Source organism: Amphiura filiformis, chromosome 10 (genome assembly GCF_039555335.1).
Source record: "Amphiura filiformis chromosome 10, Afil_fr2py, whole genome shotgun sequence".
NCBI classification, from domain to species: Eukaryota; Metazoa; Echinodermata; class Ophiuroidea; order Amphilepidida; family Amphiuridae; genus Amphiura; species Amphiura filiformis.
Genome location: NC_092637.1, coordinates 60217401 through 60339296, shown reverse-complemented (window position 1 = coordinate 60339296; position 121896 = coordinate 60217401). Strand labels below are relative to the sequence as shown.

Below are 121896 nucleotides of genomic sequence, written 5' to 3'. Positions count from 1 at the left end.
CTATCTGACCTCTTGAAAATCAAAGGTAAGCATAAAATGCTTGTTTTTGGCTTTAAAAATGCAATTTTGAGCTAAAATGGTCATTTTTCAAACATTTTATTGTTTACTTGCTATACACAAGTTTTTATTGCAACTAATATTATTTATATGAACTAGTACCACAATTTTAGGATAGTTGCAGGAGTCATAGGTTGGTCAGTTACCATAGCAACCACATTTCCCACCATTTTCAGTCGATTTTGGTGGCAAAACTGCAAAAAACGATCATTTTATGTTGATCTTCGATTTTCAAGAGGTCACCTTGGTAAAAACGTCTGGTTTCAGGAAGCTCTCATGATTGACATTTTTGATGTGCACATTCATATCACTGCATTGGTATACTTTTTATTTCAAATATTTTAAATTCTTTTTAAAAATTTAATTTTTTAACATGTAAAATTAACTTTTTTGGTCAAAATTGAACAAAATCATGAAAATAATGCATTTCACCCAAAATATTGCATGAAGATATAAAGACAAAATTGTTTGTTAACAAATATTGAATACACATGTGACATGTATTCCCCACAGCAAATATGAAGTTCATACCATATTTCAGGGGTAGTGTTAAGGCCCAAAAGTCGGGGGTTGTTTTCCCGTGTTTTTCACTCCCGAGCTTGCAGAAAATCCAAATACATGGGGAGAAAGTTAAATCTTGGGGGTGAAAAATATTTTGCAGTGTAGTCAGGGGTAGGAGTAAGGTCCAAAAGTAGAGGGTCAGAGTTCACCCCCGAGCTTGCACATATTCCCAATATAGAGGGTGAAAAATTGATATTTTTTAAATTTAGGGGGTCATTCACCCCCCGATTGGGGGTTAACGCTACCCCTGCCACATTTATTTCAAAGTTCTGTTTTAGTAATTGGCATTTTTGGTAAAAAAGGGGAAAAAATCACAAAAACTGCACTTTCAAACCAAATAATTCAGCTCACGTCACTTTTTAGAAATGCCAGCCGGGTTAATCAGAAAGACGAGACTCTTATGGTTAATTTTAACCCCACTGGCACCTTTGTCCAAAAATTGAGCACGAAATGGTGCCCGGAAACCTGGACTAGAGTTTGAAGTTGATCGGTTATTGCGCTGAAGCTGCACAGTGGATTTATGAATTTGCTTCTGTCTGTCCAGACAGCCAGCCAAACAAACAAACAACCAGGCAAGCAGACAGGCAACCATCTGGATGATATCATAAGCCCCACATTATGTGTGTGTGTGGGGGGGGGGGCCAATAAAAATAAAATAATGAAATCAATATTAGAATTTCTGTGAGGTGAGCCAAATCCACAGACATTTTTCAGGAATATCTTGTGGATGGAAAAGAGTAAAGTGTCAATAAAATGACTAAAAATGGGACATGAAATTGACAAATGTGGTCAAAAATTGGGCTTTGCCCCCGCTAAAATTCTGGCTAGGCCACTGGATTAGGCTTAGTGCTGTATTTTTCTGGAATTGGGAGTAATTCCAACAGGATCCATTTCACATGCATCCATCCCACAAAAGCTAGCTCACACAAAAACATCAAAAGTCTATGAAATTCGAGTGTTACTTGTGTTCAATCACAAATTTTAGGTTGACAGATTTTGTGTTACCAAGTTTCCACTGTTTTTCCTAATAATACTGGCTCAGTTCCTGGAGCGGGGTAGGGCAATTGGTTAGTGCTAGGGAGGGTCCGTGACATCAGGACTGGACAGGTCTACTTCATCAGCATCTGAAGCTTCCTTCCAAATCATTGATGGTCAACATGATCAATAGGCTCTGCATTTTAAGTCATCCTGGCTGATGTTGAAAAAATGCAGCAAACAACAATGTATCACAGGACTTCTCCAGTACCATCATAGCAGGGGAACTTCTCTTGAGCTGACCATTCAGGTGTTCAATCAGAACATGGATATCCGGGTAGATCTATGAGCTCTGAAAAACAGTGAGAGAGAAAGAGATCAAGAGAGAAAATTATAATCAATGTGCAGAATGTATTGAATAACTGGCAAAAACCTGTTTTTGCCTGGTTTAACCCGGCAAAAATGGCAAAAACTTATGTATAGTCACTCAAATATTAACAAGTACACAGAAAGCTCATAAACAGTAAACATAGAACTTTTAATGAATCATTCAACAAATTTTTTGTCTCATCAAGTCCTTAAAATGAAAAAGTTTTGAATTTGATATGCCAGATGCACTAAGTGAGCAATGAAAATGCATGCCTTTAATTTCTTAACATGTTATTTTTAATTACAAAATCTGGTCTTGTTACACTCCGGAAAATAATTTTTTAATTTAATAATTTAAAAGCCGTTTTTGCCAAGCGGTTAAAACCGTGGTTAAAACCGCTGCTTTTTCCACCTGCGGCAAAAACCTGTGAACCCTGACCATCAAGTAGTGCATTTTCTGATTGACAACTAGCTTCCCATAACTTACAGACCTATCTCAGCTACACCTATATGGAAAAACAAAAATGGCAGTGACATACATATGAATGTATTGCATGGTTTGGAGCCCACAAAAGAGGGTCTGGACTCACACCGACTCACTGCTAAAAAACCCAAAGTTTTATACCCCTAAAAAAAGTTGTTCAATTTTTTCAATGACTATTCATGGGCATCTTTTTGCAAATATGTCCCCATTGAGGCCTTTTCTAAAACAGTCAAATACAGTTGTGTTCACATTTTGAGTTACACCGGTGTAAACTTACGCTAACATTGATGAAAATTCCACAATATTTTCCCTACTCCTACCGCATATCCACACCTAGCCTACACAGAGCACTATGCCGACCAGTTCCACCAAGCATTCCGTCTGGTCGGCGTAAACATCAGCTACCACTTCCGGTGTTTCTGTGACCTTTTTGCCGCCCTTTCTAATTACAGATAATTTGTAATGTCTTAGTTCTGATCAACAAAAGGTCAAACTTACACCAGTTCTGCTGGGTGTACGTCGAAAAATGTGAAAACAAATATTATGCCTGCATGCTCCCCTTCAAAAAAATCATAAATAAATAAATTACCTGTTACATTGTATTCTTCCGCTGCTTCTGTGCTTTTGAACAGAAGTCATCATTCATAGTTTTAAAGCATAGCCAGAATCTCTGAGAAGTCCCTGCAGATGTTCATTCTCAAAAGTGCAGCTGAGATGCAATATACAACTGTCATCATGTTGCTTGATCAAGATTGTGCCATTACTTTGAAGATTCTGCCCCTGGCGTTGATGATACTAAGTTACCTGTATTCATGAAATTAACAGGAGATTAAATATTAAATACATGATAGAAGTACACTGCATTGTTGTCTTTGTTGACATATAATTATAAATGCATGATCATCTGTGATGAGTTTAAAAACCTGAATATCAGTTTTAGGTTTAACCTAAAATACACAGCAGATGGTACAAAAACTCAACTGCTAATGACAGGCCCGTACGCAGGATTTTTTTTGGGGGGGTGCTGATTTTGAAAAAGTGGACTTTTTTCCAAAGGGGGGGGCGATTTTGTGAAAAGTGGACTTTTCCCTTCAAATTTGGATCTTTTTTTACTAAAAAAACGTTAAAAACCTGATTTTTTTTCTCGCTACGCTCGCAAATTCTTAAATTTCGGGAGTTTTTGTGTACTTTTGCAAATTTGGGGAGGTGCGGTCGCACCCCCCGCACCCCTACTGCGTACGGGCCTGGCTAATGATATAGTAGAATACGATTCCATGAAAAAAAATTTCAGTAGTACATGAAGTGCCTATTTAAAAATAGATAATAATTTGTACATATTCCACCATGCCTATTTCATACTTGCAACACATTTTCAAGTGTTCAAAATGGCTTTCCAAGCAGCAACTGGCATTCAAGCTCACTTGTTAAACATGGTGGTGTGTATAATACAAATAAATAATGGATGAATGGGCCTTGCAGTTAAATATTTTAAAATATTTTCGGCCAAATTTTTGGGGAAATTTCAAAAATATTGGAAAAATTGGGCTATTTTTTTATAAAAAAAGAAATTGAGAGAATTTTGAAAAAAGAACCCATCCATGACGTAGAAAAAGGGTTTCCGATGATATACCAAAAGGCCGAAAATGCTACCAATGTTTGCAGCATGTCCCTGTATGGTCAATCATTTGTACTGAGTACCCCCCGTCAATTATACATGTATCAGGGCTGCAGTGGCAGTTTTCATGCCCATTCAGTGAACATTTGCCTAATCCTACCCATGAAAATATGCATAAACAATATACAATATGGCTCAAAATAGCTCAAAATAACATAAGCTTTGAATCATAAACAATCAAATCATATGTATAGTTGGTCTATGATACATCAGAAGGCCTAGATATGAGACTCTAATATGTAGTTCACCTCAAGTTCAGTAAATCGGTACTGATATGCACAAATCAATTATAAAAACTACTGCACATTGTGTCGACTACTGCACATCATGTGTGTGATACCTACGCTGAATGTGTGCATGGAATATTTTTATTTTGACTCACTTGTTACTAGAGAATTTGGCTTAATTTGTTGCTAAGCACCCGGATGTCCACGCCCACATGTCCACTTAGAAGTACAAAGTAAATAGACCCCGGCAACTGCAGGTATGAGAATATATTCTTCAATGCAATGTGCCTAACTGCTTCTTTGGCGCGCCAAAGGTTGCACGATTTGTACTTGCCGAGCACACCGCGTGTCACATTTTTTTAAACACGCAGTGCATGTGACGCAAAGCATCGACCCCAGGTGCCACAAATTTGGTCTGTACTTCTATGTGGACAATCACTGTAGTCATGTACAGAGCTAGACTGCAAGTACATGCTAAATGCAATGTTCAAAAGATGATCGAGAAAATATGGAAATGAGTACCGGTAGGCCTAATTAAAATCAAAATTGTAAGTGATTTTGTTCCAAACAAGTTTACCAAGTCAACAACAGCCCGTTCTTGAGGAAAATAATAATACATTGTTGTACTTCTAAATCTAAGCCAAGCCAGTGGTGTAGCGTGTGTCATCACATTGGGGGGGGGGCCCCGACCATGATTGGGGGGAACTGAGTCTGATTGGGGGCACAAGCCATTTTCCGGCAATTTTCCTATGGGATTTTTTTAATTTTCAGATCGATTGGGTCAGATCGATTGCCCCCATGCCCCTATGAAACTATGCTACTGAGCAAAGCAATCGGTGTAAATCATTATTTATGATAATTGATCAATGCACTGACTTCATAACACATCTTTTTGTGAGAATAAAAATAAGTACCGTATGCCGACATATCATGAATGCGAGCCTTGCTCGATAAGCCTAGCCACAAATTTGCTCACCGATAGCTTCACATTTGAGGTTAGAGACCTTTGCATTTAAAATGTAGTCTGATTTGCTGAAGCATGACACCGTCACACCGAATAGCAATGGAAGTTCAGAAGTAAACACAGCCGATGGGCGATCGCATCAAAAATGTTGCTTGTTCAAAATACATGATTAGGCAAATTAAAAAAAAAAAGTTGACAGATTGAAATAACTTTAACAGAATAAAAATGTCAATGATGTCTGACTGAAAAATGATAGCAACATACTCTATATATCTACCTCGAGTCACCGGCACTAGCTTTGAAGTTCAGCGTGTTATTCATTTACAGCGTTACTTGCAGTGCGTGTACATTATACTTTTACGCGCGCGATCAATGTGCCGCAGAAATGTACATGCAAGAAACCACGCTAAGCCAACTCTAGTACAGGGATATATATGATGATTTTTATTTTTGGGTGGATCATTATAGGCAAATGATGTAGAAAATACATGTCACCCAATGCACCACGCAATTGAACCGGCACTGCACAGTAGGCCCTACTGGCTTTTGGCTGGTTACCAGTTGTACTTGTCTATGTAATCCACGATGAATCGGCAATCAGAGCCTACAAAACGCGTGGCGCATATATCATGGCATTGGGAATTGACGCAAATTTTACGCGTACAATCAGTCATACCTAGAAAGGATCAAATTCAAATTGAGAAAATATTCTAGGACAGCTAGGTATGACTTGTTGTACCATACCTACCATGGTTGTACTAAGCCAACGCAGCACGCTCACGCTGAACTTCCATGACTTCAAACCTTTTGCCGGTGACCCAAGGTAGATATACTATACAGACCAGGGCCGTAGCAAGCGGGGCGGCCGGGGATGCCATGGCCGCCCCACTTTTTGAGAAATTTGTTATGTTTTTCTTTATGTCTTTATTTCAATTTGGCCATAAATTTGTGATTTGGCCGCCCCACATTTGTGATGGCCGCCCCACATTTTTCAACCTTGCTACGGCCCTGATACAGACTATCTATAGCATCGAATGCATAACTATTGTCATGATTGTGTCATGTGCAAATTCAAAGCTGGCGTTCTCGAGTAAGGCACTGTGCAGTGCATGAAGTAAATAGTCGGCAGTTCGGCATAGTACAGAGTATCAGTATCCCCTCGGAGTTGACTGCCACTGTGACCGTGCCGCGGACTGGCCCTTAAAGCTAAACTTACCGCTGAAAACTCAATTTGTGGACTTGATGTTCCTTGTCGTTTAGTCTCTAATGGAGCAGAACAATTCTGCACCATTCTGGCGTGCCTTTGTTTACTTTTTAATGAATTATAATCAAAAGATCAGCTCGCATCACAGTAGCTCGCATCACAGTGGCTCGCATCAGCTCGCATGCAATCAGTTGAAATTTGTAACCGGAAGTTGATGCGAACGTCGTGACCTTTAAAGACATCATAAATAGTACACATGGTTCACTCTTCTTTGCTACAAGTGAACTTCGACGTAGGAGACTGCGAAAATTACTTGCCACCAAGCGCCAAGTTTTTTGACGGTGATCCCCGATTCTTCTGATCATGTGCTTAAGCAATGGTAGAGCGGTAATTAAACACGGCACCATGGCACTCGCTTAACTGGCTTGATTTGGGGATTTCCCTAACCCATGCAATTATCAGTGCAGTTTAGAGGTTCAAAAATGCTTAAAAGCAGTGGCGTAGCTAGGGTGGGCAGGAAAAAATCTGGGGGAAATTTTGGAGCGAGAAGGGAAAAAAGAGAAAGGAACGGGGGATCGAGAAAAAAGAAAAGAAGGGAAAAAGAAAGGAAAGAAGGGAAAAAGAAAGGAAAAAAGAAAGAAGGGGAAAGGAAAGAAGAGAAAAGGAAGAGGGAATGGGGAAAGAAAGGGTCAAGAGGGAAGGAAAAGCAACAGAGAGGAAACCTAAATAAATAAAAAAGAGGGAAATGAAAAAACAAAAGGGAAGCCTAAGAGGGATGGGGGAAGGAAAAGGAAAGGTGAACAAAAGAGGAAAAACAACAACTTGCATGTTTATTGTGGGGAAGCAATTCATGCACAGAGGGGAAGGAGTGTAAGAAAGGGGAAGAAATTGAAGAGTATGAAGAAGGACAGAGAATTATAAAGAAAGGGAACGGAAAGTGATTTTTGAGGGGAAGTAATTTAAGTGAGTGTAGGCCTAATGGGAGGGGGAAGGAATGAGAGAAAGGGGAAGAAACTGAAGAATATGAAGGAGACGGAAAGAGAAAGAATGAAAACTTCAGGAACAGAAGCGGAAGTAATTGGAAAGTAATTTAATGGAAGGGGAAGGAATGAGAGAAAGGGGAAGAAATTGGGGAATGTAAAGAAGAAGGAAAGAGAACGAAGGGGAGAAAGGGGGAATAATTTAAGGGGGTACTAAACCCCTGGCCAATTTTGTGCCTATTTTTGCAAGTTTCTCAAAAATTATAGCGCATTGGTGACAATTAAGATATGCATGTTGTAGGGGCAAGGACTACAACTATTGCTCCGAAAATTCAGCAACTAAAGGCAAGTAGGCCTAGTTATTGATTTATTGATCAAATACTGGTTTTCCCTCATTTTTGACTGCAACTCCACAACTGCTGTCTGTGCCGAAATAAAATTTCCAGTGCAGTAGTTGTAGTCCTTGCCCCTATAATATACCGGTACATATCTTACTTGTCACCTATGTGCTATAATTTTTGAGAAAAATGCAAAAATAGGCACAAAATTGGACATGGGTGTAGTAGGCCTACCCCCTTAAGTGAATGTAATAGTGAATGTAACAACTTGTTAAATCCACTCAAAATATCAGTATTGTTTTATTGTATTGTTCTTACATTGTAAATTCATTTTTGTTTCCTTTCAGATAATTCTAGAATCAAAACTTTACATCATGGCAAAATTTTCACATAAAAATGTTACAAATGTATGCAAGGAGGCTTCTCCTCATGGTATAAAATGAGCTTCCGGGGGCTTCGCCCCCTGGACCCCCACCATGCATGGGCCCTAAAGCGGGCCCTTTCAGATAATTCTAAAATCAAAAGTTTACATTTTTTACATGGCAAACTTTTCACATAAAACGTTACAAATGTATGCAATTAAGCTTATGTAAAAATGCCCCAAACCCATGAGCTTCCGGGGGCTTCGCCCCCTGGACCCTACGCCATTGGTCGCTCCACTCGCTATGCTCGCTTCGCTCTATTTATTTATACACTTGGGGAAAATTTCTGGAGCCTTGCCCACCCTGGCAAAGAGGGCTGGCTACGCCCCTGCTTAAAAGGGGGGCTATCATTTTCTTCGGAAGGAGGGGGAGGGGTCCAAATTTACAAAAAGTTGTCGTCAATAAAATTGCGACCACCCCCCCCCCCCCATTTCGAAAAAAAAAAAATTATGACCCACGCCGATATTTCGTGATCCTATCATCCTCTATTTAGGCCTATGTCATTTTTCATTAGATATCCACGAAAAAAACCTATTCCCAAAATTTCAGTTGATTCGGATTTTGCGTTCGCGAGTTATGCATGATTATGTGTATTACACTGCTCCATGCGTTGTAATTTCGTTCTGGTGCACCAGAACGAAATTCAAATTTCACGATATCTTTGCTAAACGAATTAATCTGCAAGAAATATTTTGTACATAAACATTAGAGGTTTCCAGTGATATAAAAATCTCAACTTGAGAAAAGTGGGGGGATGAGGCTGTGGATCACGAAATGCCCTTTTAAGCTCCAATAGGCATATAGCCTACACCCAGAGAAGATTCTCATCTTCTCTGCTACACCCGAGCACATTTGCAATTTACATAGCAATGTACACTTACCGTAATATGGGTGTCCTCGCAAAAATGCTTTTGCAATATACACAGCAATTTACACTTACCGTCATGACCGTTATATGGATGTCCTCACATAAACAATAATTTTGCAATTTTGTAATCATTTTGTTTAAGGGGTACTACACCCCTGGCAAATTTTGTGCCTATTTTTTGCATTTTTCTAAAAAATTATAACACATTGGTGACAAGTTAGATATTTATATTATAAGGGCAAGGACTACAACTACTGTACTGAAAATTCAGCAACTCAAAGCAAGTAGTTATTGATTTATTGATCAAATATTGGTTTTCCCTCATTTTTGACTGTAACTCCGCAACTGTTGTCTGTGCTGAAATAAAATTTCCAGTGCAGTAGTTATAGTCCTTGCCCCTATAATATACATATCTTACTTGTCATCAATGCTCTATAATTTTGGAGAAAACTGCAAAAACGGCCACAAAATTGGGTAGGGGTGCAGTACCCCCTTAAATTTATTTCCAATTCAATGCATCGAAATGAAAAAAGGTTAAAATCAATTTCGATGTTATAATGTATCAAAATAACACTATCCCACACGTTTTGGCAAAATGACTTGATGCAGTCATGTCTACAGTAGAATTCATCTCGACCTTTGCAGGACTTAAACCCCATTAAAAGCTATTAAACCAAGATAACACTCATTGAAACAGCTCAACTGATTAAATCGGATCTTCTCTGGTTGTGCACGTGTGTCTGTTTTATATGTGCGATATCGCTATGAGGTGCTATAATACAGCTTCAGTTGGGTAACTGATTATCAAGGAAACGCAAGGAAACAATGGTAGTGGACCTTTGTTCACGAAATGAGACAATGGCCTGCTTTTTGTTAACCAGCATTCTTGAAAAGGAGCAGCATAGTGATTGTTGACTTTGTTAGAACACGGTTTGGATATAATTTCTTCCTATTTTTGGTGTTATCTGTCGTTTACATATCCTTCCTAAAACACAAAAGTGCGACTATTTCCAAACACCTAAATTAGCTAAAAATTTAGGACATGTTACAAAACTATATTTTCTAGAATTTCATAGAATAGTTTAAATGTAGCTTGTACCGTTTTTTGTGGCATCCTTCAGAACGGAGCGGTCCGTTACCAATATAGCTCAATATTTTCGGTCAAATCTCCATTCAATTAACACGGGGAGTTGGCTAGCTATGAGCTAGCTATGCTTTGCCCTCACTCATATTCTACGAAAGTGCGACTATTTCTGAACATCTAACCTAGCTGTAATTTTAGGTCATGTTAGAGAAATATATTTGCTAGAAGTTTGGAGAATAGTTTAAATATTGGCCGGTTATTTTCACAGTGATGTTAACTAGGCAAATGCAATATACTTCTAACATACACTATTTGTAAAGGTCGCGCGTCAATGGTGAGAGCACTGTGTATTGTGTATAGGAAAACGGACAGTAACTGCAGTATGAGACATTTATTGTTCTTTTGGTAAGCCAGGTCAACTGTCACCAGTACCCCACCCCAACACACCCCGGCCCCACGCACACCCCACATATAGGGCCTATTTGGAAACGTCCGAAGCTCATGAGTGGACCGTCATAACCAGTTCCGACTTTTGCTCGACACCGTGAGTGCACCTTCAACGTAGTTATTGTGGAATTATGATATTGTAGACGACGTAAGCCAACCCCACAACCTTTTAGTAGTCACTGGGGCGGTTACACTTCGCTATTTCCAAGTTGACTCTCCAACCCCGACGGATTTGACAACACGATACATGCGCGGACGCAGCCGTACCAGGATCCCGGGCGGTGGCGTAACTAGGGGGGGGGGGGTAACGTGCCCAGAGTGCCACATTTTGGCGGTGGATAAAAAACCGATCAATTCGCGTGCTTGCGGCGCATTTCAGCACAGATAGTCATTTGAAAGAACAATTTAAGACCGAAATTTAACTTCATTGTAACCAAATTTCATTAAAGTGGTGTTTGTGCAAATTAGTCAAATTTTCGCGCGCTCCGAACGCAATTGTTTCAAAATGGGTACGGGGCGCCATTATATATCCTTGCCACAACCGGACAACCCCTAGCTACGCCACTGGTCCCGGGGACTACCATGGTTAATTACCACTCCGACTCAAAATAAGTACAAATAAGAGGGTACTCAAAACGGAAACCGCAGGTGGTGGTCGCCGTGCATCCTCTAAATTCAGTAAATTTTCATCGTCAACCGTAACCGTGTAATTGAATAGGATTATTTTGAAATTTTAAAACGCTTGAAATATCACAAACAAATAGGCCTATCTACTATACTAAAATAACCAGCGAAGTCTGTCTGTCTGTCCGGCTATGCGTTTCGCCGCGCTCCAACGCATCGATCCGATATTTCGGATATGGATAGGTATCGGGAAAAGCATGTTGACCGGGTGGTTTTCGAAGTCATCGGAGGTCAAGGTCAAAGGTCAAAATTTCAAACTTTGTCCGATCGGGCCCAAACTTGGTAGGTGGAATCCTCGACAAGAGGGAAATATATGCCCGAAATAAAATCGAGGTCAACCGAGGTCAAAGGTCATTACGGAGGGTTCAAATTTCAAACTTTGTCCGATCGGGCTCAAACTTGGTGGGTGGAATCCTTGATAGCCTACCAGGGGAATATATGCGCGAAATAAAATCAGAGGTCAACCGAGGTCAAAGGTCATCACGGAGGGTTCAAATTTCAAACTTTGTCCGATCGGGCTCAAACTTGGTAGGTGGAATCCTTGATACCAGGGGAATATATGTGCGAAATAAAATGCGAGGTCAACCAAGGTCAAAGGTCATTACGGAGGGTTCAAATTTCAAACTTTGTCCGATCGGGCGCAAACTTGGTGGATGGAATCCTTGATATGAGGGGAACACGTAAAAATATAATTGAGGTCATCCGAGGTCAAAGGTCATCCAGGGGCTGCATTTTAAACTTCGCCTGATTTCGGGTAAAACTTGGTGAAAGTACTGATTCTCCATATCACGGGAGCATGAACAAAATCAAACCGAGGTCACTCGAGGGCCAAGGTCATATGGGGTCAGTATGCCCAACTGGGCTGAAAAGTGGTAGAAAGAATCCTCGAGATGAGGAGAATGTGTCAAAAAGTCATCAGGGGTCAAATAGCATTGCCATCAGTTACTCTCACAGCAACGGGTGAACTAGTGTTAATAAATAATATAAATACAAGCTAAAACCGTTGGGGTTCGATAATGAACCCCACAAAACTAACCGAGTATCATGTGGAAAATGCCATACGGCCGGGCGGATTCACAAGTTGCCGGCTCTATCATGCCACTCGCCGCCTAGCGTACCGTTTGGAAAAGTTATTGAGCCCTCAATTCTCTATTTACGTGAGTGCCATTTTGCGATCAAGAGAGGTCGCCTTATTTTAAAGCTATACGGAAAATGGACGAATTTCACAGAATCGGAGGTAGAAACGGAAAACAGGATTTTATTGAAAAAAAAATTAAATAATTTTAAAAAGTGAATAAAATGCAAATTAAAAAAATATTAAAAATACGTGTCTGTTGTTGTTTTCAATCAAATAAACGTGTAAAAAAGTGCGTATAGTTTGTAATATATCTTTATTAAACTTCGATAAAACGGACAAAACATGCACGGAAAGCCAAGAAAACGGATAACACGCAAAGTGACATAAAAGCACTTTTTTTGAAAATGGTCTCGAATTGTTTGTCTTGTTATAATAATTCAGAAAAAGTTTTCACTAACGTGGGAAAATACGTCAACAGCAATTGGACTAAACGGTATTACCAATATGAGGCGAAGGAGCATTGTGATTTCAATGGCAGAACTCCCTTTGTTATGTTACCATGGTGACGACAGATCTTATGTGCTGCAAACTATTTCTTTTCTGAATTATTATATAAATAAGAAAAATATTTTTTTATCAAAATCGGATAAATTTTGAGGCCATTTTCGTCAAACTTTGATAACCTTTCTGTGTGATCCCAATTCATTTTCATTTGACTTATCACACAATTCGCCTATATAAATCTGACTTTGTACATGTTGTACTGGCATTCAATTCAGTTTCAATTTATTTCATCCACCCATTTACAAACCTAATTACAAAAAATATAATATGTTTTTTAAACAAAATAGTGAGAAACATAATTAATTTCAAAATATGACACAGTATGTGGATAGGACCAGTGGATGATAGGATTGATAATGCCACTAAAGGCACAGCGTGATCCTTAACTATTTTTGTTTGTGGCGCCCTCTAGCGCCCTCTACGGAGGGGCCACATAATAGGCATGACTTTGTGAAAAGCTTCTAATTTCACTCTTGCTAGATTTACTCCTTAATTGTTTTGCTAAAATTATGCCCAGCTCAGAAATAAAACCACAATATGCTAGGATTTTATTTTATTATTGTTTTCTGATATGCACGGGATAAAATGATGTGTGTATATTCTTTGTTTAAAATACAAAATTAATGGACTTATAAAAACACCAAATAACCCGTGACCTTTGTATGGTTTAAACCAGTTTACCGCCTCTTAGAACCCGATAGACGGTGACATTTGACCATTCTAATTATGTATGTTTTGAACATGTTTGCACATGAACTACCGTAGTTGTTTACAGTGTGAAGAATCTACAACATGCTCATCTATCAGGGCACAGTTCTTTAACCCCAATACATTTGTGCATTCATTGAATGACCTTTGAAAATGTGAGTACAAAAACTCATACTTTGCAACTTAAGGTCAAATTTTGCACTATGATTGTTTAATTGAGGTTATTGATAATATGCCACTGGAATGAGGCCATTGTGGTCCATAGTGATTGCACACGGTGCACCTAATCCTTAAACCAACACCAATTAATTATAGTTGACCAACACAACCACTGACCAATCATGAAATCACTAATTGGTTTATGTGCTTGAATCGACTGCTAACTGATTGTGACCAAAGATATTAGAATACAGCTCAGTATCTTTGTGGTGACTATCTCTGATAAAAACATTAATTAACGAAAATCAATTCTGGTCAGCAGAGAAAGGAATAAATTCGGAAGACATGACTGTGTTGAAGGTCAGAAGTGTATTTGCAAAAATAATATTTATTGTAATATGCCTAACTGCTGGGAAGGGTTCCTAGCAAGGTAAAGTGAAAGAAACCCCAATGGCTATTTTGTCTGTTTAAAATAGAGTTCTATGGCCGACTTAAAGTCATAATTATGACGTAATTTTGTTATTTATTAATTAATTTTGAGCAGAATTAATAACATAAAAATGGGCTGTGCCCGTTTCATGAAGAATAACGATCGATCTTACCCTTGATTTAACAGGCCTGTCAATTTCTTGGTATTGTTTGATATGAAAGGAGGATATGATTGTTTTCTATTAGTTTAAGTATTTCCTAGCCTCTCTTAGCCACATGGTTGGCTACAAAAGACACAGAGTATAGGATAAACTGGCATGAGTGCGCCGACCCCAAGTTTTCAACATTTCAGGATTGTTTCTGGACGGAGGTCGGGTGAAAACGAAATTACGTTTACATGACTTTGTCGAAATTCGTCGTGTGACAAGAATGAGTGTATAGATGACTAGGGGGAAGCTTACTTATTTGTGTCTTCTAGTTATCCATCATATACCCTAGGCTCTGCATAACGAAATTCAACAATATTTAATATCCAAAGCAATATCCTCACTACAATAGGCCCCCAAAACAGAACTCCCACCCCACATAATCGCAAATTGACACGAAAGCTTCATTCCATGAAGCATTTCTTTCGTATTTGATCATCTTCTACTCTTCCCTAAAAAATCATTATAATACCAAATCTAATCACCATGGAATTCACCATATCCCGTCCAGCTCACATTGGGCGCCACATTCCTTTTTTAAAGGAATTTTTATTTACTTCTGTAAACAGACTTCCATTTCATTAATTCCGAATCAATGTTTTGGCCGTCCAACTCATCTTTGGGTGACCAAAAACGATAATAATTATTGGAATTGTCCGGATTTAGGGTTTTAATCGCCAAATGGCCATAGTTCCATACCGCCTTCATCATTGTGCGGTCTATACGAATCGATAGGCGCCTATTAGATTTACCCATATACAACGTTATTGAATAGTTAACCAGGGTCTGGAGTCCAAAAACATGTCTTGTATCAAAATTCAATTGAGATGATATTATTTACCATGTCTACTTCATTAATATTTAATGTGTAGTACATAGATTGACAAAATGGTACATTATTTTGTGATGTTCGTACATTATCGAATTTATATATTATATCATATTATTAACCAGTCAAGAACAAATCGAAATAATCAAAGGAAAAGCTACATGTGGCCAATCTTATCGTCTCGTTATTAATTTCGAATTTTTTTCTATATATTTATTTTAGTAATTGCAATATTTAATTTATTTCAAAACTTAAAGCAAATATTTAATTTAATAAAAAAGCATAATCATGATATTATAGGGCCTATGCAGAAGTAATGAAGACTTTAAAGTCGCCATTGTCTCGTCTGGCTTTAAGAAATGGTAAAAAGACAACATGTTTTATTTAGGCATTGCAAGTTTTCAGGATAATTTTATATGGTGTGAATTGGTTATCGCAATCAACTGTTATGACGGCTACAAGTTTACCCATCAAAATGTGATTGGGCTACTCTGTGTACTGATAAAACACACATGATAAAGTAGCCCATGCAAACTTTGAATGGGTCGTGTTGTAGCTGTCATAAATTGTGATTGTAAAAAACAATTTACAGCAGATAAAGTTCTCCTGAAAACGATTAACTGAAAGATGTTGTTGTCTTTCCCCATTTTACAATAAGCGGCACGTGATGATGTGCACGAATTTCGTATGAGATTCGACTCAGTTGAAACTTCCCAGCACTACCAAAATATTTTTAAAAAGTTTAAAAACTTCTTCATCAAAATATTTTAATAACATTATGTCGGGTTAGAAGGTATAAAAATGTTTTAAGCGTTTGTATGAAACAAAATCATATACAAAAAATTTAAAAAATGTTGTCAAATGTTATTATAAAAACATTTTTGCAAACGTTTAAAAATATTCTGTCAACACTAAAGTAGTTTAAAAACTCTATATAATAATACATATTTAATAGACGTAATTAATATTCGAATGTTTTGCAGCAACATTTCGTCAGCCTACTACGCTAATTGCTATAAGTCTTCTTTTTTTCTTTCTTTTTTTTTTTGTAGGTTTAATATGGTTAAGCGTGCATTTTTTTATTTATGCATATTTATTCACGAATCTTTGCATAAGAACAAATGATAATGAGACAAATTACAGGGAATAATAAGAAATAGGCCTAATAAGGGTGATTACGTAATTGATGCATGCTTGAACCATATTGTACTTTGTTCTCAAAATTACATAAAATGACTTAGGCAATTATCGTAGTACGGAGACGATTCATTTCGTACCTTTATTTAGACCTAACCCGACATTTAAACGTTTACTGACAACCTAAATTACAAAACCTGTTGTGATTTTATTTAAACGTTCTGTGTTATCATGGAGGATTTCCTGACAACAAGTAAATGAATGAAATTAAAGTGAACGAATAAAAACGTTTTTTGAATTAATGATAATGTTCTGAATATGACAAGTTAGACGGATGGACAAAAATGCCAGATAACTGGAGAATTAATAAATTCATAAATCCGTAGCATTTAAGATTGAATTAAAAAATTCCTTACTCTTGACCCATAAATGTAAAGGCTGACAGTAAAATTGTTAAGTCATGTGGCAGTTTGTTGATAGTGGTCCAATCTTTTTCTTGATCTTTGTTTTCAATTTTCCCCACAATATATACCAGCATTACATGGCTCCTTAACCTTAGCCTTAGCATTTTGTTATATATTCTGGTCCCATTGGGACCAAAGGGTGTCTTCGTTCGGAGTGACCATAAACCAGAGACTTGATCTAAAGAATACAAGTAAAAGATAAGACAAGACAAGACATGCAGAGACAGGACACTGTTCAATCAATTAATCTACCATTGTTGTAACATATTGTTACTTATCAGTGGGCAGTCACTCTCGAGCAAGGGCCATGTGAAAAGACTAAGCTTATAGTGAAAAACAAAGAAAATCTATCACTGGCTAGTAAAAGCCTACGCAATTTTTTGATAATTATATATAAATTGTTTCCTGAAACATCATAAAAGAGATGACCAACCTGGCGTCATATTAAAAGCGCACACTTAAATACTTGAAGTTGACATATAACTGCCATGTTAACAATATTATTATTGATGAACTGGGCTTAAGGGTCTTCGATCTCGTATGTAGGATAAGCACCGCGTGAATAAAGAATGGTTCAACATTGATCAATATGATTATCGATAAGTGTGTTGAAATTCCCATTGTTGTTATTGTAGTCTCCAGCTCCAAAAACCCACAAGTATTTACACATGTTTAGTTAAGAAAGAAAGCTCTATTTGTGTTTATCTAATAATAAGTTTAAGTACAAGAACATCCTCTTCCGTGCCCAAACCAAATTCTATTACATAAATGCTCTTTTTGATCTTGCACTATTAAGTCGTTAAGAATCGTCAATATCGGGAGAATTATTCAAGTGTTGCGTATTCAACTTGATAATCATTATTTATGAATGTTGAGTGCGTTCGAGTGTACTTCGTCATTTTTTAAAGTGGGCGTTTAGGGTTTGGCGACGTCGGAGATGGATTGAACAGCAGCCCCGACATACTTTGCTGAAACGCGCAATAGGATGATAGGTCCTCCGATCGCAAAGATGTTACCTTCATATTTGGTCTGTAAACTACTTTCAACGCTCAAGTCATGCTCAAATCCACACGTAAAATTTAGTATTGCCGAAAGAAATATATTAATATATCAATATCATCTCCATCCATGTTACTGGCGCTCTGAGACCATAATACCTCTCAAGTTGAGAGTCACGCCATGGGTTGGTTGGTTGATGAAAATCCCTCCTTTGCATTTGGAGCACCAGAAAATCATTTCTGTAAAAAGTCAGAGTATATATACAAGTCCTCTTTAGTTAAAAGTCAAAGATAGATAGGCAACATTTTTAAGTCGTTATTAGATAGGCAAAGCAACGATGATTTTTGCAATGACTGATTATAAATAGTGCGTTGACGTGGTTGCGTCGCCAGCGTACGGACAAATCTTCCACTATGAAATCCAACATAGCGTTGCTCTCAACTTGAGACGAGACACAGTATAGAGAAATTTTAATTAAATGTCATCGCTATGATTGGGAAAATTGACGCCCCCAAAAAAACAGTTTACGAAAAGCATTATGGGATTCCATGACAATATCCTGTGATGTTTCCATTTCAAGTTTGTGAAGTGGCGATTAGAGTTTGGCGACACCGGGCGACGAAACACGCGTTTTGGCTCCTCTGAACTGGTGGCGCTACTGTGATTCCCCATTCATTTATCAAGCACCCGCTTTTCACTGGTATAAGTCAGTATACCAAGGAGATACTTAAGTCCCGCCCTTTTGAGACCGGCGTGAAACTTGAAAAATGATAATAGTATTAATAGGCCTACTTGGTTAGATGCTTAGATTTAATTCAATATCCATTTGAATAAAAAGCTCTGACTGATAAGAACTCTATTATATATCATTGTATTTACGCGTGTTTAAGTTAGTTTTAGATCAAAAAGTTACCTTGTACAAAGTCGATGACTAACTTTTGTAGAAAAGAAGTCTCCGTGTGATAAATGAGAAAGTTACCGAGGCGTGATTAATAACTGAATGCTTTAGTGGTAGGCAAACGGAGTCGAACGGTGGAACCCTGTCGGCAATTTAGAACCAGTTACCAGTCAATTGGTGTTCGGCTGCTGTGCTAAACAGACCCGTTCGATCGCTAGCTCTGATGACAGTCTGTCTTTGGAAGCCTTCAATTGCGGTTTGCAACTTATTATCCAGTCAGGTTTTTGGGTGAAATTGATAGCCTTACATGTGGACCTATCGCTGGTAAAATATGACATTTGTAGTGACTTCTCTTGCCAATTATTATTTTTGAAAATATTTTTATGGACACTGCGGATCATAGGCAAAGGCACTATTTCTTCTGTTTTCTTCGTGACTGAATTGCAAAAGGAAAATCATAGGCATTTGTTGGAAAGTTAATGGAATGTTAACAACTCGAATGCAAATTTATTGGAAATTGTCATAACTCATCTTGGACTTGACTATACTTGCAGAAAGGAATATGTTGGACGTATTCTAGCCTGGCCTGGTGTCACAAAATCGTTTGGATCTCATCAGCTAATTATACAACTTCATTAATTGATTTCATTGCTAATTGATTAATTGATCTCACAATGGCTACACACGGAATGAACATATGGAATATCGGAGACCCTCAAATCTGGTATCCAGTGTAGTCAAATTTGTTGCTGATACCAAAACCTCAGCGGCTGTCGTCAGTCCCAAAATAAGACAACTTTGACAAATAGTTTTGCACGCACAATTACCAGTGCCGCAAACAAATCTAACTTGTGCGTCTGTGCTTGCTTAAATTTTGGTTCCCGTGACCTTAAAATCACTTATATAAGGCTACTATTTATTTATATTTGAATGTTTGAATGCATTTTTAAGTTAATGCATGTAAGATTGGATATATCGTATTCTTGACACAAAGTAAGTGATTTGTTGTTGACTTTGAAATCTAAGAGAAGACACGTCTCACCATGATGCCGTGTAATAAACTCCAAATCGTAACATTTGCGTTTATGTTTTGCTTGCTGGGCCAAGACCCATGGGCAACTTGCTCACCGCTAGAGCCCCGACATAAACGGGACGAAAACACAAGGACTCACGCTTCACACCGTGCTAACAAAAACACACAGGATATCATTCGTGAAAGAAGCAAACGAAACGAGCCACAAACTTTAGACCAGTTTTGGATTGATGCTCAAGAGGAAGCAGAGAGTAGAAGACTTTTAGATGCTTTTGGGTTAAAAACTATCCCACGACCGAGGAAGAGAGGGGATACCCCGGTGGAGGCTCCGGAGTTTATGTTGGAACTTTATCGACAGTTGTTGGAGACTTCGTCTGGTGGGCCTGGGGGTGCCGGAACGTCAGGTCCGAGGGCGAATACAGTGAGATGCTTCAATGAAAAAGGTAAGTTTCCACGAGGACGATGATTTCTAACAAGATCAATAATGATGGTTCCATTTTAACGCAGATTGACATGGTCATGATGCTTATATACAAGCTTTATGATCATATTGGTCTTAATGAAATGTATCGTAAATGAAATGTATCGTAAAACTATATATATTTAATAATCATGGTAATAAGAAACATTTAGATAATATTATCCGATCATATCAAACGTGTCATATACATTCGTAATATTAGAGGCCGTGATGGTAGACGATTAGACGAAGACATTTTCCCAGCAAGACGACCCTACTCTCCACAGTCCAAAACAGAATAACCTTTGCACATGATATGTCCCAATTCAAAATCAACCTCATTGTACAAGATTGGTGACCACGCAATTTACGACTTCCCGAGTCACATCCACTCGGGTCTCATAGATAAAACTCGGGAAGCCGTCAATCCCATCATCACCATTCTCGACCAAACGGTGTAGATTTTAAGTTGATTTTCAACACGTTAAAAGGCTTTTGGTTTTTGGATACATAGAAAGTGGTCATCTCTATGTAAACATGGCAGTGCACATAGCAGAGGTGACTTTGACTTCAGGGTCTGACTATTTATACTATCTGAACTTGTCTTCGGACGATGGGTCAAAATATGCGTTCTTCGAGTTTGCTAATTTTAAATATAAGACTTTGACCGATCTATATGTGATCAAAGATGGACAGGTGCAATGCTCAGTGGAGTCTCAGAAACAGAGACCACTTTCCTTAGCATTTTTATATTTTTCTATAGTATATATAGATGCGCACAATCTGCGTCCAAAATATCAATATTATAAACTGGAACAAGGTACCGTAATGCTTCATTTATTTCAATCATTAGCGTGGGTCGGGCCAAGACCAATAATGATATCATTTGGAAATGGTGATAAATCAAGTTGCAAGAGACAGGGGCGCATGAGTCCCTACAAGAAGCTTTTCCCTTAATCATGCTTATTTGCCCCTCCAGCCACCCCTCAAAATCATGCTTATTTGCCCCTCCAGCCACCCCTCAAAATCATGCTTATTTGCCCCTCCAGCCACCCCTCAAAATCAAAAGTCAGGTTTTTTAGAGTGTGCGTATCTACATTGAAAAATGTAAAAATGCTAAGAAAAGTATTCTGTGTTTCTGAGACTCCATTTTGACCTGTCTTTTGATTCAAAATGTCCTCATCGCCAAAACAATTTATCCGAAATTCTGTTTAGTGTCGCAGGCCATTTCACCATAATTTCAAAACATATGGATCAGCAGCATACATAAATAAATGGTATGTATATAAATCGCACTTCACAATGTTAAGTAATTGAGATTTCGGTTTTAATTGCACAGTAAGTCCAAAAATGTTTGCAAAAAATAACTCCATATTGACTTAAATACAATTGTAAGCTCGTTATCGAGTGGTTTAAAAGGATTCTTTACATAACCTAAAGCCAATTTTATATTCAGTCGCTGACTGACGAGCGATTGAATCTTGACCAATAAGGTAGAGCACTTTGCTGCTTTTAGATACTGATTAGTCAAGAATCATTCGCTCGGCACTCAGCGATTCAGGTTTATTTCATCTTAAGACCCAGGGACTATTCAAATTAAGACACTTTTATACATTAACAAGGCGAGACATGCCTGTACCCATGTCATATTTTTGCCATATTGTTTTTAACCATTTCCATGCCAAAGTTGTGAAGAGACCTTTTTCTTCCTCCAAAATTTGTCAAAAGTTTCAGAATTTGTCAATAACATAACCATTATTTGGTATCTACCTGTAATTTGTAAAATGCATTCAAATACGTACTCACATGCCTAGTATTCCATCAGTGGTTATTAAATTAAAAGACTCATTTCAAAGAACATTGCCATCACCACTGTAGCCTTATTATAGTAAGTCCGCGTGCAAAAATATTATGGGGAAAGAATGTAAGTGAAGAAAAGGAAAACAAACACTGGTCAGTGAGGTCGATATGGGGATTGTAGCACTGAATCATTGTGGAATTAACTTTAAATTTTTCAGTCACAGAAAGTCGATATTGATAGTTAATTGTAGCAGATATGACATATACTCAAGTACAAAAATAACTATCTTCCTAAGATAGTAAGATGGGAGGAGAAATTACCTTATGAACCATTTGCGTTATTCGAACAAAGAGCAAGACTATTTGAATACTCGCATGTGTCCTAACTGTTATCGTTATATTGGTGGAGGGTGTGGAAAACACACTGAATGTATACACAGAGAAGTCAATAGGTTATTTAAGTGAGATTTCGAAAGTAAATATAGAAATGGATATAGCCCTTTTCAAGGTGTCTAAGTAGTTGGTGAAATTACTTCTAAGGGTTCTTACTGACCACTGGCACTTTAGCTTATACAAAGTTAAACTAAAAATCATTTTGTCCTTGTTGTGGGACACATATCGTGATAAATGATTGTGATCGTGTTTAGTTCCACATCAGAATCCACCCAAGAAAGTTCTATGTCGAAGAAATGTTTTTATTTTATGTTCAAAGAACTCTGTATGGAACATGGTTGTACTTGATCGGTGGTTCTTAAGTCTTTTCGTTTAAAGGGTTTGTGAAGTTTTGATTGCAAGAATCGTTATGCGTTTCTATAGTTGCTTTTCAAAGTGCTTACTGATTGACAAGGATCATGAAATGCTTGGAAATTTGTCCAAAACTGTAAGCACTTGTGACAAATTATCCGGGACTTGGTTCACTAGAGGTCTTCGTATGCACTTTTTAAAAAGTATAAAAGCAATTTTTGCACTGTCACCTTGTTATTAAAGTATGATTGGTCAAATTTGTAATTCACATGTTAAAATTATGCCACCTTTTTTCGAATATATGAATTTATTATTTTGTTAGGCTATTTTCTGCCAATGGTAAAAATATATGAACTTTTAAGTTTTAAGCATAAAGGAGATTTAATTGTAAGAATTAAACAGGCATTCTTTCAATTCTTTTTAAGAATGAACGCAGTTTAGAAAACATCCCGGGAAAGCATGCATCCATTATTACACTAAATAAAGCATTAGCAGTTGGGACATTTGAATACATGTACATAACTATACATATCTATCTCCCATAACTATATATAACTATCTCCCATAGTCGAGGTTTTTTGTATGTCATATTTAATATCGATTATCTTGATAGATGGGTCTGTCCACAATTTATCACCAATTTAATGTGCTCCACCACATTTGTGATTCCTAGCTATTGTATTAAGGCGCTATTTTGACGCACTTAAGTGTAATCTGTCGGATAGGAACTTATTGAAATTCACACCTTAAAACATTGCCCAGTCAATACGATGTATAGCCTACTGTATATTTAAACAAGTTAATCATTTGGATGCGTAAATCGATGGTAGTCTTATCCTTATGTCTTATACAGTCACAAAATGATTTCAGGCCACACACGTATTAACATGTTTAAAATAGAATATTGGATATGTCTGAAAAGTGCTGAATCAAATCAAAAGGTTGAGGGAATTGAAATGGCAAAAAAAAATAAAAAGATAAAAGGAGAGAGGGTGCACAAAAATGGCCTCCTTGAAAACCGACATTTGCAAGATTGTTCGATTGCATAAGTGATGGGTTGGTGATACCTAATGTACTAATATAGTCAATTTGTACATACATAATGTTAAATTTTAAACACAAGTTGGCACATTTGCAAACGTGTAATCTGGTAATTTGCAAACGTAAGTCAACTGGGCTGTTCCACTTGAAATCTATACACCCCCTGTGGAAGACATGACTTAATCTCCCCAGGGATATGATACAACTGATCACACACAAGGAGTGTAGATTTTAAATTCACCCATTCAACATGTACCCCATTTGAAATTCACACTCCCTAAGTGGAACATTAAGGTCACGTCCATTAAGGGTGTATGAATTACATAGCCCATTGCATGTTCAGTTAATATATAAACGCACATCATCAATACTCTCAACATGTTTATTAATCGACTACAAGAAATCTCAGACCAGACACTGTTTTGCACTATGCGATAATGCATCGTTGGTTACTGCAAACATTGGCAAAAGCGGTCGAATATATAAATTCAACTTTATACAAAAATATGTATCAATTTTGAAACATACCGTTTTCAAAGCATTCTATTGAATATCCATGCTTTGAAAGTGGATACATAAAGCAACCCTGAATACACAAACATATAGCTGTCGTTAAGCATTAATTGAGCCAATTAGAAATGTCATAGTTATTGGTATATTGAATACATTAGTATCATTATTGGTATGTGCTATCAAGATTGAAAACATTGTTACAAGAAAGGTACCCATTCTTTACCGGTGCACAAGTTTTTCTTTCTTTCTTGATAATGAGATTGTAGAAGTTGATTATTAGAAAAGGCCATGGCCACATCACATTTGACCTATTTTGTTAATGTCTCGCTGGTTCTATATGAGTTTGTAGTAAACTTTTGTCGGCAAAGAATTACAGGGCTGGTGTGACACAGAATGTACGTGTGATTAGCTTTGTTTATATTGTACAATTAATCCGTGCATGTCATTCTTGAGAAGTTCTTGATTCGTTACTATTATAAGAACTTCGACACACAATTATCAAAAGACCTTTAAAACAAATGCCATGGCATTTTAAGGGGGAAACCGTACATGTATGCATCATAACCTCGCCATCAATAAAGATACTCAATATATGGGTCGTCGTTTGATATTTGTTACAAAGATAAGTATTTTTGAATATTTTTGGGTTATAAGATTAAATAAATAAATAAATAAATAAATAAATAAATAAATAAATAAATAAATAAATAAATAAATAAATAAATAAATAAATAAATAAATAAACAAATAAATAAATAAATAAATAAATAAATAAAATAAGTAAATATGTTGATTATTAATCGGCTTCATGCTGATTATTAAAACCATGTCTCACTAAAGCCATAAACAAATATGTATGTTATAAATAAAAAATAAATAAATATTTAATATTATAATATATAATATAATCTAGCAAATAAATAAGCCGTCGTATCTGTAAGTACAGACCTCAATTACACACCATATACAAAGACACTTCTTTTCAGTCAGCTCCCACAAAGTCAAATGGGTTATTCCAGTTGAAATCCACTCTGGGACTTCTTTTCTACAGGGGAGTATGTTTTAAAAATGTAATTGGTCAGCATTAATCATTTTGAAACTCATACCCGCCTGTATTTTTCCTTTACCCATATCTTCCAGACATTTCAAATGGAAGTTACCCAATTGTCTATTCTATATTCAAAACTGTTTACTGGGAGACAATTGTCTATTGTTTTTGCACTCTTATTTAAAGACAAACGCAGTACCATCTTCAAAATACAAATACACTTGGGAGGGCACTGATTTGTCAAAAGTTTGACGGGACTTGAAGTTCTAATAATTATCATTACTGGGAAAGTGACAAGTATGATCAACTCTCTTTTGACTTAAACTTTTACTCAATTAACCCGCATGAATTACAATGCTAGCCTTATAATAGCCTCTGGTTATTCATAATGGGCCATTCAGTCCTACTCATTTTCGTCATTATTAGGAATCAAGGTTGTGCTAATCAAGATTTGTTGTTTTCAATCCAAACGTCTTGATTACTTCTTTCAACCCGATTAGCGCTTGCCTGATGGTGTAAACCACCAGAACGGCCTCAAGCCAGCAATTTCCCTATCCAATTTAACTTTACATGCAAGAAAAGATTGCAGTTAATTTATTATGGGTAAAAAGAAATATTCAGGAATGAGTTAAAAATGTGTGGAGAAACGGAACTTCAAGAAACAGGAAGAAGACAAAAACAAGTGCATTTTTGTGAATTTAGAATTTCCTTGAAGCTCAAGTTGGATGGTACTACATGGTCACTATATAATTCTTACCAAACATGCCAAAAGCAGATAGTAAAAAAAGAAGACAAAAAAGGCTCGTACGAGTATGTGTATTCATGCCCTCTAATACATGTGCTGTGTACAAGTAAAAAAGTATAAGGAAAAGAAGAAGGAAGGAGGAAAAGAAAAAGACAAAGAAGAAGAAGATAATAATTATGCAAATGAAGACAACAAAAACGTCAACAACTTATCAAGTTCGAAAAGGAAAGTACATCTGTGTGGTGCAAAAAAATATTGTTCATATCTTCTCTAACTGTCTGACAAAGTGATGATGATAAATTTGTGCCATGTCACGTGATTGCTAGCAAATGGTTAATGAGCAAGTTCTCCATGTCATATATATTGCAATATTTGTGTAGAACTGGCCCGTTGTGTTAACATAATAACCCGCTACTCACTGATATCGACGAAACTCAATTGGACATAATTATTTCATTAAAGTTCTTCAAACATCTTCAATGTCACATGACCAATTCGAATATGTAATTTATGTAAAATACATTAAAGGGGCATTTGAAATGGGAACAATCATTTCTAGTTTAGTAAATCTTGAGATAATTGTTCCAAGTTCGGAGGTAAAAACAGAAAGTGGTAACTTATTATGGACACTGCAACATAGCTGGCTGTATCCTAAGCATTACCAGTGTTTGCACTTTAGCATCTATTAAACACCAGTTGAATTGAAAAGAACATAAAAGATATACAAACAGGCTGTTGTACAAAGTTTTCTTTGCCTTTTTGTTAAAATTAGCCGAGGGGATTTCATTTTCTAAATTGAATTTGACAGTTTCAAAAATTCTTTGTCGGTTGACAACTGTGTGAACTAATAGTGTAGAAAATCGCCCGGAAAGAAATCGCAAAATACGAAACGCATGATTTGGTTGAAATTTTGACTGGAGGCAACACTGGTTCGTTAACGCCTTGTGTGCAAACAAACTGGCAACATATAGGAGCATCGCTGTTCAAACTCAAAGCATTATTATTTTTGGTGTTTTTTGACATTTACATAAACAAACAAATAAACAAACAAACAAACCCCAACGAACAAATGGACACAAACACATTAACAAATACGTGGAAATGATTTCTATATAGCATCCTTAAGATACAAATTGTTGTTTTTTCTGTTATTTTTTTAATCGAGCGGGATGCGCAGAAGAGTTTCTGTTGGGATAAAAACAAACAAGACAAGTGATGATCTGCAACAGCAGTTGAAAACTGTGAGATCCAAAAATTGTTTGACAAATTCTGACATGGTTATCACGTTTTAGTCTCAATATATTATTGGGTCCAGGTGGATTCCATAATCTTCAAAAATTGAAAAATAGTGTTCCTCGTGAATTTATTGTGAAACGACCCCAAAGATCAGTGTAGTGCATAGCAGGAATCATGCTAATATAACATGAATGCATGATGTGATCCACCATCCACTTAAGAATTCAAATTTACGAGAACCACTGGGCCAATATTAGCCTTCTTTACGTATTGGAACCCGGGTTAGAACCATTTTCGCAATCAAGACATGATTGAAATATTTGCGAGTTCAGCCAATAAAAAAAACCCACCTACATTGCATATGGGGACTGAGCAGGGCCAGGGCTAATACATTAAAAGTTAAGCTGGTCCTAAAGAAATTCTCTTTATCCTTTACACATAGTGAAAAATTGTGTATTTTACTCGCTATGTAGCTTTATTATAAATGTACTTGATATGGGCTGGTTAAATATCAGTTTAATTCGTGTAATCGGATTATAATATAATAAATATAACACGCCCCAATTTATATCGTCATTGGATCTGGGGCTGATCTGCGGATCAAGATGGTAATCTTGGATTTAGGATAACCCGTCCTACAATCAAGGTGTAGAGTTCATTGCTATACTCTGTCTGGCGTGTTGAGGTGAGAAATAATTCAACTCCATAAACTCATAATGCTTGATTGACATGCTTGATCGTATGGCATTCATTTATTCGCATACCTTTAATATTTGGCGCAGTTATCAACATTAACAATGAATGATAAATATGATATAGTACACACTTTTACTTAAGGCATTTTAATTTTATTTGAAAATGATGTAGATTTGTTATATTTTACAAATAAATAACCTTTGCCCTAAATTAAGATGTCAGTTCTGATTCATTAGTTAGTAAGAAATCAAAATGATAAGTTTCGCGAAAATAATTTTCTGCCCCAAACCTAATAAGAAGAAGAAAATTACTACTGTACGTGCGTGCGGGTCCACCTGCTATCTACTGAAGATAACACATTAATTAACATGGTAAAGAAGAATATTATGCATGGTGTAATAGACGTATACAAGCAAATGATAGAGGAATTAATTATTTTACTTTTGTCAAGTCATCAACTCATGTAAATGTATGGCTTATTATGATAATATGTCACACAGGCCTATACACATTTTGATTATGTTAAGTTTGAAAGTTAGAGCAACTTATCACCATAGACTGTAAGAAGATACAGTCTATATATGTTATCACATACGGTTTTGCACTTGGAGTGCTCGCAAATGAACCTCATAATGCATACGGTTTTCAAGAAGTAGTACATACTTAGATCTTGTGTAAATGTTGTTTGTTCAGTTAACTTTGCAACAGGGCTACGTGTACTTTTCGTTTGAAATCATCTACCCCAACTTCAACTATACAAAAACAGGTGTGAGTTTCAAATTGGTATAAAAAGGAACAAAAACTCAAAAACAATTTTGTTGTTTTTCGGACAGAAGAAAGAAAATGTCCAAAAAGATCTATTGATAGTTTTGTCGAAATTTGAAACTATCGATGTCACCCCAGTACTCTGGTGAACTTCCCGTGTATAATAGTGAATCCACGTGGCCTATGGCAGGGGGAAATGAGAAGTAAATGCCAGGTATCCCAGCTAACACTGCGCCTACATCACTGTAGCTTAATATCGCGATTTAACCGCTGTTATTAGTTCCCTATTCATCGCAATGTGCAGAAATAAGATGTTGGGGTAAAATGGCAGGATGAAGATGGGAAATGAAGGAAACGTTCATAAAAATGGCGAAAATGGGGGAAAGAAAGTGTGTTTAAGAAAAAAACTGATTATGAATAGTATAATGTGTACGACGACCGAGAGAATTAATAACTTTTCAGAGTTTTGACGACTTTGTTGAAAAATTCATGAAACTTAGAATGTTCAATTTCATGACCAATCAATACAAAAATGTACGAATGTCGAGCATATTTGATGAACATTCAGTTACCTCAAACGGAGTGACATTAAAGACTTTTTGACATTGGTACTTTCCAGACATTTCAATGGCCATTTGTAATGGTTTCTCTTTTAATATTGAAGCATAATTATACAAAATAAATCAGTCACGTGACTAGATACATGATCGTAATATCGTAATTAAATGGTCATTTCCAAAATCATATTGAATTGTGGGATATTATAAACGCGTCCTCTGGGTACAAAGTCTCGAGGAAGGGTGGACTTCCGTTTTTGACATAACTTGTAACATAATCAGTATCAACTGCAGATCATGGACAATGGATGAAACAATAGCAAACCCTTTTAACCCTTACAGCACGTCCAGCACCGTCTGGACTCATTTCACACTTTGTTCATATATATACCATTTTTAAAGCTTATCTAAATATTTATATAAGAACATTAAGAAATCTTAAATATATCATGGTAACAATTTAGCATTGGATCATCGGTGTACATAGAAAAAGAAATCATAACGTTTCAATTTCGTTTCTAAATAAAACAAAGTGCATGACAGCATACAGATATTGAAGAATCATCTGATCACTAGACCTAATTTGATTTTAAAATACTCGGGTTTTAAATGTTATTATTTTTAAACAATATTTTTTTGAACCGCCATTAAAATCTCTATCAAATGAGCACAAATATGCCTAGTATTGGTCCACGAGATTTAATATAATAGGTACAGCAATTTTAGGAGAGATGATTAATAAATGATGTGGTCACTTTTCATGTATGTTATTTTACATGGTTTTGTATCGCGGGTGGAAACCGCGCTCGTGTGCTGGACACGCCATGGCGTCATGTGCCCCTATGGCCCTACACCTCTATAGTTTGATCCAAATAAAAACTGGCAACTTATTCTTTTGTTGTAATCTTTTTGCCTTAAAAAATAAAGAAGAAAATTTATACTTGAGGGTATCGTTAACTACCGCGGAAACGGGAGAACAAAAAAGAACACGAACAAAATAGTTTGCGTGTACTTTGATGCTATGATGTCGGATATTAATACCTTCTCCGCCGCGTGCCCCTAACTGCTCACCAAAATGAATGTTTATTTCTATGCTTATTCAACACTGGCTAAAGAACCACTAAACCAATACAATAATCATTAAAATACATTTGATATTTAGAATTCAATGTTCATTGAAAATTCCTATTTTTCGCTTGCATATGAAATGGGGCTATACAATTTGACATGCACACAAAAGTATAACCATATACGGTACACCAAATCGCGATCGTCAATGATATTTTATTTCAAATCCGTGATAATTGAAAAATGTCTACCCAATTAAATATATTTTATGTAATAAGTATTTTTCATGTTGCGCTCATTTTCATATATACTCTGGTAATTCATACTAAAAATTCATGATTCATTTCATGATTTTAAATGACATATGTTTGGTAACGTTTGAAAGAACTTTGTTTCTCACCTTTTTTGTTGTAGCAAGAGAGTTAATTCTACCCGCAATTGACAAAAATGAACATGATTGATCTTGCATGATGTTATTGTGACGTTATTAAGCATATAGTCTAAAGACTGGCATCTATTAAGATTCTTTTACTCTTTTTAGACTATTAATATATACATGGTGTGTGATTTACTTAATATGGAGCTGTATCGATATGGGTATTAAAATGGTTTAAAATACCATCAGCGCACCATGTTCCATCAATTATTGGCTCAAAATAATTATGTATCAAAGACTGAGGTAGGCATGCATATCCGCATTGCATGTCAATAGTTTCTACCTTTAACATTATAAACATTCCAGCAAACACACGACGTTTTTACACGGATATCGGTTTTGGGTAATTAAAACGTTTTGTATATGAAAACGTTTTGTATGAAAACACACTACAACACATGTTGTCAAAATGTTATTGTGAAATATTTTTTCCAAACATTTTTTACCAAATATTTCGTTAAATGTTCAAAAAATGTTTTTGAATATTATGAAAACGTTTTATACACTATACCATTTCGATTACCCGACATTTAAAGGTTTCTGGCAACCTTTTCTACTTTTTGGTATTTAACGTTTTTGCTGGGATAGTCTACATAATGATAATAATTTATGTAAAATAAATTGCATCTTGCGCGTCAAAAGTTCTTTTAGAATGGGGTTATTTTATCCTTGGTGGTTCCCCATGCATATGATGGAAGCATCAGCCTGGCATGAGAGTGAGGAGTCAAAAAAAACCTTTAGAATATTCAAACCGCCCCCCTTTGCTGGATTATATCGAGATGGATTTTCTTTGGCAATAACATATTAAAATCACAGATAATTGAACACACATCGCAAATTTGATACCCTTTCCAGGGACTTCAGTGGGTGGGAAGTTGTCATTTTGATACTATAACATGTCATAATGCCAGGACTGCGGCTATATAGTCTCGAAATAAAACCATCCTAAAACACCACACCGGTGTGGGCAAAGTCTCCGGAGCATAACACTATAACTTATAGCCTGGCTATATATGTAAGTTCTATACAGTGAATCAAGGCAGTGTACATGTATTATAACATATTGCATGCATGGCGTTCATATATAATTACGTCGATGTTCTTAATCAAAGTTGTCCCGGGAAGTGGTAAAACTACATTAGTGTCCTAATTGGTGACACTATGTTGTGACAGTAATGCAAGTTGCAGCATATTACAACCATGTATATGATCCCGTGTGCAAAGCCACATTACAAATAACATGCCACATATGAGGTGCAATTACCCATGCAGTCACACACCGGGTCACACAGCCATGATATTGCTTATTCATATATTCTACCAAAACCTATAAAGAATGACTGGGACAATTTTCTGGTAAACCACTTTCCCATTTGGATGCGGGTGAGTAGGCCCTTAATGATGTCAAAATCTATCTAAATCGTTACTATTGTCAGTGGTAACAATGATTGCGTCTTTTGTGAGCCGACAGACATATAGGTTAATTATATGTTTGGTTTAAACATATTTTCAAATGTAAAGGATCCTATCATTAACGATAGTATTCAGTACGGGTCAACTCCAAGATCCCACAAATTGGCTATGCAGTTTGTCTATATATATATATCTATATATATTATTAGTATATCCGATGTGATATTGCGCCCGGATACAGTAACAAGTACATTTGTCTATGGTGACAGACACCGTGGATTGAATTGAATAAACTTTCTCTCAAGTTCAATGCATATCACCATGTCCCAAGTCTTTGTTTTAATTATGTTAATAATATCACGACTATAACGAGTCTATCCAATAGCCACTTTCTCTGACGTAAACTGCCTATATTTTACTCAAATATATTGGTGTCAAAATTTGATGCGAAACCACAAGTATATGGACCCATTTGTATATACCCTTTCTTCCATATTGTTATTTACCTACACAACTTTGGAAATAATAATGCTTGTAAAAATACACACCTTTGAAATTCCTACAACGTTCATATCACATAATAATTACAATGTCCTATTTGAAGACATTTTGGTACATTTTTTTTTAAATGGTGCATAATGAAAGATCAAGAAAATAATATGATCAACAACACTGCTATATTATGACCCATCATATGAAACTATTTTTATAGTTCTTTTGTCAATCAGCATTTATCAATCTGTTTGAATCAAGATTACAAACTAGTAAGAAGCTTATTACACTTACTTCATTGTCTGCTAAAGAGTTTTAAACACACCTACTATTGTTGTTAAACATGTTAAATACGTTCTTACACAAATCGCCACTTACCAGAATCAACCATTTTTAGACATTATATTGTAAGGAATTTATATGCAATTAACATAAAAGGATGACAATAAGAACACTACATTTAGCAGAATAAAGAAAAATAAAGTGACAGGTTTTTAAATCAAAGAAATAACACACACTTTCATATATGGGCGGTCGTGAGGGCCAAAAGGGTCTCAAAACCATACAAGGGTCTCAAAAGTACAATAAGGTCTCAAAAACACATAAAGGTCTCAGAAATAAACACACAACAAGGTCTCAAATGTATAACAAGGTCTCAAAAACACAGAAAGGTCTCAAAAACAAACACACACCAATATCTGAATAGTACAATTAGGTCTCAAAAACAAAGAAAGGTCTCAAAAACATAGAAAGGTCTCAAAAACAGAGAAAGGTCTCAAAACAGAGAAAGGTCTCAAAGACAGAGAAAGGTCTCAAAGACAGAGAAAGGTCTCAAATATACAGAAAAATGGTCTCAAAACTATAGAGAAAGGTCTCAAAAACAGAGAAAAGTCTCAAAAACACGCTCAGGTCTCAAAAACGCGTTTAGGTTTCAAAAACACGTCTTGGTCTCTTGAAATTGTAGATTTGATTTCCAATGTGCTTCTTATACTATCATGTTGCTTGAAAAATAATAAGCTTCAGGATCGCGCTTCGATCAGTTTGTTAATTTTCCTCTCCGTGGAGGTCGAATTAATGATCTGTTATTAAAACTTTGACAGCTTTTACAGGAACTGCTATAAGGTAGAACGTTGAAATAAGTCCTAAAATCGACAGGGAAGATGACAATTGTGGGAGCACGGTGGCTGAGCGGAACGGGCTCCGACTCATTATCGGAAGGTTGCGGGTTCGAGCCCCGCGGCGACGCCATCGTGTTGTGCCATTGAGTAAGGCACTTTATCTCGATTACTCCTCTATACCCAGGTGTATAAATGGGTACCGACATTCTTAAATATTCTTTTTGATATTTTGAGCCTGAATTGCGGATAAAAAAAAACATGTCAAGTTAGCAGCGCGCGTGTACCTCCATCTCGCTCCAATTGAGAAGCGACATTCTTAGCCCAAATGTGTCAAAAAACTGTACATAAACATCCTGCGAACTCTTTCCCATTCAATAATACACTAGCTGTCATAACAGAATACTGATTGCCAGCATTATGACAAAGTGACATCCGCATCTGATACGACACAGTTCCTTCTTTCCACCTGCACATTAATGACCTTTTAATATTGGGTACAAAAAGCAAAAACTCATACTCTGCAACTTGAGGTCAAATTTGAAGCTACAATGAGGGTTATTGAACTCTGCCATTTGACGTGAGGCTATAGTATAGCAATTTCATTTGACATCCTGATCTCGTGCAAAATGTCAATTACGTTTTACACAAAAGTAACAATTTCAAATTTAAATACCACCTTTATCATGTGTTGCAACGTATGTATCATATTTTATTGACCTCATATCATTGTACATAGTCTGTCAATTACGTTATTACATAGTAACAAGTTCATGTTATTTGCAAGCCACCTCGTGACATTTGTATTACATTATTGGCCCCATAGTCACATGCATTATTTTGTGTAATTGAAAAGTATGTATTGAAATCATCAACATACAGGGAATGGTATGGCGTGTGCTTTTTACTTTAAAATAGGCAAAAATAGTTTAGAGATGAGCTGGTCGTACGTCTTTTTATTTAATGTCAAGTAGGGGTAGGCCTACTATAATAATATCCATTGCTTAGATGAAATCTTTACTTTAATTTAAGGTACAAAACGTTCTTATTTTATAATTCTTCTAATACACACCACCAACTGACCTTAAAAAGAGAGCATTTATTGGTTATTGGTCTCGTGTCGTGGTTTGAAAGAACATATCCGGCAATGCATTCAAAGCAGTCTTGCATGCCGTGCATGGCATGACATGTAATAAGGACTGTAATTGAGACCAATTTCAACACAGGTGCAACGTAATTGGTCAATTAGCAACTTGACTACTAGTCTCCCGCGGAGACTGGAAGTGAATTTAACGCTTTGTGTACAAGTATATGTTTTCACCGTTTCAAGTTCACATTCAGAATCAACATGATAATGTGATCTAAACTGAAATGTACACGTTATATTCATCGCAAAATCAGTTGTGCTCGACAAGGTTGAATATTTCAATATTTTTGGAAACTTTTTAAGTTTGATAACTTCACCCTTTATATTGGATCAGATAAAAGCAGGAGGAGTTGCACAAACCAAATTACGGTCAGGGGTAGCGGGCTATATGAGGGCAGTGACACCGCCCTGTATTTTATTGATATTTTTGAGACTGAGCAAAAACGAAGAAATTTTGCTTTCTATCTATTTCTAAACTATTTCCTGGCTTTGTGTTTTTATTTTGGATTGGTTTTTTTCATATGGAAGGTGTAAGAAAACAACACGACAACAACTGTCGAAAGAAAATGGTTTAATGTAAAACATATACAAGTTCGTTGTACAAGTTACTGCAGGAAAAGGTAAAGCTACATTTGTGTGGAGCGGATAAAAAAAAACTATTTGAAACTGGTGTCCAGCCAAAGCCGTTATTTTTAGCGAAAATGCAGCCTATATTTTGTAACGATTGATCTCCGTGGGGTCTGTGAGTTAAAATATTCCAAGAAATGATGCCTGGAATAAATCCCGAATGTGTAATGTAAAAAAATACGAATTGTTTAGCTATCTTTGTTAATTTTGCAGCATCTGAAAATTCCGCGATTATTATGCAGGATTACAAATCAGTAAACGAGTTTTGCTATCTACTGAAGATAACACATTACTCTTAATATTGCGTGGCGGCAACGCATTCATGTCCATCTCCTAAAGTCAACGTTCTATGACCTCCATACGCATTTAACCTTATGAATTGACCTTATACATATTGGGTATCAAGTCTCATCCATTATAATGGGTCAAATGTTTGACAACATTAGGGAAGGTGGGCTAGTTTGAACTACGTCATGAAACGCGAGACTGTTACAGTCGCTTGTGGTTGCTGAAGTCAGTACTGGTATTAAGGTAACACGGCCACGTGATCGTGGGGTTTGCATTATTTTGCATACAATGCACTGCAGTGATTGGTATATGAATACCGGCAATTCATTCTTTAGAAAGTACAATATTTTTTCTAAGAATTGTAATGAACTCCAAATACTTCTTCTACACTCATCGACTTCATGAAGACATACTCTAGATGTTGAACACATGACTTTCACAGTTCTTCATGCGTGTTCTTGTTCTTAAACATCAAAATGTCCCTGCGATTTTGATGAGGAAGTATAGAAAGAATGTTTGTTCTAAGACGTGTCCTCCAGAATCCATAGAAAGTTCATGAACTTTCATAATTAACCCTTTTTAGAACATTCTGTTTGAAGAGAAGCACAGAATCCCGGACACAAACGTTCTCATGCGCCGAAGATCCTCGTATGGTTCCTTTTATGGATATTTCGGGTTCACCCTATCCTGGATTTCACTTTTCTATACTCACAGTGATCGCTCTTTCGATTTGATCTTTTGGCAAGTGTTAGGATGTTGCATCTGCAACAACGCAACAACCTGAATCCCGCGGTCTATACTCCCCTAAATCTTGATCACGTGATGAATAAGAAATAGATAAGGACTAGATCGGGACGGAGGTTATTACTGCAGTAAAAGTGTCTTTGACATCTTACATCTATAAACTATATCACTATCCGTCCGCATTACCTTAACTCCTAAAGTCGTTACAGCCGAACGATGGCTGGCGGGATGGTGAGCGAGCGGGTGGCATACCACCCTTAATTTGACACTCAAATTCTTGTTACAACTTATTTGTGCGGTTTCAATTATTAGTTAGTAATTTTACAAGTATATTAAATTGTTTCAGGAGAATTTTGAACAGCTGTTTAATAAGGTCCAATGATGCCAAAGAGGGGTGGTGGTAATGTGATGATAGTCTCTCTTTCCAGTCTCATTAAAGTTGAGATGTTGCAGACATTCGGAGTACAGTTTCACGAGGTGGAAATTCATGTATAGATATGTTACCGTCATCACGGTCAAAGAATCAAATGGAAATACTTGGAACATGTAGAATATAATATGCAGGACAGGGTGCACCAAAGAAATGTATATTGAGGTAGAAAAGGGAGCTTGCTTAGAGATATGAAAATTACACAGATGATATTGGGAATAAGTATAGATGTGACTCCGGAAGTATAGGAAGATGAAGAAATGCAGAAGGGAAAGGAGAAAGGAATGGTAAAGATAAAGAAATATGGCACAATTTCATCCCAAGGAAATCAAAGAGAGATGGACGGGGAAATTGGACAATAAAACCGACGTAAAATTCGCCTATGTGTAAAAATGCATTTTCAGAGTTCATTCATATCACATACCGTGACTATGATAACAAGTCCAATTGGGCATGTAAGCATTTCTTTTTGGTGAACATTCAGTCGGTACTGCGGTACTCCAAAGCTTACACATCTGTCAAAATAAAATACATGTATACAATACATGAACTCATTAAGTGGAAAATAAAGTTACTGATTCAAATCTTCAAAGTGAGCAGATAAAGTCACTAGTCAGTGATCTTCTTTTATTTGAAATTATTTGCGGTTGCGGTGAATTATCTCCACTGATCTCAATTTAATTTGTCTTTACCTCCGGTATAACAAAAATCAACATAAAATGTTTCGATGTTTGTTTGTTGAATGTTCAAAAGTAACAACGTCACTGATTCGAAAGGAGGGTTTATACCACAAAGACATGAAAGAGTGCAAAACTTAATGCGCAAATTGCTTTTTATCCTCATGAGATATTTGTCACAACGGTGCATACATGTGTAGGCCTATCTTTAGCGTTATCAAAATTATATGACCTGCTTTGGTTCGTTGTTAGGACAACCTCATTATTTACCAAATTTGACGTATAAATGGACTTACACAACACACTACAGAGACTGCCTGGGGAATGTCCTTTGTGATTTTAATACCATCGGGCACCAAACTCCGTACAACTCTACAGGCACCGCCCATCGGGCTTAAATGCGGCTATAGCAGCTTATATTCGGAATCTTACGGTACTTTTATAATATAGTGTCTAACATCACTTCCCCTAATTTGAAAGGAGGCATCCGCATACTCCATATGAAATATGTGGTGATTATTAAAATTGGAACAGGAAAGTTTGGGATGATGAGTTCCGGGGATGAGCTCAGTGATGAGAAATTCAAGCATGTCCTTGATGCTGATATTGAGAATAACGAAATTCATCGTATTTTATCAGATTTAAAACGGCAAAGACAGTTTAGAAGAGTTTGAAGGAAAAACTATGGGCCCTATTCTGTAATATTATACAAATATGTTTGTTTGTTCGTCTGTTTTGCTTGGTATGTAGGTATATCGTTACATGGATCCTGATAGGACTATAGGCTCATAACAATTGGTTCATATGTTGTATAATGATAGCTATAAAAATTAAATATCTATGGAAATATATTATTTATATAATACAGCTAGAAACTTGTTATAGATTGGTGTAGACATGTAGAAAGCTTTCACTCAGTATGATTAATTTATAGTAAGATTACAAAGTATGGGAAAGTCAAACAAGCACACATTTCGTGTAATATTATTCTTTTAAGATTCTAATAAGTACTGCATCACCAACCACGCGTTAACCTTTTGTCACAATTGAGAGAATTAATAGTTGAGCTACTTATATTTTGTTGAATATTCTGTCGATTTTATGGGATCAAATTTTGGATAAAAATTCAATTATTTGCTTGACTCGTCCTTGATGGTTTGATGTGTGTTGAATAGGGATTACAAGAACCCACGGAAATGACTACAAAAGATGAAGGAAAACCACTCTTCATTTATAATCAGAAGAGATGTAATTTCTTATAACATCCTGTAACATCCTTTATAGTATAACGGCTAGATAATTTCACAAGAGCATGATCAGAAAGAATAAAACAATGACTACAAAAGGTGACATGTGATGGGAGAGCAGAAAGTGCTTTTATCAAAAAACTACACGTATTTTATTTGACTTCGAATGTTAACCATCTCTGGTTAACCATTGTCCATTTTAACAACCCATGTTTATAACATGCCAGTGGGATGATTGGGGACTTATTTTTCCAGTTTTATCCATCATAAAGTCCGCCCACCACGTGTTTCTGATCACGTGACTGCGGGAAAAGTACTTTGATGATGTAAATAGCTGGCACACATCATAGTACCCAAGAAAACAAGACAGTCCGAGACATCTGGCCACAGAAATTCTCGTCTAAAAACGCATTTATTTATTTTTATTCATTTATTTTTTTGCTTTACTCTGTTGCCAGGAGGGGCGATTTTGTGAAACTTGGACTTTCTTCCCAAAATTTGGACCTTTTTAAGTTTTTTGTTCGTCAGACCTTAAAACGAGCGCGTGTCTGCTTGGTACCCTGACTATTCTAACAAATAGACAAACAAATCCGCAGTCTTTACCAACTCTGGAAAGTGCTTTATTTGTACCTCTGTGTTCCACAATCGCAATTTTCCGTGTTAGTTGTATTCCTTTTTGAAGAGGAACACCGCATAGCGTTGGGGGGGTTGTTTGTTTGGTTTTTATTTTTATATTTTGGCCTTAGTTGGTGTATATGGCATCAAATAATGCCAAGACATCAAAATTGATGCCATGAGAGTGCTCATATCATTACACGGACAAACAAGTGCTCATATCATGACGTGTACAAATAGAGTGCTCATGCTCATCACATGCATGACACAGAACAAAATCCAACCTATAAACCAAATTCGGATGTCGTTACTGTCCATTAAACCAAAAGTCATAAATATTCGTGATTGCAGGCACCGTCTTTGTCGTGTAAAAATTCTTGATCATATCAGAAGAAGAGAAAAGGTTCCCCTACAACACCATGCATTCCTCCTTGCTCATGCTCATGCCTAGGCCTATATTAAAGCACAGATTTTAAACGTGAGGTGCACATTTTTTGTTCATTTCGTAATCAATACAAAAGATGCAGATCAATTTCTATTATTTCCAGATAAGAAATAACAACACAAAATAATCAACTTTTCAATCTTTACTTGCCATGCTTACTGTCGCCATAGTCTGATTTTCACTTTGTCCCGCTATATACATTAGGTTGTATAACCACAGTAGGAAATCGACTGTTCCCATGGTACTTTGCGACAATTTGATCACACGTCCTCCGCATTATACTTACATGGGTGGTCATTGTTCGTATAAGTAGAACATCATCCGGGTCAGTTATCTGATGGAACTATTATCTCAAATCTCATAGTCAAAGGAATTGGCTTAATTAGGCAAAATTCACCGAAAAGTCATAGCTTTATTATAGAGGGTATGCAATACGACGTCACTGGTGGAATCGATCTAGAGACCTGTCCCTCTGTCATCTTAAGCTATCTTAGAACTGTCCGCCAACATTGCTCTCAATTCAATTGTTATACCGTTCTGGTTAGTTTATAGTTTGCGTGCCTGTTAGCAACACATTGACTTAATAATAATAATAACAGCACTTAATATAGCGCTTTTCCAACCTGATCAAAGCACTTTACAAAGAGACAAAATATATACAAAAACATATAATACCAGAAAAAAGGCTTAAAAAAGCAACAATCAGTACAAGTGAGTTTTTAGGTTACTCTTGAAACTATCTACAGTGGGGGAAACTCTGATGTTTAAAGGTATGTTATTCCACAGTTTGGGTCCCTGTACACTGAAAGACCTATCACCAATTAATCTGTTGCTCCTGGGGACAACTAGACGAGTTGCGTCTAACGCCGAGCGTAAACCCTCTCTGGTTGGGATATAGATCGTCAAACAATCAGACAGGTATATTGGTGACAGGTCATATTTCAGTGACTTGTAGATGTATAAGAGGATTTTGAACATGATGCGTTTTTCGATGGGTAGCCAGTGGAGGGAGTCAAGAAGCTCAGATGACGAGTAGCGGCGTGGGACTTGGAATACAATGCGAGCAGCTCTGTTCTGTAAACGCTGGAGACGAGCAATATCGGTAGACCTGCAACCAGATAGAAGAGCATTAGCATAGTCTAATTTTGAGAGAACAAGTGCTCGCATTGCATTGCTACAAGTATCTTGATCGATATAACGACGAATTCTGGATATATTCCAGAGGAAGAAATTCAAAGATTTACACAAGGAGGTTATGTGAGATGACATGTTCATTGCTGTATCAAATGTTACGCCCAGGTTTTTGATTGTAGCTGAAGGTGTTATTACAGTACTACCAATGCAAATTGTAGTGTTGAGAAGGCGATGCATGTTATTTGGGGATGCAGCTATGAAAAAATCTGTTTTGGAATCATTGAGTTTGAGTTTGTTTTGTGTCATCCAGCTACGTATTTCTTCCACACAGGATGACAGCTTGAACAGAGCACTAGCTGCTTCACCTGGAATACTGGGGTTGAATATGAAATACAATTGAATATCATCTGCGTAGAGATGATATCTAATACCATGATTTCGGATTATTGAGGAGACAGGTTGAGCATACATAGTAAATGCTTTTGGACCAATGACCGATCCTTGAGGAACGCCGTAATTCAGAACATAAACATCACATATTGAACCATGTATACTGACATGAAATGTGCGACCGGTCATATATGATTTGAACCAATTTAGAGCTGCGCCTTTGATACCAAAGTCAAGTTCAAAACGATCAAAAAGAATGTTATGATCAATGGTATCAAAGGCAGCAGATAAGTCAAGCATGATCAAGACTTTGTGTTGTGATCATTTTGATCGTGGTTCCGAACACAGTTAGCGTGAACCGGTTGATCTGACGTGAACCAATTGATTTTGGCGTCACCCGATGCATGATGGGAAGGCTTGGTTGTCTGCATAGGTTGGAATCAATGCGGCGTAGTGCCTGTCATTTTTCAGAGCGTAACAATATTATTTGCACCAATTATTTTTATCTTTTTCAAATTTGTAAATTAGCAGAAACCATCCATCATCCATCATTGCAAATCTTTTCTTCACCAAAAATTCAAAACAAATACCGTAAACGTTCGCCTAATGGCGCTTTTGGATTCTTAGAAAAGTGAGAGCGCCATCCTTGTAAAATCTCAACAGCATTAAGGATACGTGTATGTTAAATTGAGCAACCTGGACATAATGCCTCAGAAAAAAATATCGTGACATGACCCAATACTTTAGGTCACTAGGTTAGTTGCTAGAGCAGCAAATGTTTTGGGGTTTCTTCATGTATTCTTTCTCAAAGTGCCATTGGACTTAATTTGTAAATCGATTCATACGTTATACCTAACTCATTTTGGTAAATCTTTTTATAACATTGTAATTTCTCCATGTTTTTTTTAATATTCTTCAGTTCAAAATTACACCCTTCTATTGTCTGACCCGTTAGCTCAGTCGGTAGAGGGTGCGCCTTGAATGGTGAATGGTTCTTGTTCGAATCTTGATTTCTGCCCCCACTTTTATGTGAAGAAGGGTCAACAAATGTTTTTGGATTTTGTCCCCATTTTACGAACGAATATTGTGATTTTTTTTTTAATTTAATTTTAATTTTCTTATTTTTTTAGATAAATAAGCACTGCGAACAAACGGCAACAAAAACCGCTGACAAAATTTGCTCCACCTGCTACCTATCAATGCGTGATATATTCCACTACATTTAACAGTTAAATGACCTTTGAAAAATAGAACGGCCTCAATGTTTCAAATTGTGTAACTACATAACTTTATTCATTTATGCATTATAAATGATCAGCTATTTTTTCTTTTCTTAAAAGGATCGAACCCAAGTAAATCAGACCATTGATCATATAACTATCAGACCACAAAGTAGTTACGTAACTCCGTGATGGTATCGGAACCAAGTACTGTTTGTATCATTACGATCACGCTATTTTGGTATGCCTTTTTTGTGTACTGATTGTTTCGATCGTGGTTCATTACTTAAGCGCGTGATCCCGTTGACATAGTAACATTACGTAACTTCGATACTGAATAGTTGTTGAGTGCACATAATATGGAAAGCCATTGGGGTAATGTGCGCCTTCCAAAGCGCCTTATAACATGTTCTCATTGTGTTGTGGAATCCTAGCCAGTATTCAATGATAGCTATAGAGGCCTTGCGTTTATCGATTGGCTCCAAACAAAGGATTTGAACCGGTTTCTTCCCCGTGGCGCAGTGCAGTCCATTCAATCAAATGTTGTCATCAACCTATTTGATCGTAGTGCATTTTGTTATGTGTGTGAGACGAACTGTCGCGGTAGATGCAATCATGCTTTTGTTGAATGCATTTGAGTAGTCCGCCATATTTACGGGATGATACGTCATATGCACAGCCTCTATTCAGTTGGTCGTTGTATGATTTTGTTCGTTCACTCATTCAAATTTTATTTATATCAGTTGAAGACTGAGCCTATTATGATACATCCTCCGTGGAACAGTTTCAAACAAATATAGCTAGGGATTATTGGGGCAGAGGTTATCTTTTGAATCCTCTTAGCGGGCTATCATTTTTTTCGGAAGGGGGGTCCCAAATTTACAAAAAGTCTGCGTCAATAAAATTGCGCACCCCCTATTTCGGCAACAAAAATTTTATGATCCCAAACCCCAAAATTGTATTGAAATCAGTCTTTTTGAATAAAATAACACTTTCTGTGGTCATCGTGTGACTCCCTACATTTTGGTCATAAAACATTTTATGACCCCCTCCTATTATTCTTTCCAAGACTTTATGACCCCCGTATATTTGGGACCCCCCTTCGAATAAAATGATATACCTCTTATGACCACTGATGCATAGGCAAGGACACTCGCGCGAATTGAAAGACTTGTCGCGCGCACGCGACAGTTCGTCTCTCGTTACTCTAAAATGAAACGATAAAAACAAAGAATCATGAAAAAAGACACATACAAGACAAAATAATAAAATTATATAAACAATGTTAAAGATAAAATCAAGAAAATAGAGAATAAAATTTCCTTAAATCAGAAAAAAAAAAACATTGACAGACATCATAATCTGTCAGAAATTACTGCATGAGATTCGAACCATCAATCTTCTCCACAAGTTCTCTTTATCCTCGCACTATAGTCTAATGCTCTGCTCACTGGGCCACAACGTATCAGGTGAATGATTACCGCATTATCATGAACAAGTTTGTTCGATCTTGTTCATAATTGTATGTGTCGATAGGTTTCACCCTTTAACTACACGTACCCTTAATGATCAGTGATAATAGTCGGCTTTTACAGGGATGGCGCTCTCTCATTTCCATGAACTCAATAGCGCCATTAGGCGAACGTTTACATATCTTTTATCATCTCACTCCACTCCGTATTGATTAAAAATATTTACCATTTGTCTGCTCTTCTATACATTTAAAATTTCGTGTTCCCCTTATTTTCTGACAACTTTGTGTCCTCTTTTTTATCCTCTGAATTATAAAAAAATCACATTTCCCTAGATTTCTCTTTTATCGATAAGAATTAAGATGATGACAAATTTGCCCTCAAATTACGTCACATATGGGTTGTACCCTATACAGAGCACCGTTGAAGGTGCCTTCAGGAAGAAAACTTTTACAAGTTTTAGTATATTATTAAATCATTCAGGCGTTTATATTTGCTATCTAACTTTATTAGGTAGCAAAATGTGCGTAAAAAGCAACAGTCATTATAGATAGCAAGGTATCGGTATAAAGCTATCTTCATTAGATAGCAAAAGCTATCTTCATTAGATAGCAAAAGCTATCTTCATTAGATAGCAAAAGCTATCTTCATTAGATAGCAAAAGCTATCTTCATTAGATAGCAAAAGCTATCTTCATTAGATAGCAAAGCTATCTTCATTAGATAGCAAAAGCTATCTTCATTAGATAGCAAAAGCTATCTTCATTAGATAGCAAAAGCTATCTTCATTAGATAGCAAAAGCTATCTTCATTAGATAGCAAAAGCTATCTTCATTAGATAGCAAAAGCTATCTTCATTAGATAGCAAAAGCTATCTTCATTAGATAGCAAAAGCTATCTTCATTAGATAGCAAAAGCTATCTTCATTAGATAGCAAAGGCTATCTTCATTAGATAGCAAAGCTATCTTCATTAGATAGCAAAGGCTATCTTCATTAGATAGCAAAAGCTATCTTCATTAGATAGCAAAAGCTATCTTCATTAGATAGCAAAAGCTATCTTCATTAGATAGCAAAAGCTATCTTCATTAGATAGCAAAAGCTATCTTCATTAGATAGCAAAAGCTATCTTCATTAGATAGCAAAATCTATCTTCATTAGATAGCAAAAGCTATCTTCATTAGATAGCAAAAGCTATAGAACCCGCTAAAAACCTACTAATAGCAAAAGCTATCTTCATCAGATAGAAGACGTGAATATAAAGCTACCATCATTAGATATAGCAAGCCGTTGGTAGTACGCTATCTTCATTTGGATAGCAAGAAGTGTAATGGGTAAGCTATCTTCATAAAATGTGGGTAGCTTCTGATTCTAACGAAAATGTCAAAAACTACCATGATATACACCACACAGTTTATGAGAATCTTCCTGGGTTAATACAGCACTGGTTAAGATTGAACGCTCTCCATTCCAAATTAAAAGTTTGATCTGCGATGGACAATTATATACTTTTCACGCTCTATAAACCTATAATTACATTGTATTCATAATAATGCACAGTTCAACAGGTCAAAATTTTCAGCTTTTTTTTCTTTCAGTTTTGTTCAAACATATCAAATACTAAACTAACACCACAAGTTGTTAGCGACCACAAATACAAATATATAAGAACAAGGTCAGGTTGTGACTTTAATTATAAAAAGTTTACAAAGCCGAACCGAGGATAACTTACGCCGATTTTTACTTTGGCATCAGTTTGTGATAATGTCCAATCTGTTTAGTATAGACGTACGAGTATATACTTCAACATATTGGGTTATGTGCATAGGACCAACGTTGAGTTGAATAATTCTGTTTTGAATTTAAAAATAGGCCTACCATCTAATTTGACCAAATGTTTCTTGAATTCAATTTCTACATTTATTTACCATATCACACCACTTCTTGCACCTATCATGCCTTTGAAAGTCGCTGGAGATTACAAAGTCAATTTACCACGAAATAGCACATCACAAAGTTAGTAAACCACGTTTTGCAATGTTTTTGCCCGTGGCAGCCAGACATGCCGGTAAAGTTGGTTATAGATTGGCACCATTCTTTAGCCCCGTCTCATCGGAAGTCAAGTGTACACAAAAGTCACTCCAAGTTTATTTTATACTATCTTATAAATAATGCTGATGTTAAATATTTTTCGTCACCATATTTGAAATAATCACGAAAAAATAATGCATACTAATAAATACAAATATATGTCAGTGGCTTTTATATGAGAAGAATCCTAAGATGGCCCAATGTCACCTAATGTTGGTTTGACGAAACAATAGCACGGTTATTGTGTTAACATTGTCAGAACCAACACCTCCCACCTGTTAAGTAAAGAACTTTCTGTAGTCCATCTGTACGGGACCTTTTTTGATATATGGTGTTCAGTTGCTGGAAGGACTAGTTTTATTTCTCCAATAACGGTGCTGTTAATCTTTGTATAGTCAACTAAAACAATGCTGTACGTGATAAAGAAGTTAAAGGACCATTATTGTTCTAGAAACCTTTAGGATAATTTCAGAACATTCAATGCATGTGTACTGTAAGGTTTCTTGAAATAGTTATAGTTAACAGTATATGACTTACGTAAAATATCTTGCCATATGCAGGCAGTGTAGACAATGTCATGGTATTCACTGGGCTGTTCCAGTTGAAATCCATACACCCCCTATGGAAGACATCACCTTATCTTCCACACAGGGAGTGTGAATTTCAAATGGGGTTACCTAAATGGGTAACTCCATTTGAAGTTTGCAGTTGTATGGAACTGGAATAGCCCATTGGCCATTGAGAAGGACTAAGCCTTGACGAGATATCCTTAGAATCACATCCCCATGTAACTCTCACATCAAACAAATAAATACAGCATCAACTTTGCTGATAAGTTCACCCTTAAGCGTAACATGGACGGGGTACTATAGCCTAGACTCATTTTGTTCGAATCACCTGAATCTGCACCAATCTCTCAATAATTGAATTGGATCTCTTTGAACCAATGACTAGGCATGTTTGTACCCATATGAATTCATTTATTGCATTGAATCCAAATCTGGTGACGAAATTGTTAAATTCGACCAATTAAAAAAAATTATACAATTTTGAACTTGAATTATTTCAAACGACATCAGCTTGTAAAAGGTTTAGGAGCAACTTTTACAGTTCTTAGCACTATTTTGGTATATACTCAGTTGCTCGCGCCTACTCTCAATATAAAACAAATTGTGCAAACATTATTTTACTAATATATAGATCATTCTCAGTTTGCCGGCTTTGATTCGCGGAAACTTGTGTGGGTGTGTGTGTGTGGAAGAACAACATTTTAGGTTGGTTCGGTTTAGGTTGTGCTGAACGATGTCAGATACTAGTAATAGTCGCGGAATTGGAAATGTTTTGATTTTACTCTTTCACCAAAGACTGGTTCTGAAACAAACCAACTAATAATTTAAAAAAGCAACGCCAACAAACAAACAAACAAAGATACTAATTATTTGTATACGATAATCATTTCATGAAAACAGCATCTCATCAGGTGGATGGCCGTGCCCATACAATTTTGAACATTTTGGTTTAATCACAGATCCTGGAAAGGATTATTATCCTGAGTACCTGATGATAAGATCGAAATGAAATTGGTGACAGGACACATCAGTATGCACCAAAATGAAATTGTTTCTAAAAGTGTTTTAAGAATAAAATAAGGAAGCATGATTTCCTTTTAGAAATAGCCGAGTGGGAGGGTTTTCAATGAAATAATTTGTGTGTAAAAACTGAAGCATGCTATGTATAAACATCATATGTAATTGATCTGGTTTAGAACGGAGAGTATTTACCCCGGGGGGGGGGGGTTCTTCAAACAATTTTGTACGGGGGTGTGCCACGCAGACTTTCGGATGCTGACTTTCTCTATACCTACTTTTTGCTGTTTTTGCTACCCATCAGTATACCAATTTTCAAGAAAAAGCACCCAACCGGGGTATTTACATGATATGCAGAAACACGACAATTACCATCAACAATACAGCTATAGCGCTACATTAATGATTTTAAGCAGGTAAAATCCCAAATTATGGTACGTTTTCTGTCTTTAATGGTTATAATTAATATTGTCAATTCTTTACCCAGTATGTTTGGAGTTATGTTTATAGCTTCAAATTTCAAGATGGCTATACTTATGAATCGGTGGACGACTTGTCTAGCGCATTGGCCTTCCTCTGCTAAACTAGATTTCTTTTTTGAAAATTTCATTTTAGGGAAATGGGGTAACGCGAATTTATGTATGGCGTGGGGTGTGTAGTGACAGGATCGGGGCATCATGTAATGAATGGCTCAGAACATAATTATTAAACCAGGCTGTTCAAAATTGTATAGGCCAGGCCGCCAAAATGAGATACTGTTTCCGGAAATGATTATACAAATGTATAAGAATAGTATAGACGGAAAAAGTGAACAGTTGCCATTTAGCCAGAACATCTCCGACACAATTCGTCAAATTGTACCTGATAAAAGATCTCCTATAATAAGAACACCATATATTTTCCCAAAGTTTAATTATACTGATTGTTTTAAATAGAGTCAACATTAAGTCCAATTTGTTGGCATTGTCATCGGCCCACATGATCTGAATAGAATGAGAGAATTTTACAAAGTTGACCCAAAGCAAGCTATTGTTTTCTGTGTTGACTTTCAATTGAGTCGGTGTTATGAAGTGGTTTGGCCCCGGGTATTACCGGCTAGAAACATTTGCTTATCATTGATTGAGTGAAACGAGTGATATCAATGGGAAACACTTACCAAATCAAGCTCCCATCTTCCTTAATGTATCCTCTTGTTATAACATTAGCACATTTCCCTTTATGCATGGTGAGCAAAGACATAGCATTTCCGGGAGATCTATAAAAACATTAGGTCTAATCACAGATCCTGGAAATAAATCGGAACAAAATGAGTGCTGCTTGGTGGACAAAATGGAGTGCTTATGCTACGGACTCATGCACTCCAAAAACAGTGCAAATCACTCCGAATGAGCGATATTTTCACTCCAAAAGAGTAAATTTCACTTCACTATTTGAAGGAGCCATATAAAGGACAACTCCAAAAAGAGTATGGATTTTAGTCAAATTCACTCTTTGGAGTGATTTTCATTCTTTTTGGAGTGCATTATACTCTTTTGGTTCACTCTTTTATATTCAGAGAGCACATGCGCATTTATCTCATCTTGTGACACTGGGAGGACATGATAAATGGTTACCATGGTTATAAAGTGTCCAATGATGATAGTGTCCACATTTCTATAACTTCAGGTTTTTTACGCTCAATATTCAAAACAATATTCAGATTTCAAATTGCATTTTCATGATTTAATCTTTCTCCTGCACTTTTGATTGAGTTATATCTCTTCAACAACCAACCACAAAGTAGTCCTAAAATAAGTAACGATCCATTAGCCGAGTGATTTGTATGACATGCCTCCGATATATCGTGTCATATATTTCTTCAGACTTTCTTGGAGTTGTCCTTCATTTAGATAATTTGTTACATTGCCCTTTTAGCAATGCAATGTTTATTTATTATAAGGTTCATAAGTTTGAACGTCTTCTTCTCAAACCCAATCGTGGCAATGTTTGTCTGACATACATTTCCTCAAGCCAACCTCTATATTGGGCTATTCCATTTAAAATCAACACTACCCTCGTGGAAGATTTTGGAAATATCTTCCACAAGGGGAGTATGAATTTCAAATGGAATTAACACATTAGCAGCAGGGGAAGATCTTGGTTGAATCTTTCTCAGAGGGTGTATGAAATTCAAATGGAACTGCCTAATGCGCTCATTCCATTTGAACTTCATACTCCCCTGTGGTAGATATTTCTATCTTCCACAGGGGTATTGTGGATTTTGAATGGAATATGGCCCATTACAAAGCAAAGATAAAATATATTTAAGGCAAGAAGTTATACACAGAGCAGTTTGACATTTGTTGGATGAGAACACAACGACACAACAATTTCGTAAAACGAATGCTTATAAACTCATGATGCCAATTTATCAGACTTGTTAATCCAATTGTTTTTGTTTCTTTTCTTTTCTTTTCTTCTACATTCCATTTCACCTGAAGGACAAAAGATATTTCCATGTTCAATTTTTGTTCTACCTGTAGTATATAGATGGCACAAACTAGCAAGAGTGGAAAATTCTTGCGGTCTATTCAAACACAAGTGTTTAAAGAAAAATATTTATGCATTTTTTTGACATATATATCCATATTTTCGGTAAAATTGTCGGGTTCTTTTACAAAGACCTGTTTATAAATGAAATTGATTTAAAAAGTTCAGCCTTTGTCTGAACTTTTTATTTTGAATCGTGACCAAATATCGCTCACAAGTACAAATTTACCAGCTCTTTGGAATTTACGCGAAAAATGAAGTGTAAATTTGCTATTTTTTACTTTTTATCTGTTTAAACATTTCCCCGTCTTTTTGCATTTTATGAACATGATGAAGGGATCACGCCGTATTTGCCAATTGCTTCAATTTGGCCATGAATAAGTATACAAATTGACCGATTCTTTTATTGAATTCTCGCTCGCGGGAAGTTAAAAGTCAAATTGTTCAAATTGCCAATTGGTGATTCAAAATAAATCATTTTTAAGATTTACAAAAAAATGTTGGATTTTTAAATTGTTTCAAACCTCCAAACACAAATGGAGTTGCTGACCGACGTCTAACTGCGTGAACAGCACGTACTATTTTGGTTTGCTTTTGCTTATAAATATTATTTTGCTTTGTCGCTTCTCTGTTCTAAGCATATTTTACACCCTCGTCAGTGAATCAACATGCTTTGTCACCATTCTGTTTCTGACGAAGGTTCATTGCCAAAATTATTGTTTGCTTCTTCATTTTGTTGATTTATTTTTTGTTTCTTTTGGTTTAATTTTATTAAACAGGTGCTTCATGGGCTGGTCGTAATCGCTTTATCTTCGAGACAACTGGTGTCCTGTCCCGCGAATCTGTCTTGTCCGCTGAGTTACGTGTCTACAAACGACCTACAAGAAATTCACGACAGTTCTCTACACAGAACGAGCAAGTGACGCTACAAGTGTATCATGTGTTTAACACTATCGATAGAATCAAACCGAGGAAGAGATTAGTCGCCGAAAATAATGTGAATATAACGTTCACTGGATGGCTACAATTTAACGTGACGTCAGCGTTCAACCCTTTATCTGATTTTCCAGACATGTTATTGACAGGAGATGGTAACACCAAGGAGTTCCAGATGAAAATTAAAAGTAACGACGAAGATTTGAAAAAACAAATTTTGTTCACAAAAATACCTAAGAGAAAACGACACCAGAATAGGACACCACTGTTGGTGTTATTCTTAAATGATAATGCTATTGCACAAAAAGACATATCTCTGCCTTCAGAACGAGGCTCAGGGGAAGTAGCAGTTAACCCCGATGTTTTAGACAATGTTGAGTATAATGAGGACAGATTTCATCATGAAAACTCAAAGAGAGAACTCCAAATATCAGATTATAATAGTAATAAACTTGAAAGGAGTGCAGAACCTGTGAAAAGGGACTCAAAATACGCCTTAGAACTTAGTTCAAATAATCATAGAACTGATAACGAGAGAGATGTAGAACTGAGATTACCTCGAAAATCAACAGACGATAGGACGAGAAGGAGAAAGAGAGCACCGCCCTCATCGTCGAGGCGAGACAATCAGAAACTAGGCAGAAATAAATGCCAACTGTATGATTTTTATGTGGATTTTCAAAAAGTGGGATGGAGCGATTGGATTATCGCACCAAACGGTAAGTAAAAGCACTGCTTTTGATGTTTAATTTCCCTTTTAAGGGAATTGTTGTATTTTCGTGAGGTGAGTCTTGTGTGTGCATAATGACATGTTTATCTTCCTAATCAACCTGTGTTTGTTTCGTGTCAATTACAGAGGTTTTTTTTCTTCTAAAATGATCACTTTAAAAAATTTTCTTCTAAAATGATCACTTCTAAAATTCAATTCAATTCATTCAAATTTTATTTCCATGAAAAAGCATTACGACAAAAGACATCAACAAATGTTAATACAAAATGTACAAACACTTTATGAGGAATTCGAAAAGGCTGAAAGACCAAAAAGGTCTGAAAGTTAGTCTTCCCCTAAGACCAAATGAAGTTTTCAAACAAAGCAACTTAACAAAGCAAACCAAAGAAAAGACAGGGGAAGGGTATGGGTAAAAGCTCGCGGGAAAAGATTAATTATATTTGATTAATCAATTATATGACCTTTGTTTATGACCAGTATCTGTCATTTTTTAAAGGAATTCTTGTTTATACACTTCTGTTTCCGTAGCATGTACCATCGAATTCTAAGGTGTTTTGGGGTGATTGAAACGCATAAATCATAAATCAAATATAGGCCCTATAAGTTTGGTGCATACGTTTCATACATTTTGAAGATAATGCACGCAATATTGTCTAAAAAGTTATCGGATGAGGCATGTAGTTTTACTGACATTGTGGGAGCAAAACTATTCTACACTGAAATTAGGACCTTAGTTTAACCTATCTATTCTCACGAAAACGAAAGTAAATCGAAGTCCTAAGGTCATCAGGTCCGGATGGAATCAAAGTCTACAACAAATATCGCCTAAAATCACGAAAATTGCAACATAATCTCTTAATATTTTCCCTTCTGTAATTGACATTGTAAATTTAACGTAGTGCTGCCCTATTCTTTCAAGAGGAAAGCCAAAGTTTTAAACAGCAAACAGGCTTATGAATAATATTAGTGGTGGGGAGGGGCCTTTCCGGCCTTTTACCTGGTATTGGGGGCCGAAGGGTATTTCCAAAATTATTTAAGGGGCCATAGCCCAGACCCCGCTTCCGAAGCTCGTGAAACACATGCACACTTTTGGGGCCGAGTCTGACGAGGCCCTTGAAAAATACTGGGTTCTTTAAGAATGGATGTTTGGGTGACAAGTTTGCCAACATTGGCATAAAATTTGAATAATAACTTTTCAAACATTTGGGATATTTAGCTTTTGAAGACGGGTTGCCTCTAAATTACGCTGGAGCAACGGAACATCACCGTAAGGATGTATCAACATTATGGGGGTTAGGTGAGATCAGGTCCATGATGATACGAAGAAATAGACGTACCCATTTGGTCTACCCTTAAGCCGTCCGAATGAAACGGAATAGTTGCACGTTTCTGTTAGTGATACTTATTTATATGTCCGCTTTGAGTATTGAGTTGGGAAACCTGTGAAAAGAAAAGAAAAGAAAGAAAGAAAGAAAGAAAGAAAGAAGGAAAGAAAGAAAGAAATAAGAAAGAAAGAAAGACAGACAGAAGTGGTGTTAAGGGTGTTGATATAAACGTTGTCATTGGTTGGGGCCCTTAAGGGCATGATATGCACCTCTTTACATATTAATTGAGTTTCTTAATCATGTTTTATATGATTTAATATGTTGTCGTTTTGATTTACAATGTCTTTCACCTGTGTATGGATTTAAAATTAAATAATTTGACCGCATCTGGTAATGCAATTTATTTCAGATGATTAAATACTTCCTTTTTTGTGACAAAAAATGTTATTTACCTTCGGCGAAGTTGTTGCAAGAAAAACATCTCAAACAACACTTGATTTATTCTCCAGTCAAACCCCCCACGATACGTTCTTGTCCAGAAGAACAAAACCACTAAAAACAATCAATTATAATGAAAAAGCCAAATAGCAAAACCCTTCTAGGCAGCTTAGAAAGCATTTAACTTGATTTCTAAATAGAAGGCGCTCTAATTGTTTGTAATTGCAAGCTGCATTTATCCAATGGCTTACATTGTAGGAATCAGTCGCCACCCAATTATACACCGATTGAGAACGGTATGCCCGTAAAACAACTTCACTCTATTCTCCTGCTCCAGTCGTTTTATGAATTATGTCAAAATTAGATCGAGTTTGATATATCCCATGATACATTGCGGTTTTAAAAGACATCATCAGCGCGTTAAACACATCTAGACATGTTTTCTGGAACATTATGAAACCTATCACTATCATTCACTGCTAAATAAATATATGGAAGGCATATGTATAGATGGTATAGGAGAAAGTGCATGGCAAAAGTGAACAGTCAATATCGTAGAAGTGGGATCCCACAAGGGTACGCACTAGGGCCAACTGTAATTTGCTCGTAAAGTTCAACGTGTGGGGATCCGGGCGGTGATGCGTGACGTGCATGCATGTAAACACATCAGATGCTCAAGAGATTCCAGATCTCATTCAGCGATGTATATAAAAATGGTTTTACATCGCAAGGAGGTATTTATATCTATATAGTATAAGCCCAATATACAGAAGAAGAGGGTTTTATGATTAAAAGCTTGTATTGAGGCGATAGGCCACATGAAAGAATGTTATCGACACGCATCATGGGATTGTTTTAAATTCATACATAGTTGACAATGTTAAACAGCACCTGTTACGAAGCTGACAACTAAGTGACATGACTTTAACCTTAAATGACCCCCTTTTCATCTCTTTTATCATAACAGGGTAATAAATAGAATTATGACAGCTCTGATATTCAATGAATTAATAACCACTATCTCTATTATTTTAAAAGAGCATTTTGAAAGATAAAATTAATTTCATTTTTAAATTTTGACCAATATGTAAATGGAAGCTCATGACTGATTTACAGAAATACTCTAGGTGAGAGAGATCGAGAGCAGACAGACGTGACAACCGGACAGACTTGTCATAATACAGATAGAGAGACACAGAGACAGAATACTAGCGCAGACATCAGAAAGCGCACTGAGGAAATGCAAATCGTGATAGACAGCATTATAGCCTCTAAGTGAAAGCAAGATTTGACATGGTCTTTTAGGGGACAAAAAGCACTTAAATAGGTTAAAAATATGCTAATTGTACATGATTTTGCAGATTTGAAGCGTTCGCTATTGGACGAACATCAAGACCATGTTAACCGAAATGACTCCAACGCACTCACAAATTCCAGTCAAAAAAGTACACAAAATGCCAATAATCTGTAAATAAAATGGCCGTCTTGCAACTCCACCCCTGCAGACGTGTCTAAAAGTTGAAGACTCGAAAAATCAGTGGTACCCACCCCTGGGGTAGATTGTCTTTCCGGCTCAAAAGACAACACAATAAAGTGCAGTTAAATCAAACAGTTCTTACATCTCACATAAACAATATCGCGGACTCTTGATCAATTTTTCATACCCCTATCAAAAGACACGGCGCGGGCCACACTGAAAGTGCTAAATGATTTGGCCGTGCATCCATACGTATGTTGACTGAGAACTTAGCGGTTTTCCGATACTGCTGGGGGTTATGTACTTTGGGGAAGGGGGTAGGCTCTATGTAAGTGTCTTGAAAAAGAATGTGTTTGTTTTTAACAAAGGTTCAGCACAAAAGTAGGCCTAACTTATTTTTGATGGGGTATTTACACTTTAAAAGAATTCAACAAAATGTACTCTTTGAAGAGTTATTTCTGCATATTGAATGACTCCTTTGGATAGGATCGGGATAGTGAACGTGTTCTTCCTCTTTTACACTCTTCGAATTTTTACAATTAAAAGAACTGTTTTTCTGAACGAGCATAAAAGTGTTGTCATTGATTTGACTTTCAGTGGCGTAGCGTGGGTCATCACATGGGGGGGGGGGGGCACCGACCATGATTGGAGGGGGGCACCGGGTCTGATGGGGGCACAAGCCGTTTTTCGGCAATTTTCCTATGGGATTTTTTGAAATTTCAGATCGATTGGGGGCACGTGCCTTGGCACAGTCCGTCCGTCGTAATGGGCTATTCCAGAAAATAGATGCACACCCCCTATAGAGGAGTTCGGATTTCCGGACTTTTTATCCAATCGTGACTGTTGGAAATCCAGACTTTTAAAGTGTCCAAAGGTTAAAAAAATCCGGCAGAAAAATAGTTCAAAATCAGAAATCCTCAATTTGAGAGCTCATTTTGGCCATTTCCGTGATTTTTCCTTCATTTAATTGGATTTCCAGGCTTTTTCAAGTGACATTGGCAACTGGAATTCCAGTCGTTTTCAGAAAGCAGACTTGGAAATCCGGACATTTCTTTGATTAAAAATTTACTCCTCTATAGGGGGTGTGCACTTATTTTCTGGAATAGCCCAATGACATCTTACATGAAAGATTATGTTGAAAACTTATTTATTTGTTTATTAGCAAATTTGTAAATTTGCTATTATTTTTAAACCGTCGTATGGCCAGATACTGCGGGTTGGCACCTTGTATGATGGCGATGTTTGTAGAATAACGTTTAAAGCAAATGAAATAAAATGTTGATGACATGACATAGATATTACACCTCACGATTGTCACGAATGCATTAGCAGATTCGTAAATTATAATAAACACAAATACATGTAAGAATTATTAGCTATAAATCAAAAGCTAATAAGACAAAATGTCGCATTAACAATTTCACTTCGCGGGTTTGTGCTGTGGTTTTGGTACATAGCCGGCACTATACCTATACCGGGCTCCCAAAAGTCAGCCCAAACTGTAAATGCCCGCCCGTCTCAAGAACCACTGAACCAGTAATAGACATGCTAGCATTTTAATGTAGATTTCAAAAGCTCTAAAAATTATGCCCGTATACTTTGTACTGTTTGTACTTGTCCAATGCTGCTGACATCCAAGCAGTGTAAGGGTTAATCAGGTGATTCAAAGTTGAGTACAGTTTTGTGAAGTGTAAATTTTGTCATATATGTATGCCATAAGCAAAGGTTCATACGCTGTTAAAGTGTTGACGAAAAATAATCTCGTTGATGGCTAGAGTTATATAGCTTTATATGTCCTTGTATTATCAGATCTTGAAGAAGCGAAAGGTTGGTGACTGGTGAGCTTATTTTCTTTTTGAATACATACAAATTGTTTTGCATGGATTGGGCACATTTTGAACAACTATTTTGCTCTGTGCAAACTAGGGATGACTCCCTCCTTCATGACTTCAAAAATGTCGACCTTTCGACAGAGTCTCTTGCGAAACTGCCGGCCTCTTGAAATAGTAACTTGCCAAAACTGGCGGCCTTTTGGCAGCCTCTTGCCAAAAACTAACAGCATTTCTACAGCATCTTGCTCAAAATGCCGACCTTTCGACAATATCTCTTGCCCAAAATGCCGGCCTTTCGACAGGGTCTCTTGCCCAAAATCCCGGCCTTTCGACAGGATCTCTTGCTCAAAATGCCGGCATGGATTGGGCACAACTATTTTGCTCTGTGCAAACTAGGGATGACTCCCTAGGCAAATGAACATTTGCGACAAACGTGCACTGGTTGGATAAAATTTACACTTGTTTTAGAGTGTATAGGGGACCTACCCAAATAAATTGCTCACTTTTTTTAGAGTGCATGGATCTGGAATTGAAAGGAGGAGTTATGGCTAAGTGTAGTAGGTCACTGCGGCAATAAACCTAAATACTATCAAAAGGGTGTTTAGACTGCCTATAGTATTAAAACTAGATCCATTAACACTGATTGCTGCCTTGTAGATAATGTACACGAAAATCATTACTGGAGCAGGCCTAGGCATTGCTACCAATAAAGCGAGTGAAAACAAACAAACACACAAATAAGGACCAAACATTTACATCAATAAACAAACAAAAAAGACTAGCCAGATCTAACAGAAAAATATTATAATGTAAAACTTAGTGTATTATGTTTATAGCTTTATATTCCGACGTGTAATTATCATTACTGGAGTAATGACGTTACAGTGCCAACACACACCATCAAGCGTAACTTGCTCAACCGGAAGTGACACAATTATCGTTGCACGAGACTTCGCTATTGCTAAAACTTTTGACTAATCATGTGAATGATCAGTGGATTCGTGTTTAATATTGAAATATAACACGGCTAGATCATGTTATATTCCTAGCTGAAGTGTCCAAAAGCAGCCTTTTCAGCGACAGACACCATATAATTTCATCATTTGATTCACGAGTAGACTTGAGTCGAGAAACAATTCAGTATGCGTTGGTTTTCCCTAGATAGCTATAATGTGATTATAGTTCGAAACAACATTCAAAACAGATTTTAAATATCTAGGCTTATTCATCGTGTCATTTGATTGCGCAGACGAACAGGATTGACACCTTCCCAAAGTCATTAAACGTCATACATGAATTTTGTAAGATTTCTGCGAAGAAGAAATTTTACCATTTTTTCTTTGCAATTCCTCAAATACATTATTCAAAATAAACCAAATTGTCCTATTTCCACTTCTTCCCTTACAAATCAGTCCTTCGTCACACTACATAATGTAAGCTCTTCCATTTCAAATATAAAGGGTGGGCAGCGAAAATAGATAGACGAAATGGAAATAAACCATATCTAAAATAAATTGTCAATGAAATTTACCATCCATGAGGTTCAACAGGACTGTAAAGTGTACTTTTCAATGTGTTCCATTCGCTGTAATGATATTGTGTCAGTCATTTTCGACACTCAGTTCAGACTGCATTTCTGAACAAATCAAGTATATTGACATATAAGATCACACATATTTTGCAATTATCTTAAATGTTCTGAATCCTCCCCTCAATGTTATTCGACATCAAGAAAAAATCTGGCATTCCTGGGGCGCCACGCCTAAGGAATAAGGCGGGTTCCTTCAAACACACAGCGTGATACTTCAAGTTGTCGGACACGCATCTAAGTCCCTCTCACGTCTTGTTCATTGAATCTTCCTCCGGGGTATATCACATAGGTACACAAAATGTTGACATCATAACCTTCTACTTAAAAGCGCTTGACAGCTCCATTTGTTTAGATGTTTAAAAAAATGTAAGAATATTTATATTATGATGACAGTATTATTTTGATATTCCTATTGTATTTCAATTATAACGAAGAAACTGATCTTTCTCATGTAAATCACAGATGATATGAACGGAACGATATCGGTAATTGTTCTAAACATAAGACAGTATCACTACACTGTACTTATTGGGCGATGCGGAGCACACTCTCATCGGCGTTTCAGACCTCGACTTCAGCGCATCGCGCCTCAAACACGCTCAATCAAGGACACATTACAGTTCGCACTTATGATCTGAATAAACAGTGAAATCAAGATGCCATGGTCGCTTTTATTAATCATGATCATGACTTTCCATTGTGAAACAGTTCCTAGTTAATATCATTTGCAATATCAATACACACATCAAATATTGGGTTACATCACTTTTAAAGTCAGCATCGTACCTTACAAAATGAATTTATTTTCGGACAATATGACAATTCAACTGATATGTGTATGAGTTCTGTAGTTAGATTGCTAGCCGTGTGTTCATCACCTTGCAGCAATATTCGCGCCATGAACATCATCTAAGTTAAGAGTCTCATTTCCCTCAGACATGCTCCGTAGAAATCCGAAGCCGTGAGATATATCTAAAGGTCATGGAGGAGTTGAACTTTGGGCCTGGACCGATGGATTACCAGAAATAATGTTTGCAAATTGAAGCCTCGGGATAACTCGGCCAGGTGGAATCTTACTTTGCTCAATTTCATCTTATGATTCAATATTTCACAAAAAAGTACTCCTGTGTAAATGATATGTTGTCTGTCCTTTGTTATGTGGAAAAACATTATCATTTTATCACCTACATTGGCGGATATCGTAAAAAAGTGATCAATATCATCCTCCTCCCTTATCATCTTCTCAAATTCAGCACTGATAATGATGATGGTGATGATGATGATGGTGAACCATTGGTGATGATGATGATGATGATGATGACGACGATGATGATGATGATGATGATGATGATGATGATGATGATGATGATGACGATGATGATGATGATGATGATGATGATGATGGTGATGATGATGATGACGATGACGATGACGATGATGATGATGATGATGATGATGAAGAAGAAGAATTAATGCTGATGATTTTCCTTATTCTCGTTCCCCTGTTTGTCGTCGTCATCATTATCACCATCTTCGTCGCCATCAGTATCTTCATCGTCTTCTCCATCATCGTAATCATCATCATCATCGTCACCACCATCATCATCATCGTCATCATCATCGTAATCATCATCATCATCGTAATCATCATCATCATCGTCACCATCATCGTCGACAAGCAGGAGAACGATACTGTATAGAAATATTTTAAAAAGGAGGACGATGATGTGCTCACATAATGTGTGCGACGTGTCTCCCATCATGTGTGTCTTTATTCTTTACTTTTGGTTGTTTTCCTGATCGTTTCTCGAGCCTTAATCTTCCTCAAGCAGTCTCTTCGTCTCCGTCATTAACCACCGTTCTAGGGGTTGTTTTTCTTACACCTTCCGAACATTACCAACACTTGAACACAACACGTCTATTTGGTCCACAGTATGTCTTTGTTTGTTTTGACTTTGTTTGACTGTGTCACATACTATTAGCACGAGATGTTAAAAAGTCACGATCTTTTAAACGGAAGCAGCAGTCTATGTATTTTGGTTTTTATTTTATTCTTCATTTTTATCTCAATGATCATGATCACATGATGAAGGAAACTTGAAGTTGTACTTTCATAGGGTCATCATAGTTTTATTCACATGGAAGTTTAACTAATGATTAGGGGATCACCACACATGCATGCTCATCTAGAAATCGGTGTAATCATGGACAATTGGGACAATGGATTGATTGCAAAATCATAGTTATATCAATATGAGCGAATTTACTTCCTGCAGGAATTTTTAAGAAAATCAAACCACTAGGTTCAAGCTCCAAGTACCATGTAACTGGCTTCATTGAACTTTGGTTGACCGATAGCAAAGGACAGTGAATATTATATAACACTGAAAAAAGTGCCCATCTGATCTTTAGACTTCACTTATTTCTGTCACGAATGGTGTTTTGGTCAGGATGGTCATTGGTTATACTACACATCCGTTTTTATTCAATCGCCAAAAATGTCGATATTTGCTCCAAACGGCGTCCTTTTGACAACCTTTTGCCAAAAATGCCGACATTTCGACGGCACCTTGCCAAAAATACCGACCTTTCGACAGAGTCTCTTGCGAAACTGCCGGCCTCTTGAAATAGTATCTTGCCAAAACTGGCGGCCTTTTGGCAGCCTCTTGCCCAAAATGCCGGCTTTTCGATAGTGTCTCTTGCCCAAAATGCCGGCCTTTCGACAGTGTCTCTTGCCTAAAATGCCAGCCTTACGACAATGTCTCTTGCCAAAATGCCGGCCTTTCGACAAATCTCTTGCCCAAAATGCCGGCCTTTCGACAATATCTCTTGCCCAAAATGCCGGCCTTTCGACAATGTCTCTTGCCTACAATGCCGGCCTTTCGACAATATCTCTTGCCCAAAATGCCGGCCTTTCGACAATGTCTCTTGCCCAAAATGCCGGCCTTTCGACAGTGTCTCTTGCTCAAAATGCCGGGCTTTCGACAATGTCTCTTGCCTACAATGCCGGCCTTTCGACAATATCTCTTGCCCAAAATGCCGGCCTTTCGATAATGTCTCTTGCCCACAATGCCGGCCTTTCGACAGTGTCTCTTGCTCAAAATGCCGGCCTTTCGACAATGTCTCTTGCCTACAATGTCGGCCGGCCTTTCGACAATATCTCTTGCCCAAAATGCCGGCCTTTCAACAATATCTCTTGCCCAAAATGCCAGCCTTACGACAATGTCTCTTGCCAAAATGCCAGCCTTTCGACAGTGTCTCTTGCTCAAAATGCCAGCCTTTCGACAATGTCTCTTGCCCAAAATGCCGGCCTTTCGACAATGTCTCTTGCCCACAATGCCGGCCTTTCGACAATGTCTCTTGTCCAAAATGCCGGCCTTTCGACAATATCTTTTGCCCAAAATGCCGGCCTTTCGACAGTGTCTCTTGCCCAAAATGCCGGCCTTTCGCCAACGTATCTTGCCCAAAATGCCAGCCTTTCGACAATGTGTCTTGCCTAAATTGCCGGCCTTTCGAGTTTCGACTGTCTCTTGATAAAATATTTCAAAACAGCTGGCCTTTCAACAGAGTCTCTTGCCAAATATACCAACCTTTCAACAAAGTCAATTGCCAAATGTCGGCGTTGTGACAGAGTCTCTTAAAAATACCAATATTTCGTCAGAGTCTCTTGCCAAAATGCTGGCATCTTCGAAAGAGTATCTTGCCAAAAATACCGTTACTTTGACAGAGTCTCTTGCTAGAAAAATTGACCCATCAACTGAGTCAATTAACAAAATGCCGGTCTTTTGAAAGTATCTTGCTAAAATACCGGCATCTCGAAAGAGTCTCTTGCCTAAAAAAGCTGGCTTTTTTATATTATTTTGGCAGCATTTCTTTGCCACATGTAAACGACAGTTTGCCTTTTTTCGGCAGAGTGCCAATCGCAGTAGGTTACATAATAGGCCCCTATAGTATTATTTGAATGTTTCAACAAGAACACGAGAAGGACGTGTTCATATCTATGTTGCTCAATGTACTGGATGAATCATATGCATCAAATGCCTATTACACACCAACAAACCATCGTATCCTGTGAGGGTATTGGCGGGGTTAAACCCTTTAACACCATCACTCGTCTCTCAATAATCTTGTGGGTCTCAACAACCCATAATATCCCCTGCGTGGTGCGGTCCCGCAAACGAACTATTACCAGCAGATCACGACATCTTGACTGATGCAGTCAAGTCTAGCAGCAATCAATGTAAAATGGAAAGTAGGTTACTTTTGGACTAGATGACGATGGGGTCAATACAAGAAGACGAAACAAGGGTCCAATCGTACGGCTACGCATACGTAGTTTACAAAACCTATATCAGTTGCTAATTATATACCTACTATTACAGGCCTATGAAATCGTCAAAGTCCCTGGGTGGCACTCATTATGTTACGTTAAAAATATAGGGGTCTTTCGTAGATGTGCCCCGGAGTTGTGCACTTTAAATATTGTATCATAAGAAGCACAGACATTGACTGTTATCATCCGATGTTATTATACTGTCATTGTTGCATGAAACAATACTGGGTTGGGTGCAGCAGACATCCAGATGCTAAGGACATTAACGGTGGAATGTTCCTGTAGGTCTTTGGTGACGGACTCTTAAAAACTAGGACCTTCAGTGACATGAAAGTGGGATCTTGTCGGGTATACCAGACTCTTTGTCAATACATTGTAGGTATTTCTATTACGGTTCAAGCGTGATTATCTCGGGGTTGTGACGACTATCATTATCATATTGTTGGGGAAATATCGACAACAGTTTTTCTTACAACTATAGTCGTAATGAATTTCTTTAACAAATCTGGTATTTGATTTCAATTATTTGTTGCCATGGAAAGAAAACAGAGAGAATTGACATGATAATTTATTGTTTCCTATTTTGTTTTTATCTGCTTTTGTGTCCTAAACCGCCTTTGATGCGTGCTTGCACGTCTAGATACAGATTGAACTGTGCAACGGGTCATTCCTCTATACAGAGTCACTGATAAACCGATAAGTAATTATACGCATTATTGTAGGATGCAGTCACACAAGCTTACACAACAGGTATATTTGGGTTTCAAGGATTTGAAAGTAAAAACACATTTGGCTTTAAGTTTCAACGGCATTTTGTGACGTCTCATACATATTTATCTTATCATTGTTTTGTTGTTGTTGTTGTTGTTTGCATTTCTTAGTCAGTAAAATAAGTCAGCTTTTGTCTCTTTGTTTCGTTTCTTCTTCTTGTTTCGTTCTTGTGATTGTGTCACGTGCTTGATATTTGCTATGGACATAAGTTGAAATTCACATTTTGTATTACAGCATAAAATATACCGAATATGTATAATATGTATTAGACTTTTGTATACAAACATAATGAGCTAGAAGTCAAGTGTATGTTATTGAAGGTGACATAACAAGTGTACCTTTTTCACAGCAAGTCAAGGGGATGTGGGTGTAAATCACATGGTATCACGTACTACCGAAGTCTGCCGACATAATCTGGCCTTTTATTGTACCGCACACAGATTCAATGATAATAACTAATTATACAAAAACATATTCCACACAAAGAAAAATTAAACATAGCCAGTGTCAACAATGTACACATCCATTCATGTCATTAGAAAGTTAATCATGTGCAACATAACATTATGTTATCTGTGACTTCATCTTAATGGGTCGTTAACTGAGAATAGGCACTGCTAGGCGGATCAGATAAGTGAGAACACAGAGACGAGAATCTCCGCAACTTTGTTGCCAAAAATACCGGGCTTTTATTACAGCGTCTCTTGGCAAAAATGCCGGCCATTTGATAGTGTCTCTTGCCAAAAATGCCGGCTTTTCGACAATGCCTCTTGCCAAAAATGCCGGCCTTTCGACAATGTCTCTTGCTCAAAATACCGGCCTTTCGACAATGTCTCTTGCCAAAAATGCCGGCCTTTCGGCAATGCCTCTTGCCAAAAATGCCGGCCTTTCGACAATATCTCTTGCCAAAATGCCGGCTTTTCGACAATATCTCTTGCCAAAAATGCCGGCTTTTCGACAATATCTCTTGCCAAAATGCCGGCCTTTCGACAATATCTCTTGACAAAAATGCCGGCTTTTCGACAATATCTCTTGCCAAAAATGCCGGCCTTTCGACAATGTCTCTTGCCAAAAATGCCTTTTGATAGTATCTTGTCAAAATACCTGCATTTTGCCAGAGTCTCTTCTCTTGCCAAATATATTGGGCTTTGACAGTGTCTCTTGCCAAAAATGCCGGTATTTCGACAGTGTCTCTTGCCAAACATTCAGGCGTTTCGTCAAAGTATCTTGCCAAAAATACCAGCCTTTTGACAGTGTCTATTGCCAAAAATACCGGCTTTTCGACAGTGTCAATTGCCAAAAATACAGGCCTTTCGACAGTCTCTTGCCAAACATGCCGGCCTTTCGACAGTCTATTGCAAATATTACCGGCCTTTCGACAGTGTCTATTGCCAAAAATACCAGCCTTTCGACAGTCTCTTGCCAATATACCTGCACTTCGGCAGTGTCAGTTACCAAATTACAGGCATTTGGTCAGAGTCTCTTGCACAATACCAGGAGTACACCAGGCAGTATCTGAATTGGTCTTCTAGTAATAGATACAGCCTTTTTTACTTGGGCGAGTAGGCGGAGATATCGCCAACACACCGCTACACCAGTTTAATTACGGATACGCCTAGTTTATGGAACAGATGAGAAGATACCGAATTAGATAACAACCAAAATCGCTGGAACTAATCCTTTTTTTTCATCAATTTATGGTAAAATTGGCTTGCTGACCTGAACTAATCCGTGCAAACCATGACGATAAACTGGTTTACCTTCAAAGAAAATAAACAAATTTAGCAAAATAAAAACGGACAATGACAATAAATAAATCTACGATATACTGACCTGAACAAATATAACAAATACGGAAATAAAGCATGTCGGAAGTGGGGCACCTAGCTCTCATTTTAATTGCAGGTGTGTTTTTTTGGGGGGGGGTTGTGGTGTCTGCCATAAGGCGCGTGGAACGGTAGGAGCCCTATTTGTCCAGTTTTAGCCAATATGAAATGAGTGAAGGAAGTCAATAATCGCATAAATATTTCCACAGGGTTTGTGTTATGTTTAGGGTTAAGATTAGGGCTTAGGTTATATAGGTTAGGGTTATAGTGACGTTTAGGTAAGAGTTAGGGATAAGGTTATTGGGTTTTCGGACTATCGACCTGTAACCTTTTTACAACAAAACGGTCATACCAAATAAAACGTTTAGGTAAGAGTTATGGTTAGGGTGACGTTTAGGGTAAGGGTGAAGTTTTGGGTGGTTAAGATGAAGTTTAGGGTTAAGGTAAGGGTTAGGGTTTATAACTAAGTTTTTTGGGTTTTCGAACTAATGACCCTTCCTACTCTCGACCTGTAAGCTTTCCACAGTCAGTGTAAAAGTCTACTTACATGACAGCACTGAATTGATAAAAGGTTTAATTTTAGACTGCATTAAAATATCTGCATGAAAAATATTCAAGTTATGAATTATTTACATTCACTGCCACTTAAAAGAATTCTATTGACATCAATCAATGATATAATGGACGGTAGAACTTACGAGCATGACAAAAAGCAACGGTGCGTAATAACCATTGATCGCTGTACAATGCAACTTTCAAATTCGGGTATTTTACTTTAAAATACTATACTGTGTTACCAATATTGAACGACCTTGGACGAATGGGGTATCAAAATACATGTAAATAAACCATCGGTCATTATAATATTATTATAATATATATTATGTTAAATATTGTGAATACAATAAATAGCTCTGAAGCTATAAGCGTAATTATAATGGTTAGGTTACTTTTTATGAACTACATGCTATCTACTGAAGATAGCAATTAATTAAGTGGCTGGCGATGATGTGCGCTTGGCTCTGTAAGAATCGACATTAGCACTGGCCAATAATACAACAGTATAAAAGATGTAGAGTTGTAAGCATATTCGGGTATGACACTTACTTTGTAGCCTATGTACAAAATTGATGAAAAAAAGAAGTTAGAGCAAAACCAAGTATCGAAATAAATGTTCACTTAAAACTGCTTTCTGTCATTTTAATCGAGAAAAAGTTGGGTAAAACATCATAAAACAACTAAATTCTACTACGTGTCCAGCATACAATTGGTGGAACTGAATTTACACAACTATCGAAAGTTGCGCACATAAAAGTATTGCATCCGACAACATCTTAAACCTAGACTGGAATTTGACCCTGCCGCAACATGTGTAGGCTTTTAGCTAAATTGTTCTCGGCCCATGAAATATAATAACATGCAAAGTGGCATTACAGATCATACAAATATCCAAATTGCTTCAAATACACATTTACTTAATGACGTAGGTTTAAAAAGGCAATCGACCCGATTTCCGTATATTATTTTTATTAATCTTATTACCGAATACTTATGAAAGAAAAATCTGAATTTGTTTTGCGTATCAACAAAGGTATTAAGACTAATTTTGGTATTATAGAATCATTTGGATCATCAAGTGTGCATTCAATTACCCTCTCATGTCGAATGCTTTAAACTACAGCTTTAAACAGAGTGGGATATTTCAGAGGAAAAAACAAATCATACTTTCATACCTTCATATGCTTCCAACGAGTGCGGAATACAAAATAATGTTTAGTAGTGGCTCAGTGGTTCATGAGTAAGGTCTTGTAATTATTGTGTTATCTTTAAAATGTAAGTGCTGCTTTGCTCTGTAGAAACATGGCCATCTGTGTTCAACGATTGGAGATCTCAGTTCATATTTCTATCGCTAGCGATGCATCGACAAGTAATCGATTTTGAAGGTACATCCGCAAAAATAGTCCCCATTCCGACCCCTTTCCAAATATTTGAAACGGGGTTTGAAAATTTCTCTTTAAATCTGCAGGAAAAAATATATATGGATTTTAATCAGCAAGAGTTGAACCTGATGGCACCATCAAATTTAATTAAAAATGTCGGAATATCAGAACGAACACTCTTTTCAAAACGAGCACCGTGCTCTCCTAACCATCTCAGGTGCTAAGTCCGATCGGAATAGATCTTTGCCCGTCATCTCGCGTGCGATAGAACTATGAATTCAGTGTAATAAGTGGACATTTAATCGTCATACAAAGAGTCATAGTTTGTCCTAATGAAAATGAAAGTGAAGTGGTTTTTGTTTGTGACCATTTTGATGTCGCCATGTAAGACACTAATCAGACTTAATGGGCCTTAGACAGTCTCAACTCGCTTCCGATATCCAGAGGAAATTAGTGGGCATCTTTCTTTAGATTCTTTATTTCAATAAGTGGCCAAAATGTCTGTGTGTCGATTGTTATTAGGATGACGTACACAAGTTCACGTAACATACATATCTAACATTTCTGCCTTCTATTTCAAGTGTTTTTTGACGCGATTTCTTCTTAGTTGTTTATTGTTTTGAATAATGTTAATTCATGCAGGAAATATCCATGACTAAAATCGGTGTCCGTTCGCTATGTCGAAGGTTAGCTATAAAGCTATATGGCGAATATGAAAAAAGATTCGCTATGTCGAATACCGTATACGAACTTCTGGTTAGGGTTAGAGCTTTAAGTTAGCAGGTTTAATTTAATGTATAAGGATTTCGGTTATAGGGTTTGGGTTACGACATTGGGAACCGTTTTTCATATTCAACATAGCGAACCTTAAAAACCTGTAAATCTCAACATGCTACAAAGACAAAAATAACCAGCATGTAGACTGGCAAAATAAGCGGCAGTATACTCCCCTCCAATCGCCATGATTACAGTAACAGTACCTATTGTGTTTGGTTTTTTAAAGTTCGTTTTTAAATCTTCTACAAACAAAATAAAGCGATAAGTGAATAAATTTATTGTAAGGACATATTTTCGCCAACAACACGTCATTTCTTGAGAGGAACGCCAAATACACGTAAATAGACTTTAGAACTACAGAAATTCAAGGTTGTTCTTTTTTGTTTAAGGAGTGCAACAACTTTTTGATACTCGCATAGCTACTATAGTATTTCAGTTGTCATGGTAACCACGCTACTAATATTGTTCTTGCAACAACAAAAGTGGCGCCCATGAACTATAGACTTAATTCGAGGGTCCTGGCAAATAATAGGCTTGCAAGGCCTACTAAAATAATGCCATGATTATGATCAAATAAATATCTGCGAAATGTAAACAAAAATATGAATGAAAAGTGTAATAATCGCATCGACGTGACAATTCACCTTTTTGGTGAATACCCATAAGCCTTTGCGTGCACCCCCCGATATCGTCATTTGACGTCACGCCGATGCACATCGTTAGCGAACATCGTTACTGCGCATATGAAAGCCGTGAAGTGCGCAGTAATGATGTGCGCATAGGCGTGACAACATCAGACGCAATGGGTTATGGGATTTACCGAACAGGTGAATTTGAAAGTACATCTGAACCTGTACTGTAGGTTAAGTATTAGTATTACGAAAAAACCTTTAACATGCAAGAGACTCTAAGTAAATTAGTTCATGTCGCCTAGATGCTAACAGGGAAATGTTCCAACCAACAGTAGGCCTATTAGCTCAACCGTTTTGAATAGTTTCCGTCCATAACTTAACCCTTTATCTCCATCAGATCACGTGATAAGAAAGTGTGCAGGCCTGGTCCATTTAGTTCAGTGCAATCCCAACCCCAACTATAGCATGACTAATCGACTATAATTATAATGTATGCATTAAGCAAAAACAAAAGACAGTTTATCTCTCAAACCTGCTGATGTACCTTTTCACCACTGCCCCCCCGCCCCCCACACCTTAACGATATTTCAACAACAACAACAAAGACACAGATTTTAGGGATGAAATAAAAACTCGACCGGTGGTTGAACGCCGGTCCGTCTGGTTTCTTTTGTTCTAAACAATGGAAACCGGACGGAACCGGCGGTTATCGAGTTTTGATTTCACCCCTTAGACAGCTCGTGAAAATGTTATTTGCACGTTTGATAATAAACTTGACAGAAATTCAGATCTCGTCGTATCAACAGGATTATACATGATATTTATACATGCAATCCGAAAATATAGGCCTAGCTGAGTCTGAAGAAGGGAAACCCAACTATGACTATTGTATATAGCCACATACACCACTCGATGCAATGAATTTCCACGTTCTGGTTCCAATAACTATGTTAAAGAGTTAACTGAACTTTTTTTTTTTGGAGTATGTGAACCACATTTATGGCTCGATCGCAAAAATTAAGTGGCTGTATTTTTATCCACTGAATTGGACCGTCCATTCCGTCCAATTAAGTAACGATGACTCTTATTGGTCAATTAATCAATCGCTTATCGGTAACAACAAAACTATAAACTCGACTTAATGATCAATATGGGATAGAATCTTTGTAAAGCTAATATTGAGATTAACTTCCTACGCTGATATTAATTGAATAAAAGGCGCCAATGAACCCGATTTAACTTAAGAAAGAAAGTGTGTTAACAAAAAATTTAGACTTTAAATACGTTGATTAACTCCTTACAAGCTTACTGCAATTTGAAATCGCAGACTATAGATTTTGTTTGAGTCCCTGAATTAAAACCAATAATTTGTATTATTTATTATTGAACTGCTTACCAAATTAAATGTTTAAGTTTGCTTAGCCTTAATTAAGGGCCATCTGGACCTATCCACTTGATCACATTTAATTGGGACTTGACTGTATGATTGGTATCCAGGTATCCATGATATCGGGCAATAACAGACATCGCATAGATGCACTATATGGTCCCGGTATAATGGTTTCAGAATTCCAAAAATATTCTCATCATAATCTCTGCAGATCCAGGTTTATAAAGCTTTCAAAAGAGTGAAAATTACAAACAATTACGATTTTTAGTAAAAACTTGGAAATTCTGCAATAATTATTATCATTATTTTAATTGACAACATAAAACCAGTAGTGAAATGGTTAAGAAGTGTCAATATATAGGCCACTGTCAATGTAAATACTATTGGAATACAATGACCTTTTGTTACACTTCTTTTATGGTTTGCCTGCTGCCATGAGTGATTCAAACCATCATGTAACAGGATTTTATTGTTATTTTGGTTTAATTTCGCACTTTTGATAAGAATTTTGTGATATGTTATTAATTTTTGGCTATATCATTATATATTATAGACCCGTGGCTTGTTTCTGATCTTTAAAATCAAATTAAGTGTTGCAAATAGTATACCATAATTTGTGTGCAATTGCATGAATCTTGCCTCTGTCGCCGCATGCATACATACAGGCTGTATCAAAATGATTGGTACCTTCGATATTTATTGAAAAGCCCACTTCCTAATGCAATATAAGATATAGGATTCCATTGGAGTGGCCAGAATTTATAGGTTATAACAGTTTATCACATTCATCTAACACAAATTGGTGGATATTATGTTGTATTTTGATAAAGCCCTTGTCCATAATCACTTGAAAGTGATGGGTACCAATCATTTTGATACACGGCACTGTAATACATTTAGCCCCCAAGTATACTTACTTTTTTTATATCTCCCAGCATCCATCACTTCGCGAGTTCTCATCCCAGGGTTATCATTATTCTTACCTCTATACGAGTTCCATGAATAAAACCCGGCGTCCGAACTGGGCTACAAGAAAATCGTCAACGAGAGACGAGCATGACACTTTATGAATTGTTCCTGATTGAAATGGCGAGTACTGTAATTAAAAATCAGTCTGGACAATGACCAATCATTGCAGAAAATAATTTCACCTGATTTCTAAATCGGGCCCTTATCAGGAAAGATGTGTGCGCGTCCCTAAAATGGAGAAGTTGAATTCCCCTCTTTAATAACGTGTCTTAAACATTATTTCACATCATCCTTCCTCCTCCTTGGAAATGAAAATGCTCCATCCCAATTCCAGCTTTTTTCCACCAATTCCGCGAAATTTCAATTTTTACCCGGAGGTTTTACATAATTAAGATTCTGCTGGATCAACTGTGCCAAAATTCATGCTTGTATGTCAAAATGGTTTTGTTGTTGTTGTTTATTTAGATTATATTGTCTACTTTAAAAGGCATTACTGCTTCAAGTCAGTGTACTGGCAATTGGTATTAATTTGCTGTCTACCGTAGATAACCGGGACGGTGCATAAACGCGCCGAACTCGACCTGCATCTTATACTTTAATATTGGGTTTGGTAAAATATGAAAGTGGTAATTTTCAATTATAAACTGCTTTATATCTTGTTTATTTTGTCCCTTTGAATTCTAAGAATCACAAAACAACTATTTAAGTAGATGGACACGCTTAACGCTTCTGTTACCATGTAATGGTGTCATAAAATGATAGATACTATGAAGGACCTATATTGGGACAAACATGGTCGTACGTTTTACTCAACCGTGTAAATGAATTTGATTCAAGCACAAACTTTTACCAAAGATCGCATAATTATTTGACGGTTTCAGTAACTTGTGTGTAAAATGGTTATTTGTATGCCGGGATTGGTGTAGGTGGGATACTCAATAAGGCACCAGAACCAAATGTGTTCGACTTTTGATGCTGCCCCGATGCTTGTTATTAATGAACTAACAACTAATTAATGATAAATTTTTATTGGTCAATATCAATACATACTAAGATTCATGTTATCACAATTAACAAAAGTCAATTAATTGATTTCATAAATAATAAGGATCGACCAAGCATCGATGGTCGATCGAAAGATCGAACTAATTTGTTTCTATTGCCTAAGGCACATTGAAAACATAAACACACGTTAACTAACTTTTATTATCTTTAACATGTATTCGTGGGCGCAGAATTATAACTGAGCAGAAATATAACATTTTTGTGCTTTTTAAAATATAGCCATTTAAGTTCACAAAACAATATTAGAAAACAAAACAAACAATGAAGTGAGGTCTGTAACAAGTTAACAAAACTAGCCGAGTTACAGCAAGCATGGTAAATGACATTGTAAAACTATCATCATCAGTCACCAAACACCACCAAAATATCAATAAGTATTTCTGAGCTCAGCCCATAGGAAATATAGCATGATGAAATGTGTTGCAAGTATATGGCTTTTTTGGTATAGTGAAATTTAAATAATCTAAATAATGAAGTAGTGATGGCGAGTGGCATTGTGCATGACTCGATATACAACATATAGAGAAACATGGTTTAAACAGGTATTTAAAAGTTTAAACAACTGTTTGCTCTGAACAATTGGGTGCTTTACAAATTAAGCCACAAAATCACATAATTTGCATGTTATTAATGTTCTTCACTCCGATTCTTAATTGATCGTTTGTTTTCCTTTTATATTATACTACAGGTTACACAGCAAACTACTGCGAAGGCTACTGCCCCTTCCCGTTGGATCCCCATTTCAACGCTACCAACCACGCCACAGTTCAGGCTATTCTTCACACCCGGGGTTTTACCCGTAAGGGTAATCGTTTACCGAATCCATGTTGTGTACCGGATAAGTTCGAGAGCATCCATGTACTTTATTTGGATGATTTTAACAACGTGGTGCTAAAAGAATTTGATGATATGGTAGCTACGAGTTGTGGATGTCACTAGAGCTTTCGTGGAAATTGGATTTATCATTCTTAAATTTGTTGAATGATTGAGACAGCGATTGTTCATTAAAAGTCGCAGGCCAATGGATGGCCGGTATGGATGCTGCCACGAGAGCTTTCGTAAAGATTGCGATTCATCCTGTTGCTAGGTGTTGAACTTGACGTCACAGAGCGAGTGAAAGTAGACTCTTCACGATGTGGGCAACTTGATACACTTGGACCACAATAGCCTCATCCCAATGGAATAGTTCAATAACCTCAATTACATAATCATAGTGCAAAATTTGACCTCAAGTTGCAGAGTATGAGTTTTTGTACCCAAATCTTCAAAGGTCATTCAATGAATGTACATGTATTGGGGTTTAACTGTACCCCAGATAGATGAGCATGTTGTGGATCCTAGTGTCAGAACTTTCACAAGAGTTGTCGTTTCACCATAGTCAGTGATAGAGCTCTGAAATATAGCAATAATAGTACTTGAATAGACCTTTCGCGATAATGGTGGCTCTTCATCATGGACTATTTTCGCAACTGATAAAATAATCAAGTTAGTTGAAACTAATTATAAGCTCAAATTTGGCACTGTCGTATGGGCCAGTCAAGTTCTAACATATTTGTTATTTGCAATGGCGGATCCAGGCTGGGATATAGGGGGCAGACCACGTCCTCCTCTAAACATATACTCCTGAGAGAGCTTGAGAGGTTTGGCCATAATGGCCAAATAGAGTAACATTTCATTTGCTGTGCGCCGCGCCGCGCCGGAAACATTTTCATAAGTGCCCACCCTCTTTCAAAAAACTGGATCGTTCCCAAAAGTTAGTTGCCCTGGTGTCCAGTTGTAATTTGACAAGCACGACAAGTTGAAAATCTATACAGTAAGAGCAAGGTACAGTACTGACGTTTGACATTGGTGTTGAATCATATAATCTATACTTATCCTTATCGACAATAAAAATAAATAATTGAGTATAATTATTTTTAAATCAAAGTTGCACAGTACTTAATTCCATACCAAAAAGAACGACAGTATCTATCAATAGATAGCATAGCAGATACTTTCTATTTGAGTGTAGCACTGCCAGGTGTACACTTCAACCAGTCTGCTCCCAAAATATAATAATTACACATATAGCAATTTCTACGTATAATTTGAGGCAAAAAGTTTTTTGAATCAGTAAAATACTGTAAATACAGTATCTGTTTAACAAAATAACATTGGCGCTTTTTAGTTATCGGAGTACTTCTAAAAGAAGAATCAAATTATTAAGGATTTCCATTATTACAAAACGTGCTTCAAAAACACAGAACAAGTGCAAAGCAACTGAATGTTCGAAATATTTTAATTTTTACACAACATAATACACAGAGAAAATGGTTTAAGCAGCTATTTGACAGTTTAAATAATTGTTTACTAGTGTACCCATTAGAGATTCTTTTGTTTTTGCTACTTTTGAACTGAATTAAACAGAATTTTTATACGGTTTTTTCTTCTTCTGCGATGAATGCATTAGATATGAATGATGAACTACCGTAGCTTTCCGGGTATGAGCGGCGGCGCGGCCACCAAAATATTCAAGAAGTAATTAGAAGCAGATAATGGTATGCGCGTTTATTATTAACAATATTTGAATTATTCGTTTGGGCTTCCTTTCCTTGAGTAACATCAAATCTATATTGAAGAATTTATTTGCATAGTAATAATGCATAAATATTGTTGTCACCGCACATGCAGACGAAACGTTTTCAGATACTGTTCAGATTTGAGAACACTGCTATTTGACTAAGCCAAATAAGGTATATTGGGTATTCATTATACATACATGTATTTTGAATGTTTTTAATAATATAAATAATGATTGTGAGTGCTTCCTATTTTTGTAAACAAACCTTTGTATATTTTTAAATTATTATTACCATATTTTTATTAAGATGTTAAGGTATTATGACTTCATAAACACCCATGCTTCAGTTAACGTTCACCTCATAAAAGTGATCAAACTAATGTATGTGTTATATTTCAATCACAAAATTATTAGGCGACGAAAAAACCCCTTTCTATGGGCTCGACTGAACAAGATTTTAAGAAATTAGGGGAAAGATTTTGCTGTAAAAATGAATGCCGACCCAAATATCCCCGGCAACTATCGAAAATTTCAGGATTTTTATCTTCTTTCTTTTTAATGTATGTCTAAATATTGCAAAATATTTACAGATTTCTGTGATTTTTAAGGTCATTTGCCTTAAAAAGAAAAAGAAAAGGTCCGGCCGACGTATGCTTGAAAGGTTTTTCCGCCCGTTATAGGACAGTATTTTTCCCGTCGCCTTATATAATAAAGAAACGGTTTATTTTTTGTAACGATAAGAATTTGGTTCCATGAAAAACCGGGATTTCCTTCTACGGATTTTTGTTCTAAACAGAACCTATCGTTCTAATATTGCTATGCTTCTCTTGAAGTTCCAAAAGATCCTTTGAAAATAAAAATGGTTCTTTGTGAAGCCATTAGTTCTTTTCATGGAAAGAACCTTAACTAATTATTGCTTATTTGTTCTGTCGGTGTATAAAGGTTAACTAAAATGATTCTTTGTGGAACCAAATTAACTTCTTCTTGAACTTTGACAGAATTTTCACTGGTTATTTTTTCCCATATTTATCACCTGTTTATGATATAAAGAGGACACACACAAAACTACGCGTGGTTTTTAGAGCAAGTCGACTGCCCAGTGCCAGAAGTGGGTAAGTGCAATAGCTGCCATGTGTTACAGCTGCCATGTGTATGTGAGTATACTGCGTGTAAATTGCCAATGTTCACAGGGCAGCTATTGCACTTACCCACTTGTGGCACTGAGCAGTCGAAGTTCTCTAAGGTGTGCAAAATGTGTCACCTGACACACTGCAAAAACAAGTGTTTATATTTAAACACCATATTGTGTTTATTAAGTGTTGCTCTAATAAACACAATATGGTGTTTAAATATAAACACTTGTTTTTGCAGTGCAAGAACCATAATCATTTTATATGTTTGCACGCTTAGTTTTAAAATATGGTCCCAGGAACTTTCTTTTTATATGTTCATATGAACCTAAAAAGAAAAGGATTGTGAAATTAGAACCAAAAATGCGCTATATATGGACTTTGTAGAAACCAGGGTATGAAACCAGGATCCTTTCTGACTTTCTGACTTTCTGACCTCAAGCACAAGAACTTATTTGGGATTTATTTGTGAAACACTTATAAGCGTGTTCAAAGCAGAAATCAGAAGAGTTCTTGTAAATCTTAGAAACGGTGAAAAATATTATTGATGTAATAATTATTGTATTGTGCCTTGATTACATTTTACTTGTAAAATAATGGAGAACGTTTTATCCATATTTGACCCTAATTTGACTATATCAGAATTGCATTGACGTTGAAAGTTATAAGTTTCAACGATATTTTATTTTTAAAACCAAATTATTTTCTGCAAAGTTTGTCTTTACGATGTGTTATGTACATATAGTCGAAATATTATTTATCAATAGAGCTTAATATTGTGTTCAAAATACTTTGTTAAGTTTATGGGTACAGATAAGACAAAAGTTGTAACAGAAGGTTCGTAAAACTACGCTCTTAAAAAAACCGGTTCTAATTAGAACCTAAAATGGTTCTTGAGCTGTCCTCTATGTGGAACCTAAAATGGTTCTACAAAGAAGAGAAAGAACCATTTCAGACATGAAAAGGGTTCTGGAAAGGTCAGAAAGAACCATTTTAGACCAGAAAAGGGTTCTGAAAAGAGCATGCAGAACCTTTTCTCTTGAATTAGTGAAACTTTAATTTGCGGACCCACGTAGTAATTTTGGATTATTTGCACCCTGTTTTTAATGTACTTTGTATATCTTGTAATCGGAGCTGACTAGGGTGGCTCAAACCATATGCATGATTTATATGCTGTATTCTGAACTAATTCTGAGAACACAGAATATAGAAAATTCAGTATTTGCTTGTGGGTTTTGGGGTGGTGTTTTTTTTGGGGGGGGGGGGGGGTAATAGGAAGTGGCAAATGATTTGATAGCTAAATCTCCATTGAAATGAACTACGTGCATGTATACTTCCAGAAATTTTACATTCACAACGACCACAATTTATAAAATTTCCACGGCAAATTTTTAATAATAATGGAGATTCATGACAATTTATCAGTAGTTTTGGTGGTCATGATGGTAACAAGAATATGCATGTTTTCTCCCTGCGGTTTATCATAAAAGATGTGCTTTTGCGGGGCTTTGGCGTTATTCATAAATTCACGGTGAAAATAAAACCCATATCTTATTATCTCCGCATATTTACATATGGCGTGACCTACTTTATTACATTAGCCTCTTTATTTCAACATATTTATGAAAAATACATATTTATGGGATCTTTTCAGAAATTATTTTGACCTCTTATGCATAAATCTATTAATCTGTATCAAGATCAAGTGTGACGATGTCTTCTTTTATACCGTCCAGACAATTTCCAAATATGGATGTGATTTTATACGTTTCACGCGGCTAAACGTTTCACAATCCCTTTTTCAACATTTTCGGGGACATTATATCGTGAAAAATATCACGTTCATATTTGGAAATCTTTGAGACTGATATAATTATTTTGACTTTAATTATATGTTATTGGCAGGGACCAATATTTTCGCGCCAAGATCAAAGCCCGCGAAAGTTAATGATTAAGTTAATCATTCATAATGTATAAGAGCTCATTAAACAGTATTCAAATTATATTTTATATAATATCAGTGTTCCTTAATAATGATTTAAAAGGATACAATCATCCGCTCTTTAACAAACCCTGCAGTAATCTGGATTGTTTTTGCGCAAAACATTTGTCCCTATATACCATGCCTTTCATGCAGGTGCGCATTCTTAAAATGTAGCCCCAGTTTCAGACTTCACTATTTTTTTAAACGACAGTTTATTTAAAAGTTGATATAAACCGAAAAACTTAAATAATTGTATTCTCTATTTGATTTTGACAAACACTTGGGTGATCCAACAAACACACAAAAAAGGTTTTAAAACGTTATAAACGTTGTATAAGCACGTTTTGGTTTTGGTCAAAACGTTTTATAACATGTCGGGTTATATAAACATGATAAAGGTCATGAAAACCTTTTTAAACGATTTAAATAAGAAAGCACTACATATTTTGCAAAAGATTTTTTGTCAAACATTTTGGCAAATATTTTGTTAACACTTAATAACATAATGCTAGAAAGTTTTCAAAAATGTTTCGTTTTATAGCCTTTATATAACCTGAGTTCTAAACGTTTTCTGTCAAACGTTTTGTGTTTGCTGGTGAGGTGTATGCGTTGCAACTTCATGTGACACCTTAATGTTTAAACGCATGAGCAAGTTGGTCTTGGGTTTTATTTAAAAATGAATTTTAACTTTTATCTTAGTTTAGGCCATAAAGGATTTCTTTGGAGTCATTTATAGGTGAACTGTATAATATTATATCTAAATCAAAAACTAAATTGCATATTATTATTACTATTGTTATTGAATCGACAGTGCATTTTATAACCATCGGGTACCAGAGGTGTACTCCAAAAGTACACCACAATTATGCCGGACCCCACAATGTCACCTAGACAAGATTTTGACTGTGTAAACTCCCTGGCCTGAAGCCTTGTGTATGGTATTATACAAAGACCTCAGAATTTTATAGTGCTTTAATTGTTGATATTTTTTCTTGTAAAATTAATAGTAATGTACAGTGTGTAAATAATGTACAGATTTTTGTACAGTTATGATATGTCAAATTTGACTAAAATTTATTATAATTATAATATTGTTGTATTTCAAACCACGCAACACATGTTGATTTTAACAATAATTAAACCAATTTTGTTATTTGGGATTTGATGTATTCGAATTGACAATAAAGTTGTTATAACAAAACGACATCATAACATGAAAGCAACAATGGTGTAGTCTTACTTTGTTTCATTGCGTGTATTATAATATATAAAAGAAAGAATGAAAGAAAGAAAGAAAGAAAGAAAGAAAGAAAGAAAGAAAGAAAAGAAGGAAGGAAGGAAGGAAAGAAAGAAAGATAAAAAGAAGGAAAGAAAGAAGAAAAGACAGAAGGAAAGAAAGAAAGAAAAAAGAAAGAAGGAAAGAAAGTAAGTAAGAAAGAGGGAGAGAGAGAGAAAGAAAGAGAGAAAGAAAGAACTAGTGGCAAATGGTGGTCATATACCACAAACCTAGCTGGGGCGTGTTGGGGTTGTGGAGGTATCTGACCCCTGCAAAATGTTCCAAAAATGTTCCCCTGGTCATAAGGTTTGTTGTTACCGAGTTTGAGTCCCACATCCCTCACAGATGTCCAGCCAGAAAATGCAATTTTAAGATTTGACCCCAGGTGACCTTTGACCTGACCCCTGCAAAATGTTCCAAAATGTCCCCCTGGTCATTAAGTTTGTTGTCACCAAGTTTGAGCCCCGTATCCCTTACAGATGTACATTTCTAAGATTTGACCTCTGCATGACCTTTGACCTGACCCCTGCAAAATGTTCCCCTGGTCATGAGATTTGTTGTCACAGAGTTTGAACCCCATACCCCTTACAGATATCCCAAAAATGAAATTAGAAGATTTGACCCCAGATAACCTTTGACCTGGCCCCTGCAAAATGTTCCCTGGTCATTAAGTTTGTTGTCACCAAGTCTGAGCCCCATACTCCTTACAGATGTCCAAGAAATTCATTTCTAAAATTTGACCTCTGCATGACCTTTGACCTGACCCATGCAAATTGTTCCCCTGGTCATGAGATTTGTTGTCACCGAGTTTGAGCCCCATACCCCAGATGTCCAGATAATGCAATTGAAAGATTTTACCCCCTTAATGACCTTTGACCCCAATTCTGTATGCAAGTTATAGGCGTGTGTGGTATAGCCGATGCATATATGCAAATGACATCATTGTACTTATATAATATGTGGCAGAAGATGCATTTTGAAGATATTTGGTTAAATACCGGAAATGCCCCTTTAATGACCTTTTCCCCCAATTCTGTTTAGACACTATGGGCACTGGATATAGTCAATACATATGTGCAAGTTACGTAATTGTAGGGTGTAACATGTAGGAGTAGAAGCATTTTGAAATTTATTGCCAGAAAGAAGAAAGAAAGAACTAGTGGCAAATGGTGGTCTTAGACCACAAACCTAGCTGGGGGCATGTTGGTGTTTTGGAGGTATCTGACCCCTGCAAAATGTTCCAAAAATGCTCCCCTGGTCATGAGGTTTGTTGTCACCGAGTTTGAGTCCCATATAGTATACGACTTACAGATGCACAGAAAATTAAATTCTACGATTTGACCTAGATGACCTTTGACCTGACCCCTGTACAGCATTCCAAAGTGTTCCCCTGGTCAGTAAGTTTGTTATCACAGAGTTTGAGCCCCATACCCCTTACAGATGTCCAGAAAATGCATTTCTAAAATTTGACCTCTACATGACCTTTGACCTGACCCCTTCAAACTGTTCCCATGTTCATGAGATTTGTTGTCACTGAGTTTGAGCCCCATACCCCATACAGATATCCAGAAAATGAAATTATATGATTTGACCCCAGTTAACCTTTGACATGACCCCTGCAGTGTTCAGTGTTCCAAAATATTCCCCTGGTCATTAAGTTTGTTGTCACAGAGTTTGAGCACTGTACCCCTTACAGATGTCCAGAAAATGCATTTCTAAAATTTGACATCTGCATGACCTTTGACCTGACCCCTGTAAAATGTTCCCCTGGTCATGAAATTTGTTGTCACTGAGTGTGAGCCACACACCCCTTACAGATATCGAGATAAGGCAAAATAGATTTTACCCGCGTAATGACCTTTGACCCCAATTCTGTGTGCAAGGTATGGGCACTGGGTAAAGCCGATGCACATGTGTAAGTGACGTCATTGTGATATGTAATATGTGGCAGAAGAAGCATTTTGAAGGTATTTGATTATATACCGGTAATGCCCCTTAATGACCTTTGACCCCAATTCTGTTTGCACCCTATGGGCATTGGATATAGGCGATACATATGTGCAAGTTACCTAATTGTAGGGTGTGACATGTAGGAGGAGAAGCAATTTGAAGTTATTGCCAGAAAGAAGAAGAAGAAGCAGAAAGATCCGATAGCAAAACAGTACCTAGCTCGGGGGGTTGAAACCCCCCAGCTAGGTAAAGATCGGATAGTAAAACAGTACCTAGCTCGGGGGGTTGAAACCCCCCAGCTAGGTAAAGAAAGAAAGAAAGAAAGAAAGAAGGAAAGAAAGAAAGAGAGAGAGAGAGAGAGAGAGAGAGAGAGAAAGAAAGAAAGAAAGAAAGAAAGAAAGAAAGAAAGAAGGAAAGAAAGAAAGAAGGAAGGAAAGAAGGAAGGATAGAAAAAAGAAAGAAAGAAAAAAAAGAAAGAAAGAAGGATAGAAAGAAAGAAAGAAAGAAAGAAAGAAAGAAAGAAAGAAAGCAAGAAAGAAAGAAGGAAAGAAAGAAAGAAAGGAAAAGAAACAAAGAAAAAAAAAAAGAAAGAAAAAAGAAAGAAAGAAAGAAAGAAAGAAAGAAAGAAAGAAGAAAGAAAGAAGAAAGAAAGAAAGAAAGAAAGAAAGAAAGAAAGAAAGAAAGAAAGAAAGAAAAGAAAGAAAGAAAAAAAGAAAGAAAGAAGAAAGAAAGAAAGAAAGAAAGAAAGAAGGAAAGAAAGAGAGAGAGAGAGAGAGAAAGAATTTTCAGATGGATTAATTAACAAACAGGTGTGAGATATACCTTATTGTTTAAAATAACTTAAAATGCCGATTTAAAAAAAGAAAAAGCATTGATAAAAAATTTTGATTTAAAGTTTCCATTTCTGAAGTGCCGAATAACAGATTGTTTAAACGATCGGTTTAAAATCAATTTAATCAGACAAAAACTAACTAGAAAAGATAATCAAAGGTCAAATGGCTAAAATGGTCAATTATTGGTATGAAACGAAAACTCATTAGCGGATTTGTCATTTTGGCTGAATTTATACTCCATCGCTGAGCGGCGAGTGATTGGTTTTAACCAATGAGGTTGAACGCTTTTTGTTGCGTTGAGAAAATCGCACTACCTGATTGGTCAAATACCAATCGCTCGTCGCTCAACGATGTAGTATAAAATCAGCTTTTCACTTAATTTTTGGCTAATTATTTCTTCAATTTCGCGAGGAATTAATAATAATTCAACTAACTTAGCTGCTGCTTGAATTGTAAGCAAACCTATACACATGCAAAAACAGTCTAAAGATTGAATTTTTTTGTCTTTTATTATTTTGTAAACATAATTAAAACCTAAATAAGGTAAAATACCAATATCAAATAAAATAGAAGTTGAAGGACGCCTCCGAAACTACAATTTTGAGTCTTGGAACACTTGCTTGAAAAAAACCGGAAAGCAATCACCCCCTCTCCCCCTTTCAGCGGTTTCCCAATGTGTTCCAACATTGATTGATGGGGAGAGGGGAAAGGTAAATCATTGTTGTAGTCTCCTGTTTTGTTCCCAAACACAATAGTCGTCATGTCCATGATCATACAAATTCTGAACGGAATATCCTCAAAGTGTGCTGTTCCAAGTACTTTTTTCCAAGATTGTAGCATTTTCGTGAATCTATGGCTAAGACCCCAATCCTGATTGAGCCCATGCAAGACTGATCTGTTGATCAAGGAGTACAAGAGATGGATGGATGGCCTGCTATGTTATCTTAAGAAAATTAGCTCTCCTTGACACCAGCTGAAATGGTCGCGATATATGGAATGAATTATATTAGACAAAGGAAATCATTCCAGTGTTTGCAATATTCAATAATTAATAATTAAACGAAATAAACGGTATTAATTTGGGATGACGGTGGAAACAAACCATAACCGCAATGAAAATCAAGGCTGTAGCCGATCTTATCTAAGAAAATACAAATTAGTGGAAATGAGATGTCAAACTTCATCATTTTCAGATTATTTCATTTATCATCAGAACTTATATATTTCTGGACCGACAAGATTCTCTCAGACATCGAATATCTTTTGGCCTCTCATAAGAATAAAATCCACAAATTGATGACATTATGATGAAAGTGTAAGGATTCAAAATTAATTGAAATTTCATTCTGTATAAAAAGTTACTACAAGAAGTGCCCGGGTACCACACTAGCTATACTGCAAACACTGTCTTAGCAATAAATAGTGTCTTGCGTCTTCAACAAAATAATACATTGGAAATAGACAAGCGTGTCTTGGCTGACATGCTGAAGACACAATTTAAGACATGTCCCGGACATTCATTGCAACTTGGTCACGCCATACCGAATATATAGGGTCTGATATAGAAGTCGTATCTAACACATAAAATCAAGAAATATCTCCAAACTGGCTACATTTGGAAAATGTCTTGTTATGGCGCCATGACTTCATTGGACATGTCTTACACATTCCAGACATTCTTTGCACAAAGACAAAGACTGTGTCTCAGTCAAATATTTACCGACTAAAAACGACTTCAACTTTCGCCAATTTTGTGGTCAAAGAGTGTGACACATTTTGTGGTCAAAATTTTGACCCATTTTTTAGTTTGCATCTGTTTCCATTCGGCCTGCATCTTCATCCATGACTTTGGTCTTCTTGTGTTGTGTTCAAGATCAGTCCCCTCTGTTCATTCGCTGATTTTATTGCTTCAAATAGATCCACCAATTCCTCCTCTCTGCTACTGAAACCAAGGTTGTATCGTCTGCATATCTGATCTGAGATTTGTGATCCGCTGACATGCATGGTAACACCTCCTTGGAAGTCTTCCAGAACACCTCGCCAGGCCCGTACGCAGGGGGGTGGTTCCACAAATTTGGAAAAGTATACAAAAGTCCAAAAATTTCAGAAAAATTGTGTTTTTTACGCTTTTTTGGACAAAAAAGGTCCAAATTTTGGGGAAAAAAGTCCACTTTTCACAAAATCGCCCCCACCCTGGGAAAAAAGGTCCACTTTTTCAAAATCAGCACCCCCAAATGAAATCCTGCGTACGGGCCTGCACCTCGCATGATACTCTCAGCATTATATATGTTGAGCGCTAGATGGGGAGACAAAATGCACCCATGTATGACACCTCTGCCAATTTGGAATCACTCTGAGTGATCTCTACTCGTCCTGACTGAAGATTCCTGATCCTGGTATAGCGTACTAATGAGCTTCACCACGTGACCGGGGAATCCCATTTCCCACATGATTTTCCATAAGTCTTGATGGCTGACACAGTCAAATGCCATGCTGTAATCGATGAAACAAAGGTAGAGTGGAATGGAATGTCCTCTGCATTTTTCAATGATGTTTCGAATATTGACAATTTGATCCCTGGTGCCTCTACCTGCGCTGAAACCGCCCTGTTCGTCTGCTATCTCAGTCTCGAGCCTCTGTCTCATTCTATTGTCATGATTGTTGATGATCTTGAGTAGAATCTTGCTGGCGTGACTGATCAGGCAGATGGTTCGGTGGTTTGAACACCCGGGGGGGGCACTCACATGTTAAGGTGGTACGGGTATGTGCGGCGCTCAAGGGTCCCTTTTTCAGGCTCTCCGGCAGTTCCTTAAGCCCCACATTTGGATCTGCTCCAGTTCTTTGAGCCTCAAACTCTGACAATTATAGCTCTTTAAGCTCAAATTTGGAAATAATTTAGAAATTTTTAGCTCAACAGCCTATAATTTGGCCCTAATTTCAGTTCTTCAAGCCCCTATTTTGCCGGAAAATCAGTTCTTAGTTCCCAAAGTTCGGCGCTCCGCGCCGCACACCCCTACCAAAATTTAAGTTGAGTGCCCCCCCCGGGTTTGAACACTCTTTGATATTTCCTTTCTTTGGTATCGGGATAAATACTGCTCTCTTCCAATCCTTTCACAGTTTCCACATGATGATCACACCTTGCTCATCAGATGCCTTCCACATACAGTTCACCTGGAATGTCATCACAGCGCATAGTGATTTCCCATTTTTAATCTCTTTCATTGCTTGGCGAACTTCCATCCATCCATTTCACCTGAATCTTGATGGTGGATTCCTCTTCTGCTTTCTGTTCATAAAGCTCAGTGCAGTATTCTGCCTACCGGGTCTTGATGTCCCTTCACTCTCAGTAAGTGTGGTACCATTTCTATCAAACACCTTCTTGGAGTCGTTTCCATTTCCTCACATTTTCTCTCAACAAAGTCTCGCTGATCAGCTCCGAGTGCTGTTTCCGGCCTCCATTCCGACATATCCCCTCTCTTTCTAGTATCCTGTCTCTTATTGGTAAGCTCTAGTGTCTTCTTATATATCCAGGGCTGCTTCTTTTTCTTCTTCTTTGCGATGCTTTCCTCTGCTGCACGCGCTGCTTTCATTTCTTCCCATAATTAATTTTGAGTGAGTTTGTCCTCATCCGTTCGAAGTAGCGCCTCAAATCTGTTCCCCGCACTATGTGTATTGCTCTGGGATTTCGTCTACATCAAATCTCACTGGTGGTGTCACTCTCTCAAGTTCTTTGCTTTGAGCTTCAACTTCATCCGTGCGACAAGTTAATCAAGTAGATGGTGGTCACTACCGCAGTCTGCTACTGGTCTGGATTGTACACTGAGCAATGAAGGGCGTCATCTTCTTTTCAGCAAAACATAGTCAATCTGAGCTAATCTGGTTTCTCACATTGCTGCCAGGACTCCTCCAAGTCCACAATCTGCGAGGGTGCTGCTGGAAGAAGGTATTTCCAACAATCATGACAATCAGGTCGTTTGCCTGACAAAAATCCTATGACTTGATGTTTTCTCAGGTTCATGTTGCTCCTTTTGTGGTCAGGATTGTGTCGACAGTACACATGAGCTGTGTCTAGTCGGATCAACATGCTCCTTACCCAGGAGCCATTGACGCATCATCTGGCCTTCGGGTACCTCCATTGGATGCTGGGTTTCTATATTGATTACGACCTCTCATATAAACTATCTTAGCCAAAAGGGGCCGGCCAAATGTGAATGCAGTGGATGGCCGGGTCCTTCTGCATTAATGGACTTGCTGAATGGCCGCCGTTAATTGGCTCTTCAGAGCCGACACCCTTAAGATGAATCTTGTATTTCGTTTCAGCTGGGTGTTCTGCCACCCTCCTCACCAGTATCCAAAGGAAACTGGTGGGAGAGTCGGTTCAGTCGCCGACAGCAGTGGCGTACCGTGGCCGCCCCAACCCCGGGGGGCTGAAGAAGAAACAATTTTGCCGCCCCTTCCTTAACAGCCCGAAAAGGTTGACCCAATTTTTTTCACGGTCGTTTGAAAAAGTGAAGAAAAAAAAAAAAAGAAAAAGGATTTTAGGCGCTAGCGTCCCAAAAGCAACCTTTTTTTTTTTTTTTTATGCTTCTTCAATTTTTGGCGCCCTTTTTCCTTTGCTAATTCGTTTTGCCGCCCCTTCGTTTTTGCCGCCCATGTTTTTGCCGCCCCTTCTTCTTCCGCCGCCCCTTCGTTTTTGCCGCCCCCTACTTTGACCCCGGGGGGCTGGCGCCCCAAAGGCCCCCCAAATACGCGCATGGACAGCTCGACCCTGAATAGGTTGTACTGAGCAGGTTGTACTGGATACAGGTTTCCAGTAGCATGTCTCCAGACCTGACCTGACAGACGGAGCACCCATTGGGAAAAACACCAATGGGAAACCCAGCACCAAAAGGTGCTGGTAAGGGTAACTTTCAGCTCCTCGGCATGCAGTGCTAGGCACTGCCTGCCCTTCTTAACATGGGAAGAGTGGTAAAAAATGTGTCTTCTGCAATCGTGTCTCATATACCCAGATTCATGAAAGCGCGTGTTTGTAAATGGGTGAGCGTGGCCTATAATGATTAGAATACCATGTATGGTATATACATGAGGTCCCGGGTTCAATTCCCGGTGGTGGCAAATTTGGGATATTGGCTTTAAAAAAGTCTGAATTTGATTGGCAATATTTGCAGTTAACTTCCGCTCTCCATTTAAGATTGGATATTAAAGTGAACCATGAGTCAGAGTACTCAGTATTTCGAACGGGACATTAATCCGTCAGTCCCATGTGCAGAGAGACAGTCTGTTTCGAAAAGAGTAGGGTGTTAACCCCTGAATGGTCCAATCTATTCCCGGTGTTATTTGTCATGGTGCCCAATATGTATAATGAAGTCACCATTATAGGAGGCTTTCTTGGATTATCCAGCTAGGGTCCAGCAGTAAACCAAACAAACAACATTTCTCAAAAAATGTATTTTTCTTTCCTATATAAAGTACCATAGTGTCATTGGGTCACTTCCACACACTACATTTACAAACATTCCATATAAACGCATAGAATATGTAATGCATATTTAAGTTACACGATTTTACCATTCAACATCTTTGTAAACTACCTGCAAGTTTAACCCTGACCTGAAAAGGCTCTTTTGGATATATAATTCAAAGTGAATTGTTCGCTCTACTTGTTTTAATTTGATAATTTGACCGTTTTTATCATCAAATCGTCGATCAATTCTTTCAAATCTGAGTGTTATTATCCATTTGATTGATGCTATTTGGTGAACTTGAGGTCAGCCTTTATAGAGTTAAGAGCAAAAAAGAAAGATTAATTGCTAAATCCATAATTGATCCGCTAAGTTGTATAAAATTTAAATGTTCAATAATTAAGATCATTTTATTTTCACACTTTCTTTCAGCATGTTTCAGGGTCTAGAGATTTGATTACTTATGTTCACCCTATACAGACATGTGATAGGGGAGAGCGGGGAGTGTTCGCCCTAGGGGCAGGTTCGCCCACCCTTTGTTTCTCAGCACTACGGCTATCGGGGAATTTGGTGATGGCAAAATTAGGTGACATAGGTCATAATAAACTTCTCATATTAGCTACGCGACATATAGGGCCGTGTTTATCGAACTGCAGCCAAAACAAATAAATTACACCAAAACGTAATTTTTTCTTGCATTAATAATATTGTTTTATCATTGATACATAAATGCAGATGGTTTTAATGGAAATCTGTATTTGGAACATATGGGATTTGTTGAAGATTTAATGCAGTTATAAACTCCTTATTTGATTTGTATTTTGCATACCCTGAAGAAAATACAAAAATGTGCACAAGGGGCACGTTCGCCCTTTTGAGGATGGGGCATGTTCGCCCTATATCTTCCCCGGGCGGACTTACCCCAAAACTGCAGGGCGGACCTGCCCCATCAGCGTATTATGCAAAATATTGATTATTTTACCATTAAACAAGGTAACTACTGAAAAGCATGTTTTTTTTTAGTTATGTGGTATCAGTATTACTCATACCACCGTTTATGTCCTAATCCATAATCCCCCTGAAGTTGTAAACATGATACGTTTAAGCTCACTTTGGACCGCTACATTTTACCCTGACCCGACCCCTGCAACAAATTTAGTGATTCCCCAGAAGAGAATGAATGCCCTGCATACTCTTGCTAAATGTTTGCATTGAATTTGTTATTGTTACGCAATGGTTAAACCTTTTTTGTTATTAGGGTGAACTTACCCCACCATATGGGCGAACCTGCCCCAATGTGGGGCAAGTTCGCCACTTTGCAAATCTTTTTTGTTTGCTCTATCCTGTTGCTATTGTAAGGCCTATAGTTCTGGGATTGTGGTCGTATATAGCTAAGACATAGGGCTTTCACATGGTCTAATCAGGTCATCCCTAACCTTAAAATTGACATCGCTAGGCTGGTCAGAAAAAAATAGGGCGAACACTCCCCGCTCTCCCCTACACATCGCATTTTGAGTTTGATTAAAGTGGGGACAGTGCCACTTGGGGGGGGGGGGCTGGCCTCCTCTCTCCCCCTCCGGTTTCACCGCTGATGTAAGAAGCATACATGTTTCTGTTCAGGTTCTCTTTCATTCTTGAAGACCATTGACGACATAAACTAGGGAACATAATTGAAAATTCTCCAGGAAAATTCTTCATGTTGTCTTTGGCGCAGGAAAGGACCACACGGCTCAAAGTAATGCCTTAACCACCACCATTCCGATGTAAGCTCACAAATTGCCTCAATTCCCCCTTTAGATACGTCTTACAAATCCCTATTAGTACAAAACATGATTGGATGCAAGATTTAATATGCTCCAAATGAGGTGAGAAGAAAATTTAAATTAAATAAATCGTCCCTCGGGTTGAGAAGTTTGCCTCTGATCATGCTGATAGTTGTGTTTATAAATAAAACTAGGCCTATGTTTTGATGGTTTGCTTTGAAGCCGACAATGTGTGTTGTCAACCTCTAGGCCTAATGAACTTAGGGAATGTTCCAAGGGATTTAGACAAACATGAACAATTTCAGGAAAATTACAAAATTAAAAATATCAGGTTAATTGTGCATGAAAGCCTTAGGGAGGTGGTTAACTCTCAACAAAAATGGAATGGTGAATGTTTACCTGTAGTTTAATTGTGTTTGTTTGTTTGTTTGTTTGCTTGCTTGCTTGTTAACTTTGTTTGTTTATTAGTTGGTTGGGTGGTTTGTTAGTTGGGTGGTTGGGTGGTTGGTTGCTTGATTGGTCGATTGGTTTGCAAAGCGGGTGCAAGTATAATTATTTTCATAGAAAGACTCATGAACAGTTCGGGATCCCAAACATGATAGATCTATATTATTAGCTCCAAAGTGAAATGAAAGTAGTGTTATTCGATGAAAGTATATTGAACTATAACCGACCATCAACAATTTTGAACTTGTAAAAGCCAAAGTTGCCCAGCATTATAAAGTTTGATTTTGAAGGCCGATTTCCTTTCATGGTATATCATCACGTCGTCAACTGTTGCAAATTGGATGTAGCCCTCCAGCAAAATTAAATAGTATACCAATTGTGGAAATTGTTCAACTTTCCCTAGCTGGATGAGGAAAGCTGCCTAAAATGGGTCTATATTATAGACCTATATAGGCCCGGGCCTATAGGCAGGAAACTGCTAAACGACTAAACCCCGGGCAAATAGGGCCTAGATACGGAATCATTAAAGGGCGTTAGGGACAGAGTACACCTGTGAAGAAGCCTTATTTATAGAGAACCATTATTTACGGGTTCTCCAGGCCGTTTATAGAGAACCATTACAGCCCGGGCATTACAGCATGTACTTCAGGCCATTCATAGCGAACACCGCGTGTAGGCCTACTTGTTCTTCAGGCCGTTTATACAGTTACAGGATGTGCTGGTTCTTCATGCCATTTATAGCGAACCATTACAGCATGTAGGCCTACGGGTTCTTCAGGCCGTTTATAGAGAACAATTACAGCATGTACTGTTTCTTCAGGCCGTTTAAAGAGGACCATATACGGCATACATGTACTGTTTCTTCAGGCCGTTTAAAGAGAACCATTACGGCATGTACTGGTTCTTCAGGCCGTTTATAGAGAACCATTACAGCATGTAGGCCTACGGGTTCTTTAGGCCGTTTATAGAGAACCATTACAGCATGTACGGGTTCTTCAGGCCGTTTATAGAGAACCATTACAGCATTTACTGGTTCTTCATGCCGTTTATAGAACAATTACAGCATGTACGGGTTCTTCAGGTCGTTTATAGAGAACCATTACAGCATGTACGGGTTCTTTAGGCCGTTTATAGAGAACCATTACAGCATGTACGGGTTCTTCAGGCCGTTTATAGAGAACCATTACAGCATGTACGGGTTCTTCAGGCCGTTTATAGAGAACCATTACAGCATGTACGGGTTCTTCAGGCCGTTTATAGAGAACCATTACAGCATGTACGGGTTCTTCAGACCGTTTATAGAGAACCATTACAGCATGTACTAGTTCTTCAGGCCGTTTATAGAGAATCATTACAACATATGTACTGGTTCTTCAGGCCGTTTATAGAACCATTACAGCATGTACTGGTTCTTCAGGCCGTTTATAAAGAATCATTACATCATATACTGGTTCTTCAGGCCGTTTATAGAGAACCATTACAGCATGTACGGGTTCTTCAGGTCGTTTATAGAGAACCATTACAGCATGTACTGGTTCTTCAGGCCGTTTATATAGAGAACCATTACAGCATGTACGGGTTCTTCAGGCCGTTTATAGAGAACCGGGTCTTCGGACCATTTATAGAGAATCATAACAGCATGTACTGGTTCTTCAGGCCGTTTATAGAGAACCAGAATCCATAGTCACTAGTCAGCCAGTCAACACTTTCAATGACACTTGAAAACCGTGTGGCCAAAATCAGTGCGTTGCATGACGACAAATTTAGTTTGTTTAAATTATTCGCACAGCCGATGCATGACAGGTTATCCAAAAAAATTTTTTTCGTTTCGTTTTTTGTTGTTATTGCCTGTTTTTACTTGAAGTAGTTGGTAAACATGGTAAAAGGAGTCAACGTTCCTGCAGAAGGCCGACCTAGCCAGCTAGCCTACCTGTACTAGCTTTCGTGTATAGTTAAAATCTACCACAGAGAAAACCAAATTAACAAAGTTTGTTGAAGGTCCACGGCATAATTGAACAAGTTGATTTATTATGTTTATTGTAAAATTTGTTCACATAATTCTGTGGTTAGTTATTAACCGAAGTAAATTGACAATTGCGGTTAAAAGGTTAATTGTTTCTTATCATTGGTTGAATCTATCTCACGATACAATGTGGCAATAATACCTATTCCAGAAAAATACAGCACTATTTTTATTATTATTATTATTATTATTAAAAAATATCACTCTGTTTTGCCAAATGAAATATAGCTAAATCCTAATCCTTGAGTTAGTAATAATAACTGGCAATGAAAGTCAAATTTTAATATTTGGTCAATTTTCGGAAATAAAGGCCAAAACATGCGGTTTTTCTGGCATCTTCATATGCTGTGACAATCAAGTTCAAAGATTTGTGCAAAGACTAATTTCAAGTTATGCATTCCAATTTGTGAAAAACACATTTTTAAATCTTTTCCAAAACCACTATCAAAAATTATATAAAATATTAGCATTTACCCAAGATTTTGAATGCTTAGGTTAAAAACTTTTGCCAATTTTGTCTTAGAATTTTGTGACAATTGTAATAAAGCATGCAAAATTGAACGTTTTTCGCCCATTTCCCCTCAAATTGCAAAAATATTAAAATTATTAGAGTCTAGGTTTCATTTGACAAAACAAGATAAAATTTAACTTCCGAAAAATTAGTGCTGTATTTTTCTGCAATTTAATTTTCAATCCTATAACACCGAAAAAATACAACGATTCAATGTCAAAGTCAATATTTTTGCATAACAAGAAATATGTGAATTTGAATTTTATACCAGTCCTGATAATCTAAAGCTATTTAGTGGTGGCGGAAGTATTAAAATGGGGGGGGGGGGGGGCCTATTTTGTTGGGGTTTAACTGTGACATTTGGCAAAAAAAAATTCAATTTCAGACTATTTAATGTCAACGTACATGAAGATGGATTTTACTGTACCGTGCGCGCAAAAGTTTGTAATTTTGCCCTAAGTTTGCCCCAAACACTATGTTTTTTGTGCTCAAAAGGAAGATGCACAGGACAATTTATATTGCTTAATTTTTCCTTCTATTAGGATTTTTAACTAACCCTTCTTTCCAAGATAATGGGTATTTATTGTACTACGTACTACCAATTTTTGGTGGCGCTAGACTAATTGCTTGTCAGGTACAGCGTCACTTATAAAAGCTATCGCTATCTTCAGTAGACAGCAAAACCATGTGATCTGGTATTACCACTGGAAGAGTCAGATAAGTTAATAAACTGTATCTGTAAGTAAAATATAAGCAGATAAACATGATATTTGTGATTGCAAATATTTAAAATAAAAATTATTTTTTACTTCATGAACTTATGACTTTGTCGAACACTTGTTAAAGTTTCAGATCGTGTCAATCAATTTTGGACAAGATCAATGTAAGACTGCGTAAAATAACATAGGCCTACCCTAACCCTAACTCTACCCTTAACCCCTAACCCTAACCCCCGTAACTCCTGACTCTAATGAGCATATCGTGAGACATCTAGGCCTACCATTAAACAATTAAATTGCACCAATTACTGAGAATGTGAACCTATAAAGTGTAGGCCTATAGACTAATTGTTACTTAACCAGGTGAGTTGCACTGTGTAGGAACCATCATTCTGTATACAAATATCCATATCTATACGCATGAAATTGTGTTTATCATTTACGGAGCCAACTGCAACTAATTTAACATTTTTAAGCTCATTTAGGTGCTTTGTGTTTTGCAATTACAAGCATAATAGTCTGCATGTAGCTAAACTAGAAAGGACGTGTACTGTATATGATCTCCACTGAGTCATTCTAAACATCAGCCCACGCTCAAAGTCTGAGATGATGGCATTGTGTCTTTCATTTTGAGATCTTGTAATTTATCACGAAGTTTACAGAGAACTACGGCCATCCTCCCGCCCACCAACACGATAATCACACATTATGTTTACTGTTGTTAAATCACGTCTTCTGGTGTAAAAATCAAGTATACCTGTACTATTTAACTCTTTGGGTGGAAACTGAAGCAACTTTAATAGAATGTGTCTAAAATATAATATCTCGTTATGGAAGAGAGATCTAAACATCTTTTCGACATTTGACCATCAACAAATTCATATTACCAAAAATGAGCAATAGGCGTATCTAAACAATAAGCAATTATTTTAATAATTTAATTGTGTTGGCCAACTTATCATGCTTATTTGCACAGGTAGAGGAACTAGAATTCCTAACCGGAGACCACATAGCTGCAGAGAAGCGTACTAACTTTATTTTCTCTCTCTCTCTCTCTTTCTTCTCACTCACTCTCTCCTCCCTCCTTGTTCCTCTCCTTTTTCTCCCCGCCCTCTCTCCCCTCCCTCTCATTTCTAGCTCATTCTTTACCACTCCCCCTCTCCCGTTTCTCTGTCAGCTTGTGTCTCCCTTCTTTCTATAGCATAGAAATGGTTACGTTCAAAGTTAATGAGATAATTTCATCTTAATATGACTTGACAGAAAATGGCCTTCTATATAATATGACAGTCCAAAAACCTATCATTCATAAAAAAAATTTCATTCTAAGACCAAATCTAAAAGACGCACTAGCAGTCAAAAAATCTGCGGAAAGATTGACTTAAGGAGCACCTTTATTGTTGGTTCCACGTTCGTACGTGCTGTAATGAGTTGGCCATATTTGTATTTGGTAACCACGGCAGACAAAACTACAACCAGGTCTGTCACAATTCATCCTAATTTAAAGATTTCAATTTATTGAGATATAGTAATTTTGGAATTTCCTGGCGAACTTTGTGACTTTTTAATAACCAGACCATAAATAAACAAAATTTCTTTGTATGAATTGCGGACACTGACCTGCGACACGCAAGGACTCTTTTTTAACCACCACACCAATATCAAGCCAAGTCAGTCCAAAAATTGCATCGCATTTCGGAAAAAGAGCCCAAGTGTAGTGTAGGCTACATATGGTAATTTGCTGTGATCAGTTGATGGAAAGTAGTGGCTATAACTAGATCCTAGGATCTTTGCTATAACTTTGGAATAACAAGTTTACATCATATTCTGCATACTGATATCAAGCTTCCACCAAAGATCCTATTTTAGGATCTTTGCTTCCACTTAAACAATACATGATAGTTGGCGCTATTAAAGGCCCACGTTTTATTTTAGGTACTTTGGTTTTAAACTACAGGTACTCTTATGATGTAAATTTTGATATACCATGAAGACATTACCGGAAGTAGGGGGAACATAATAGTTGATAATGGTTTGTCAGTTCGCGTGCTTAGCGGTTTTTGGTTTTATCGCTGGCTTAAAGAACTAATTGTAGTCAATAAACCAAGCAATTCGTATAATAATTATGATAATTATACGTTTTCGCTTTCTCAGATTTTCATTAAATTGAAAAAACAATTACATAAACAAAAACTAAAACCAATAATCTGGGCCCATACTTATTTTACTCGTTAAGTAAACTCCATATCATGCAAACACGTCATGGAATAAAATGTAAATAATTTCTTAACCTGGCGAAAATTATTGAAATATGGAAGGAGAGCTAACAATAACGCTCATTGCATATAGTTTTGAAACACTTATTATGTTTATACATAATAATTGTTAAAACACCATCAAGTTAAACGTGACGTTAAGTATCCATAAATCGGTATTTTTTTTGCTATACTGGTATCAGTATAGTGAAACATCGGTTACCCCCCCCCCCCTCCCCCGCAGAATTCACATGTCTATATTGGGCATGTGGCTCTTGAAATCAATGTCAATTTTTAAAAAAAATGTCAGAAATAAAGTTGATTGTGACTTTAGTCCAAGCTAGCTGTCGGTATTCTTGATGTTGGTTGTCTATCAAATATCGGTTTACCAGCTATTGTCATCTATTTTATACCCTCTAGTTATACTCTTATTTTGTTCTAACTTTATACTTCTTTTTTCCTATAGGGGCTCCGCTTGGGAGCCCATGCGTATACGAACCATGCGCCAAGCAGTCTGGTGAACTGCGAGCAACGAATTTTGCGTGGTATATACGTATACATACGATCAAAAGCCATGTATATAGCTTTTCGACATCACTGTTTAAAGTCCCGGGTTTAATTCTATAGTCTGTTCATGACTGAACTCTGACTTTAATTTCTGTAAAATATATCGTTGAAAGGGCGTTAAAATGAATAGAAATGGTGACCTGATTCGTAAATAACCATGGTAACGGTTATACACCCGCAATCGATCCTTGCGTAGATTTATTATAGGCATAACAAGGTCAGCCCCTGCTTGCTATCTACTGAAGATAGCAAGTGAATTCAAATGTCCAGTTGAGCACTTGATGCTATAGGCATGATGGGCTTCATTTCAAAAATGAATGTCTGTTGTTGATCGAATCTTGTTTACTTATGTTTTCTTCTTTGTTTATTTTGATGATGTCAGAAAGGGAAGAACAATTATGCCTATATCATCATGATCATACTATATAATATTATGCAACCGAAAGAGGCGCAACGTTTTTGTGACGCAACTTCCGTCGCATCCAGATCGCCAGCGTGTACACGTTTGATATGTTCAGAGAAAGAAACAACCGTGCAGATATATGCAGAAGTCATCTGAATGTATATTCTTAATAAAGCTGCGGATTGGATAGTACTTTGGGCCAAATATATAAGCCTGGGGTAAGAAAAACCCCTAAAAGGACGTCTGTATGGTTTGCCCGTTCATCCGGCTGAGGTGGTGGGTTAAAACGGCGCCTTCTCCCCACGCCACGGGCAAGATTCTGCGGCTTCTCTCTTCTCAAGAGCTTACGGAAACAAATGTTTCCTCAAATTAATTTTCTTTAAATGTGATCTCTCTATATATTTTTCTCCCCCACTGACTCGTTCACTAGCCTCCTCTCTCCCTTCCCCATCTCTTTCCCTCTGTTACCAACGTTCTCTCCGTCTGGCCGGCTCTCCCCAGTCTCTCCCCTCTCTGGGTCTGTTCCCCAGTCCCTGTATCCCTCCCCTTTTGCCTGCGTCTCTCTCCCTCACATATTTACGAACCTGTAACCTATGAAACTATGATCTAGTTCTGACGAAACAGGCATAATTCATAGCTACCCAGCATACCTTTTAAGAATTCAATGCATTTAGCTGCCTGTCTACCCGCTAGTTTAATTTGAACTCGCCTTATCGTTTCAGTCATCACCAACATGTCGCATTCCATTGTGAATATTCATTAGTCAAATTAATTGCTAAAAACTAAATTTGCTACGTTTATGATGGATTAGTCAACCAGAAAGAACATTTTGAGAACAGGTAACTATATACTTCATCTGCTGACATGAAGTTCAAACGACATTTATTTTCGCTAAAATAAGAGTGTAGTTTAACAACATATTTTAAGCAATCTCTAAAAGTTAAGTAAGCGATCACATAGGCCAAAAACATTCCTACGTACTTCTCTCAGATCACGACATTCATACATGTATCAAATCAGACACAGATACGTACGACCATCCTGGAAAAAGTGTTGGTATCATTTCTGCCCGCTCCTCAAATGCAATGATGCTGTCAGTGTCAGCAGGTCTGTGCATGAAACCCTCATAATTTTTGAACGGTGCATGTGGGTCGGGAAGGGTGGGGTACAATAAGGGATATGCAATTTTATATGCAAATATGCAACTCTCTTATCATTGTTCACACATAATGACGTTTTAATAACTCCCCATTTTAAACTCGTTGTTTTCACACTCCACTTTTTATTTCTACACTATTATTGTACAAACCCCAGACACATATCCTGCGAAAAACCTATTCAACTTCATTTCCCACAACTTTTCTTTTTTTCTTGTTCATTTCGGCATCAATTTGAGCATAATTACAGTCATAATGGATGGGGACAAGAACCTTAAGCTTGCGTGTAATTAGCTTCTCACCTTAATTTATTTTGACATCGTTTACTAATATACCTAGACCTATATTCTATGTAGACTCATGTCTATATTGTTTAACACTATTTCCATGCATGCAACCCCGTGTGTTTACCGCGATATCTTCAATTGTATATACGGAAAGTTGTGTACTTCATAAGGTTCATTCAACTTCAGACTTGAACTTCGATGTTCTCGAGTCCTTCCAAGAGCTGGCAATATCTACCACACACAACTTGACTCCCCCGATGCGATGTCTGACAGAGTTTATCGTTTTGCCAGAACCGTTTCACCATGTTCACTATCGCGATGTTGCGACCAAATTTCTGTCCAAATACCGTTATTTCAGAGGAGAACCTCAGACCAGACCTGTCGAAGTGTAATATCATCTAATATAATAGTCAATATTAATTCGGTGGCCTAGCATGTTATAGGTTACAGGTGGTATACTTGGAAGGACCATAGGTCATTATGTTAGTCCAAAAACCCAATAGTAATAAACCCTATTCCAAACCCACCCCCGTTTTAATAACATTAAAAAAAAAAACATTTTTGAAAACTTGATGCAACTATTAGACCCTATATGTTCATTATCTGCCGTGCAAACTATACCGCATTCAAGGGTTTTTATTAACACTGTAGTGTTTAAAAATTTCATTTTATTAACACTGTGTTTATATTGTTCTTGCATTCTCAGCGTTCCATTTACCCCACCGTTCCATTTACCCCAATTTACCCTACAATTGCTATATTATTATACTGCTAGACCTATACTGGGGTTTTGGCAGAGCTATCATCTATAATAGACATATCACTATTTCGGCAAAATTAAGAGTCAGTGAGAGAATGCACTTTTATAAGGGGTTCAATTCCTGGTTGGTGCATATTGTTCGAAGTTTTACATACTTCTAATATAACGATATTCTGTCTAATCTCGCTTGCTGACTTGATGACAGTACATGACACTGTCTCATAAATGTGGTTACATTTTTAAACAACAAGTTCCTATATTATAGCTTTACACAGCATGTATGTCCCATGACGTGAACGAATTACCATTAATTATTTTTCTGATGATTTTTCGCTTTGTCTATAATATAGACGAATACAAATTGCTTCAAAATTCACGATTATTAAGGTGCATGACGTGGGCAATTTTGATGGATTGATAAAGTTTGTTTTGCTATAATTGTTCTAGATTTATACTTGGGTGCGGTTTTAGGGTCAATCAGACGCAGCACCATATTGGACAAGCCTAGTTAGGGGCAGACCATGTCAAAAAGAACCTTTTTCAGATCACTGGAACCCTTTTCTAAGACTGAGTGTGTGCAACGTGCAGCTACCGGGAATTTCAACGTCATATTTCGAGGGGAAACCTGGTCGTTCGTTCGAGCGAACTCATCAGTCTATATGCTCATACCATGCCTACGCGTATGGGGAGAAAGCCGGGGTGCAGGGGAAGAAAGATCCCAGCAGACGAAACAACGTAATTAATAATAATAACTATAATTCTGTCCCAATTTTCCACCTTGAAAATATTTTTCCGATGGACAGTTTGCTCCCTTTCACCCGCCCTGTGGCACAGAGTACCTAGCCCTGTAGATGACTTGCTTGATCCAAATACTTGATATAAACAAAATTTGTAAAGGAGACATTGGTGATTTTGGTGAACTCCTTCCATTTTCTTTCAAAAACGTTATTTTTGATTGTTATCTATTATTGTTCCGTTGGTCGCAGTCGAAAAAAAAACCCAAAACAGTTTTCACACTTCATATTTCGGCGACACTTTATTCAGAGTGTCCAGCAATTTTCATATTACTCAACCGTGCGACTGAACTGAAGCAGAACTTGTTGCGTGTAATTTGTTCTCGTTTGTCCACCCCAATTTGTTTGTTTACAGCCTTATTAATTACTATGGCAACGTAAAACTTACATAACTACAACTCAACTCATGCGAAAATAATACTACAAAGATTATATAGAGTGAAAACGGTAGATGGGCATATTTTAGCTATTTTTTTTAATTTTAAAGATAGAAAGATTTTGAAGGTAAATTTTACACATATTTGTTGGCCAATTAGGGCTGACATACCGTACCAATTACAGGGCAGGGGCAGGGGTGGATCCAGGTTTTAAGACGGCCCTCCTGACAAATATTCTGGCGCCCAAATTGTAAGACAAATACAATTCTATTGGTCATTCTGGGGAGTACCCATGCACCCTCTACACCAATCACATTTTTGAGTTACGGCTTTTGACAATTGAACGGGCCTTATATGTTTATATAGGCTTACCGGCTCTATATTTTCGGTGAATGTACCCAGGAGGGGGACTCACCGGCGTGTCCAGGATCTTTTCCTGCGGGGGAAAATGGAAATTATTTTCGTCTGTTCCCCTGAAATTTTTATTTTGCACCTCCCCCCCCCCCGACCAAGAAAGCTGGCTACGCGCAACGCCCCTGCACTTAATCGTGCTCTACACGAAATGCAACACCAGCGATTTATCATGCCGTCACCCTTACATGTTTCTCGTTTGCAATTTTGATTTTCTGAGTAATAAACCCATAATTAATCAAATTTCCAGCTGCATTCTTCATATAACTTGTGGAATACATCGCAGAGATGTATTCCATAAGTTAATGAAGAATGCGGCTTGAAATGCGATTAATTATGGGTTTATTTCTCATAAAATCAAAATTTCAAATGAGAAACATGTAAAAATGACTTACGCAGTTTTAGTCTAATAGCCAGGAGGGGTTCACGAACACCCCCCTTATAACTAAATTCTAACATGAGTTTTAGCACCTCTAGGACATCACAATGAGGAATTTTGATGTTACCAGTGAAAAAAATGTCCCACGGGGGTCAAATGGGGGTCATATTCAAAGTAAGGGGGTCAAAATTCAAAATTGCTCAGATTTTGGTACAATGGATATCAAATTATTCCTCTGGTCATAACGATTCAGAAAAGGTATAGTTTAACCTATCTGCGACATACCGTTCTTGAGTTATAGGCCAAAACGTGAAAGCAAGGGGCGGTCACTATTCTTTTGGCTCCATAGGAGTCAAAAATTAAAAATGCTCCGATTTTGACGAAAATTGTCTCAAATTGCTCGTCATGCAATATAAAGCCAAATCAGAAATAGTTTATAGTGTCTAGAATGCTTTGTTAGTACCAAAATCTGGCAATAAAGGTTGACCCCCATTGAATCCTATATTGTGAAGTATTAACGGTGACATATTTTCCAATTTTACTGGGGTAACAAAGCATTCTAGACACTGCAAACAATTTCTGATTTGGCTTTTTATTGCATGACGAGCAATTTGAGACCACTTTCGTCAAAATCGGAGCATTTTTAATTTTTGACCCCAATGGAGCCAAAAAAGTAGTGACCGTCCCTTGGTTTAACGTTTTGGCCTATATATAACTCAAAAACGGAATGTCGCAGATAGATTAAACTATACTTTTTCTCAATCGTTATGACCAGAGGAATTTAATTTGATGTGCATTTTACCAAAATCTGAGCAATTTTGAATTTTGACCCCCTTACTTTAAATATGACCCCCATTTGACCCCCGTGGGACTTTTTTTCACTGGTAACATCAAAATTCCTAATTGTGATGTCCTAGAGGTGCTAAAACTCATGTTAAAGAATTTAGTTATAAGGGGGGTGCTCGTGAACCCCTCCTGGCTATTAGACTATTTTGTTATGAGGGTGGCGATACGTAGGTCTACATCAAAAATTAATTCAAAATTATTTACACTTTGCACGATAAGTTCGAAAATGTATCAATTTGTTATTTCCAAAATCGCGGTTAGCGCATGCGGTGAAAGCCTGGAAATGTTATATCATAATTATTTCTGCAAATGTTCCGGAGAGGGGCGGTAACAGTAAAAACATCGACAAAACAAAATAAACATGATAAACACCAATACTACAAAATATTTAAAGAGGCACTTCGGGATTCAGAGCTTCATTCCCCCCAATTACTCCAAAAATGAGACTTTTACCCTCAACACCTAAGACTACACGGGTACTGTAATAAAACATATTATTCCTAACTCGCAAATTTTATATCCGAATCAACTGAAAGTTTGGAAAAACTTTTTCCATGGATATATAATGAACCACGCCCTAAAAAGAGGATGGTAGACGCACAAATGCCCCCTTTAAGTACATGTTCGTGGTTCTGATAAAACCAGTGACTTTCTTATACACCGTACTGATCACAATCTTAGGTGTTGCACGCAACCTATCGTTCATTCAACCCTCATCAAGTAAGGTACAATTCCGGTCATTTTAAAATAACCTCAATTAATAAACCATAATTTGATAATTGTTATTAAAACACAGTTTCTCACGTTTATAATACGAAATTGGTGTAAAGATATTCATGTCTATAACACCGTAGTGACCATGCGATATGGTGAGCAAGAGTCCTCGGGGCTCATATATTTACACGAAAAGATTTCTTTTTCCACATTATATTATCATGATTATGAAAGTTGTGTAACTGATGATGGAATTTTAATTATTGAGACAATTATCAAAATCGGTACAATTAAATGCAATTGTATACCTGCGCAAATATGTTAGTTTAGATCTCTAGCAAATTGATATGCTCAAAAAAGTTCATTCACGCAATTCGTCATAATTACTGAAATTCGATTTGATTATTGACAAAACTTTGCTTAGTGAAACAATTTACAACCTGAGTAACAAAATGACTTGTATACAATATACAGGCACCCCTGCAACAATCATGACAAGAGTACATGCCAAGCATGTTGGATGTACTATAGTATCTTCCAGGGATGTTAAGTAAGCCTGAAGAAAAAACCCTGAAAATGGGGGAAGCACGTAAATTCGGGCTAAAAAGCTCCAAAACGGGCTGAAAATAAAAGAAATTGCGTAAACCTGGACTACAAAAAAAACCCGGAATTCTGTAAAAATCCTGAAAACTTACATCCATGGCCTTCTGTCGTTTTACAATGTTTTATGGGGTATATTTTAGGGTTAGGATAGGCTAATGAAAGTTGATTCCTTGGTTCTCGTCGTCAGCGTACGAGGAAGTGACCGTCTCATTATTTTCTTTGATATCATTACGATATCAATGGTACATTGAAGTCAGCATTAAAAAACCTAGATATAAAACAGTATTTACTGTTAAACAGTTACTAACGCTCCAGGCATATTTTGGCGATTGGGAAGGAAAGAAGGAAGAAAGGAAGAAGAAGAGGGGAAAACGTTTCAAAATAGTGAAGTTGTTACATGCAAACGTATATTTGTTTGCATTAAACGAACATACATACATATATCGCTCCTCATTCGCCGGTCTATTTCGTCGGAAAATACCGTTCTGTAATTTTAACTTTCTTTACAAATCGGTAATCGTAATATGATCATCATTTTCCGGTTGTATAGTATATGATCAGTATTATATGATACATTGCCATCATTTATACTTAATTGCACTTTTGGAGTAAAAAATTGTTGGCAAGTATAATTGGATGTGTATCTTTTGTTGTCATTTGTTGTCATCCACTTGTTACCTTGTTATATGACTGAATTCTTGACTAGTAAACCGTGGCAGCAATTTAAGGGGAAATTCACTAATATTACCATTAAAGTTATGCCTAATTTATGTGTATAGCCGCAATGTATACCGCAAAGATCAAACGCAAATTGGGGCTTTATTCAATGACATTATATTAATTCCACGGGATTCCGTCACGAATAAGCTAAATGCTTAATTTGTGGTGACATTTACGTTTATGTTCCATTGTCTGTTCAGAAAAATACGTGTTATTGAATATATATGTAGACCCATATTAATGGTAGAATATACAAACGATCTTTGGGACGAAGTTAGAGGGAAAAAAAAAAAAAAAACCAACGTAGTTGTAAACCCTACTACTTACTGTATAACCCTAAACTTCACCCTAACCCTTAATTTTACTGTCACTAGTCTAATCCTAACTCTGACCGTAGCCTAACCGCATCTCTAACATTAACCCTATACAACCTTATCCCTATAATTCTAACCTAAAATACACTAAATCCTATAACTTGAAGCCTTTTCGGACTAATGACCATTCGGACTATACTACCGTAAAAACTCGATAGTTAGCATAATACTATCGAGCGCTTTTAAAACATGCAAACATGAAGAGCCCCATCCACAAAAGTGTAAAGGGTTTTGAGCAAATCATCGATACACATAGTTATATACGAACATAATAAACCTGCAAATGTGTGTTCAACGCCCATTAGCTCAGTTGGTAAAGCGCCGAACTTTGGTACAATTTCATGGTTTCAAAAGCGTTTGATAGTAAGCACATTATGCTAACTAACGAGTTTTTAAGGTATGCTATAATAGTAGAATATTCCAAACGATATCATAGGAGTTTTGAGACGAGGTTAGAGGACAGTGGCTCTAGATCATTACCATGATTGCTTCAAATTGGCAAAAATTCAAGGGCCATACAGACTCCGAATATTCGACGCAGAATTATGCGTTCAACAAGTATTCGTTTATCAAGCTATTCATTATTATTTTCTAACGAACATTTCAAGTGTGTGTTTGCGGAAATCAATTATATGTTATGTCGAATGTCTGGTGGAAATATATCATCGATTTTTAAATGTTTTTTTTTTTTCAAGTTACACATTACTGGAAAAGAATGGAATTAGATAACGAGGACATTTTGCATCTAATATTCTACATCCAATAAAAAGTCTGTATAAACAAAAGTGGTAGGCCTATTTGATCCCTACTAATGGCACAGTAGAACTATTCCATGCAGGTTATCCCAAAACAATACATTACCTACCGTGGAGAGTAATGATCAAGCGTTAATAATAAAATTGATTTCACTTTAATAGGTGGTTTAGAACAAAAGATATGTTTCAGCAAACAAATCGACCTGGGGTGATTTCTTCAGTCATCATGCATGGGGACTGTGTAACAAATTGTCTTCTGGAATGATTTTTGCATAATTATAAATGTCATTTTCCTGATTGTGTAGCAAGACTTAATTTTGGTAAGTCTGCACACTGTAATGTTGATTTTAATCTACACAGGTCGGTCATGCAAGCTGCATTTATATGGCGCAAAATCGAGATTATTTCAACAATGCTCCAGGAGCTCTACAGAATAGATGCCATGAATATCGAACAAACAATAATACTCCAGGAGCACCACATGTTGATGATATCCCAATACTTGCAGTATGGCCTCCAAACTGACCTAACTTAGAAGCTGTGTATCTGAACTCAAAAGGTAAAACGTAAATGTTTGACACTGACTGTATTGAGGTATGCATGTATAGGAAGAAGAAGTATGTAGGTGGTCACAGTCAAAATACAAAGTATCCCATTCACTTGCATGCTTCTGTGCTTCCCTACAAGATTATTACTGATTATTATCATTACATGCAACACTGATATTAAATACATGTCTATTAACAATTTAACATCTTAACAAATGTATTTCACAATATGTGCACTCCCTATACTGGGATATTACAGTTGAAATCTATACACCCCCTATGGAGGACATGACCTTAATCTCCCACCTGGGTCTCCCACACAGGTGTAGATATCACATGGGTTACCTGTATGGACGACTCCATTTGAAACCTACACCTGTGTGTCAGATGAAGGTCATGTCTTCCATAGGGGGTGTATGGATTTCAACTGGAATATCCCCTATCAGAATCAGACCATGGAATCATGGCTGTGACTTGACACTCATTCAAGTTGCAAACCAAGCGCATAAACTGTGACCAGTGTTAATTGTTGTCAAACATCTCAATAAACCAGTCTATGAAAATCATAGCTTGAAATTTGGTCAAGTATATCATGACTGCAGTTGAGTGAGCATAGATTTGCTGGGAAAAGACTAATCATTCTGTAAGTCAGGGTGTACCTATGATTCTAGCACAGTCATGCTTCAAGACATAACTAAATTACTCCCCACATAGGACACCATTCAAATTATCGCACAAAATGACACAGGGACATGTTGAGTTTGATATGGTCAAATGCATGAAAGACGCAAGTAAACACTGTACATGCATCACATGCAAAAATAAACAATTACACAACATTATTTTGTTTTGTTGATTTTATTTCAAAGCTAGAGTGAAAACTAGGCATAATTATGGAAAGTAGCAAGAATCTGGGTACATAGGAATTGCATCAGTTATTTGCATTGTAGAGATGTTGCCCTGAAATGGCAGAGGGGAAGTACAGTGTGCAAAATAGGAAACATTTCTACTGAACATCAAGAAACTGAAATGGTCACTATTCTCTTATTGTCCATACAAGACAATGCCGACTGAAAATGCTTCAGGAAAACTGGAGATGTATTAAGAAGCATTATCAACTCAGAAAGTAAACATTGCACTTCTGGGTTTATCAGATTTTTTTTTAATACACACACGAAAATCATATTGATAATGGGTCCTTTAATTGTGTACTCAGACACCATAGAGTGCATATTGTTGGCAAACACTTTTCAATGGGACATGGATTGTGCCAGAAAGGTCAATTTTATTGCCTATTGAAAAGCGTTAGCCATACAATTACCCCCCCCCCCCCGCAACAATTTCAGCCAGCAATGCTCAAATCAAAGATAATAACGTATTTCAGTGTCATGAAATTTAGCGGAATGGTACAAACATGAGTTTTATCAGGCAACTGGTACCTAATTCGTTTAAGCACTGAATTCAAGTTGGTAGAGTTGTATACGAAATAGAAATTTTTTTACTTGAATCCTTATTAACATAGCTTAATTGGAGCCAACCTGTGATAGCTCAAGTCATGTGATTGTAAATTGTCCTGTTACATGTGCCACAGCTCACCACAAATGGTTCAAGGCCAGTGACCATGTGAGGGTGCACCTCCATGAACAGTACTTTCACTATAACATGATAAAAGAGAATTGCATTACTCTTACATTGCAAAAGATACCATGTTGCAACTGAATACCTTCCCTTCCCCTCTGCCAGGGTTGATAGAAAGACAATATATCATTGCCAAAGTAAACACAACCAAAATATTTACCCTTTCATACCAATATCTCCCTAGTAAATCATTTCAAGTTTCTAAAGTACCCCACCTCTATTATTATGTAACTTTCACTTTGCTAAATATACAGCTGCTCAAAAAAAATAAAGTAATTCATATTTTGGCAAATTTTCTGGATGTAAAATGAGAGAGACAACATATGAAGAGCTTTGTTTCAAAACCCCTTACATCCACTTGCCCAGTTTTGAGAACACATAAAATATCGATCAAAAAATATATGATATATGGGGGTTTGCAGCAAAAGCAGTTTTGTTAAAACCCCTCTTATATCAGTGATCTTTTTTATGATTATTTGATGTGTTCTCAAAATTGGGCAAGTGGATGTATGGGGTTTTAAAACAAAGCTCTTCATATGCAGTACTGCATGCAAGAAACGGCCACACTATCAAAGCTACCTTCAATAGGGTCATTTACTGTTTAAAATTTACTACACACAAGCAGACATTCTCATAATTGTTCAGTCATACCAACAGCTATCCTCTTATACACATCAGGCTATCTACAGTACCATTCACATCCATGTTATACACATACATACATCAAGTTAACCCAATTGATGTTTCACCATCGGTGTCCGGTGTGTACCACAACTCTGAACAATTAAGATATTGTCTTTTGTGTGATGTGATCAAGCAACTCATTTTAGTACTAAACCCATTCATTTTAAAATATAAACATTACATTTGCTTGGAATTTCATGAACTTAAAGTGAGAAAGAAAGTTTCAGAGTTCCAACAATATCTGTATTGCTTTGAATAATAGCAGTAACACATTTCACAATCCTTTTTAGCTAGTTGTTTTCATCACATTTCTTAACAAACAATTTAATCTTGCTTGATCACATCACATTTACATCTTATCAAAATATAATATTTCACCACACACAACCAAGAGATGAACCCAGGACCTCTAAAACCAAATCCAGCAAGATGCAATGAATCTAATATTGCATTTGCAATGCTACTTCAAATAAGAAACATGATGCACTGAACCCTTGTCAAGCCTGTAGTTTAACTCTTGTTGTTTTACACTATCTGATCTACATCTGTTATTGCAGTATTACCTTCATGTAAGCCTACTCAGAGTTAGTCTAGTATCAAGACAGGGATTATACAGCTTACAGAATAAAGCTGTATAATCCCTCAATCAAGTAGGCTTACATGAAGGATAGACTGACATTACCACTGCAATCATGATATCCTACCACTTCACCAATATGGTGAGCAATTAAGCATATTCCAGAACAAACACAAAATTATATTGCTGAAATTTATGACCAATTCTCAAAAAATATTAAATATTAATTTACGATATATAAATTAATAGCAATACTACCCAATGCTATAAGTACAAACATAGCATTCCAGTAAGCTTTCCTTTACCCTTTTACATACAACACATACAAAGTCAAAGTATATAGAAAGCAAAAGGTGTCTTAGTACTACATCACTAGCAACAACAATCTTCAGAGCAATAACATCCGCTGAAGACGCCGGTTGACCCGGTTAAAGCGCTCCGTTGAGTGTACCAAATTTGAGTAGCATAGAAGTATAATTTTGCTTTCTATTTACGTTTACCACTACGTATGAATATACATATTATTGTAAGTTTAAGTATGACCATGTAATCTTTAGGACAATAATCACCTGCAAACACTTCCCTTTCCGACACATGTAATTTTGCGATGATCAGCACCACTTGTGTTAGCGAGTTATCAACTTATTATTAGAGGATACAGGGAACTGAACCCATCGTAATTGTTGCAGTGTAGGCGATAAAAAAATAACACCCTGTTCTACAGGCCCGACCGACCCTCCGGTCAGCCCGTAGAAAAATGTGGTTTTTTCGTCGCCTTATTATCAGTTATCCAATAAAGATATAGTATTTACATACACATGTTGATTACTTAAGAAATAAAGTGTAATGCATTATCCTTTACACAAAAATAATGTGTCCGAGGCAGTAAAAAGCGTAAATAATGGGTGAGGCGCAGCCGAACCCATTATTTAAACGCTTTTTTACAGCCGAGACACATTATTTGCGTGTAAAGGATAATGCTGCACCCTTTATTTCTATTCTATTACCACAAAATAGTGCGATTTAAAGAGAAAATATCACATTTTTTGCCCAAATATTTCAAGTTGTTTACCTCAAGGTGGAGCGCCTCTGGCGTAGCCAAAGCGTAAGTGATAGCGAGTATTGCAGAACGCAGCGTAACCAAGCGTAATGCTTTATGTAGAATGCGTAATAACGCTAATATACAGCATCACGCTTTGCTGTGCGCTGTGATGCGAGAAGAACATAAAGTTTGTTGCCCTGGCCACTTTATTGCTAATTAATGGTCTTTCACGTGACGCGTTTCAACAAATCACAAAATACTGCCCCGAGTACTGTAAATACGGCTTGAAATCGTTTATAACAATGTCCTGTAAAAGGGGCAAAGGAAAGCTCACTTATTTGTCTAGTATGCTACATATTATTTGCTGCTTGAAGCTTATTTGACAAAAATGTTACATTACAGATTACAATTCACCTCTTAAATACACAAATTTTCCTGTCGATACAACTTATTTTATATAGTTTTTGATATCTAAACCGACTCTTTTTCAGTTATGAATAGTATAAAAGCAAAATATCTTATTTACATCTATGATACAATTTTAATTTTTTTTGTCAGTTTACTTTAGAACAAAGAACAATTTCCATGAAAACAAATAATATTTAACCCACAACAATCAACACAGCATATTATGTGAAAACAATTAACAACGTGTCTGCATTTATTTATTTATGCACTTAAACTGCTAAGTGCATAAATGCATGGCTTTCAAATGAAGCAGAGATTTGTTTTATTTGGAAGTTTAGCTGCCAACAATTAGCAGATAACAAATGACTAAATGACAGAGGAATGTTGGGTCCAGTCACGCAGAGCTGCCAATATTGCAAATATAAATGCACAAGATTTCTGCCAAGTGTAAAAAAAGCTTAGGATATGGCGCAAGAGCGCCAAGGTCCTTGCGTGGGAGCACCCCTAAAAGCTCCTGGATGTTAGCTTTTTGAGACCCTTAAAAATACCTTTCCAAGTCTACTTTTTTGCAAAAGGACAGGACAGTGGGCGTATAATTGATTTTGTTCTGATTTTTTAGCCAGATGGCTGTAAATGCAGAAGATTTAGCCAGATGGCTGCAAATGCAGAAGATTTAATATGTTTTGCAGAAGACAGAAGATTGTCAACAAATGAGGAAGTCTTCTGCAGGATCAAGAAGGTTGGCAGCTCTGCCAGTGATTGCTAAACCTCTTATGCGCCCATACACAATCAACTCTAGATGCAGGATTTGGATACAAAGTAATATTTCTCTTCAATGTTATTGAAGAGATCTAATCTACTTTGATTTTGTTGACGGTTGGACAATAAACTCACTATTGATGTTCACGTGTACAGTGCACAATGGCAGATTTTGTATCCTCTCTTGTATCTAGGGTCTTTGATATTGATCAATCAAATTGATTGTGTATAGGCTGCATTCCAATCATTTTCAAAATTCATAATATTATCAGTGTGAAACTTTTAAATTCCATGGTTAATTCAAATTTATGATTCTTACCATATCTTTGATTGGCAGAATACATGATATATGGCAGTCTTCTTTGTAAATTAACCAGTTAAGAATGAAGACAGTTCTACATGTATGCAGAACATCACTGTGTATTCTGGCACACTAAAATTGCAAAGAATCACCTGAATAACAACACACCAAAGTGGTACAGAAATCTTTATATAACACCTAAGTAGATCCTTGTTATTTGATTGGTTCATTGTAAGTCACATGTCATTCAATAAATAAACTATTTTACAGCCTACGTCACTACCGTGGAATTTGGTTATATGGGCCGTGCATTTTCGTTATATTGTATAGGTTCTATCGCACGGCTAGATTGTATGCTTTTTCAATCTCTATTCCAAATAGAGTCCGATCGGCCAACAGTATACGTCAATTCCCTGTGGACTTTGACACGTAGCAGACGAATTTGCGACCTTTCAGCTTGCAAAATGGCCGGTGCCGGTCAAAACAATTTTGTGCTCATGAATGAAGATGACATTGCAGCATTAATTGACGCAGCTGATGCCACAAATACAAAAAAAAAATACAAATACAATATGCTGTACGTCACTAGATTCTTTCGCCAAGTGTCTCGATTTAAGTTTGGAAGCTATTGAAGCTTATAGTGAAGCAGAATTGGATCAATTGCTATCCCGATTTTACGCCGGTCTACGCAAGGATGATGGAACATTGTATTTCAAGAAATCAATGCACGCAATCAGGTATGGAATACATCGTCACTTTTTAGCGACCAAGGATGTGGATGTTACTAAATCTGACGCATTTAAGGAAAGCAACAAGGTGTACAAAGCAATGATGGTGAAGCTGAAACAAGAAGGAAAGGGACTGTGCAGCATAAGGCAGCCATATCTGACCTTGATATGGCCAAGATACTGGATTCGCCGACATCAGCACACCAGCAGGATTACAGAACAAAGTATTTATTGACATGATGATTTACTTCATGAACAGAGGTAGGGAGAATCTTCAGAGTATGACAGTTGCAGACTTTGTGGTAAACGTTGATGAACAAGGCTTAATTGCGTTACATTGTTCATCGTGACACTCTCACAAAATCTAGGCGTGAAAATGAAGATGAGGGTTTCTCAGGTCATATGTACGAGATCCCTGGATCTAGCAGGTGTCCGGTCACTTCATTTCTGGCTTTCAAAGAGCTTCTCAACCCAGATCAAAAATGTATGTGGCAGCGACCTAAATCTGTTGGTCCACCTGATGGTCAACCATGGTATACAAATGCCCCATTAGGCATTAACACATTGGGTAATAAGATGAAAGTCATTGGAGAGAAAGCTGGATGTTCAAGAAAGTACACAAACCATAGTTTAAGAGCAACTACTTGTACGGTACTCGATGAAGCTGGATTCGCGAATCGTCACATAATGTCGGTCACTGGTCATCGGTCGGAATCTTCACTGAAGAGTTATTCTAGAACCAGTGACCAGAAGAAAAAGCTCATGAGTGCCGTCTTAGCAGAGCAAATGCAGGAGAATCATGCTCCACCTCCAGAGCCTGAGCAACACACTGTTCATGATCATGATATTGAGAGCGAGTCTGGTAATGGTATCTTGGAAAATATTCCAGACAACATCCTCACTAATTCCCAGGAGCAGCTCATCTTGAACGAGTCTAATTATAACATCCAAAATTCAATGGCAACTTCTTCAGTGCAGCAGTTCTATTTCCATGGACCAGTCAACTTTTTCAACAAATAACTTACAAACTCTTCATGTAAATATGTTGTTTTTTCCAATTTTTGGAACTTTGACTGTTTTGACTTTTGAACTTGAAGAAATTAATCCAGTTATTTTGGATGTATTGGAGTGATCAACTTTGGAACTTGACTGTTTTGATGAATTTACTATTGGAGTTACGGAAGTTAACTTTTGAAATTGAACTTGACTTTTGAATCCGAATTTTGAATCTAAATGATATGTGCATGGATTATAAATTGGACAAGCCTGAAAGAAGAATTACAGCAGATACCGAAATGTAAGTACATTTTCTTTATAATATTTTATAGGCTAATTCTCCAATCAAATGACAAAAATCTACTTAGATAAAGAGATATAAAACAAATAATGAATGTTTTTCATTCGTGTAATGGAAAGAATATTTTCATTCGTTGAAAAATGGAATGTTCCATTCAACTCGGCTAACGCCTCGTTGAATGGAACATTCCATTTTTCAACTCATGAAAATATTCTTACCATTGCTCTCATAAACATTCATTATTTGTATACTATGTACCTAACATAAGGATACTATATTATAATTCGCCAGCGAAGTGTTACATGTAATCCGATTATCACTATGTCAACTGAGCTTCTGAGTTCTGCACCACGATCGAAATGATCGCAACACAAAGTCTATGGCATGTACTACCAATTCCAAAAGGTGCATGATCCAGTTACCAAGGAGTTATGTAATCACTTCGCTGGGGAATTTCAACAATCTTTTCGATAGATACTACACGCATACATCTATACAAATTCCTTTTGACTAAATGAATCAATAACAATTATAGAAATACATTCAAATTTGGATTTTTATCCAAGAATTTCAGATCAAATGTTCCTTATTACAATGTAAATTGTCACAAATTGTTCTAGAACAAACATTTCGGACATACTATTACATGCTAAAATAATGGATTCGCAGTGAAGATCAACAATAATTTAGAGAACAAAATTGTTGTCATGTCATTTACATTTCAAGGGCTTGAAATCAAAATGGGTTGTCCTTTTAAGGAGTGTTGGGACATAGCCAGGACTGATCCCAAGCCCTTTATTTATTCCTTCATAGAAATTGAATATTGAAATAAATATTTACGTAAATATATTGCAAGTGCCCACTGTTCAAAATCACTGAAGTAATGTTTTCTTGAAAGCTGTGCTATGAATTTTTACCCAAATTAACTCATGATCATGGCAACGAGTTAATAAGAGAAATATTTTACAAACGCACAAGCACTGGGCCTGTTTCACAAAGAGCAACATTTTATGCAGAGCACTGGAGCCTGTTTCACAAAGCCTTCCGATTGATTTTCAACATAAACCCTGACTATAACCAATGGTAAGTCTTTGTAAAATCTCCCAAAACATCATCATATTGTGCAACTTGGGTGGCTAGAAACACCAAGCAGATAGACTTGCAGTAGCTCAAATTGAATAACTTCATATCAACATTACTTGAGCTATCTATGACATTACATTAGGCTAATGAAATGAAAAGATTAGTTTCTCTTCACATTTTTTTGAGTGAAATATGAGGTCCTAATTCCATTATTCATTATTTTTGGAAAATTTCATTATTGTCAAAACTTTCATTTACATGGCTATTACCTATATTGTTGATGAAAGACCATCTCAAAACAGGTATTAATGATTAGATCATCATTACAGACATTTTGCAACAGATTGAGAAAAGATTTGAATTTGTTTTTATTAAAATGAAAAGAAATTTGCATTTTTTTGTAATCACTAGAAACATGATTATGAGGTAATCCTTAAATGTTCATTATTTAGCACATCCTCTACCCCTACAACTAAGAAAACCTGCTGATTATGATCAGCAGGGGATGTCAGACATTTTGAGAGTTTCAATTTTGATTATTTCAATCTTAATTTTCAGATAATTGACTTTTTGGTCAAATTGAAAAGGTGATGCAGGCGAGTGACGGGAAACTAATCATTTCATTACATAGACCTTACTTGTGAATTAAGCTATGACTTGCGTGAAGGAAAACATTTAATATAATTCTAAATGATAATTCCATTACAACTCATAATGTAGAGTCTGATATGATGTACCGTATTCATTCCAATAAGCACCCATGCGCCAATAAGCGCCCACCCAGGGTATTTTCAATTTGATAAAGGGTACCATTAATGTTTAAGTGACAGATAGACGTTGATACAGTGAAATACATGTAGCTGGAGGACTGCACATCCTGTGTAAACTTACAATGCATTTTCAACATCAGAAAAGCTACTAGAACGTGTCAGGACCTTTTTATAACATACGTAAATTTGTCTCTAATGAACGCCCCTCACGGAAAATTAGGTAAACCAGGTACAAAATAAGCGCCCACCCAAAATGACTTTGTTACGCGCCCTGGGCGCTTATTGTATTGGAATGACTACGGAAGTGCAAGCCATCCCTTTTCACATATTGCACACCATAAAATTAAAATGCTCACCAGTGCTCACGTTACATGTACATTGTTTGGATCAACTTGACCATTTGGGTCAGATTGGTCCAGTTGTTGAGATTTGCAACTGCCCCAACAGCACTCCTACTCACCTGATGATACTTCAACTATTTTGATAAGCGCATGATTCAATATTTGTCTTCAGGTCTAACTAAACACCCGGGTATGTCACAACCATGCTTGCACTCCCCCAACCCATACAACTTGTTTGCCAAAAGGTGAGTGCCAAATTACATCATACAAGCTCAAATGTGCTTTTCCACTTGAATCCCACACACCCCCTATGGACGACATGACCTTAATCTCCCACACAGGGGGGCAGGGGCGGATTTAGAGGGGGGTGCACCCGACACGCATCCCCCTCTAATTTGTGCAGAGCGGAACCCGAGCGGCAGCGGGCGCCCCCTTTATTGAAAATTCCTGGATCCGCCTCTGGGGGTGTAGATTTCAAATGGAATCGCCCATTTAGGTGACCCCATTTGAAATTCATACACCCTGTGAAGAAAATTCTATGCACTACCTCCCACAAACACACGTCAGGTTTGGATTGCAATATCTGCGTTTTGAGAACCCTCCCCAAGTTGAGCCCACACTTGCTACAATTGTGGTACAGTCTGTGATTTCGCTTTAGCTGACATTTCTTGTACTTTTGCCTTTGTTGCAGCCACCCCTTGCGCCTTCTTGGCCATTGCAACATCTGTCATTGCTTTAGTTGCTGCAACTCCTTGCGCCTTCTTCACTTTAGCTGCATCTGTCAACCTATCCAGTGTGTCCCCTGTTGATATCGTCAACTGTGATGCCACATTACTGTTTGGTATTGTCTCTGGGACGAATAACCTATCTATTACATATTGCAGTCCTTTTGTTGACCTAGGGGCGTTTGCTTTGAACCTCTCATAGCCAAATTTGCTGAGTAAGCTAGAGAATCCTGTGAGGTTAGAGCCGATCCATGCTTCCTTCCTGCATTCAGTCCACTCCTTGTTCTCATCGCTCGGTGTGTAGGTGCACTTCTCTATCACAACCTGGTAACAACATATGAAATTAGAATGGAAGTTAAAAACAGCTAGTCATTGGACAAGCATATCGTCGGTCGCAACACATAGTAGCGAAGAGTGATTTTCCAAATTGTCCGTTTCACATAGTGGCGTATAGGTTTAGAGATAGCTATTATCCTATAATAGTTACTCCTTGTAAACTATTAAAAATACAGTTTAAGTGGCATATTTTCTAAGCACCATGTGGCTTGTACACAAAGCTGAAAGATGAAGGTCAGCCAAATCCAATGATATTTGGTACGTAGTCTAGCTAGGTCAGATGGTTCACAACTATGATAGTAAAAAATCAGGTGACCCCCTGGGGAAATTCCATGACCCCCTAAAATTGGCCCTCTTTTGACCTTCCTCAGAATTGATATAGCTTAAAAATTAACGTTTGACATCATGAAAATGTACTTCAAAATAACCTGGGTCTGATAGAAAATTGCACATGTTGGAACTGAACTATGTTTTATAAGATGATTTATTCAGAATTTTAAAATTCCTTTGGCATGATTATGTAAAATCATGGTGAAATTGGGGTAAAAACAGGAATTTTCATAATTTTGAAAGTAGCGAAAAAAGCGCATTTTCAAATCATATTTTCTGCTATATTCAGGCTAACATTGAATCAAACCTTTGGGATAGTATAACCAATATGTTGTACTTTTGAAATATGTTTGAATTTACGTGGTACTTTTTTCCTATACTGCAGGGGAGTTTGATTATTTTGGCGGATTTTCCGTTTTTTGCTTGTTTTTTGTAAGACTTAATTGATGTTTTACAATTTATGAACATACTTATTATTTTACATTCACAATACGCTTCAATGCTCAACCAAAGTTATTATTGATTTGACTTTGATAATTATTTTCATGTGGATTTTATTCTTTCATTATAGTGGAATTTGTTAATTTTCATGGATTTTGCATAATTATGCAAACTAATGATATGAATCTTGGTTTTCCTCTGATAATTATTTTGATTGGGTATTTTAAAAATATGTTTCCAATACCAGAAATGTGTTTGTTTGGCTTTAATGTGGAATATGTGTCATTTAGCATATTTTCGAAAGTGGAATTTGGAACCAACATTACATTGTTTAGGCAATAAATAATATTTTAAATAAATTATACTAAACTTTAGTTAACTGTTAGTGTTAGACCAGGCACAAAAAACAAGACACAAAAAACAAGACACACGACACAAAAACAACAAAACTAATGCCACACCACACTTCATATAATAAGTATCTACTACCAATGCAATGGAATTTCCATTTCTTTTCAAAGGCGAATTTACCAAATAACATATACAATTGAATACATGAATACAAAAGCCACCTAAGTCCATAGGAAGTGATTTTGAGAGAAAAACCCTGTGTATCATTTTAATTCCTTCAGTTAGATTTACCTGGTCAATATGGTAAGTTTTACGTGCAAATGAGTGGATTAACCTGTATTAGGTATGACGATTAGCATTTCAGGGACTTCGTGGGGTTCATTTTAAATTTTGGACTTTTTTGAATCATATACAAAGACAACAATGTTAGAATGAGATTACCACTAGTAAGATAATACAAAATAAAGCACACAGGTGTGTATAATGTTGATAAGCATTCTGCCATGTAATATAAACCACACACTTTCCTTTATTAAACCCATTTTTGTTCAAAAGTCACTCTCTAGCAATGAATGTGTTACAAGTGGATTTTTATACATAATGGATTTCAATCAATGTGTTACAAGACTCAAATCATGGAATTGGGTGATTCTTTCATACATGCTATTTTTCACATGCTTAATAGACACAGAGAATGAATTTGAGTTGTTCTTTCATACATATGACAGGCCTATGTATAGCAACAATTTCCCATGCTTAACTCAATTTGGCCAAAGTATGGACTTAGGTGGCTTTTGTATTCATATATTCAATTATTTCAAGCATTATCTAAAATTGTATGTGAATATACGTCTACAATATATACATGTACTTCACAGTGCAGTACATTGGCGGTACTTACGCCTAGATAATTGAACAAAAATGATACTTGAATAAATGAGTGAATGAACAAACTGAACTAACTGATGAATGAATGAATGAATGAATAAATTTGAATGAAAATTTAATGAATGTGAATGAATGAATGAATGAATGAATGAATGAATGAATGAATTTGAATGAAAATTTAATGAATGTGAATGAATGAATGAATGAATGAATGAATGAATGAATGAATCAATGAATGAATGAATCAATCAATCAATCAATCAATCAATGTGAATGAATGAAGGAAGGAAGGAAGGAAGGAATGTGAATCAGGGGTGTGAAATCTCCTCTTTTTAGCTGAATTCCTCTATACTTGTTATATATATAATATATATATTCCTTTTCCAAATTTCCAAAGATGTAAAATGCGACATGGAAAAGCATTGGCATGAGCGACGGGAAATAAACTTATATGGTAATTTATTAGTTATGTTATTTGCGACAGCGTGTAAAATTTATTTCATTATCAGGATATAAAGGATTGATAAAAAACTACACCTATCCTAACATTACAAAATATTTTTTGCACAACTTCACATACACACCCAAACTTGTCCTATTTAGGCCAGTCACATTAAGAAAAATAAGGGGTTAACCCACCACTAATTGCAACAGAATCCATTTAATCACCATTCATTTCAGAAAGGCATATTAAATAACACATCAGAAGTCCCCGAAAATCCAAGTAGTGGAACAGTGCCTAATTTGCATAAATCCAAAATGGCTGCTTATGCAGGGAGTGAAATTTCAAAGTTCGTCAAATCTGGCTCTCATCATAAGGATTCAGAATAAGTAGTTTGACCAGTCTCCGACGTACAGTTCTTGAGTTACAGGCAAAAGGTCAAAGACAAATTTTAGGGTCCACAGGCATTTGCAATAATTATTGAAATATGTTCCAATTTTAATCCAGATGTATTGTTTCATAGGTAAAATCACAAAATAGGTCAAGGTCAACAGGGGTCAATAGAATTTGATCTTCTTTGTCATGTTACCAAGGTAACAAAACACCTGAGATATGGCAAGCTATTTTAAATGTTTTTGTAAGCGGAGCAATATGAGACCATTTTTATCAAAATCAGAGAATATTTAAATTTGTGTCCCCTGTGGAATCCAAATTTTGACATTTGACTTTTCCCTCTATAACTCAAGAAATGTACATCAGAGATTATGTCAAACTATATTTTTTCTGTGTCCTTACGACGAGAGGAATATATTAGTAACATTTTTAACATGATTAGATCAAATTTGAAATTTCATTCCTGCATAAGAGGCCATTTTGGATTTATGCAAATTAGGCACTGTTTTTGGATTTTCGAGGACTTTTATGTTGTTATGTGAGTCTTTGGGAGATTTTGTTGCAATTAGTGGTGAGTGGTTTTTAATTTGATTGGCCTATTTTCAAAATACTCCAAACTGTTGTATAGGCCTATTAAGAATTTTACATTAGGTAGATGCGCTAGCATTAGCTTTGGATATTTAATTATTTAATTTTTTTTTTACCCGACTTACCCGGGTGAAAAATCAATAAAATAATTACATGTCCGAACATAACGTTATAGGGCGCCTCCGCCCATCATCATTATGCCTCACAGGCCTGGTATTCATTTTCTTAAAATGCCACGTGAATAGTGAATTTGAAAATGGAAAGTAGCATCTCTAAAAATAAATTTCTTATAAAATGCCTTCTGATATCTAAGGATCGCTTTTGCCGGGCCCCCTTGGTACATAAATTGAAAGGTGGTTTCCACACTACAGAAAAAATTAAACAAAACGGCCAAGTTCTATGTTGAAAGGGGGTTTTCACACTACAGAAATAGATACAAAACGGCCAAGTTTTTCAGATTCAGTGGCTCAAATAATCGTGGGTGGGTCAAAAGTAAAAAGCTGTAGTCGGCAAACAATATTTCCATTCCGGTATACAACTATTCGATAGTATCTCATGCCAAGCAGTTCAAAAACGTGTACAGCCCTGAGGAAGATTTGTATTTATATCATTGTAATCTAGGGTTAGGGATTCATTCATGAAAACCACGCTTTACCAGAACATTTTAGGATTATTATTCATCCATATAATTACAAAAATAAAATATCAGTATAACCGCAATCGTCAAGCAGATCAGCCGGTCCTAAATGCTGGGCCATTGTCATTGCTAATGCACGGGTTCAGTTGACCAATCGTGCGTGCCGTTAGGTATACGTATGTAGGCATATTATAATGACTGTAATTGTATACCAAATACGGCCAGAAATGGGACTTTTGGACATTAAAATGTCCCTTCTAGGTACAAACTTGCACTCAATTGTTATTAATAATCTACATACTGATGTTATATAATATTTTCTTTCTGAATAATTCAGATTTTCAGTAGAATTAAACAATATTAAAATGCTCATTTTGATTTCGTTGATTTGCGAACTAAGACCCCTTATAATAAATTCGAAAAAGATACCACAATAGTGAAAGCATTTTTCTACAGGCAAGGAATGGGTAATAATTATCTAAAAAGGTCATATTAAAATCAGCCTGAATAAAGGTAATATTTAAGTTCAAAATTAGGTAAAATTTGCATTTTTTTTTATTTTCGACATTTTGAAAATATGGCTATATTTAGTTTACAAAAAATCAACCTTTAAAAAAATGCTGGCTTCTGCAAATTTGTGAGGATATTAACTAATATATGTATTTTCAATACAAATTTGTTTGGGACCTGTCGAATATTGGAGTTTCCTACAGTATATCCTGTAAATGCGATGAAAAACTGCTTTTTAAAACATATTTTAAGTGATTTCGGAGCGATTTTTAGGGGGTGGTCATATTTTTTTACGGGGGCTCCAGAGAATTTTTTAGTGTCGTGATTGGAAAGTGTTATCAGAACCTATCAATGTCCCAAAATATTATTGATGGCGGCCGACCTTCATCTTTCACGTCTGCAGGAAATTAGAAAATATTCCACTTAATAGTTTGAACCTTAAACTTCAAGTTCAAATGGAATCGGGCCACTGAGAGATAACAGTGTAGAAGTATCAACTCCTTCACTAGAGGCATATCCTTCAAAAACGTTTTGCTCGGAAACATATTTTGTCCTTCACGTACGCCACTATGTGTTGCGACCGACGATATATAGCTATCTCCTGGATAAATCTAGACAAATCTTCATAGGAAATGAACTACATATGTATAAATCATATACAAGATGGATTGCAGAGATATACCAGACATGATTCAAACAGGTGATACAATTAATTACAGTCAATAGACCATTTCAGAACCTATCAACACTTACCATGAATTTCTGGTAGCCTATGTTGTGTGTATATGTTGTCATTGACTTCTTCTCTGGGTCAACTACTGACTCTTCCACAATACACACATGCTGTGCATTGTTCCCAAAGATACCATAGCCCCACTTGGGTAACCTGTTGGTCTTGGTTAAGAGACGGGTTGAGATCAATTTCTTGCCTGCAACTGTTCTTGATATGAGATCTTCTGTGATGACATGTTTACTGTAGGGGAGGTAAAATGATGTAAAAAAAACGTCAACAAAGATAAACTCACTATGTTCACGATACGCAAAATGAATATCAAGTTATTGATTCCATTCACATTAAACATAAATTAACAAGGATCAAAATACGAGTTTATGTACAGTTGCCTATTGACAAAGTACTCGAACTGGAAATGTATGACAAAAAGTTCACTAATCATGCAGCACTTTGATTCATTGAACAAAACATATAATCACTTCATCTACTGAAGAAAAATGCTTAACCAAACGTATTGCTTGAAGACCACTCAACTTGCAGTAATACGCTTTTTCGAACACAGTGCACGTTTCCATTATAAATCACTTCATCGAATTGAGCAAATACTTTCAAAAGAATCACATTGGTTGTCTTTTTCAACCAAGTA

At 36.8% G+C, this 121896-nt stretch overlaps 3 protein-coding genes and 1 long non-coding RNA gene across 4 annotated transcripts in view; 2 read left to right on the top strand and 2 right to left on the bottom strand.

Annotated features, from left to right (window-relative positions):
- Positions 1-1636: 1636 nt before the first annotated feature.
- Positions 1637-6670, bottom strand: LOC140162333 (uncharacterized). Its single transcript, XR_011860239.1, has 3 exons — positions 6529-6670; positions 3036-3250; positions 1637-1945 (listed from the first exon to the last, which is right to left on the bottom strand). It is a non-coding gene; the product is annotated as an uncharacterized lncRNA (long non-coding RNA).
- A 12701-nt stretch (positions 6671-19371) lies between these two features.
- On the top strand, positions 19372-76464 carry LOC140163097 (bone morphogenetic protein 2-like). The gene is made up of 3 exons (XM_072186473.1): positions 19372-20286; positions 51391-52266; positions 73332-76464. Exons 1-3 carry the CDS (start codon positions 19854-19856, stop codon positions 73580-73582), a joined length of 1560 nt encoding a protein of 519 aa, XP_072042574.1. The 5' UTR covers positions 19372-19853; the 3' UTR covers positions 73583-76464.
- A 34639-nt stretch (positions 76465-111103) lies between these two features.
- On the top strand, positions 111104-112452 carry LOC140163094 (uncharacterized). Its single transcript, XM_072186470.1, is given in 4 exon segments — positions 111104-111516; positions 111519-111572; positions 111575-111711; positions 111713-112452. Coding segments are annotated over 4 exon segments (1206 nt in total). The 5' UTR covers positions 111104-111194; the 3' UTR covers positions 112406-112452.
- A 325-nt stretch (positions 112453-112777) lies between these two features.
- The window catches only part of LOC140163095 (PRELI domain-containing protein 1, mitochondrial-like), a 13566-nt gene continuing 4447 nt past the window's right edge, over positions 112778-121896 (bottom strand). Inside the window, exons 3-4 of the mRNA XM_072186471.1 lie at positions 121271-121490; positions 112778-115925 (exon numbers count right to left, since the gene is read on the bottom strand). Of these exons, the coding sequence (XP_072042572.1) occupies positions 115500-115925; positions 121271-121490 (646 nt within the window). The 3' untranslated portion in view covers positions 112778-115499. The remainder of the gene's footprint in view (positions 115926-121270; positions 121491-121896) is intronic.

Coding starts and splice junctions, on each gene's coding strand:
- LOC140163097 (XM_072186473.1), top strand. CDS start 19,854: ATGATGCCGTGTAATAAACTCCAAATCGTAACATTTGCGTTTATGTTT. Junction 20,287..51,390: donor GAGATGCTTCAATGAAAAAG/GTAAGTTTCCAC, acceptor TTTATTAAACAG/GTGCTTCATGGGCTGGTCGT. Junction 52,267..73,331: donor TTGGATTATCGCACCAAACG/GTAAGTAAAAGC, acceptor ATTATACTACAG/GTTACACAGCAAACTACTGC.